This window comes from Aulonocara sp. 'chitande type north' Nkhata Bay, linkage group LG23 (genome assembly GCF_057382095.1).
Source record: "Aulonocara sp. 'chitande type north' Nkhata Bay isolate Kocher_YH1m ecotype deep benthic linkage group LG23, A_spYH_male_GT1.1, whole genome shotgun sequence".
In the NCBI taxonomy this organism is placed as follows: Eukaryota; Metazoa; Chordata; class Actinopteri; order Cichliformes; family Cichlidae; genus Aulonocara; species Aulonocara sp. 'chitande type north' Nkhata Bay.
The window spans coordinates 34,581,908-34,726,086 of NC_141365.1; the positions used below are offsets into that span (position 1 = coordinate 34,581,908).

Below are 144,179 nucleotides of genomic sequence, written 5' to 3' on the forward strand. Positions count from 1 at the left end.
TTTGTTTCATTGAGCATTAATACTTGCAGAGCAAAAGCTTGTAGCTGTTGCTTTAAATGCACTGGAAATTCTAGGAAATACACTTATCTCTCTTGCCAAGAAAAGAGTAAATAAGCGTCGTTATAAATAACAATTTGTCCTCGGTGACTTGCCTGGTTAAAGAAAATAGATGAGGAAACCACTTGTGTGAAAACCTCTAAATCACAACACTCATGGCAGGGATTTAATATGTCCTCAACAAGAGCCGACTCAGTGAATATCGCTGTATTAACTAATTAACAAATCTATAAGCCATGTGAGAGGACAATAAGCCACAAAATCCATAAAAAACTGAACATCACTATGTTGTGCAAGAGCACTTTTCAAGTACTGCTCAAAGTACATTTGTGCATGACAGAGAGAGACACCAAGTGTGAGAGAGGCAGCAGTAGCAACCTGGTGTGCCTAGTGTGAGGATACTGTTACAGGCTCACAAAGTCCACAATAGGAAGTCAGTGGCAGGTTTGTCAGTGTGACGATCCAGGTGTGCCTCTAGCTGTATTTGTACAGCAAACATTTATTTAAACAAATATTATAACATTTGTATTCTGGGATGATGAACTTGAGCAGCAAAGTTTGCAGTGAAAAGAAGAAGTCTGAAAACAAAATTAAAGATCCCGAAAAGTCCTGCATGAACCTAAAACAGTGGCTGCATTGAACAGGCCTCAAGCCTAGAGACGGGTCCTTGATTATCTGGAAACCACCAATCAGTGGGGGAGAGCCTACATTCCCCAGCTCATTGGTGAGTGGTCACTGGGGATGAATCACAGTCATTCTGAAATGAATTGCTAAAGCCCAGTCATGCAGAACTTGAGACCGGTCAGTGACCTCCTTTGAGCCACAGGTCACCAGCAAGAAAACTATATCCCCCAACCTGTTGGTGCAACTTTTACTTTGAAAGCGAGAACAAAATGCTGCTTCATCTCCAACTGAATGGTGGGGAATATTTGATTTCTTATTGGTTTGTTAGCCCTTTAGAGTCATTGAACTTACATGTGAGTCACTGACCCACCCAGCCATCATGTGATTCTTACTAGTCGTTGAAGTCCCATGTGAGTTGTTGACCTACTCGGTCATTGTGTTAGTCATTAGGGTTGCATGAGTCAAGGTGTTGATGGATGGTAAGCTGTCTGCTGAAGGATGCTTAGTGACAGTTGTTCTGGCTTGAGGTAGATGCCTTCTATCACTCCTCCTTTGAATCTGCACTTTTCTCTGGCCAGTTTGTGTCCATTATTGTACTCAAATGAATGTTCTTTTGTCCCTGAGATGTAAGTGGACTGACCCGAAGAGTCAGTCCACTTACAGAGGGTTTTACACATTTCTCTACTGAAAAACCATGGCCATTCAAATAGCTGAAGAATCAATATATTCTGATGTTAAGTCATCTGTTAGAAACGGATGATCTTGGTGGTGAAAAAATCTCAGGAAAATACACCTGTTTTATTACAAACATACAATCATGTAAAATTAATTGTCTTTGAACTGCATTTTCCTTGCTTACTGCCACAGTGCCACATGCATAAATAAAAGTGCACACACACAGTCACATTCACTGACATCCAAATATATTTATTTTTTACTGTTATTCAAGTTGCTTCAGATCTGTCACATTAATTTCTGTATTCCTGTAACAAAAAGCTTGATCTGATACTAAAGGGGGAAAAGGAACTACATATTCACAATACATAAGAGCTCTGTGTACACACTGCTGTGCACAGACAAACATAGGATTTTGAGTTCGCTACAGTTTTTGTTATGGTCTGATCTCAGGTCAACTCTTTTTTATGAGTTGGTCTTCCAAGGAGGGATGCCACTCTGTTCTACCTCATCTTTTACCTGTGAATAACAATAATGCACAATGATTGCTTGTTCTTCCTCCCCACTATCCTTGTAGGCACTCAGCTTATTCTTCATTATCTCGCAAGAATAAAATGCTGAAGTTTGTCTATTTAACATTACCTCTGTCATGTTTCTCAAATGGACTCAGGTGCAAACCAGGAATCCTTTGCAGGGAAACAGTGATTTTATTTACAGTATAAACACCAAGTGCAGATATATAAAATGTGCGGGGAGGGATTGCGGGGAGGGATTCAGGGCTGGTCCACACACACGCCTCTCTTCTCAGAATTCCTCTCCACTCTCCTCTGCAGCCACTCACACTTCCACACACTTCACCACTCTTCGCTCACGGGACTCTTGGGTTTATGGGGACAGGTCTAGGGAAGATCTATATACACAGAGACCTCAGTTAGCAAGAGGTTCAGAAACAAACACATGGATTCAGATTACAAGTGACGGATAGACTGACGCAGATTACTCAACAACCCGCAATCTTAAATAGGGCTCAGGATTACAGGAGATCAGCAGCAGGTACAATGATTGGAAACAGGTGCGTGGGCCAGAGGCGAGAGCTTGTGATGAGCACCGCCCAGGCAGAGGAGAGAGAGAGCACATACAAAACAAAACAAAACATATTGCCTAGCACAGGGGCAAACTTCAATCAATTAACACTGTCAGCATCTCTCTTTTATATGGATTTGTTGCTAATGCTGTTATTTTTGTTCCAGCATTTAAACATTTAGATAATGTTCTCTAGCTTTTGCTAATTGTAAAAATGGCAACGAATAGTTCATTCAGCAACCATAAAAGAAAGCCTTAAGATGTGCCTCTGTCATCTTTTGGTTCCTTCCCACTTCTGTAGCTGATTTAGACATTATACTGTATGATATACCAGCTTATGTCAATAAACTTCCATCCATCCGCTTATCCTTTTCAGGGTCGCGGGGGGCGCTGGAGCCTATCCCAGCTGTCATAGGGCGAGAGGTGGGGTACACCCTGGACAGGTCACCAGTCTGTCGCAGGGCCAACACACAGGGACAGACAACCATTCGCGCTCACATTCACTCGCACGTTCACACCTAATGGCAATTTGGATTTTCCAATTAACCTATCCCCTCAAGCTGAATGTCTTTGGACGGTGGGAGGAAGCCGGAGTACCCGGAGGGAACCCACGCAAACACGGGGAGAACATGCAAACTCCACACAGAAAGACCCCGGCCTGATGTTGGAATTGAACTCAGGACCTTCGTGCTGTGCGGCAACAGTGCTAACCACGATTTTACAAATACGGCCTGCATGGGGGGGTATATCACGAAAAAGCCTTTGCTGTCCAACAAAAAAATACAGTTTGTCCTTGAAGGTAAATAGCACGCTCAGGACAAATGGATCAGTAGAAATATATGGCTGTTTTTTGGGTGAAGAGCTGTGAAGCACAGAGGTGAAAATGAAATTGTTTGATGTGGCTTTGCTACCTGAGGGACAAGCCAGCTAGCAGCCACTGAGTCAGCTATGAATTCTGGATCATGTCAAAGAGTGCTTGAAAATAATGAGAAGCTATCTGTCTGAAAACTGAAGTTGAACTGGAAATGGATCTTTCAACAGGATAATGATACTAATCATGGTAGCAAATCCACCAAGGCACAGCTCATAAAGAAAAAGAAATCTGAAATGTTGTGAAGTATTATTGTGGGGGGATCAAATGGGTGCTACAAGCATATAATACACGCAATATATATATATATATATATATATATTTTTTTTTTTTTTTTTTTTTTTCCTTCCTACGATAGCCCGACGGGCAGGGCAGAGATAGATTTTGGTAGCCCGACTGGAAAAATCGCTAGCGTCGGGCTAGCGATTTTGCGAGCCCTGTATCTGATTGAGGAATCACTCATCTTTGGAAAAGAGAGTTTATTACAGAGAAATGGCTCTTTCCAAAATAAAAGCTATACTATACGCTTCTTCTGGGCTATATTCTCAGCAGCATATTAAACATATCAGGTCCCCATAAGGAGAATCATGTGCTAACGGCTGTCTAAATAACTCGGTTTGTAGTTGTAAGTTTGTAGCATGCGTGCTTGTTGTTTTTGTCTGCTTCCACTTGTCTTTGCACTACGATGATGTCGGCGTAAATGTGCAGTCATATTCGTTGTGTTCCCACTAGTGCTGTCAGCGTTAATCTCGTTGAAATGACGTTAACGCCACAACACGGCAAATCTCCGTTAACGAGCTACCGCGGATCGCCCCGTGCATGGGGCTGGACGGCCAACACGTTAACGAACTAACTGCGCTAACACACTAGTTCCCACCCATGTAATTGAGCATTGCATGGCACATCCAACATACTGTTTTACTTTAGTCCATGACGCGCTTACCTTCAGGGTCACATGAAAACCAAAATAGTTCCAAACGCCAGATCTGAATGAGGGTGGGGGAGGTTCAATTTGCCATGTTGCAAGGAGAGCTTAACTTCTGTCTCGCTAGCTTGCCCTGCGCTCAGTGAATCTGCGTTCGACTACTCCGCCTAGGCTGCACTGTCGAGTGCAGATCCACTTCAGAAGGAAAGTAGATCAAATAAATTACAAATGTTGTATTGTTCAATACATATGCGTACCGAACCGAAAGCACTGTATCGAACGGTTCAATATCGATACGAATATCGTTGCACCCCTAATATATATATATATTTATTAGGGGTCTGTGCTGTCTGTGTTGAGCGCTCAGTGAATCTGTGTTCGACTACTCCGCCTAGGCTGCACTGTCCAGCGCAGATCCACTGAGCGCTCAACACAGACAGCATAGTCAGAAGGAAGAGCGCAGGGCAAGCTAGCGAGACAGAAGTTAAGCTCTCCTTGCAACATGGCAAATTGAACCTCATTCAGATCTGGCGTTTGGAATTATTTTGGTTTTCATGTGACGTATGACCCTGAAGGTAAGCGAGTCATGGACTAAAGTAAAACAGTATGTTGGATGTGCCATGCAATGCTCAATTACATTGGTGTGAACTAGTGTGTTAGCGCAGTTAGCTCGTTAACGTGTTGGCCGTCTAGCCCCATGCACGGAGCGATCGGCAGTAGCTCGTTAACGGAGATTTGCCGTGTTGTGGCGTTAAGGTCATTTCAACGAGATTAACCTGAAAGCACTAGTGGGAACACAACGAATATGACTGCACATTTACGCCGACATCATCCTAGTGCAAAGACAAGTGGAAGCAGACAAAAAAAAGCAAGCATGCTACTAACTTTAGCCGAGTCATTTAGACAGCTGTTAGCACATGATTCTCCTTATGCTGCTGAGAATATAGCCCAGAAGAAGCGGATAGTATAGCTTTTATTTTGGAAAGAGCCATTTCTCTGTAATAAACTCTCTTTTCCAAAGATGAGTGATTCCTCAATCAGATACAGGGCTTGCAATATCGCTAGCCCGACGTCCCGGAGCTAGCGATTTTTTCAGTCGGGCTACCAAAATCTATCTCTTCCCTGCCCGTCGGGCTATTGTAGGAAAAATATATGTCAATGCTTTTGCATTCTTTCAGAAATGTAGCTGGGTAATTATGTCATTGGCATCGGTGAGCCACTGTCAATATGTGACATATTGAAGTTGCGTTTGAATTTGCGCTTGTTTTTTTGCTTTCACTTTGCAATCTTGCGAACTGTGTATAGAGAGCGACAGCACTGATCTGTGAGTGATGATAATTTGTGCACCAATTCCTCTGACATCGTCTTATTAATCGTTAGCTTACTATGCAAACATGACAAGTGAAATCTCCCGCAGCAAGCTTAAACATGTGAGAGGTTGATCGCGCAGAGAATCGCTGAGCTTATGTGAGTGCGTGTCTAAAAGCAAAATAAGACAGGTCAGGGTGAAGAAGTGACAGCCAAAGAAAAGCTTACCACAAAACGGAGAAGTTATGACAAATCAGACTATTAGGCAAAAAGAAAGTGCAGCTTTATGGTTTCATGGACAAAAGAATTTCTGTGGCTGCAATATGATGAGCTAAATAACCAGGGCTGCACATAAGTGGTCCGCAGGTGCGCATTCGCTGTCAAAATAAAAAACACGCACAAGGGTTAGGGTTAAATTTAAAAACTGTACTTTTGAGTTAAAATATATATTTATAATTTTAATAAATGACAAATTAAAAAGGCATGAACATTTTCTTTGTATCGAAAAAATATCGAACCGTGACACCAAAGTATCGAACCGAACCGTGAATTTTGTGTATCGTTGCACCCCTAATATATATATATATCAAGTGCAGGATCTACCAAGAAGATGCTCTGTCCCCACTGCTGTTCTGCATAGGCCTGAACCCCCTCAGTGAGATCATTAACAAGACTGGCTACGGATACCGACTACGGAACGGAGCAGTTGTCAGCCACCTCCTGTACATGGATGACATCAAGCTGTATGCCAAGAGTGAACGAGACATCGATTCACTGATCCACACTACCAGGCTATACAGCAATGACATTGGAATGTCGTTCGGACTGGAGAAGTGTAGTCGGATGGTAACAAAGAGAGGAAAGGTAGTCAGAACTGAGGGGATTGAACTACCAGAAGGCAACATTGCAGACATAGAGGACAGTTACAAGTACCTGGGGATCCCGCAGGCGAATGGAAACCATGAAGAGGCCGCTAGAAAAGCTGCAACCACCAAGTACCTGCAGAGGGTCAGGCAAGTCCTGAGGAGTCAGCTGAATGGTAAGAACAAGATCCGGGCCATCAACACGTACGCCCGTGATCAGGTACCCTGCTGGGGTAATAGGCTGGCCAAAGGAGGAGATAGAAGCCACTGACATAAAGACAAGAAAGCTCCTTACCATGCATGGAGCCCCAAGTCCAGCACCCTGAGGCTGTATGCTAAGCGGAAGGAAGGGGGCCGGGGACTGGTGAGTGTCAGCACCACAGTCCAGGATGAGACAACAAACATCCAAGAATACATTGGGAAGATGGCCCCAACTGACCGAGTGCTCAGTGAATACCTTAGGCAGCAGAAACCCAAGAAAGAGGAGGGAGACGAGGAACCATCATGGAAGGACAGGCCCCTGCACGGTATGTACCACCGGCAGATAGAGGAGGTGGCTGGTATCCAGAAATCCTACCAGTGGCTGGACAAAGCTGGACTGAAAGACAGCACAGAGGCACTAATCATGGCAGCACAAGAACAAGCTCTGAGTACAAGATCCATAGAGGCTGGGGTCTATCACACCAGGCAAGACCCCCGGTGCAGGCTGTGTAAAGATGCCCCAGAGACAATCCAGCACATAACAGCAGGGTGCAAGATGCTAGCAGGCAAGGCATACATGGAACGCCATAACCAAGTGGCCGGCATAGTGTACAGGAACATCTGTGCCGAGTATAACCTGGAAGTCCCGAGGTCAAAATGGGAGATGCCCCCAAGGGTGGTGGAGAATGACCGAGCTAAGATCCTGTGGGACTTCCAGATACAGACGGACAAAATGGTGGTGGCTAACCAACCGGACATAGTGGTGGTAGACAAACAGAAGAAGACAGCCGTAGTGATCGATGTAGCGGTTCCGAATGACAGCAATATCAGGAAGAAGGAACACGAGAAGCTGGAGAAATACCAAGGGCTCAGAGAAGAGCTCGAGAGGATGTGGAGGGTGAAGGTAACGGTGGTCCCCGTGGTAATCGGAGCACTAGGTGCGGTGACTCCCAAGCTAGGCGAGTGGCTCCAGCAGATCCCGGGAATAACATCGGAGATCTCTGTCCAGAAGAGCGCAGTCCTGGGAACAGCTAAGATACTGCGCAGGACCCTCAAGCTCCCAGGCCTCTGGTAGAGGACCCGAGCTTGAAGGATAAACCGCCCGCAGGGGCGTGCTGGGTGTTTGGTTTTATATATATATATATATATATATATATATATATATATATATATATATATATATATATATATATCAACAAAAACCTTTAAAATTTAGGAAAATATTTCAGTTTCTTTGGGATGAACTTTTATTAATACAGGTTAGCCAAAGTGATATGTCATATGGCCAAAAAGTAAAATGTATTTCACAAGGTAAATCTTAAAACCTTATAATACAATAAAAATTTAAAATGCTTTCTTTCATTATTCATATATATTCATTTATAATACACATCTCTTTCCATTTCAATAAATTTTAAATCTCACAATCTCATCCACATAAATACTGCAAGAGGAATGAATGCTTGGGCATTGAAATAAATCCACGAGATTCTCCAATGCGCCAAGTACTGGCAAATATATGGAAATCACTCATTGTCTCCTGCCTTAATTACAAAAGCACACACAAAGTGGATGCCGCCAAACCAAGCATTTACACGTAAAGCTCTCTCAGGGATTTTTGTGTGCCAATTGTCTGCCTGCTGAACTCACAACCACCTCTGCCGCGTCCCTAAACTGCTCGTGGACAGTGCTTGTGTCTGCAAATCTCAGTTGTCACCCATACGCTATTGTCATTCATGTATTCATATGCCTCTGCACCGAAAGGGATAAAAAGCTGGGTGGTAAGTGGGTGGCAGGGGGAATGCAGGGACAGGGATTGCAAAGCAATGGGACGACATGAAAAACGGGCCACACTTGAAAGTGACAGGATGTGACAGTACTAAGCTGTCAACATGCACCATATATAGGACAAAGGTATTACATCATGCTGCTTAATACAAATACAGTTTATAAGCTGTGAGGCCAAGTGATACAATTAGGACTGAGCACAGTGTTAAATTATTCACAGCAACACATAATTTAATGTTACTGATTGAATTCATGAATAAAATTTGTGGAAATGTGGTTTGTTAATGAACAGCAACTGCAACTTCCATTCAGACAACTGGAGAAGTTCAGCTTATTTATACATTTTTAGTCAAACAAATGCGCAGATTATGCATTATGTGCAGGATTCTATGGCTAATTAATGTCCATGTCTGGGATGAGTTGGTTCTCCGGGTAGGGGAGTTTAAGTATCTCGGTGATGCAGACGCTGTACTGATCTGTTGTGGTTCAGAGAGAGCTGAGCATGAAGGCAAAACTTTTAATTTACCGGTTGATCTACATTCCTGCCCTGTTGGTGATGGGTATTTGCTACTAACTGAAGGAATGAGATCACAGATAAGCAGCGGAAATGAGCTTCCTTCGAAGGCTGTCTGGGCTCTCTCTTCAATATTGGGTGAGCATTTTGGTTAATTTGGAAGGGCTCACAGTAAAGCCTCATCTTCATCCAACAGAGCCAGTTGAGGTGGTTGGATGTTACTAGGATGCCTCATGGACACCACTTAGGCCAAGCTAATTTCTCCAACTCATTCAGGGAGACATCAAATGAGCTGGAGGAGCACAAGTAAGATAAGATAAGATAACCTTTATTAGTCCCACACGTGGGAAATTTGTTTTGTCACAGCAGGAAGTGGACAGTGCAAAAGTTATGAGGCAAAAATTAGAATACAATAAGAATAAATACAGTACACAACTGTACAGAATAGAATAAAATAAAATACTATATACAGTAGAATAAAATAAAATAAATATACAATAAGATAAAAATAGAATACAAATACAAATACTATATACAACTGAGAAGTAGCTGAGAACAAGGACGACAATAGTCTAAGTTTCTGTTTTAACTGCTGCAGTTATAACTTAAATGCCATGTCCCATTTTTGACCCAGGGGTTTTGAGTTTTTGTGGAATCATTATGGTTTCTTTTTGATATTTTATGCTTGAGATTTAGATTTAGTTTTCCCTTGTGCTTTGTAGTGTTCGCCATTATGTTGTGTGTTTCACCTTAGTGTATGGTAGTGTATTTCCATGCCAAATTCCAGTGTTTCTTAGTTTGTGGTTGCATTATAAGTCTTTACTGTTAGTGTTTACTGTGTTGTGAGTCCTGCATTTCAATTCAATTCAGTTTAATTCAGTTTTATTTATATAGCGCCAAATCACAACTACAGTCGTCTCAAGGCGTCGTATCCCACATAGCAGACAGGTCTGGCCCGGATCTGGTGTCAAGCTGGCACTGATGGCTGACTTCTGGCATGGTAAGTGGTATGCCATCCAGATATGGGCCAGGCCTGGCATAGATGACACTGTTTATGTGATGGCACGCCACATCTAGCCTGATTATGGTTTGGTTTTTGTGACCCAGGCTCATAGAAAACAGCTCTGGCCCGGATCGGGCATCAAGCTGGCACTTCTTACTGACTGGTGTCACTGCTGGCTGACTTCTGGCATGGTAAGTGGTATGTCAACCAGATGTGGGCCAGGTCTGACAATGATGGCACTATTTATGTTCCTATTTTCCTATTTTAGTTAGAAGACCCAAATGCCATGTTGCAATACTATACTGCTATGGTAGCCAACATTTCAAATGCAGGTTTGACAGGTTTGTGAGTGTACACTTTATCCAAAACCTAGTGAGGGTTTACTCATGTTTACCACCAGGTGACTGTAGCTCAGATGGTAGCACGGCTCATCTAGAAATCGGAAGGTTGGTGGTTCGATTCCTGGCTTCTCCACTCTATATGTCAAGAGCGTGGATGTGTATGAATGTAGTTTGAAAGCACTCAGTTTAGAGAGATTGGGTGAATGTGGCCTGTTGTATAGAGCACTTTGAGTAATCCGGGAGAGTAGAAAAGCATTATATGAGAATCAGTCCATTCACTGTCTGACTAGAGTTTCGTCATGTTACTTTTGCATTATTATGTTCTGGCACATTGTTATTACATGGCTTGATTAAAGTACACATTAAGCTGACATCTGGGGTCAGAGCTGAAACTGTTCTGGGCCAGCACAGTGCCAGCAGTGTGTCTGCAACTAGCCTTGTGCTGGCCCATGTGTGGGCCCCCTCTGGCAAACCTGATCTGGGCCATCAAAGGGCCGTCATTTTTAGCGGTATGTGGGCCAAGTGTAAGCTCATTGTGTGGGCCAGTTCCAGGACATACCAATTTTGCTATGTGGGATATTGTAAGGTAGACCCTACAATAATACATACTGAGAGAAACCCAACAATCATATGACCCCCTATGAGCAAGCACACAGCAAATTCAAAAGTGTTAAATGTTTTGGTGTTAATAGTCTTCTTGCAAAAGTAGAGTTAATTTTACTCTAAGCAGAGTCACATTCTTTTAATGTAACTCTGAGGTGTAAAATGATAGTAGTTAAAATCGAGTGTTAAAAATGAGTGTTTCTATGTCAAATCTGGAGGTGTTACAATGGAAACATTAACTCTTGACCTCTTAACTCTGAACTCCTAGAGGGGCTATGACACCAATAGAGTAAATTCACAGACTCCGCCCCCAGCACGGCTCCAATCGAAGCTGAAGTGAAGCCGTTTCAGAACATTTTGTTCTACATATTTGAGTTGTTTGCCATGCTTGGTAAGTCATTTTTTCAAAGATTGTTTCAATTATTATTATGAGCTTTTACTTCTGTGGCTCTTTGGAGTTGAGACAAAGCTGTGTGAAAGGCATTAGCCATGTTGCTCGCTGATAGCATAATATTCTGTTTTAGCTAGCTGAAAGGTATTGTTTGCGGGCAAATACCACAGCCTTGAAAAAAGCTTGCATGTGAATTTTCAGTCAAACTTTTGGTCAAATACACCTAAAACAATGTCTAGAATGTGAAATGTTGGTATAATGGTGCTACTTGAAGCCTGAAAACAATCGCCCGTAAAAACAAATAAAAATAAAAATAAAAAACACGAGCAAACAGCAGTAGCAGGCATCCTGACTGGGTTCTACGTTAGCATAGATCCCTCCAGAGTTTTGTGCACACGGTTTAGGTAAAAATTAAAAAGGTTGCGGTTTTACATTTAGTTCAGTATTACCTGTTGCCTGTGTCCTTGTCTTTTGGGAAAATACTTTACACAAGTAATGGCTCAAAGAGGATTCCTTTTTTTTTTTTTTTTACTGTGCTGCAATTGTTTACTGGATTATTTGTGCCATTAATTGGCGTCAACTAATTTTTAGTCAATCTCCGCACAGGATATGCTTGTGAAGATGGAATATGGGGGAGAGCAGAAGTGCGTTGAAGTTCCACAAAGGGATGAATGAAGGACATGCATATTGTATTGAAGAAATAAGTGATGAGAATGCTGTTATTTGCATTTACCATGTCAGACCTTTTGATAAACAAAATTCTAATGAAAGTGAGAACATGTATACTGTTACATCTTTCAGAAAATGTTTTGAAATTGTGGTGCACAGTTCAGAATAAATGTTTTTCAAAAACCATTGCATCTTTTTAGTAAATGTTTATTTCCAAAATAAATTTCTAGAAGTTCAGAACAGTAAAATTCCCGCTTTTTAGAATGAATTAGAAGATAACTCTTACGTAGTTAAACTAAAATACTCTTTGAGAGTTAATATATAAACTCTTAACACCAAGTGTTAAATTATCAACTCCAGACAGATTTGGTGTTTAACACTAAATCAGAGTTAACGTACCAACTCTCCAAAAAGAGTTAAATTAACACTCTCTGGTGTGGACCCATATAGACACTTTAATAGTGTTGAAATCAAATCCGACAGTGTTAATTTGGACATGCTGGATTTGCTGTGCACTTTGACGACAGTGGGAAGGAAAAACTCCCTTTTAACAGGAAGAAACCTCCGGCAGAACCAGGCTCAGGGAGGGGCGGCCATCTGCTGTGACTAGTTGGGGAGAGAGAAGGAAGACAGGATAAAGACATGCTGTGGAAGAGAGACAGAGATTAATAACAAGTACGATTTACTGCAGAGAAGTCTATTAACACATAGTGAGTGAGAAAGGTGACTGAAGAAGAAATACTCAGTGCGTCATGGGAATCCTCCAGCAGCCTAATTCATTTGGGTCCTACCCTACCACAGTGGAACCTGACACTAAACCCATATAAGTTGTATTAGTTGTCTAATTAGTTATCTGCTTTAATTAGAAGTCTTCCATGTGAGTTAATGCAATACCTGGAGTTTCATATGATTACCTACACGATCCTCATGAACATCCCCAATTTGGAAAGTTGTTGCTGTAGTTGTAAATTTGTACATTTTTCATAACTATTAATTGTTGCTGACACATCCAACAGTAAATCACAAACTATGCTTTTCTCCGGGATGAGTCTGGACATATATCACAGCTGTCAGGACATTTTTATTGTTGACTGCTCTAACTGTCTAATCATATCACTTTAATCAGTCAGAAAAATGGTTTCTTTTTCCCAGGTAGCTAGGTAATGGTAAAAATACATTTATGGTACCAGAGTTTCATCAGTAGATATGCAATATATGCACATAGACTGATTCAGTTGTTGATTTCTTAATGCATTTCAGCACTGGTTTTCTTCACTCACCTGTATCACTCATTATGGGTTTATAGTTAAATTTACCCTTCATTCTAATTTGTGTTGTACAGTTATTTCATTTTTAACCTTAATTTATATTTTATTCCTTCCTAGTTAAATTTACCCTTTTTAATTTTTCATATTTATTTCCTATCTTATTCATAGCCTTTTCCTTTTTTGTTTTCTTTAGGTCACGAGCAGTTGTCCAAGCATTTCACTACATATCGTACTGTGTATGACTGTGTACGTGACAAATAAAATTTGAATTTGAATTTGAAATTTGAATAAACCATTCTGCATTTAATCATTAGTTATTATTTATCTCTGGCTCTCTTCCATATCATGTCTTTATCCTGTCCTCCTAACCTCACCCCCAACCAGTCATGGCTGATGGGCACGTCTCCATGAACCTGGTTCTGTGGGAGGTTTCTTCCTGTTAAAAGGGAGTTTTTCCTTCCCACTGTCGCCAAAGTGCTTGCTCATAGGGGGTCATGTGATTGTTGGGGTTTTCACCGTTTTCTCTGTATTATTTTATCTCACAATATAAAGCACCTTGAGGCAACTGTTGTTGTGATTTGGCACCATATGAATAAAATTGAATTGAATAATAATGTAAAACTGCTGTTTTGCCCTGGGAAACACTTCTTTGCACATAAATCTCTTAAGCGGTCAAGCAGGGTTATTTTCTTTAAGAATGTCAGGAACCGAGGTGTATTAATTGAACGAAACTAATAATATAACTTTAAAATGCATTCTGGTCTCCCACTGCAGACCAGGTTATAAAGACTTACATGTAAGAACAATTGGGTGGCACAATGGTGTGATGATTAACACTGTGACCTCACATCATGAGAGTCTTTGCTTTGAAATTGCCAGCCGGCTGGAGCCTTCTTCTGTCCTGTTTGGCCATCCCCTGTTCCCTCCATGCCCGAGTGAGTTCTGTCCATGTACTCCAGCTTCTACTCATGGTCCAAAGACATCCATGTCAGGTTAATGATTCTAAACTGGCCATTTGTGTGAATGGTTATCTGTACCTCTGTGTTAGCCCTTTGACAGCTAGGATAGGCTCCAGCCCTACTGCAGCTGTGAAATGGAAAAAGAGAGTTTCAAGATAAATCTGAACAAGCAGCTAAAGAATGCATTCTCACATTAGAATGGGTTGTTTTGCTACAATTACATTAGGTATTAATCACATTATATATTTCTCTTGATTCTTATTACTCCAGTCTGTGCTCCTTTGTGTAGGCTTCATAAATCAAACTTGTTATGAAAGACCTGAATGATGTGCATTTGTCATGCTTTTGGAGGCATTTCTCATCAGTTTTCAAAGGCAAAAATATGAAATTTACACTGCAGGAGAAGATCCCTGAGAAACACCTTGTTAGTCTCAGCCTGAAAACAAGAGCTTTATACTTAGGTAATGCTTACTGTAATTGGCAACATTGCCGCAGAAGGTACGTAAAAGATGCCACAGAGATAATGGAACTTTTTTCAGTGTTGCTCGTAGCAAGGGCAGGTTGGAGGATTCAAGCAGGTGAAATCTGCACTTCTCCTGCTAATTCACATTCTAATGTTAATGTTTGCATCAGTACCCAAAATACATTTTCAAGAATGACTACTGATTTAAGTTCCTTAACTAATCTTGGTTGATACCAGTTTTCTCTGCTGCATGGTAGATCAACACAAGAATAAAGCCAGATTTTATGTACCAGGCTTATTTTATACATATCAGCAAATGTTTAAGACAGAGTCGTCAGATGTGGCTATCTCATCTGCCTTAATCACAGGGTGATGGTGCAAAACTGTCCAGAGAGCTTGAGTTGGTGTTGGGAAAGGTGTAAAAAAAAAAAAAAAAAACCCCGAATAAATGCATAAAATGTGCATAAATGTAGAAATACACCTGAGTCAATTATGTAGCAGATTAATTTTTGAAGTCAGCTGATTTGCAAAATGAAGCTCTACGTATTTTATATTACACACATTGGCCACTTTGTTTGGTAGTTGTTGGACCAACTCACTGCATTTAGACATTGAATTGGGAAGAAAATATAACTGAGTGTCTTTCAACATGACATGGCTATTGGTGCAACACAGGCTGGTCGTCAACTGGGATTTTCTCATACAACAACCTAATGACCAAAAAAGAAAAATATATGAGTGAGCTGCAGTTCTTTGCAGGATTTTTTTTTTTGTGTGTTGATGCCAGAGGTCCGAGGAGAATGGTCACAGATGAAATGATGAGTGTTGATTTGTACTGCAATATTTGGATTGTATGCTGAGAATCTGGTTTTAGTCATTTGGTTCAGTTATTCTTACCAATTTTATTTGTATGAACTTTGTGTTTCTTTTTTCACTTGTGTTTATTTAAATGATCTGTGTTTTCAAAGATTCCAAAGTGGGTGAATATCCAATATGCTTCATTTCATTTTCTGCCCACTGTTGAGTGCTTTAATTATATAAGATATTTCAGCTGACATCAGAAAAACGTAACACTGTAAATTTGAAGTGTTTAATATCGAGCATTTTTGCTCATGTGTTCTCCAGTATGTGGTCTTTTACCACACGTTTGGGTAGGCAGGCTATAATCTGAAAACAAACAACTCTTTTTATAATGATGTATAGAATAGCTTTGGAAGTTCAAAGTTAAATAGACAATGTTTAAAAATGACATATTTATCTGAATGCCATGAATCTCTCTCTAGTGGTTTATTATTGAAAAACTGTCATTATTGGCAACTTCTTGAGAAACTCTAAGAAGACAGAATGTATTGTGTTTAGTTTCATATGTAAAGCTTAGTTGAGTATGTTCCACAGTAAGAATTGTGTGGGAGGTGTGAAGGTTTAAAAATAAGCTGTGTTTTCTAACTAAACGGCTAAATTGAAACTGTTAGAATCTCTATGAAAATGAGCCGTTCATCTGCTAATATAAAGTTAAACTGGAAGATTGAATTCTATTTTTCAAAATTGTATTTAATGTTGTGGGGTTTTTTTTCTTGTTTTCCTTTATTAAACAGGTACTGGTATGCCATCTGGGGCCCGTTCTTCGTACGTCGCTTACTACATCCAAGATCAAATGACACATCCAAGATCAAATCATCGCGCTAACCGTGAGCTCGCTAATCCGGTTCCCCGAACACACCTGCTGTTGACGATTACTACAGCTGGACGCAGGAATGTGACATCACTGGGTGTCGTAAAAGGGGCTACGCATCGATAGTAGAAACATTGATCGGCAACCCGCTGATTGGTCGGCGAAAATGTCCAAGGGGCGTGCTCGGTATTTTCCGGCAGCAGAGCAAGAACTCATGAGTGAGGGATTTCAGGAGTTTCAGAGTTTAATTAAAACGCAAGAGAACACTGCAAAGGCTGCAAAAGCAAGGAGAGAGGGCTGGCAGAAAGTTGCTGACAAATCAAACTCGTAGGTAATTTAATAATAATAATAATAATGGATTGGGTTTATATAGCGCTTTCCAAGGCACCCAAAGCGCTTTACGATACCACTATTCATTCACTCCCACATTCACACACTGGTGGAGGCAGCTACGGTTGTAGCCAGGCTGCCATATCGCGCCATCGGCCCCTCTGGCCAACACCAGTAGGCGGTAGGGTAGATCTATCATATGACACTATATTGTCCAATATCATATGGCATTATATTATATTATAATATGTTATATTGTATCCCCTTTCACATTAGAGCCACAACAGGACCCACAAGAACATGGGAACAAGTAAAAGTGGAATACAGGAGTATTCTACAGAATGGTAATATTTATCTCTTAGATTGCTTTGCGTCTCTTGGCAAGGTAATACTGGCCTGTAATACTCTGTTAGTTTGTTCATAACAGCAACCAAGAAAAGGGCAGAGGAAAAAAAGACAGGTGGTGGTCCTGCACCCCCTCGTCAACAAGTTGGTTAAGTAAATAATACCCTCACGGGAATATCGATATCTCTCTATGAGCACACTGTCGCGCTGAGCTAAAGGATCCTGTCTGTCCCGCAATATACGCTGAATTCTGAGGACTCTCCTTATCAATCTTGCACCTTCCGCAATGGGTTGGTCGCGTATACGGACAGGACATGGCTGCGACAGGCTTCCCAAATCCACCTTCGCTTTTATAGCCGTGGTCTCTCATCTTGATTACACGAAGTAATTTACAATTGCTACTCTGAAATATGAATTACATCTGTAATAATCACATACATGTAATAGAATGTTAATAGTACATTTCCCTTTTTTAGGAAATGACCTGTATGTATCTGTGTGACATCAATAAAAGGATCAAGTGCTGCATTATCTTTAGTTACATTGATAATATTTATTTATGGTGAAACAGTGGAAAAATATCGCTGTTGCTTTCGTATAAATGAAGCGGACATACCTGCGTGGCCGCGATCTAATCCTGTTTACATAAAGTAAACCTGCTCCCGAGCAGGTTTACGCTTACGGCTCTGTTGCTATGACAGCAAGTCCCGGATGAGCTTCGGGGAACCGACTGATCCAGGATCACGCGAAATCGTCAACAATCTAATCCGGCTAACCTACTTAGCGAGGTACGAAGAACGGGCCCCTGGACCATCTGCCTTTCCAGTATTCATTTCCTTCATAGCCACCTTTATTTCCCTCCTTACTAATTAGCTGCTCTTCATTATTCACAAGTTTCCTTCCATTCATGCTCCTCTCTCTCATTGTCTTCATTCATCAGCTGCTCAAACTACTCCTTTCATCTTCTCAGCATATTAACTCGTTAGGAGATTTTTGTCTCTGTCCCTAATCATTCTAACCTGATGCACACTCTTTCCATTTTGGTCTCTCTACCTGGCCAACAAGCTGTTTTCTCCTTCTTTAGTGTCCAGCCTCACACACAACTCAATATGAGCCTCTTCCTTTGCTACTTCCCTCTTTGCTCTATGCCTCCCAGTATTCCTGTAGACTTTCTTCATCTCCTTGACCATCCCACTTCTTTATTTATTATCATATTCCTATCCTATATTCCTATTCCACCAAACACCTTCTTGGCAGTTTCCCTCACTTGAGCTGTTTTCACCTACCACTCAGAGTTTTGCATTTTATTCTTAACACCATACCTATCAAACACCTTGTCACCTACACGTCTACTGAAATTCACTCCAATCACCAGTCTCTCTTCCTGGGGACAATCTCTACCACTTCACCCAACTTACACCAGAATTCCTCCTTTGAATCACCTTGTTGTTGAATTGTGCTATACAAATAAACTTGCCTTGCCTTGCCTTGCCTTTTCTTCTGGCATCCAGCCTTTATTATCTCCCTTCAACAATCAGCATCAAACCTTGGGTTACCAGCTACCAGTGTTGGGAAGGTTACTTTTAAAATGTATTCCATTACAGAATACAGAATACATGCCCCAAAATGTATTCTGTAACGTATTCCGTTACGTTACTCAATGACAGTAACGTATTCTGAATACTTTGGATTACTTAATATATTATCATGCTTTTTACAACAACGTGAATGTACTATTGCTGTGATTTATTACTATTACTGAAGGTCCGCGACTCCGAACTGTAGTAAAGGGACCTCTGACTAATACGGCGGGGTCCCTGTCGGCTTGTGTGGGTCGACTTTGCTAGCGAGAGACAAAGAGAGGCGTTGAAAGACTGCTCCAACGGAACTTATTGTTTTCGGAGGAAAACACGAACACGGTGTACAGTCGAGTCTTAATAGCTTACTTACAACTGGGCTCGTCAGGCACTCTTATTGGCTGAAGTGGTTATTATTATATTTACATGCTTCCAGCTCCCGTTTTTCCTCGATGACAACTCGTACCTTTCCACTCCCCTTTTTCTCCCTCCTCGCGCTCAGAGACCCATAACGTGTATGGCAGTCCATTCTCCCTGCAACACGGACTACACTGCCCATGATGCTACATTCTTTAGAGCTATAAATGGTAAATGGCCTGTATTTATATAGTGCTTTACTAGTCCCTAAGGACCCCAAAGCGCTTTACATATCCAGTCATCCACCTATTCACACACTGGTGCTACATTGTAGCCACAGCCACCCTGGGGCGCACTGACAGAGGCGAGGCTGCCGGACACTGGCGCCACCGGGCCCTCTGACCACCACCAGTAGGCAACGGGTGAAGTGTCTTGCCCAAGGACACAACGACCGAGACTGTCCAAGCTGGGGCTCGAACCGGCAACCTTCCGATTACAAGGCGAACTCCCAACTCTTGAGCCACGATCGCCCAGAATGCTTGTAGCATTCTGCCTGTTAGCTTAGCACAACAACAGCAACAACGAAAAGGTGCTCTCTCACCCAGGAAACACACAGTCGCAGAGAGAGAGAGAGAGAGCGTCGCCCTGTAACCATGGCAACCGTAACGCTGCCGCCTGGAACAACAGAACGTAGCTGTCAAACAAAACCCAAACAGTCCTGACCCGCGACAAAATGAAACAGGAAAGTACCGCAGTGTAATCCATTTATTTCAACAAAGTAACTGTATTCTGAATACCACCTTTTTAAACGGTAACTGTAACGGAATACAGTTACTCATATTTTGTATTTTAAATACGTAACGGCGGTACATGTATTCCGTTACTCCCCAACACTGCCAGCTACAAACTCATTACCCTATGTAACCTTCACCTCAACAACACAATTAACATACTCTTTCTTTAAGGTTGCTCCTACTGCATTTTGCTTTTTCTGCTTCCTACCATTGTAGAACAATTTGAATCCAATTCCAGTGCTCCTGGCTTGGCTTGCCTTCCACCAGATCAACTGCACACACAAATACCTCTACCTTTCTTCTCTCCATCATATTAGCCAGCTCTCTTGCTTTACCAGGCATAGTGACTACATTTAAAGTCCCCACTGTCACAGCTTCACTCCTGCCTTTTCTTCTCTCATGCTGCCTCCGAATAGCCCTTCGACTGCTAATGATGGAATTACAATGATATTAGTACAGTCAATTTCTTATATTGTAACATTATCAACTGAATGATAACAAAGTTTGTTTGTTAGTTTGTTTATTTGTTTGAGGTTTTTTGTTTTTTTTTGGGGGGGGGGGGGGGGTAATTAAGATTTACTGGGGAAAAAAAACATTTTAAAGGAGAAAAATAATCCACTCTTTGAAATTGTGAGGCATTTATTTTTTCATTTAGTTTTTATTTCATTTTCAGTTCTGGACATGACAGCATGACCGCATGTACAATACAACACTGAACGAAGAGGTTTCTAGAGTAATTTCAACACATAAACACACTTTGCAAACTTTCCAAGCTATTAACATTTCCCAGTCCCTCCTCTCCTGCTTCCAGTTGAACATGTTTCTGTTAAAAGGGGACCTATTACTCTTACCAATCTTTTTTTGTTATCCTCATGCACAGATATAGCTTTGCATTGTCCAAGCTAGATTGTAGGGCATTTTATCTCATGTTTCTTTATGCTCCCTCCTTTCCCAGTTTCCTCTGATTGACCAGCTTTCAGAAGCCTGCAAAGGGGCATCCAGTGCCTTGTAAACATCCTTCTTGTTCCTTTTGGGCATCAGCTGCCAATTTTTTTTAATATAAATTATTCATTTTCTCTTCAGCTTACAGCTTGAGCATTCTGCTTTCAGCGATTAATTTTATGTATGTTTGCCTAAGTATTTGATCCTTTGCTATACATGAACAACAAGCATTAATACATTACACATATGACATAAAGTAAGGCAAAGAATAACAGGTCCCCTTTCATTCTTAGCAGGTAGGTAAACTTCTGTATTGAACAACTATCTCCGACCATCTCATACCTTTGTTTCCCTGAAGGATCAGCTTTACATTATAGCATTCTTGCTAGCTATTAGCAAGGTTTTCACCAAACATTTGTGCTTTCTCTCTCTTTTTCACCTTCTTAACAGCTGGTTATATATTACACATGTAAAGCTTTAGTTTAGTTAAACATGAGAATGGTTGACCTCTAAGGTGCCGCAAAGCCTCTAAAACTGCTGCTGAGTCGCTACAGTAGTTGCTTTTGATTTGGTGAGTTTAAGAAGAAACTAGCTAAATATTCCCAACTAAACTGTTGCACTTTGTGCTGCAGAGATTTCAGGCAGATTCACATTTTCTGATATGCGCTTACCACCAGGCCTCAAACAAGCAGAATAAGTGGATGAACAGTCCTCACCTCTTTCATTAAAGCTCTCACATTAGTAAGTATATGAAGAGATATGGATTTTTGGGCCATTTATTGTACACGTTGAGGTTTTTAATTACATAGAAAAATTAAAAACTTGTGTTCCTTTCTCCTTTCTGTAGTATAAGAAAGTGTAGTGGGGGGAAACATTTACCCAGTTTACCCAAAACAGCACAATAATTAATTAACCTCCTAGGACCTGGTGTCCACATATGTGGACATCACATTTTTTTGTTGTCTAGACCAAAATATAAAATTTTGCTCTACAAGGGCCTGATATCCACTTACGAGGACGTTAGACTGCCACTGTTCTATCAAAATTTAAAGCGAATGTGCTCGTATGTGGATCTCATTTTTCTCAGAAACAAAAATCAGGCAAAAAAAAATCTTAATCTTAATAATTCTTTGTTTTTACATTCATCAGGTCCCAATGAGCCCAAATAGCAAAGAGAAAATATAAATGCATGCCATGAAAAAGTTCGGGTCTTAGGAGGTTAATGATCAATTATGTCATCCAAAAAACAATATTATACTTCATTTCCATTAAAACTTTTACTTGTGGCCAAATACAGGGAGTGCAGAATTATTAGGCAAATTAGTATTTTGTCCACTTCATCCTCTTCATGCATGTTGTCTTACTCCAGGCTGTATAGGCTCAAAAGCCTACTACCAATTAAGCATATTAGGTGATGTGCATCTCTGTAATGAGAAGGGGTGTGGTCTAATGACATCAACACCCTATATCAGGTGTGCATAATTATTAGGCAACGTCCTTTCCTTTGGCAAAATGGGTCAAAAGAAGGACTTGACAGGCTCAGAAAAGTCAAAAATAATGAGATATCTTGCAGAGGGATGCAGCAGTCTCAAAATTTCAAAGCTTCTGAAGCGTGATCATCGAACAATCAAGCGTTTCAATCAAAATAGTCAACAGGGTCGCAAGAAGCGTGTGGAAAAACCAAGGCGCCAAATAACTGCCCATGAACTGAGAAAAGTCAAGCGTGCAGCTGCCAAGATGCCACTTGCCACCAGTTTGGCCATATTTCAGAGCTGCAACATCACTGGAGTGCCCAAAAGCACAAGGTGTGCAATACTCAGAGACATGGCCAAGGTAAGAAAGGCTGAAAGACGACCACCACTGAACAAGACACACAAGCTGAAACGTCAAGACTGGGCCAAGAAATATCTCAAGACTGATTTTTCTAAGGTTTCATGGACTGATGAAATGAGAGTGAGTCTTGATGGGCCAGATGGATGGGCCCGTGGCTGGTAAAGGGCAGAGAGCTCCAGTCCGACTCAGACGCCAGCAAGGTGGAGGTGGAGTACTGGTTTGGGCTGGTATCATCAAAGATGAGCTTGTGGGGCCTTTTCGGGTTGAGGATGGAGTCAAGCTCAACTCCCAGTCCTACTGCCAGTTTCTGGAAGACACCTTCTTCAAGCAGTGGTACAGGAAGAAGTCTGCATCCTTCAAGAAAAACATGATTTTCATGCAGGACAATGCTCCATCACACGCGTCCAAGTACTCCACAGCGTGGCTGGCAAGAAAGGGTATAAAAGAAGAAAAACTAATGACATGGCCACCTTGTTCACCTGATCTGAACCCCATTGAGAACCTGTGGTCCATCATCAAATGTGAGATTTACAAGGAGGGAAAACAGTACACCTCTCTGAACAGTGTCTGGGAGGCTGTGGTTGCTGCTGCACGCAATGTTGATGGTGAACAGATCAAAACACTGACAGAATCCATGGATGGCAGGCTTTTGAGTGTCCTTGCAAAGAAAGGTGGCTATATTGGTCGCTGATTTGTTTTTGTTTTGTTTTTGAATGTCAGAAATGTATATTTGTGTATGTGGAGATGTTATATTGGTTTCACTGGTAAAAATAAATAATTGAGATGGGTATATATTTGTTTTTTGTTAAGTTGCCTAATAATTATGCACAGTAATAGTCACCTGCACACACAGATATCCCCCTAAAATAGCTAAAACTAAAAACAAACTAAACACTACTTCCAAGAACATTCAGCTTTGATATTAATGAGTTTTTTTGGGTTCATTGAGAACATGGTTGTTGTTCAATAATAAAATTATTCCTCAAAAATACAACTTGCCTAATAATTCTGCACTCCCTGCATGGTAGTACTCATTCAAAAGCCATAATATCAAGTGGGAAAATGGTCATAAATAAATAGGCTAGTGATTAATTAGCATTAATATTAATGATAAGATCAATGATTAATGAATATAAAAATAAAATAATAGTAATAATAATACTGGCACCAGAAAAAGATGCCCTGAATGACTGAAGATGAACAAAAATGGAACCGAAATCCTTCCATTCGCAGTAGGTTAGCCGGTCTTCATTATTTAGCAGTCTCCATCAAAACGTTCACCTTAAATAAACTTAAAGACAGAATAATATGTACACAGAATTTATATTTTCAACATAGTTTTCCCACTAAAATGTCCGTCCCAGCTAGCGAACAAACAAAGCCACACAAAGAGCACAGGCACTTGATGTTCTTTTCAGGATGCAACAAAGCAGATGCTGCTAGTTAAACTGGAGTAAAAGGATGTCACCAAAAAGAAACAGTATTTTCTCCACTTCACATTCTGCAACCATGCACGAAGAATTTAAAGAAGACCTTTGAAAAAGACCTCTAAGCAAGGGCATGGATATTACTCAGCACATGACTCACACCATAATAAGATGAAGAGTGACAAACAGAAGATTAAAAAAAAAAAACAGGGAAAAAATAAAACAGATGGCACATACACTGTAACCACAGCCACTGATGCGACCACCCGGCCCTCCTCGAGGCTTAGCAGGTGCCGGTGGTGCTTACAGTGGTGTAGCTGAACTTGGACATTGAGGTCGCCATCGATGTGCCCATGGAGGTGGCGTTGATGCCGTCTTCCCCACCTTCCCTCCCACTGCACCAACAGCATTTGCGGCACAGACGGTTGCGACTGCAGCAGGCAAAAGTGGACAGCAGAGCCTTGCGAAAACGTGTGTTCATGAAGCAGTAAATGATGGGGTTGACACAGGCCGACGTGTAGGACAGGAGGTGGATGAAAGAGATGGGTGCTCCTGAGAGGGCTTTGGTGACAGACTTCATGTCAAAGGCTTTCCAGGTATTGACTGTGAACAAGGGCATCCAGCAGATGAAGAAGAGTGCTACGATCACCATCAGCATGCGGATGACGCGCCTCTTAGCCTGCAGCTTAGCCTCGGAGGTGTTGCTGCGGGCGCGCTCAGTCTTGACCTGCACGGTGCTAGATGAGGCAGAGAGGGTGGGAAGCTCCACAGAAGAGGAGGGCTTTTTGGATACCTGGATGTAGCAGCCATCATCATCGTCATTCGGCCCTGTCAAAGGTCTGTCTACACCATTTTTCTGGCCTGTAGAAGTACAGGGGGAAAGCGTAAGTTTGAGTCACCTTAAATCACGTGTCATTAACAGAAACAGGTGACACATGATTACAATACATTTTGGCTTCCTGCAGCTGACACAGCTGCAGACAGTTAGAAACACCCCACCTTCCCTCACTAACAACTGAAGTGGTTAAATTTCATAACACTGAGCAAACCCTTTAGGAGGAATTTCAGGGGTCGATAAATCTCCCGTTTGAACAACATTTAAGTATTAAACAGTTATCATAAATGCTATCCTGGCCAGCACACGTTAACATTAGCTGTTTAGCTATACCGATATTTTGACACATAGCTTCAGTATGTCCAGAGTTTGGAGAACTAATTTCACTATTTGTTTATTAGTAGGTTCTAAAAATATATTCTACCTCATGATCTTTAACGAAATAATCATCAAAATCAAAGTAATTTGTAAAATGAATAAAATTGTGGCTAGGATAGGCTCCACCCCTCCCTGCAACCCTGAATTGAATAAGTGGAAGAAAATGGATGGATGGATGGATGGATGGATGGATGGATGGATGAATGGATGGATGGATGGATGGATGGATGAAATAACATTTCTAAACTTAATCTTAAATACTTATTTTGTTAAATCTTACCCTCAAACACTCTCCGTATGTATAACCCATGTGAACAAGAACTAGTCAACGGCGGGGATGAAGAACTCCCTTTTAACAGGAAGAGATGTCAGGCAGAAACCAGGCTTTCCTCTGATCTTAATCATGGATTAGCAGGTGTGTTTGGGTTTACTTCACATGCAGTTCTTGGGTGTAACGTTTCCAAAGTTAAGCATTAATGACATTAGATTTCTCAGTAGTGTAACAATATAACAAATTGCTTGGAGCACTTTAGCCTTCATTTCTGTTTGTTCACACTTCTACAGTGGAAACAATGTGGCAATGGCTTTGAAAGGTTCATTTCCATTCTTACACGCTTTCATCTTTTTAGAACACCTGAATGAAACACATTTAAACAAAATGACTGTGATGCCAACCAAAATGTAAAACCTGATTTGCAACGCACCGTCTGCTAGTGTCTGAAAATTGCATAATTATCCTGTAGCTTAAAATAACCCTAACCCAACTCTAAATGATTCAACTCCATGTGGAATTCCATGCAAGGATGGAAGTTTATTTTGCTACGATCTATTTTCTAATTTTATTTCAGTAATAAATTACCATCACTACTGAATTCTGTTTCACATGTTCCCCACCTTGATGAATCACACTCAAGACTGGACTCCATGGAAACTGGTGCTGCTGATACACACAGTTATAGCAGCAGTTATAATTGACCTAAAGTGACCGTATTTCAGCTATATCAGATATATTTTTTTCTGTTTCTGTTTAAATGGAGAATATCAGCCGCAAGACAACAACCCGAGTGGTTCCAAGGACAGTGGAGTATATTTTTGGATGGAACAGGTGCAGAACCTCCAGGTAGCAACAAAATATGTCATTCTCTGCTTGAGGCAGATTACACAAATGTCCCTTTGTATATGTGTAGAAATATTTATTTGCTGCTGTTGCCTGGAAATGACAGTGTGCTATCTAAGTGCATAACAATAAAACTCAAGTAGGCACATGTTTATTTTCACAATAGCATATGTCTTATATTTACTAGCCATTTATAGTCGGGGAACATTTACTGGCCCTTCTGATTGTTTCCTGCCTTCCACATGTAATTTATGGCAGCCCCATTTGGGTCTGGAGAAAGTGATTTTTCATCTTCACTACAAGTTAAATCAATGCAAACAACAATCCTTTCACAATTGGATTAAATGTATAATGGATCTCACCAGTTGCCTCCTTGCTCTGGCCCAGCTCAAACTGAATGCCCCGGTAGAGCTCTCTGGAGATCAGACCATAGGCTATACTCATCACCACTCCCGGGATAAAGAACAGAATGAGCAGCAGCAGCACGTACCTGAAAACAGCCAGAATGGAATAAAAGGGGTGTAAAAATCACAGATTTGCAACTAAATCAGTCCTCAAAGCTGAAGAAATCCAGCTGAAAAATTTGCTTGTGAGCGTAACTGTTTTTCTCTTTGCCTCTGTATTGCCATGCACATCCAGGAGATGGGCTAAAGGCCCTACAGATGCTCCTCCCAACAGTTATCTTTACCCCCTTTGCTTCTTAGCAAAATGTACTGCAGCATCTCAGGTTAGTTCTGCAGCTCCTCTCTGCAGACCATGACCCCCCTCAGCACCCTGCAGTGTAACCCGCCTTTACACTCTGTTTTTCTTTGAGCTGTTTACCTCTGGTGATACTCTTGATGCTGCAGCGTTTGTATATATCACCAGTAGTGGGGTTTTTTTGGGTTTTTTTGCCGCAGCCTTATTGGAAGACCAGAACAACAGTATGAAGTTTTAACTTACTTACTGTACATGAAGACCAACTGGCATAATAATTACTACAAATTCTTTCCTTAAACACCTTTTTGAGATGCATGACACAACAGGGCTTTGCACCATGCTTTTTCCAGTGTCAATATCCCAACATATGTAGATTAGAAGATCATAGTGTAGAAAGTACTGTTTTTGTTTTGTCATCAATCAGTACAAGTTTGAGGATCTTAAGACATGTCTGAAAAACACTGGAAAAATACAATCCTTAGTTTGATAAGTTGGCGCTGAAGAATCCTGTCCATGCAGGACTATGTCATCTGCATAAAAATGTATTTTATATGTTTAGTTTTGCTTTACTTAGAAAAATGTTTGCTAATAAAAAGACTATGATCACCTCTCACCCAGTAAAAACTTGTTCAAAAGACAAATTTCTCAGTTTCTCAACATTTTCTACAGGTAAAAGGCAAAAATATCAAATATTACAAGTTATAAAACTATCCATCCATTCTTACGGCCATGGGTGGTGTCTAAAACATTGCCAACCACTATACTGCCAGGTATAAAATATAGTACATTTGAGTTAAATCTTTTTGGTAGCTGTCTTTTTTTGTAGCTTCAGCACTGTGAAAAGATATTTGCCTGCTTCTTTATTTCTTAGTTTTTTGCACATTAGCCACACTAAAATATAAATCATTTCCAAAGCATCTCAATCTGATTTGACTCCGACTTTGACAAGGCCACTCCAAAACCTTCATTTTGTTTTTCAAACCATTCACACCATTGCTGATGTATTTCAGATCATTGACCCACTGTATAAGTGGGTGCACAAGTGCACTTGAGCTTCAGGGCATGAACTGATGGCTCGGTATTCTCCTTCAGGAGAATCATTTATATCATTGTCTGATAGAGAGCACAAATCATGGTTCCATCAATTATAACTAATTTGTATCAAGTCCTGAAGGAAGAAAGCAGCCCCGGCCCACTAGCACACTGCCACCACCATGTCTGACTGTTGGTGTGAGTTTTATGCCAAATGATGCATACGTCCCAAAAAGCTCATTTTTGGTTCTGCTCAATTTTTGTCTCACCAGTCCACAGAGTATCCCAGATGTTTTTTCCCCTCAAAGATGTGATTGAGTTCTTTTCAGTCAGCTGTGTTTTTCTTCTTAGAACCCTCCCATGAATGCCATTTTTGCTCAGATTCTTTCGTATTATTGAATCATGACCCTAACTAAGGCAAGTGAGGCATGTAGTTCTCTGGATGTTGTTCTGAGTTCTTTTGTGACCTCCTGGATAAGTCATCAGCGTGGAGTTGGAGTAATTTTGGTAGGGTGACGACTCCTGGGAAGGTTAACACTGTTTGAATTGTTTTCACTTTTTGGATTAAAGCTCTGACTGTGGTTCACAGGACTTAGAAATGGCTCAACAAAGCCTTAGAGATGTCTTTCCCTTTCCTCACTAGATATCAGTGGCGTGCTTTTCAGTTGTTTCTTTAGATTATGGCATGATGTGTTGCTTTTTGACATTTTTAGCCTATTTCGCTTTGTCAGACAGGTCCTGTTTAAATAGAAATCGGGCCTGGGTGAGGCTAGTGAAACTGAATCTCATCTCTCAGGTTTCAAAAAAATAGTGGATAATAGCAGTTAATTTATGACTTAAACAGGAAGTTAATTACTTTACCACCTCGGATCAGTTTGGTTTGGATAGTTTTTTTTTTCCTTAATAAATGAAATCATAATTTAAAAACTGAATTTTGTATTTACTCAGGCTATGTTTGTCTAGAATTTAAATTTATTTGATGATCTGAAACATTTAAATGTGATAAAAGGCTGCAACTACTTTTTCACACTGTTTCAACTACCATATTCAAACAACAACATATACATAATTCGGGGTTAAATTGAGCACAGTGCCACAGTGGTTTGCCTCACAGCAACAAGAGTTCAATTCCACTCTCCGGCCGGGGCTTCCTCCCACAGTCCAAAGACATGCAGTTAGTGGGGATAAGTTTATTGGAAACTCCAAATTGCCCATAGATGTGAATGTGAGTGTGAATGGTTGTCTGTGTGTTAGCCCTGGATACGCGGCAGAGCCTGTTCTGAGAGGTACTGTAGCTGTAAAGATGAGATCCAACCTGTAGATACTATAAGGATAAAAGGTAGAATTTAGTGAGTGAATCTAATCAGCACCAAACTGTCTAGTACAGTATTATCACAAAATGAGTTTAGACCTACTTCAATTTGTTCTGCAAAACATTTCACAAAAACATAATTCAGCAGCACAGCATGCATAGATTCAATATCTGACTTAAAAACTTTAAAACGAATTAGAACAATGGATTTGGTGTGCAGTCCTAACTTTTGAAAATAACCTCTCATCTTCCTCTCCTGTGCGCAACACTAAGAGTGGGAAACTCAACATTCGCTAGCAGGCACGCTGTGCAACAAACTGCACCGACACAGTTTGTGTGTTTGGTCATGTTTGTCAAGCTGTTTGAAAAGTTCCAGTGGAAAGGACTTGGCACCTAAAAAAAATCCATTTATGCTTGCTTGTCTTCAGTAGCTCCTATCTGGATGCTGAGTATCATAGCATGACTTAAACGTTGTTTTTTTTACATCTGCACCATAAACGCATCACTGGGAAGAGAAGGCCAAATGAATGCACTGAAGATGTAAGCAGCCCGTGGGCTAACAATATTTTCTTATTACTGTGCAAGTGTTTCCATACCGCCGCGGGAAGCAACAAGAGTCTGCAGCACAAGTAAGAACTGGTCCATTTGACAGTCATTCGCATTATTAACCTGTCTACAAGATTCTATTGCTCACTAATTGAAGGGGCCAGAATGCCATTCTGGATCATTTCAGCCCAGTTTAACACTTGTTTATAATTGCAATGGGATTAAAAAGTCCCAAACACACTTATGTCTCAATCATGTCTAATACTCAGTACCCCAGAACTGCTAAACACAAACTAGCTGGAAAGCTGTCTTAAGTGAAGGGTAAAGTGACCTTAAACAGCTTGAATCAGACCGTTGATGAGTCGAATGAAAATTAGATAAATAAGCTACTAATGCTGTCCAGGTAGAAGCGTGTAGTTGTAAATGAGCATTTAGTACACATCAGCTGTTTGCTGCAGTTAGATAACTTGGTCATTTGAGATCAATAGCAAGAATCTCCACTCAAACCACTGAATAACGCCAATGATTTTAATTGTGTTCCACTTTAAACCAATGTGCGAGAGTTAAATATTAGAACTTTCTGTGTGGCTCTTATGCTGCTGATAAAAAAGGCTGTAAACTATTAAACCCAGAGTGTCCGGTTTGTATGTAAATGTGCACATAACATTTACAAATACAGTTAAAAGATTATCTAATTATTGGGGATGTTTTCAACTGATTTAGACTGGGTACACGAATGTTTTCTATTCACAGACGACAAAGAATACCAATCCCAGCTTTCTGCAGTGCTTAGATTGGTGGCACATCAAAGAAAAAGTTATGAACTGAGTGTAGAGCAAAAAAAAGAAAAAAGCAGAGCAAAATGTTGACAGAGGAATTTCTGAGTAGTGCAAAAAGGTTCAAAGGGCTTAGAGCCTCTGTCAGCTCTGTCACAGTATCTGACGGAAACCCCTCCGCACATATTCTGTGGAAGTCCTTCGACGCTCTGGAGCTTTGTTTGAAAGCTGCTGAGTTTTCCCACCTGGGACTGGAAAACCAGAGACTGTATTAGTGAATCGAATGAACGAATGTGTGTATTAGAGAGAGAGGAGAAGGTGGCGTGTACAAGTAAAGCAAAACACGAGCACGCACAAGCAAGGTAATAAATAAATGGACCGGCGCTGAGTAGATGCAGCCAGATCTCCCATTTGATTGGTAGTAATGAGAGAATGCTCTTCTTAACTGCCGGTGTCTGCGGTGCATCAGTCAGCACATAAAAGCGACAGCACACAGGAAGAGGCCATGTTTCATTCATTGTCTGATATTCTAATGTCTGCTTGGGCAACTCTCTGAACTCAGCACTTCTCATTAAAAATAAAAAAATAAATAAAGGCGTCTATCAGCTGGCAGTTTAATACTGTGGAAAATCTGTTAGACAAAAGCTGTGTGGAAGTGACCACGCGGGAGTGTGGAAACAGCATTTAAAAACAGCAGTAGTGGATCTGCGCTTGTTTTGCCTCAAAGGGAAAACCCAGATGGGTAGAGCTGAAGCAGAGGGAAAAAAACATGTTGAATATTCATAGCTACCTCTTTTCCCACATCACCTGAAAGCAACATGATTATCAAGCAGGAAAGATGCGTTTGGCTCGCATTAATCATCAAAGAAAATGATGGTGCATATGTCATAAATTTCTTTTGCACTTTTAATTTCCAGTCCTGTTCAGTCAGAGCTGGAAAGCACTAACTCAGCTAATAGTGCACCTGCTGGAGGGTCGCCACAAAGCAGGAGGCTCTTTTTTTTAATGTAAAAGGCTTTATTATTCAGACCAGAAAGTAAATGAGCAAAGCATAGCAGTGTTCAGAAAATAAAACACTGATTGGATTAAGTCAGACTACAGGTGTCACTCGCCTCTGTCAGTGCGCCACAGGGCAGCTGTGGCTACAATGTAGCTTGCTATCACCAGTGTGTGAATGTGTGTGTGAATGGGTGAATGACTGAATGTAGTGTAAAGCACTTTGGGGTCCTTAGGAACTAAGTAAAGCGCTATACAAATGCAGGCCATTTACCGTTTACAGGTGTTCACGGCGCCAAAAACTTGAAGGTTATCAGAAACGAACACGTGTAACAGCAGCAAGTAGTCGAGTCAAAAGTTCTCCAACTAAACTAAACAACCGACTCTATAAAGGAAGATTCTAACCTACATGTTTCAGGGTTCAACTTTTTATTTGCTCTGCGTGGCGTTTTGAAACCAAAAACTCTGATGTTATAATGACAATAACCGAGGCAATTCAATATTAATAGAAACCATTTTCCTAAAATGTAACTGCAGGTCACTCTGGTGACCCGTGTGCCCTATCTCTTGCCTAATGACAGCTGGGAAAGGTTTCAAGCAGTTGAGGAATTGGTTGGATGGTTTGATGGATGGAGGTCATAATAACAGCTTGCATTAATGACTCATTCAGTTGGATTCCAGGGAAGGAAATTAAAGGCAATTTTTAAAAAAAACAAAACAGATAAACTGTAGAGTTATTTGGGCCAATAGACCCTGGCAGTAAATCCTAAAACAGATTTACAATGAAACAAAGAGCCCTTTTGAAATGTTTAAATGTTGCATTTACAATGCAGCACACAGTCATAAATGATCAAGGATTGTCAAGCTAATTTAATATTTGTGAATGATGCAAAATATAGTTTAAAAGCAAACATTTTCCCTCAAACGCATTCTCGCCCATGTAGGCCAATGTGATCAGTGAGCTGACGCTTTAGACTGGCCTTACCCCAGAATGCTGAAGTCCTGAAGTCCCAGATTTTTACTCATAACATGGCGTACGGATTTTCTTCACCATCAGTTACAGTGAAATATGCTGTGTTAGGCAAAAGACACCTGCTGCAGACAGATTATCTACAGGCACAGCACCGATGATGAGGCTGATGATGATTACTGTTTTGAGTGCATGAATCCTTTCAAGTAAGCACACAATATTTAGTCATATAGCACTTCACAGACAAGAGTCAAAGAGTGCTTTACAGTTTGCAGTGTTTTAAAGGTTAGAGTCACTAAAAATGTCTGGTATCATTACCATCTTGAGGGTTGTTTTTGGCAGTTTTCCCTTTGGGAATATTCTTCAAAAATACTTAGCATATCTCACGGCTCTTTATTTTTGCCCATTTATATACTATAATCGAACCCACAGAGGCTAATGCTCCAGAAAACTTAACAAGCCAAATTTATTGCTTTTTAATTAGCACAACAGTTTTCAGTTGTGCAATCATGATCAATTTGGTCTTTCACGTGATCAAATAGCATTAGGGAACCCAATGTGTCACTGAAAAAAAGGAGTGATGGCTGTTTCTAGGCCTACACAGATTAAACCATTTAGTCATTAAACCATTAATGATTTTATAATGATTGATTACATCTGTCTGTTTTCTTAGCCACTCACTCAATCCAGGGTTGTTGGGGGTGGCTGGAGCGTGTCCCAGCTGTCTCTGGGCAAGACCCAGGGTATGTCCCAGTCAGGTTGCTAGTCCATCACAGGGCCAACACAGACACAAAGAAACCATTACAGCTGATGTAGCAGTTACATGGATGTCTTTGGATTGTGGGAGGAAGCACACGGAGAAAACCCATGGAAGCGCAGGGAGAGCATGGACGCTCCACACAGAAAGGCCCGGCCAGCTGGCAGATTCAAACCCTTGCTCTGAGGCAACAGTGCGAACAACTGTTCCACTGTGTCATAATCATTATTTTCCATTCACAACAATTTTGGTCAATTTAATTTTAAATTAGAGAAAAAAAATATGCTTTTCTTTCAAAAATGAGGACATCTGAGAATGATCCCAAGCTTTCCAGCAGTAGTTTATGTTAAGATCAAAAGGGGGCTCTTCAAAACTCTTCAAATGGCTACAAAGGATATTTGTTCAGCTTTATTTATATCTCAGATTTTAGTTGGACGATAAGGTCGAGAACTTAATACATCTTCAAATTGTCTCTAAGGTTGTGGATTTTAGCTGTATGGTTATGCATCTGAAAACTACTAAAACAAACAAAAAGAAGAATTAACAAATTAATTGCAAGAGTCATCTTTAAATAAAATTGTAAAATCCAGCTATGCTTTGCTTTATTAAGTCTGAGATAGAAGCAGAGATTGTACATAAAAAGAAATCCACCATAGTTTCACTGAGTAGGAAGTCCCATGGTGAAGCCTCCAGCAGAATTTATGGTACCACATTAGTCTATGTAGTTTTTGGCTCCCAGAGTGATGCCTGTGTGCAGAACTTAATCTGCCATTGATAATGTTTTGCGTTGGTAGAATGCTAACTGGTTGAAGAAGTGCTTGAACAGGAAAGGGAGTGACAGCGCACACCTTCATGAGGAAGAAGTGCAAAATGATAATAACGATCAACATATTACACTGGCTATAGTGAAGAGCTGTCATTATTATTAATACAGTTTCACGATAGAGAAAATCTGTTCTTTCGTGACTTTTATTCTGGCTGCGGCAAGAGCTAAATTGAAAGGCCAACAACAGAACAACAAGTTTTTTTGCAGTTGCATTGAATGTTAGATAGAAAGCACTTAGGCATAGAAAAGAGTGCCTTTATGAATAACATGCTTTGAGTGCTCTAGTAGAGTAGAAAAGTAATGTAATGTGAGAACCAGTCCATTTACCAATCACCTAAGTCACCTACAGATAGCTATTAAAAGGAATGCAGATGTGCAACACTAACATAGGCTTCTGTTTTAGACCCAAATCTTGCACTCGTTTATCTACTGAAAATCAGAGCTCTGATCTGAATAGTTGATCAGCTGTAATTTAGATACGATTTAGATGTATTTTAGGTCTAAATAAAGGTCCAACGCTGATAATGAAAAATCGACAGAGTCAAAGACACTCCATTCATAATGTTAGAACCATACAGTTTCCTTTTTAATGCAAAATGTTATCTGCTCAGATCAAAACGTGGAGTGAATAATGAATAAGATTAGTCATCGTTTCAGAGTACTTTTTGCAACTTTGTCAGTGAACATGATGTGTAAGTGCAAATATATACTTTGCTTGACTTTGACTTTTAACCACTTTATGGCTCTTTTATGGATCTCAACCTAAAAATGGCTGCTTCGGTGATTAGGTGTCCATTTCATCTAGCGAAAGCTAGATTGTGTTATCTCTTAGGAAGCTTTAACCCCTGACAAGGAATTAAAAGTTGAAATGCGCTTGTACTCTGTGACATGGAAACTTTTGACATCTGAGTCTTGATTGTCTTCTCCTTCCTCCTCCACCTCCTCACTGAACAGGCTAATTAACTGCTCTCCCACTGCCTCATCTTTCTCAGTGAAGCTTAAGAGCTTGATAGACAGTCAGAGAAAAGAGAATTCGTCAGTGTTCCACCACAAAAGGCTGTCAAAAAGAGAGAAAAAGAGATGTACAAGTTCTGGCCATGTTCATCTTCTTCTTCACTTTAATTGCACCATCGTACAGAATCCAAAGTTTTCACAGACAGATCTATAAAAATCCCTGAGTAGTATATCCCAAGAGGATTTAACGTGTCTTCTCTGAGGTGGTATCCATCTATTTGGGGGAGCTTTTGAACAAGAAAGCTGGTTTTACTGGCCTTTAGAGAGCTATAGATGAATAGATGAATTTCCTAACGTGGAGCAATCCAGACTGTAACGGCAATAATCGGTTCTCTCTTGACCTTCTCATAAGATTTGCTCTTCCCTCTTTCTAAGCAAAGAGTAGGGAAAGAAGAAATTATTGCATTAATTTAAAAAGACAGTGAAATGATCACACTGAGGGTAGACACATTATCTGCAGAATATTTGTGTAATAATGTAGTTATTTCCTTTTTTTCCTAGTGCCTCCATTTATTGGTATACGTTTTCTGCATAATCCATCATACAAAATGTAATCAAATGGAAAAGTCTCTTTTTAAAACTTGTTTTATCAGCTTTAATCTTTCAACTTTATGCATCAAGCAAAAATTTAATTATATGCAACATTCTCTGACTTGAATAAATTAGTTTAACATTTAAACCTATTTTCTGCACATTCCAGCACATAAAATAAAATGTTTTTTGTGTTTACACTTACTCTTTCAAATAGATGCAAGTAAAACACAGCAGAAAATAAATAAAGTCAAAGACTCAGCGGTCCTGTTGCTCTATTTTCACCTGTAAAGCAGGACTGCGGTAGGCGGAGGTTTACCCTGGTGCAGGTGTGCCGCGGTCAGTTGAAGAATCCACGAGTTTCTTTGTGAATTTCCCATTATGTCATAGTGCACTCGGTGCTTGCTTGGAAGTTTAGGGGTTATTTTCGCAGTAAAAAGAAGTTTTCTTCCCACGCACGATGGACGCTAATGTTTTTGTCACTTTTTATGGAATCAAACTCAAAGTAAGGTCAGTACTTCCACGCTTTAAACGCTGCACGCTCATACTCTCTCCCACAATCGATATATGATCCACTGTTGATCTGCACACAGCTGTTGTCACTAACGGCGCACTCACTTACGTCACTGTCGTGAGACATTCTCGCAAAAAAATCACGGTTTTAGTAATCTAATACGGTTCTGCCCAAATAGCAAAATCACATTAAATTAATGTTGTTTTTTTCATCCAAATCATCATTATGGTCAAGATTGAAATCTCAATGCTAAATAAATATCAAATCAAAGTTAAAATATTGATGAAACCTGACAGTGTAATAGTAATGCCATAGGAAAAATATTGATTCAAAGTTGTCCTGTTATAATTAGCTACTGAAAAGACTTTGATCTATAGTTGACCAGATTATACTGACAGGAGATGGATTTGTAGTTGACAGGAAAATTGTATTGAAATGTCATCAATTTATAGTCGAAAACTTGATTCCCAAAAAGTTGATTCTGCTTATCTGGACGCAGCGTTTTCAGTAAAAGAAACTTTTAGTTACTTCTTCTTGGTCACAAATGACATAATTCCACTTAATGTAAGTGAGAATCCAAGAATTTCCACACTTTTGGAAGCAAAGCCATGGAAACTGTATTCCATTTCCATTGCATTCATATTTTACTCACTTATCCCTGTCAAGGTTGTGAAGACATCACACCAAATAATTGTAATGCATGTGAAGTCTTGCTTTTCACAGACGCTGGCAAGAGTTTATCTATTGAGAATGGTAGATATTATTGCTTTAAAATAGCTGGCAGTCATCATTTCCAAACTAGTCATCCAGCCCACACAGATATTTTTTTCTTTACATAAAGATATGTCTGATAAACTGATTACAGACCATGCTTTTTTTCACCTATCTTTTATATTTCTTTCTCTGGCGGCAAATAGTTTAACATAACATGTTAATAAGCACTTACCAGGCCTGCTCAGATTGTGGATTGGGCCAGTCCAAGCGGCACATGCGGCCCACAGTACCATTATGCCTTGGGAAAGACTTGAGAGTGCTAAACACCGGATAGGGCACCATGATTAACAATGACACCACCCAGGTAGCAGCGATGACGCGATAGGCGTGAGATCGGGTCTGCCATGCACGGGATTTCAGTGGGTTACAGATGGCACTGTATCTTTCGATAGCAATGGCCACCAGGCTGAAGGTGGAGATGCTGACGGAGACTCCTGGAAGAGAAAATAAATGAGACTAAGAAAACATTTGCAAAGCCAGTCGACTCACTTCTTATACACAAAGAGACACATTGTTGCAAAATTTACATTCTACGTTCGTACTTCTCAATAGATAAATCATTTGGTTATCCTTCAGTTTGGACTCTCCACAAGGTTCTCCGGGTGCCACCCTGAGATACCGAAAAACATCTGAACTGAACTAAAAGCATAAAGTGAAAAAGAAGGCAGACATATTTGTTCATTCATTTGACTGAAAACATGCTTTACTCCTGACTTTTAAGTGGCACACCTGGCAAAATCGCTCTACATCATGTTAAAATTGCATTTAACATTTTGTATTGTGCTGCTTAATTGGATCCCCTGTGTCCACAAGAGGAAAACATGAGAAAGAGAATATTACCTGAATTATTTTTATGACATAACCCATCCCCTTGGAATATCTCACAAAATGTGCCATCACTTTTACTCAGTATAACAAATATCAACCTGTTGACAAGAAACATGTCTATGTACTAATGGCACATTTTGGAAATAGAGCAGTACTAAGCACATACATTTAAGTCTAATATTTGCTCATCTTTTAGTTAACACTAACAAACAAATTGTTTGTTTAAACATGTCATAAGCAGCCGTGACTATTTACAGAGGAGAAAAGTATGTGAAAGAACACACCCTTGCAATACAAGAGCCTCCTAGTTCAAAGTCAAATAAATGTCAGGCTGCTCCATCAACAGTAGCAATGTGGCCCTGTTTTCTCTGGACCAAAACTGACTGATGGCAACAGTTCAGCCACAGATCCAACAGGATACTTTTCAATGCTGTAACTAAGTGCCAAACATCGCCCAGATTAGGTTTAAAGTCTCTGCTATCTGGATATCAGTCAGACTAGAAAGCCAATTTAACTTGTGGGCTTTAAGCACCCTTTTAGAAATGTGAATGCACTATGCACTAAAGACGTGAAGCATACAGAGCATAATTTATGTGATAACAATGTTACCAGTGATGCCATCTTCACTGCCTGGAGAGTGACATCGCTACCCAGACTGCATTCCAATGTAAGCAAGAACTTTAGCTTAGGAATGAAAGGACCTTTACAAGTCTAACAGGTTTTTGGTATGAGTTTTAAATAGCTGGTGTTAAAATCCAGGTTATGGTCACATTTTGTTTTAGACACATGGGAAACAGCAAAAAAGGCTAAAGGATGTTACATTTCAATTAAGTCTTGTAACGAGTGAAAATCAGCTAAACTCAAACTTTACCACAAAGCCTAACCCAGGTCACCAGAGACCTGGGGCCCGTTCTTCGTACCTCGCTAAGTAGGTTAGCCGGATTAGATTGTTGACGATTTCGCGTGATCCTGGATCAGTCGGTTCCCCGAAGCTCATCCGGGACTTGCTGTCATAGCAACAGAGCCGTAAGCGTAAACCTGCTCGGGAGCAGGTTTACTTTATGTAAACAGGATTAGATCGCGGCCACGCAGGTATGTCCGCTTCATTTATACGAAAGCAACAGCGATATTTTTCCACTGTTTCACCATAAATAAATATTATCAATGTAACTAAAGATAATGCAGCACTTGATCCTTTTATTGATGTCACACAGATACATACAGGTCATTTCCTAAAAAAGGGAAATGTACTATTAACATTCTATTACATGTATGTGATTATTACAGATGTAATTCATATTTCAGAGTAGTAATTGTAAATTACTTCGTGTAATCAAGATGAGAGACCACGGCTATAAAAGCGAAGGTGGATTTGGGAAGCCTGTCGCAGCCATGTCCTGTCCGTATACGCGACCAACCCATTGCGGAAGGTGCAAGATTGATAAGGAGAGTCCTCAGAATTCAGCGTATATTGCGGGACAGACAGGATCCTTTAGCTCAGCGCGACAGTGTGCTCATAGAGAGATATCGATATTCCCGTGAGGGTATTATTTACTTAACCAACTTGTTGACGAGGGGGTGCAGGACCACCACCTGTCTTTTTTTCCTCTGCCCTTTTCTTGGTTGCTGTTATGAACAAACTAACAGAGTATTACAGGCCAGTATTACCTTGCCAAGAGACGCAAAGCAATGTAAGAGATAAATATTACCATTCTGTAGAATACTCCTGTATTCCACTTTTACTTGTTCCCATGTTCTTGTGGGTCCTGTTGTGGCTCTAATGTGAAAGGGGATATAATATAACATATTATAATATAATATAATGCCATATGATATTGGACAATATAGTGTCATATGATAGATCTACCCTACCGCCTACTGGTGTTGGCCAGAGGGGCCGATGGCGCGATATGGCAGCCTGGCTACAACCGTAGCTGCCTCCACCAGTGTGTGAATGTGGGAGTGAATGAATAGTGGTATCGTAAAGCGCTTTGGGTGCCTTGGAAAGCGCTATATAAACCCAATCCATTATTATTATTATTATTAAATTACCTACGAGTTTGATTTGTCAGCAACTTTCTGCCAGCCCTCTCTCCTTGCTTTTGCAGCCTTTGCAGTGTTCTCTTGCGTTTTAATTAAACTCTGAAACTCCTGAAATCCCTCACTCATGAGTTCTTGCTCTGCTGCCGGAAAATACCGAGCACGCCCCTTGGACATTTTCGCCGACCAATCAGCGGGTTGCCGATCAATGTTTCTACTATCGATGCGTAGCCCCTTTTACGACACCCAGTGATGTCACATTCCTGCGTCCAGCTGTAGTAATCGTCAACAGCAGGTGTGTTCGGGGAACCGGATTAGCGAGCTCACGGTTAGCGCGATGATTTGATCTTGGATGTGTCATTTGATCTTGGATGTAGTAAGCGACGTACGAAGAACGGGCCCCTGGTGGATGTTTAGAGTTTACAATTCATTTCAACTTTATTTATACAATGCCTAATCACAACAACAGTTGCCTCAAGGTGCCTTAAATTGTAAGGTAGACCCTATAACACAACAAAGAAAGGGAGGCGACCCCCACGTGGGGGTGGGAGGGAGGCCTCCCATATTCAACGTGCTTGGACATAATGAGTTTGTTGTTGTTGTTGTGTGTATGTGTGGCTGGCAGCTGAAAAGCTGCAACTGGGGAAAAAAAGTGTGTCAAAAGTGTGAACTATGTGGTCGGGTCCATCCTTACTCCCACAGACACAAACCAAGGCCAAGTTGAATTTGCAATAATCAGCTGAGGGGGAATGAAATAATTTGTTGTGTGTCTGTGCTCGAATTGTGAGTCCAGATGAGGCAAAAAGCACACGCACATACCTGTGTGTCACAAGCAGGAATAAATTCCCTGCGCTGAACCTCTGTTGCTATGAGAGGCAGCAACCTCAATCCTCCATTTCTTTGTCACGCAGCATATTAATCCCCATTCATTGTTCCTCCAGGACGGAAGAACATATCCTGCCTAAACCAGGGCTTTACGTTATCACTCATGGGAGGAAGTCATTCTGCATTCTCCTGTGAGCACGGTGCAACTCAATTTACAGGAACAATACTAAGCTTTTGAGTGGTGGTCAGAAACTGTTTCCCTTCATCCTTTGGTGCAGGCTTTTCCTGCAAACCTGTGATTAAAAAAACCAAAACTGTGTTCCTTTCTATTGTGATAAGCTTTTCTATCTTATCAAAGGTAAAAGATTAAGGATGTAAGTATATATTGAGTGAAAAACGCAAGGATTGAAACCCCCAGAGAAAAAAAAAGGGGAAACAGCAAGGATAGTTGGTGTTGGATTTGATGTGGATCTGATGGGAGCAGGGAGGAGCTGTATCTTATTCCTGCGCCACCAGAACAAAGGAGCTGACTGGCAAAGATATTCAACAACAAAGAGAACATCAGCTGCACAAAAAGACGTCTGAATGCCTTTTCTGTTCCATGAGCTGTAGAAAAAACAGTATTTCAGTTCTTTGCAAGACGGGTAACCTTTTGATTGCTGCTTCACTTGCATGAAACCTGAAGGGATAACAAAGCTGCCCCTTGATAATCAGGCAATCATTAGTCCAACCAAATCAGTAAACCCAGTGCAGTAAAAAGTATTTTCCCCTCCTTGATTTCCTAGTTTCTTGGTATATTTGTCAGATCATCAAACAAATTTTAACTCTAGACAAAGATATTCTGAGTAAGTACAAAATGCATTTTTTAAATATTATTGTAGGGTCTTTGCCTAACAGTATAAAGCACCTTGAGTTGACTGTTGCTGTGTGAAAAAGTACTTGCCTTCTAAACCTAATAGCTAGTTTTGCCACCCTTTACCGCAATAACTGCAACATGAGTCCTTCACATCGTTGTGGAGGAATTTTGGCCCACTCATCTTTGCAGAAGTCGAGCATTAAAGGCCAGTTGAAGGCCGTGGAGAAGCATAAGTCCGGTCTTTGACTTGGCCTTGGACAGAAACCTTCCAAACCATCCAGCTTTTGTCTCGTCAATCCACAGAACAATTTCCCGAAAGTTGTAGGGATCATTAAGGTTTTGTCTTTTTTCTTGTGTTCTTTTAAGTCAGCAGTGGTTTTCTCCTTAGAACCCTCCCATGGATGCCCAGTCTGCCCACTTTCCTTCTTATTGTTGAATCATGAACACTGAGCTTAATTACAGTCAGAATCAGAATACTTCATTACTTACTTCAGGGCCAAAGGTATAAGATAAAGCGGATATTTGAAAGAATACTCATCATGCAAAGCTCCTCTAGCAAAATGTAATCTTCCTTTTAATACTTGAACTTGATTTTTTATGACCCTCGAAAACTATATGAATAGTGAAATTATTATCCTAAATATGCAATGATTATTTGAATACTTTGGCTTAGCACGAGTGGGGGCATTCAGACTATAAGGTACTCCTCTCCCGTGGGGTGTGCAAAAATACCGCAGTGTAAGAAATGTGCGTTGCTTTGTAAAAACTGCAGTGCAGCTTGTTGATTTGGCCCATCGCTAATACTGTCAGACTCACATTATAACTGTAGAACATCTTCCTGCATCCTTAATTTTGTGTATGTCATGGTTTTTGTAACAAACTACACTTTTAGTTAGAAGTCCTGTTTTTTCTCGTTTTGTTTCTTTGATGGTTTTTCCCCTACTCTTTTATCTGTTTTATCTGTTGACTTTACTTGGTTCACCCTTTTAGTCTTGTTAGTTCTTGATTAGTTCTTCTTGTGGTTTTTTTACTTTTGCCTTCCTCTTTTGTTCTTTTTCCACCCTCATCAGTGTTTGAGTGAGTTCACCTGTTTTTATTGCCTCTCTCGGTCTATGGTGTGTATTTAGTGTGTCTCAGTTTCCTCAGTCTTGGTCTGTTTCCCATTCCTTTTGTCTCCACTTTGTTTAATTCTGGCTTGCACCTTTTGGTAGCTCTACTTCTCTTTTAGATTTCTTCAAGTTTTTTGTTTTTCCAAGCACGTTTGTATAAGACCTTCTGTTTAAATACACAATCTTTGAAATTACTGGCAGCCTGTTGCCCTTTTGTCTGCTTTTGGGTGAGTCAGTGAGCTCATTCAACAGGGCCAGGAGCATTACAAAAAGAGTTGCTAACAGGCAATTTGATCCCAATTGTAATGGTGCCAGTTTACCAAAATATGTAGAAACTGCATATGCTGCACAATGTGCAAACATAATGTATGTTTACAGGGTACCCTGTATTGTGTCCATGGATTTTTTTTCTATTAATCAAGAAGAGCAGTATGACCTGTTACCAGAGTGCTAAATATGCTGTTACACTTTTTGTCAAAGAGACTCTGACTGTGCCAGCCTGTTTCCATGAAAGAATCCTGACTGCCATCATTGTTGTCCACTGTCCACTGCATGTCTACGCAGAAGGAGGTGGGTGGCACAGTCAGCACATGCAAATCTTAACACAGAGCACAGACACTGTAAGTCGTCTCACACTGTAAGTCTCTCACGCCCACATGTCTCTTTCAAGTGCTAAGCACAGACATGGAGAGAGATCAAATCGCACACAGGGGTTTTCTTTTGTTATTGCTTGAAGTCGGCGATGCTCAGCCACGGCACCGGCTTACACTGATTGCAGAGAAAGGGAACACGGAAAGGGAGGAATGTTGTTATGTTCATTCTTTCACCGCAAGGCAAAGAAGAGGTATAATCAAATAAACAATGCAATGATGGAGAAATGCAAGTGTTATTTATATAGCACATTCAATGGTGCATTAGAAAGCAAACAAACAGCAGGATTAAAAGAAAGGGCAGTAAAAATCATTTGAAGTCAAATGTATTAAGTTTGTATTATGTTGTGTGTGTTTGTGGATGTAAGTTATAAATGAACACATGGTTGGGGACCAAGCCAACAAACATGGAAGATGCAGGTTTTAGGAATGAATGACTGCAGCAGTGACACTTTCATATATAGCCTGTAAACTGCATGAGGACTTCTGAGGACATATTAATAAAGATAAGTAGGTTTATAGTCATTACTGAGGCCTGTAGAGTCACAAGTTCACATGAGTGATGTTTTTAAACCCTACACTTATAGTAACTGATGGCCGTGAGGCTCTGTAGATCCATACTGACAGGAAATGCACTTTCAGGTGATGTACAGCACTGATCCTTCAGTGATTTAAACTCATGACACTGTTACACAGACAGCACAAGGAAATTCAAACCAGACTAATGTGCTCTTAGTCGGAAAGTTTGGCCCTAATTCTTCAACCCTTTCAATATTTCAGAGAAAAAAATATCAAACCATCTGTTTTATTACAGCCACTAGAAGTCAACACTGAGATGAGATCAGCACCATCGATGGACCGATTTATGAAACCTCTAAAGAAAATTAAACTCCAACCAATACTGAAGGGGTTCCCCCACACTGGCCTCTGAGGTGTATTTTTCATTTAGCATTTTTCAGGTTTTTGACAGGACAAAGCTACCTACAGTGGCCCCCTCTTTCTTATTTTTAAAGTTCAGTCCCTCCTAACCAGGTAGAACTGCTTATATTGGTTTCATAATAGCTGGCTTGTTAGCCAGGTTTTAGCTGTGCTCGGTATCATTCAGCCAGGCACCCTACTCCAGAGAGGATCTGTGCTATGAGTTGTAGAACCTGCAGCAAATAGCAAAATGGGTAAGCAGAGTTGGGGAGTAACGGAATACATGTACCGCCGTTACGTATTTAAAATACAAAATATGAGTAACTGTATTCCGTTACAGTTACAGTTTAAAAAGGTGGTATTTAGAATACAGTTACTTTGTTGAAATAAATGGATTACATGGCGGTCCTCTGTAATTTTGGTCATTCCACGCCGCGCATTGCGGCTCGAAACCCAAACAAAACACGCGAGAAGAGGCTGTAAAAAAGAAAAAAAAGCGTCCTGTTGGTGGCGTTAGTCAAACAATGGAGCCAGAGCCAGCCGGAGCCAGCCAACAGAGTCAGCAGTGCACGTTGGGCAGGAATGCGTTTCAGAGTTGGAAGTTCCAACACCATTTCATATTCAAAGAAGAAAGGGATGGGCGGAATTTCACAGTGCAATGCAAACTCTGCTTGCCAGCAAAGAAGATGCTCTCTGCGTCAAAAGACTCCACCTCCAACCTAAGAAAACATCTGAAAGTAAGTTATTTTAAAAAAACTAAAGTTAACATACTGCAAATATCTTATTTTAGTTGTGGTAGCTACCTAGGCTATGTGCCACTTCAGTAGCTTCGATATAATATTGCTGTGATTTTAGCTAACATTGTTAGCTGGCGTTAGCTAACGTTAGTTCATAGACGGGTAAACTTGATGGATAGCATTAACGAGCTGTAAATTATGGTGTGCAGTTGTGAAAGCCATCCCAAAATGATTAACAGTAGGGTGGACATTAAGGTTGGGCGAGATTAAAAATTTTTCCAACCGACAATCGTCAGTCAAACGATAACCAACATAATCGTGCAGGTGACTTGTTAATGGGCGGAGCAATGTAATAATGCACGGACTGATTTGCGCATTTAGAACATAAATAGAAAGTTTAGTTTTGGGGGGATATTTTTTCTTTTTTTCTTGTTGGAGTTTCTGTATTAACATAGCTACTTTTTGGATTATTCATTTATTTATTCGAGATGCACCAAATTGCACAAAAAACTTAACTTTACCTTTTTTTATGGTCGCTGGAAGTGACATTTTGGTTTTTAACTTATTTGTTTTTTGGTCGAGTATCTAAGACATAAACACTGGAACACAGTTAAAGTGGAAAAAGAAGTCAGTTTCTTGGTATCCCTCCCCACCATTGTGGTTTGTTTATTTAAATTAAATGTTTTGTTTTTTTCTGAAGATAGACTACTGCTTTTCTTTCATTCTGTTATGAGTTTGAGTAAATGAATCGCTGCATTTGTTTATGCCGTTAAAACACCGCTATTATATTTTCCATTGACTGCTTCTCTTACCTTCAACCAACATTATTATTATTATACTTACTCATGGGCAAAAAAATTTAAAAAATTCCTCTTGTAAAAACAATTGGCGAAAGGCTCAACTTATTGTTGATAGTCGAGATATTCGTCCAGTTGCCCAACCTTTTTGCAGTGATCTCAAATACAAAACAATTTCTTCATCAGTAATATTTTATTTTTTGGTTGGTCTCTCTTTTTTTTTTCCAGAGGATGCATCCCAGGGTTATACACAGTTTACCCAAAGCAAATACATCGGATCATGTTGATGATGGCAAAGACACAGCCCCTCCTCCTCTCAAACAAGCCATCCTTAGCACTCCAGCCATCACCCAAAGGAGAGTAAATTCCTTGATATTTGACTTCATAGTCAATGAAGTGCAGCCCTTTTCTACCGTTGAGAACACCTCATTCCGTAAGATGGTTGAAGGACTAAGTGGGGGCAGGAGTCCTGTTTGCAGAAAAACATTGATGACTCACATTGAGAAAACCTTTCCAAAAATGAAGGAAGCAATAACTGAAATTCTTCTACATACTCAAAATGTGTGCACAACAGCAGATATCTGGACTGCGCATCACAGAAGTTTCATTGGCATTACATGTCACTGGATCGAGTCAGACACATTGGATCGCAAGTCTGCTGCACTGGCATGTGAGAGGATAAGAAGCCATCACACTTATGATGTTATTGCCGCCAAAATAAGTCAGGTTCATGCTGAATTCCAAATCCAAGGCAAGGTTAGTGCTACAGTCACAGACAATGGGAGCAATTTTGTAAAAGCTTTCAATGAATATGGAGATTCAGAAACAGAAGATGATCTGGAAGACACAGATGATGTACAATTTAATGATGTCACTACAGTACTTGAGGAGGAGCAAGAACACAAGGAGGTGAACTTCTTTTTGCCACCACACCATCGATGTGCTGCGCACACGCTAAATCTCATTGCCACGACTGACCTTGATAAAGCTGCTTCACAGCAGGGTGTTTCCAGAAAATTATATAGGAGTGCAAAGGCAAAATGTGCAGCCATCTGGAATAAGGCTCATCGCTCATCAGGTGCTTCTGATGTAATTGAAGAAATTGCCCAAATGAGATGTGTTGTGCCTTCAGTGACTAGGTGGAACTCAGAATACCATGCAATCGAGAAGCTAATGAATCTACCTGAAAGTCAGCTCAATGAAATCTGTGAACAACTGAAGGTGGCAAAACTGCATCCTCAAGAGACAGTGTTTCTCAAAGAGTATGCAGCCACTCTGAAACCACTTGCCTACTCAGTCAACCTGCTCCAGGGGGAAAAGAACTGCTATTTCGGATATGTGATTCCCACCCTTCTCAGTCTGAAAGCAAAGTTATCTGAAAAGTTGACACAAGTGCAATTTTCAACTCACATCCTCTTAGCAATCATCAAAGCAATTGACACTCGATTTGCAGCTGTATTAGCCTCCCATGAAGCAAGGATGGCAGCATCCACCATCCCAAAATTTCGACTCTGGTGGCTTGCTGATGATGAGAGAGAATCCATGAGAAGAACAATGGTCCAAGAGGCCCGTCTCCTCAACACAGAACCTTCTAATGACACCAGCACCACTGGACATGCCTCAGTGGGAAATGAGCCGGAAGATGATGACGACAGCTTCTTCAGTTTTCAGAGTACACAGGTGACCTGTTCTACAGCGGAGGATGAGGTACAGAGGTATCTTCAAGATTCAGATAAGACATTGACCTCATTAAAGGGATATCCATTGATCAGAGCCCTCTTCTTAAAATACAATACAACTCTGCCGTCAAGTGCTCCTGTCGAGCGTCTCTTTAGCCACGGAGGACTTGTTTTCACCCCACACCGTAACCGCATGACAGACAAACACTTTGAACAGGTGCTCTTGCTGCGTTACAACCGCCTTTACTGGACTGTAGACTAGGCGAAACAGATGTAGGTAGTCTGCTGAAACTATTTTGATATTCACAGATAGGGCTCGAAACCTCAGTATTTTGTAGTCTTTAGTATTTGTTTTTGGCATGCATTCAAAAAGCAGCACCTCATATGTTTACTGCAATTGTTCGACAATTATTTGATTTTTATGGCCAATTAAGGTTTTCAACCAAGCAGTTCAGCACTGACACCTTGGACAGTTCTTTGTTGCATGCCTTTGTTAAATGGCCATAAGGTAATGTTGCTGAGTTGCATTAAAACATATGTCTTGTTTTAAAAATTATATCTAGGGGTAAGGTTTAAAATGTAATTTCTCATTGTTACATTGAGTTTGAGTATCTGAGTTGTATTGAAAAATCTTTTGTAATTTAAAATTATTGGTGGAAGAATAATATTGACAGTAAATGCCAAAATAATATATTTTTCATTTTTGAGTATAATTTTATATATTGCCTTTTTTTGTCCTAATAAGAAAACAGTCATTGAAAATGCTGATATTTTTTCTCCTTGTGCAAGGCTACTTTTTGTTTTAACTAAGTGATGTTGGTGACCATAACAGTAAATACTTTTCAATGGCATATTTTATGTTTGTCTTCCACTTGTCAGCTTTATAAATAAAAAAAATGTTAAGGAAAGACTGTGCTTTTTTTATTATCTTTAAGAAGACAAAACAGCTTATACAAACATACCCAAGTCTTTGCTCCTCTACATTACATATATTATCTTAAGTTGGGCCTAACAGTTAATTGGTAAAGAAAAACAAACAAGGATTTGCAGGATGTGATAGCAACATTCATGTAGTTGTAAAAAGCATAACAATATATTAAGTAATCCAAAGTATTCAGAATACGTTACTCACATTGAGTAACTTAACGGAATACGTTACAAAATACATTTTGGGGCATGTATTCTGTATTCTGTACTGGAATACATTTTAAAAGTAACCTTCCCAACACTGTGGGTAAGCCAAGCTCACCAAGGCTGACAAGTAAAGAAGGACTACCAGCTGCAGCCCAAAATAATGGAGATACTTGGTGTTGATTATTAAATTCACTTCTGGGACCTTATGAAGTGGAGTCAACTTTGGATACCATGGAAACCATCGGTACATCTCTCAGAGTTCAGTGAAGGCAAGCATTAAGCAGGACCAAAACAAATGTCCCTCACATACCAAGGGTAAGAAAAAAACTGGTGGTCAGTGGTAGTTATAGTAAATCAAAGGACATTTAGAGTGTTTTTTACTTGTTATTGTGTTATTTTCAGTTGAATTCCTGTTTCAGGTCCAGTTTATCTTTAAAACTAGGCACAAACACAAGATGAAATGTCTGGAAATTTGAAGTATCTAACTTGATTTGCCCTAATTTCCTTTGGGATTAATAAAGTATTCTGATTCTGATTGATTATCTTTCTTATTGCTACTTTAAAGTATTTCATCATATTTTCAAGCTAAATTTTAAAGGTACATATGTGGTTATTCGTTTATGTGCTTGAATGAGAAGTCTTAACATCAGTGTTGTTTTTAAGGCAGTATTTGGATCATTTTTCTCTAAACTTACTATCTTTATGTTTGTCAGAGCTGATAAACTGATGGAGGAATTTGTGGAGCCGAGTAACACCAGCAGCCAAATGCTGACAGCAGCAGAGGTAAGTCACTTTAACATGACACATTAGATAAGGAGGAGACATGGCATTCCAAGTGTAACCCACCTAAAATTGCCTCATGAAAATTAACTGCTGATCCCAAGGAATACCAGTAGGTGGCGCTATATTATGTAGTGCTTGTGACCTTGAGTAGCGAAGTAGCGAAGGAAAACAACGTTAAGGCTATTAGTGATGGGATTTCCGGCTCTTTTTAGAGAACCGGCTCTTTTGGCTCGGCTCACTAAAAAGAGCCGACTCTTTCGGCTCCCAACCGGCTCTTCGGGTTGTTTTGTTGCTTTATCTAATTTATTATTAACAATAATATAAAATTATGCACAAAAGGAATTACTAATGTAAAAAAAAAAGTGGTTTTATTTATATATTCATTCATTCATTCACTTCCGCTTATCCTTTCCAGGGTCGCGGGGGGCGCTGGAGCCTATCCCAGCTGTCCTAGGGCGAGAGGCGGGGTACACCCTGGACAGGTCGCCAGTCTGTCGCACATATATTTTTATATATAAATATATGTGGTGGCCCCTAAAGACAAAACATGTACAAACTCCAAAACACATTTCTAGCATGAACTGAACTTCCAAAACAGAGCTACCTAGATCACTTAAATTACACAATTGAAAGCATATGTGTATTGTCTGTGTATTTATACACAAGCACTCATATATATTCAAATAATTTAAAAAAAATGTTCATTTACCTGTTACTACCACACACCAAATCCAGTCGTTTGTACTTGCTGGCTTCTGTAGCCACTTGGTAACAAAAGATCAACACTGCGCCTAGCATCCTGGAGCACTTCTGTTGTGTTTTGTACGTGCTTCAGAGTTCTGACGTGTTTTGAAGTTTGTACGTCCTTTGTCTCTTGGGGCCACCGTAAATATACTTTTATTTATTCACTCCACATAAAATGTATTCTCTGTCATATGGGCCTGCATGAATAAACTTTTTGAATCCTTTATCATTTTCATATAACTGAAAATAGTTGTGGATGATTACTATACCTTTCTAATGTGCCGTTGTTGTCCCTGGCTCTCTTTCTCTCTCTCTCCCTCCTGCTCTGTTCCTCCTCCCCTCTCATCCCAGCGTAAGGCACAAGACTCGCATGCGGAGTGAAGCGGAAAAAAAGTGCGAGAGAGGGTGAGAGAAAGGAAAAAAAAAACGCACCCACGGCACGCGATAAGGAGCCGGCTAGTGTCGTTCAAAGACCCGGCTCTAAGAGCCATTTCGTTCGTGACCGACACATCACTAAAGGCTATGTATGCTGGTCGGCGCAACTCACTGGGAATTTTTCCTTAGTCCTTGTTTAAAAAAAAAAAAGTTATGTGTGAAGACACGAAGTTGGATTTTACTCTTCCGCCTGTTGGGAAATGGAATTGTTGATGCCGATGTACCTCTGTTTTTATGATTCCTGTTCATTTCCGGTGAGTTGACTAACTTTGCTAGCATAGCAAGCTAATCGTTAGCTAAATGTAATGTAAATTTTATGTGTTCCTTTTAAGTGCTGTATTATCCTTTTTTTTCACTTGTGAATAATCTAAGCCAATTGGAGATGTTTTTTCTGAAAGATAGGAAGTACGTTTTATTTCCTGTAAGGAGATGATAAATATGAGCAGTCTTTGGATAAATAGTACTGCGACCACGTTTTGCACTTCCCTCATGCATTGATAAGGTGCATTCTCACAGTTCAGTAAGAGCTGGATTAATGTGACTGCTGTTCAAATCCGATATTTTCAAATCCGACCTGGGTCACTTTCGTATGTGGTACTGAATCCGATACATATCTGATGTTTTAGAAAGCGACTGCTGTGTGAACGGTCATGTCGCATTAAATCCGTCTTTTACGTCACTGACACAAAACAGACGCCAATTATCAGCGCCGGACAAGACATCGTGAGCGCTTCCTGGCCATCCAGTGAAACTGTTGGGAAGACAACGTTGGAGAAACGTGAACATTTTATTTGTACTGTATAATCTGCAGATTCTGACAAAAATCTGCAACTATCCTTTGAAGCACCACTCATCTCTAAAACAGCAATAAGGATAATTATTAGGCCATATGTAAATAACAAAATAACTTTATAACTTAATGAAAAATTGGGAAACGTAAAGTCCGAAACAAGTCTTTATATTAAGGCCATCAGTCAAACAATACTGTTAGGTCTGGATCTAACCAGAGCACGTTGTGTGTGATGTCTTCTTTTGCGCATGCGGGCCGCTTTGAGGGTTCACACTAGAGCGCGTTTGTTGTCACATTTTATTTGTAGTGTGAACAAGCAGACAAAAAAATCAGATTTGATCAAATAATCGGAATTGAACATTAAGACCTGCAGTGTGAACGTAGGCTAAGTCTCCGTGTGGCCAACACCAGACAACATGCCCACATTGTGGCCTAAACCAATCATGAAGGTGCTGCTTAGAGATCGACAGACCACGTGAGTTTCGCGCGTTGCATTGTAGGTACTAGTGGCAGCAAAATTGAAACACTGCATCAAGCACTAGCATTTCCAGCACCGGTAATCATTAATTCTGCGGTTTTAATCCATACCTGCATTTTATTTGCCCCAAAAACAATTATGTACAAAACGAAGGAGAACACAGCAGGTCTGTACAAAGACCGACTTGACAAAAAGGCAAAAACAAAGTACGAGGAAAAAAAATCAAAGGAGTGAAAGGGTTAGACCCATAGGAGCATACAGAATGGAGTAAAGACGTTAGCGTGCTGCCTAGGGCTGCCACGATTAGTCAGCTAGTCACGATTACGTCTAATTTAACAGTCGACGCGTCGTTTGACGCTTTGTAAGATCCCAAAAGACGCAGGAATAAGTAGTAGTATTTAAGAGTGTAATAACGGATTGAAACAGAAGATGGCAGCACTGTATGTACAAGGATGCCAGCTGCCGTTAAACCCCGAAGAAGAAGACGCGGTGTCCCAGAATTCATAGCGCGGCCCAGCTCAGTTGTCAACAATGGCAGCAGCTAGTTAGTTTTAATATTACTCTTATTATTCTTTCTGGGTCACAAAATAAACGATTAACATATTTTCAGGTCAGAATGTAGCTGTGTAAACTTCAAATATCTGCTCAGTTTATCAAGACACCACATATTTTCAAAAGCACTCCAACGTTTTCGGAGACGTCTGTTACCCACCAGCTCGATAGCTAGCTGGGGTTCAAGGCTAACTAGAGTTTGTTGAGAACACCGGACTCCCGGCAAATCGTTTTCAAACCCTCCGCCGTCTTTCGCTACTCAGGTTAAACATGATATATAAGTTACTTAGATAACTTAAAAATGTTATTGTTTGGCTTTTTTTAGTATTTTATTTGTTCCTGATTAAATTGGTTTGGCTGAGATTAAAGTTATAGTTTTTACCCAGCTGAATAAATGTCAAGCAGATTAAACTCCATTGAAACAATCTGCAAATGTTATTAAAATTTAATAAACTCTCATCTTGTCTTTATTTTTAGTTAGCACATACCTTAAACACTTATAGCTGTAAGCTAATAATAGTTATATAAGAGCAGATGCTGGTGCAATAAGCTGTACGTTTTACGTCCAATGGATGCATGATTTAATTAGTCGACTAATCGCAAAAATAATTGGTGACTAGTCGACTATCAAAATAATCGTTTGTGGCAGCCCTAGTGTTGCCCAACTTTCATCACGCACATATTTATTATTATATGGTCCTAAGTGTGAGTGCATACACTCAAAAAATGTTAAGTAACTTCAGACCCCTGCAAAAAGCCCAGGTCCAGTTTCTTTGGTGATTTGGACTATTCAATTTCACAGCTGTTGTTAAATTTTTTTCTTTCTTCAATGCAAAAAATAAATAACCATATCAATACAACATACTGGAAAAAAGTTATTCATCACTTGATTGCTTCAATACAACTCTTGGGCACATATATGCGGGACTTCTCGTGGCTGTTTTGATGTCGCTCTCCCGCTTAACCGATCAAATCTGGCTGTGGTAGCAGCTTTAAACTCCGTATGACCCAGGCTGATAGAGGGTGCCCAGTCTGGATCGCATTCCAGAATTTTGTAGGCTGGTTTTCCTACAAAACACAACAAACATTAGCCCGCAAAGCCACAGCAAACAAAGCAGCATAGTGCAGCGAATTCAATTCAAATCAATATAAGACTTATTTGTAACCTATATCAACAATTTTGTTATGATAAATTACGTAATAACTACAAAAGAAGACTTACCTTTGTGGAAATGCTTGGAGCAGACTAACATGTGAGCTGGAGTGTTCTGGAATGTTATATTTGGTCTTCGAATGGCTGCAATCCAGGCCATCCGTTGGCTCTTTGTTACTTCGGAAACATGGCTTGAACAATTTCTCTTCCACAACGGAATCCGATTAAAACCAATCTCTCTACCCGTCGGCTTCCCGTCACTGTCATGCAACCGGCTATTGCAGTTAATAATACAACAGCTTTTGGCTTTTGGCACCGACTCCGTGCTGCTGCACTTTGATCTATTTGTGTGTCACGCGCGTGTCCCTGCACAGACGCACAGAAAGGGGAAATTGATGGGTTTAGATTTTGTTATTGTCATTTGTATTAAGAAATATTTAACCATATATGCTTAGAGGTGTATAATCATTTGTAGATTGAAAGAATGTCTCATCCTAGGAGGTCTGTAACAACTCTGTGTAGCACGAAGAGGGGGGGGTGCGTTCACTCCTCTACAGAGTGTTCTGGCATAGATTACACACCTCCTAGGAGAGGTCGTATCTTCTCTTGTTGATATATGGCACATGTATATCTCTTTAAGTATAAGAGCCTTTTGTTCAGATGGACCCGCTCCTGGCACCAGCGTTTGGGGAGTCTTCACAGGGTTGACCTCACACACACACACACACACTATTCTTTGTTCACATGTATACCTATGTAAGATGTTATATGTTAATGACCCTATGCATATTCATGTAACCACAATAAAAGGAGTGCTATGGGGAACCTGGCTGAGAGTCTGACGGTGGTCAAGTGGTGGAACGACACTTGGCCCCAGCCAGGTCTCCCTCATGCATGAGTAAACCAGAGAACTTTGGTGCCTTGTGTCTTGCTTTTTGCTGCGTAGCAGATTGTCCTTAACTTTCCAGCGAATAGGTTTATGCTACAAACCTATCAGAAATAACATAGGGAATTACCACAATATCCAGTAGCGCACGGCGACACCCGCACATTTTGCCAATGTGCCGCCAAAAGAATCCTAGGTTGCACCGGTGCTACCAGCCAGCTCGAGTAAAAAAAAAAAAGTCTCCGCAACTCTGTGTGATCAACAACAAACATATTATGCCCATATCATGGACTAAACCAATCAGAGATAGTCAAAGGCTGAACCTCTCAGATGCCCATGCCCAAGGTAAGATGTTTAGATATTGAGATGTTTGGTTCGAATCCTTTGAGGCATTATAAAATTTTGACTTTTTTCATTTTGACTTTTGACCGTATTTTTCGGACTTTAAGGGGTGCTTAAAATCCTTTCATTTCCTCAAAAGTGTGCCTTATGCATGAGTTCTGGTTATGCTAACTGACCACGAACTGATTTTATGTGGTACACGGCACTCAAAAATCTGTCAAAATGTTTTAGTACGACTTTGGTAAGCTACGAAGCCGCAATGCTGACAGCCCTAAATTTTGGGGGGAAATTAGTTTCTCCATGTATGGATTTCCTCTGTGTTGTAAACGTGCAAATCAGTCCGTGCATGATTACATTCCTATCAAAAAGTCTGTGTATGTGCAAATGTATCGCCCATCGTTGATTATTGGACTGACGATTGTCGGTTGGAAAATTTTTACATATCGCCCAACCCTAGTGTGATACACAGTAGTAAACTTGACTGAAATTTGCCAAACTCTCTCTTTATTGCTAAGAGCTTTTACTCTGAAATTTATACACTCATTATGTTTACCTATCCCCCTTATGTGCAATATCACTAAGTGCAATTTTTCTGATGCAGCATAGTATTTTATTCTATTTTATCTTGTTCTACTCTATTGTTTTTCTTAATTTTTGCTGCTCTTAACTTTTTACTGTCCACTTTCTGCTGTGAACAAACAAATTTCCTACGTGTGAGACTAATAAAGGTTTATCTTATCTTATGTGAAGGTGAAAGGTCAACAGTGACATAAAAATGTTGCCAAAGTTAGTTTAGCATTTTTGGCATTACAGGTACAGCCAGGATATATTTTTACTTACCTTTCACTAAAATTGCATAATTGACTCCAATTATGAGAAGGGGGTAGATTCAGTTGAAGAACAGCTGGATCTGCGCACGAAAGTTGACACCAAACAATACCTCTGTGAGCAGTGTGGGAAAATGTTCAAAACATTAAGTTTGAAGGTCCATCAGCGTCTGCACACTGGATAAAAACCCTACTCTTGCGATAAGTGTGGCCAGAGCTTTGCTCAATTAGTTCATTTTCAGGTACATCAGTTTGGGCACAGTGGGGAAAAAAACATTCCTATGTGAAGCGTGTGGACTTACCTTCACTCACTTAAGTCCTTTGAAAAGACATCAACACACCCACACAGGAGAAAAACCATTCCCCTGTGATGAGTGCGGAAAAAGGTTCACTCACTCAGGTAACTTGAAAAGACCAGTGTACTCACACGGGAGAAAAACCATACTGCTGTGATAACTGTGGCAAAAGCTTCACCTAATCAATTCATTTACAGAGACACAAGTGCATGCCACAGGTGTAGGAAGCGTCCCCCCTACATCGGCATTTCCACAAATGTTTATCAAACTATTTCATAAAACCATTAACATAATTTGCAAGCGTTGTCATGGTCCGGGTGTGTGCTAGTGTGTCTCCCTCTGAACTGGCATCTCCACCCCTGGGAGGGGCCTCTGTGTTCTGCTGATTGCTCGCACCGGTGGGTGATTAAGCCGGGGACTCATAACGCCAGCGCACTCAACCTCTCTTCACCAGATTCTCAGCTAACCCTACTTAGTGCCGGCCACCACAGTGATTTTCTACACGCCTTGAAAACTACCATGTCTCATCGTGTATCTTTCTTTCATAGCCACGCACCAAGTTAGTTAGTTACTGCTTCTTTTGATAGAGTTTTCAGATGCACTGATCAAAGCTTCACTCTCTGCAACTTGGCAGAATTGTGAGGATTTTGTTTGACGAGAGGATTTTCTGCTGCAATTCTGGATGAGGTGCTGACAAATTAATTACTAGACAACTAACCGAACCAAATGTTTACATTTCCCCCCTGCACTGTCTCTGCTCCAAATGAAGATGCTCTAATCCTTTTTTTTTTTTTTTTCATTAAACCTGACTCGAGTCAACACTCACAGCCTGATAACTGGCTTTTGAAGCTCTGAAGTTTGTTGTTGCAGATCTCTCGGCACACCTGAGCCTGGGAGAAAAGATTTGCATTCCTCGGGTGAAACCATGCCTGTTTATTCTAGTAACACCTATGTTAGGTTTTATATTGACTATTAAGGTTTGATCCTTAATAGTCTGCAAACTTTGTGTGCATTCCAGAGCACTGTGGAAGCATGGGAGAGGTCGTACCTTGTCTTATTGTTTTATGGTAGGATAAACGTATCTATATCTGTTTTAGTCTAAGTGCCTTTTGTATAGATGAACTGCTGGACTTCCAGACCAGCAGGTTTAGGGAAGTCATTTATGGGGTCACACTCTGACCCCACACACACACACACACACACACACACAAAGGCAAGGTACTCTTTGTGTGTATGTATACGTCGTACGTTAATGAACCTATGCATATTCATGTAACCTCAATAAAAGAGCAGTGTTACGGGGGAGCAGACGAGAGCAACTGGGGTCAAGCGAAGGAACGGCGTTTGTCCGGTTCTCTCCCGTGCACGAGAAACATGAAGAACTTTGCCTACTTCGTGTCTTGCTTGCTGTGTAATTATATTGTCTTCAACGTTCCAGCGAATAGGTTCAAGCTACAAACCTATCAACCTAATTTTCTGCTTAAGGATGGCCTCAAGAAGTACAAAGCTCTTAAAACTGTACCAGTGGAATTAGTGTGTTACAGGTGCCAGATATCCTTACAGCTGTTTCTGTTCAGAAGTTTACTGTAAGCCACGAACCTCCCAAACTCTAATGCATTAATGCAAAGTGCACCTCAGAGGAATTGCATCACACAGCCAGCAGCAAAAACACAAACATGGATGCCTAAATATGATTGAAGATTGTGCTCGTACATGAAAGCATACTCTCTGAATATTACAACATCAATCTCATAACTGCCATGGAAACAGCACAGGGGCTATTATTCATATGATTACCGAGCTGGGGCAGATCGGTGGATGCTTAGATGAATGGGCAAGTAGAAGGATGAATGGTGTATTATACGTCTAGTGTGTGGCTGTGTCCCAATTAAGAGACCGCACGCTTGAAGTACGCATTTTGAGTGCGATTACGTCACCGCCACGCGACGACAGCTGTCCCATTTCGAAGTGTACTTCAAATGCATACTCCAAATGCGCCGTCAATTTCCCCAAATATCAAGCGTGGTCCGGTGCATGCGTCGTGGTCCCATATATCCCACAATCCATAGCGCGGCGGTGGGTGTGGATAATTTTGCCGCAAAATACGGCAGACAGCAGAAGGGAGCGGCCGAAGAGTGAACTGTCAAAAGTAAGTACTGAATATGATGTCACTTATTTATGTGCGAATGTTTAATAATGAAGAACATTAAAACATTGCTGTTGGCCACATGTCGGCAAAGTTATGTGACAATAGTGATGTTTGTACTTTCAGCGTTAACTTGGTTTTAAAGCCTCTACTTCAATATATATATATATATATATATATATATATATATATATATATATATATATATATATATATATATATATATATATAAACACCCAGCACGCCCCTGCGGGCGGTTTATCCTTCAAGCTCGGGTCCTCTACCAGAGGCCTGGGAGCTTGAGGGTCCTGCGCAGTATCTTAGCTGTTCCCAGGACTGCGCTCTTCTGGACAGAGATCTCCGATGTTGTTCCCGGGATCTGCTGGAGCCACTCGCCTATCTTGGGAGTCACCGCACCTAGTGCTCCGATTACCACGGGGACCACCGTTACCTTCACCCTCCACATCCTCTCGAGCTCTTCTCTGAGCCCTTGGTATTTCTCCAGCTTCTCGTGTTCCTTCTTCCTGATATTGCTGTCATTCGGAACCGCTACATCGATCACTACGGCCGTCTTCTTCTGTTTGTCTACCACCACTATGTCCGGTTGGTTAGCCACCACCATTTTGTCCGTCTGTATCTGGAAGTCCCACAGGATCTTAGCTCGGTCATTCTCCACCACCCTTGGGGGCATCTCCCATTTTGACCTCGGGACTTCCAGGTTATACTCCGCACAGATGTTCCTGTACACTATGCCGGCCACTTGGTTATGGCGTTCCATGTATGCCTTGCCTGCTAGCATCTTGCACCCTGCTGTTATGTGCTGGATTGTCTCTGGGGCATCTTTACACAGCCTGCACCTGGGGTCTTGCCTGGTGTGATAGACCCCAGCCTCTATGGATCTTGTGCTCAGAGCTTGTTCTTGTGCTGCCATGATTAGTGCCTCTGTGCTGTCTTTCAGTCCAGCTTTGTCCAGCCACTGGTAGGATTTCTGGATATCAGCCACCTCCTCTATCTGCCGGTGGTACATACCGTGCAGGGCCCTGTCCTTCCATGATAGTTCCTCGTCTACCTCCTCTTTCTTGGGTTTCTGCTGCCTGAGGTATTCACTGAGCACTCGGTCAGTTGGGGCCATCTTCCCAATGTATTCTTGGATGTTCGTTGTCTCATCCTGGACTGTGGTGCTGACACTCACCAGTCCCCGGCCCCCTTCCTTCCGCTTAGCGTACAGCCTCAGGGTGCTGGACTTGGGGTGAAACCCTCCATGCATGGTAAGGAGCTTTCTTGTCTTTATGTCAGTGGCTTCTATCTCCTCCTTTGGCCAGCCTATTACCCCAGCAGGGTACCTGATCACGGGCAGGGCGTACGTGTTGATGGCCCGGATCTTGTTCTTACCATTCAGCTGACTCCTCAGGACTTGCCTGACCCTCTGCAGGTACTTGGTGGTTGCAGCTTTTCTAGCGGCCTCTTCATGGTTCCCATTCGCCTGCGGGATCCCCAAGTACTTGTAACTGTCCTCTATGTCTGCAATGTTGCCTTCTGGTAGTTCAATCCCCTCAGTTCTGACTACCTTCCCTCTCTTTGTTACCATCCGACTACACTTCTCCAGTCCGAACGACATTCCAATGTCATTGCTGTATAGCCTGGTAGTGTGGATCAGTGAATCGATGTCTCGTTCACTCTTGGCATACAGCTTGATGTCATCCATGTACAGGAGGTGGCTGACAACTGCTCCGTTCCGTAGTCGGTATCCGTAGCCAGTCTTGTTAATGATCTCACTGAGGGGGTTCAGGCCTATGCAGAACAGCAGTGGGGACAGAGCATCTCCTTGGTAGATCCCGCACTTGATGGTGACTTGTGCTATGGGCTTGGAGTTGGCCTCTAGTGTTGTACGCCACATCCCCATTGAGTTCCTGATGAAGGCTCTTAGGGTCCCATTGATCTTGTACAATTCTAGGCATTCCAGTATCCAGCTGTGGGGCATTGAGTCATAGGCCTTCTTGTAATCAATCCAGGCAGTGCACAGGTTGGTCAGTCTGGTCTTGCAGTCTCGGCTGATTGTTCTGTCTACCAGTAGCTGGTGTTTTGCGCCTCTGGTATTCTTGCCAATTCCTTTCTGTGTCCCGCTCATGTATTGACCCATGTGCCTGTTCATCTTAGCCGATATGATGCCTGACAGGAGCTTCCATGTAGTACTGAGGCAGGTTATTGGTCGGTAGTTGGAGGGGACCGGTCCCTTCTTGGGGTCCTTGGGGATCAGGACCGTCCGGCCTTCAGTTAGCCATTCCGGGTGTCTCTCGTTAACTAGCAGCTGGTTCATTTGTGCTGCCAGACGCTCGTGGAGTGCAGTTAGCTTCTTCAGCCAGTAGGCGTGAACCATGTCGGGCCCTGGTGCTGTCCAACTCTTCATACTGGAGACCCTTTCTTGGATATCTGCCACTGTGATGGTTACTGGACCCTGTTCAGGGAGGTCGCTGTGGTCTGCCCTCAGATCCTCTAGCCACTGAGCATTGCCGTTATGGGTTGCATCCTTCTCCCATATGCTCTTCCAGTATTGCTCCGTCTCCAGCCTTGGTGGTGCTGTTCTCTTATTGTTCCCTTGCCACTGAGAGTACACCTTTGCTGGTTCTGTGGAGAACAGCTGGTTTATTCTCCTGCCTTCTATCTCTCTGGTGTACCTCCTCAAGCGGCTGGCCAAGGCTGTGAGTCTTTGCACCGGTGGCCGCCTTGAGCCTCTCCTCCTCCTGCCTCCCCTTTCCCTCATCCACATGCTGGCCTCTGTGGAAGCTCTACCATGGTTACCACCAAACAACTGAGTTATTTTTACACATCGGCCAGCATCTTGCCAATACACCACCTTTCATTGTTTATACAGTTACAGAAAAACCAAAACATCGGCTCATAAAAAGAAAAATCACCACCGGCCCGGAGCTGTGGCACGCGTGCCCAGGGTTGCTGACCCCTGGGCTAGATAGAAGATGTTGCTCTTGGAAGTAATGGATCAGATGCTCGTGGGGAGTTTGACAGGAGATGTTAATGTTTGTATATGAACATTGTGAGGAGGACGTGAGATTGTTTGGGAGAAGCTCAGGGTAGAGCTGCTAATCTTCCACATGGGAAAGGAGCCAGCTGAGGCGGCTGACTAGGATGCCTCCTGGAGACCACCTAGGTGAGGTTTTTCAAGGATGTCCAGCAGGGAGGAGACCCCAGGGTGCACGCAGGACATTCTGGAGATACATCTCTCGATTGCCCTGAAAACAGCTTGTTTATCCTAAATGATGGGTGATTGAGGAGAAGGAGGCATGGGCAGCTCTGCTTAGATTGCTGCCACTGGGCCTCAGAGATGAATAGAAAATGAATGGATTCTAACCCTCAGTAAATTGAAAACCATTCTTGCCTAAATACAGGGACAGGGTCAGAGCACTTGCCATCTTCTTAGACATTGCAGGGTTCAGAATCTTGGTTTAAGAAATTATTCAATACAACCATAGGTCAAACACATGACCCAAAAATGGCAGAAAAATCAAAGGTTTAAAACAAACAAACAAAAAAAACCTACAGCTCTCAATATGACAAGCAACTATAATAGGGGGATAGAGGAAATGCCAAAAAGAAAGTTGACTGTTAATAGGACTCTTTAAGACAGGAAATTATGAATAACACTTTGTTTTTCAAGACTGAGCTCAGGTCCTTCCTCTCCTTTTCTCTCAATATCTGTTCCCATTTTCTAACTTTCACTAGTTTCTGATCTCACTGCCTGATGAGACCAGGGCTATGACTGCTGGGATTTCAATTGTACTGCATCAAATATGAACTGGCCTGACAGAAGTTTGGTTTCTTGTCAGTCCAGTCATGTGTCTGTGGCAATTAGGGATGGGTATCGTTTAGGTTTTATCCGATACCGGTGCCAAATCGGTACTTTTGAAACGGTGCCGGTGCTTAAACGGTGCTCGAACCGGTGCTTAAAGAATGGAGAACACAAACTTTGTCCAAAAACCTATCATGTTCAGCTGGTTTTTTTTGTAAAAAGATAACAATGTGTGCCTTTTCTGCAGCTATGTGGCATATAAGGCATCACTCTTGGCTGGAAGCAGTGCTTAAACAATGGAAAAAACACAAACTTTGTCCAAAAACCTCTCATGTTTACCTGATTTTTTGTAAAAAGATAACAATGTTAGCCTTTTCTGCAGCTATGGGGCATATATGGTATCACTCTTGGCTGGAAGCAGTGCTTAAACAATGGAAAAAACACAAACTTTATCCAAAAACCTCTCATGTTTAACTGTTTCCCACTTTTTCTTTGGTCATTTTAGCCTTTTTGGCCAGGGTGAAGGGAGTATCTGCCATCAAACAAGAAGATAGCCGCATGTAGCTATGATGATGTTTGCTAGTTCACCTTACATGCATTAATGTAATAACGTGGTTAGCCTACTCAACGTAAATTACACACGAACAACATGAAGCTACTCACGCAGAGAAGAACGGCTGCTGCTGCCATCATCATCCTCATCATTTCTGCTACACTGGCAGGGCTAGGGGCCAGGACTCTATTCTTCGGGTTTTTGGGGGATGTTGCTCCGGGTCCGATAACAGGCAACCCACCCGACGTGCACGGTGTGAGGTCTCGCAGCAAGCTATCAAATACGGCGCATTTCTGGGCTTTTAAAAAAAACGCTATGCGTCGCCAGCTGTTTCATCGGATTTGAGGTGTTACCTCCTTTGACAGTATCACAGTATCAGCTTAAAGCACTTGTTGCAGGCTGCTGAGTTTGCATCTTTTGCTGTGAAGTACCGCCAGAATTTTGACCGCTTCGCCTTGAGCATTTTAATCTGTAGCTCTGCTCTAACAGAACGTACGTACCTGGCCCCGCCTACTATCCTCGGAAACGTAAAATGATTGGCTAGAAGTGTATCACAGCTCAGGAAAAAAAAGCACCGAAATGTGCGCTGCTTTTCGGTCTGGTTACTACCGTTTATGTCAGAACCGGTGCCATCATGGCACCGGACACCGGTACCCATCCCTAGTGGCAATAATCCAATCAGACCACAATTTAAATGGAGAGATTAGGTGCTGAGTTGGGGTGTCGGGTTCGTTGAAAAATGAAAAATCATCCCTTCAAATACAATGTTCTGATGAATTATTGTTATCTTTTATTAAATTCATATTATCCAATAAAATACTTCCTTGAGTTTCCAAACACAAAATGAGAGGCAGAGCTTTCAGCTATCACACTCTTCTCCTGTGGAACCAGCTCTCAGTTCTAATTTTAAAATCAGTCTTTTGATAAAGATTAATTAGTTTAGATAGTTGGGCTTGAAGCCGGTGGCCTTAAACTACTCTGCAGTTATGCTGCTACATTATGAATATTAAATCACCTATCCATGGTGATGGGTGTTCCCATCACTTCCATGGCCACAGGTGTATAAAATAAAGTATCTAGGAATGCAAGCTGCTCCTACAAACATTTGTGAAAGATTGGATTGCTCTCAGGAGCTCAGTGAATACTGTCATGAAACTGTCATGAGTCATAAAATTTCCTTGCCGTTAACTATTTCACAGTCCACTGTTAGTGGAATTATAACAAACTGGAAGAAACTGGGAAAGACTGCAACTCAGCCACAAAGTGCTAGGCCATGTAAATTCACAGAGCGGGCTCAGCAGAGGTCACCAACTTTCTACAGAGGCAATCACTACAGACCTTCAAACTTCACGTAGAGTTCAGATTAGCTCAAGAACAGCAGGTAGAGTGCTTCATGGAATGAGTTTCCATGGCTGACCAACTGGTACAAACCATGCTGCCACTGGACTCTAGACTCTTGTCCAACATCAGTGTCTGACCTCATAAATTTGCTTCTATAAGAATGGCCAGAAATTCTCATAAACATACTCCCAAACCTTGTGGAAAGCGTTCCCAGAAGAGCTGAAGCTGTTATAGCTGCAAAGGGTGATGTGGCATCATGTTAAACTCAATGGATTAAGAATGGGATTTAACTCGATTTCACGTGAGTTTGAAGGCAGAAAATACTTTTGGCGATAAAGTGTATTAATAAGAGATGGCCTCTTGGTGTGCCAGCAGTTACTTTACTGTTGGAGGTCTCTTCCTCTTAAAAGGGAGTTTGTTTTTCCCCACTGTCTCTAGTTTTGGATTGTTACAGTTATGCTCTTATATTTTATGGTCTTCACCTTTCAATAAAAAAAAGCTTGCGCTGTACTGATCAGCAGCAGAAAACTGAATATGTATCAGGATGATCACTGTATTTCAGTTCACCTGGTTCTAATGTTGTGTCTGATCGGTGCATTATAATGAGCAGTATTCTGAAGGATGGGTGTACAAACGTGTACACAATACATATTTTTTGACTAGGTATAGTGACATGTTAGCAACCATGTCCAATCCAGAGAATAGAAAGACTAGTGGTAACTCTGTAGATCATTTGAGGTTATCTCACCAAGAGTGACTCCTTCAAATGCATTACCCTGCTAGAAGAGTTCCCTCATCATCTTTTAAGACATCTTAATCATTTCATAGGGAGAAAATGAAATGCTTTGACAGTTTTTTTGCATAGATGCAGCAAAGAATGATCAACATCTGCAGAAGAAGACACCATGCTAATTCCTGTGGTTCAGTGCTTCATCATTTCACTCATTCATTATGAGACTACTTTGTAGCTTAACTAAAACAAGCATAAAATTAAAGAAAAGTGATCAAAAAACCAAAAAGTTTGTATTTTAAGTCCAAAGCAGCTGCCCCTCCTGCTCTCTTCCTCCTTATCACAGCTGAGAGAGCCCAGTAATTGAAAAGGAGATTCGGCAAGCCTGTCCTCACAGATGGTACGTTGCATTTCTGAAACAATAATAGGATTGCGATCCTGACCGCTCGATATCGTTTCTCGACCATTCAAAAGCTCAAAGTGGAGCAAAGAGACAAAGTACTGCAGTCTATCTCAGTTTCGTGGCACTCTCTTTTGCTTTCAGTCTGACTCAGGCCTCACGTGGCACCTCAACTCTGGCCTGATGAGAGCCAGCTCATCGCTAAGTCACACTCCTGAAGATGTGTGACTGTTCGAGCACTTTCAGAGTGATGGTTAAAAGAAGCCAAGAGAAAAGCCTCTTTGCGAGACAGACCCTTGTTAAATATCAAGCAATTTTCGGCAGGGGGATCACAGGGTCTGATCAGCTGTGAGTCACAAAAGAAGGCCAGATTTCTCTTTTAGAAGAATAAAACACATAAAGCCCAATGACCAAATGGATCTCATATATTTAATTTAAAAAAAAGAACATGATAATAATCACATTAATGTAAACTCTCCCTTATTCTGGTTGTGCTAGTTGTGTAAGATTTCTGAAATAATGAGCCCAATCCGTATGTAACCAGGTCATAAATTACATATTGTTATATTTACACAAAATGTGTTCTAGACAAACCGTTCCTTTTATACCTGATTTTTAGGACCTCCAAGCCTGTGGTTCATTATCAGTTAGAGCCCCTCCTCATTCTTCTTCTTCGGTGCAACCCTATAAATACAGGGTAACCCTTTGGCCTCTCCCCTTTTCTACAATTCCCCTGTGGGAGAGGTTGGTGTCATTTCTTTACCAGCACTGTAAAACACACATATAATTTATATTTAGCCACCCTGATGTTTCCGATTGTGTTTTTAGTTCAATTATTGTCATCACTGTGCCTGTCTTTGCTAGATGCTGTAAATGTGTAGTACATGTCTGCCACATACGTGTTATAGGCACAGTCTATGCTAGCATGAATAGATCCTTCTTGCTGGCTTGGAAGTTGTGGTGGGTTAAGCTAACCCTCTTCCATACTGTTTGTATTTTGTTGTAGGAGCTGGAGCGGGCAAGTTAATGACTTGGAGGTCTGTGTTTCTTTTACCATTCATTGTCAGACACAGAGCAGGAACACAACAGTTACACGTACAAAAGTGGCCTTTTTACTTTTCTTATTCCATGCAAAAATACATAAATCAATAACGTTTTATTTGCATAAAGTAATTGAATTCATGAATTGTTTATACCACAGCTTTTCACGCTGTGTTATTAACCTGACTTTCTGTCACCATTTGAAACTTGATCAAAATTCTGTTGTGTGAATCAATGGCCTGAAGTTCTCCTCTAAAAGAAGAAACAGACATAGAAATATGTATTCAATATCTCCTCCTGTCCTCTCTTTCATACATCTTTCTTTCCTGAAACATAAAGCAACCCTGCTTGAGCTACTTGATCACAATTTTATTGGTGTCTGTATGAATGCATGGTAGGGATGAGAAGGAGAAAAAAAGAATGTGTAGAGTATGCAGGTGAGACTGTGGGGTGACATTACTTTCTGATTTGTTGGACGAGTAAGTGCATGGGATTGCCCGGAAGGAATACCAATATTATACAACAAACTGGCTGATTTAATAACTCTTAATAAGGGTGTCAGATGCCGTTCAGGATCATCCCGGCCCACTTCATCCCCTGATTACCAGCTGTCACATTAACATCAGGCTCCTTTTCTGTAGTGCACCTGAATTGCAAATGAACTGGTGCTTATATATATATATATATATATATATATATATATATATATATATATATATATATATATATATATATATGTATATGACAGCTGGGATAGGCTCCAGCGCCCCCCGCAACCCTGAAAAGGAGACGCGGAAGCGAATGGATGGATGGATGGATATATATATATATATATATATATATATATATATATATATATATATATATATATATATAGTGCCTTTCAACTCTAACTGAGCACTCAAACACTTTTTAGACTACAAACCACATTCACCCATTCATAAAGTCTGGGGTTTATTATTTTGCGGAAGTACACTTCAACATGTAGCCTGGAGGAGCTGGGGAATAAACCACTGACCTTCCAAGTAGCACACAATGGCTGACGCATCCAAAAAAATTGGCAGCAACTCTGGAGCATGAGCAATGAGTATAGTGCCAAGGCCCACCTGTATTCATATTTACATAAAACAACTTCTTTGGTTCTTTTCCTCTGCTTTTGATTACACTCTGCTAGCATATGGCTTGCTTCCATCTTGTAAACCCCTTTTTCAAGTTACTCTCAGAGGGTTTGTTTGGTTTCCAAGCTCCACTCTGCCGATAGATGATCATCACAGGCAAATAAATGTCACATCTCCCATTCAGCTAAATCCATTAAACAGGTAGCATTTATTGTAGTGACCACAGTGGGTTTTGTTTTTACTAATTTCTTTAGAGTGTGAGACTTCTGCACTGGTGTTTAGCTGCTGTTGTTTGCTGCACACAAGACAGTGATCCAGTTTCCCTTCCTACAGCAATCCGCCTCACTGTCAATCATGGCTTTTGATGTGTTGTGCTCTTATAATGAGCCAGCTTTGCAGTTCAGTTATGTAGCACCAGTTTATAAAAACAGTTGCTCAGAGCATGTTATACTGTAAGATAAAGACCGTAAAATAGTCCCTACAAACACACAGGTCAGATGATCCCTTCTTTGAAAAACAGCACAGGAAGTGGATCTCTTTAAATGCCTCATATACTAAGAGTGTACAGTTCAGCTCAGGTTTGGTATCAAAAGTCTCATGCTCACCCATTAAGTAGGTGACAATCTTGCACATGGTGGCTCCAAAGATGAAGTCCTCTAGCATGTTGGGGATAAGTGTAAAGGGCATACAGAAAATGGCCATCATCAGGTCGCTGACCGCCAGCGACAGCAGGAAGGAGTTGGTGACCGTCCGCATGCGCTTGTTCAGCATCAGGACCACGATGATCAGGAGGTTGCCGAAGACGCTGAGCAGGAAGATGAGCGAGTAGAGCAAAATACGCAAGGAGTCCATCTCTGATAGACACAAAGAGACACAGGGCATTTTCAGTTATAGGGAGGAATATTGTAAGCTTCTCTTAACAAAAACCTCAGTTTCCAGGAGGAAGTATTTTGTGCTACTGTAGTCCTGGGAGAGAAGAAATTGTACTTGTAACAGTAATAAACAAAGAATAAGAAGTGGAAAAGCAAATAAAAGCAGCATAAGATGAACACGGGTGCATTAATTGAACTGGCTGGCTGACAAACGTCTTTCACCAGGATCTATACACCCAAATTAATCCAAAAGCAGTTTTATTCATTTGCATGCAAATGCAAGTAACACTTTAATTATTCATGCAACCCTTGTATTAAATTAGATATGAATTAATAAAAAGAAAACATCAAGATAAGAAAATTTAAAAGGAGATAGTTGCATCAATACATGAAGACAACAGCCTGGATCAGGTTGTTCCCCTGGGAAATAAGACTCTGAGCACATAAACAACACCAAACTCTATTACAAGGCAGAATAACTTGGCTTAATCAACATCTTAAATCGTGCTAATGTCAATATTCCTCTCCTCACCCTGTGAATGGAAGCATTAGTAGTAATCTTCAAGAAAAAGATGAAGACAATATCACAAGCACAGAGCCGACCGTGTCAGGTGGCTCACTTGGGAATACAACCCAAACTGGAAAAACAAGATCAAAATTAAACAGTTCTCTTTTCATCAACAATAATATCCTTTCAGTTTGTAGGGGCAGGAGGAGGAGCAAGATTTGAGCAACAGCCAGATGTAATTCCAGGCCACAGTCATCAAAACGATTACAGTGAGACGCAAAAGCGACTAAGAAGAGATACAACTGACAAAAAAATCATAAAGAGACATAAATGACTACAAATTGATGCATAATGACTGAAAATAGACACAAAGTCACTGATTAGAAGGTAAATGACAACTGAACAACACTAACAAAGTTACAAAAAAAAACAGTTGAGAACTACAAATCAAAGATAATGACTACATGCTTATGAAAATAATGACACAAAGACCCAAAATGCATAGTGACTACAAAGGCTCCGATACAGATACAGGGTTAAGCAAAAACATAGACTGGTTTAATTATACAAATTGATCATACAGACATGTGGTGGCATGCACTGAGATCTTAAAAAAAGAATATAATGAAACAGTCATCTACAGTGTGTTTCATAAGATTTCCTTCTTTCAGCGCTGCCATACAGCTAAGCATCAGTGGGTGCTGGATGGCCCAGCCAGAGGGTTTTTGGGATGCTCCCTTCACTAACACCGGCCTGCCACAGCGAGTCTGTTTGAGAATGAGAGTATCTGACAGGACAAGGCCGGGGCTGGCCATGTGCTGACTGAGTCCTCTGATTAAACACAGAGACATGCGAGAAGTCCGGAGGTTTACAGCAGAGCCTGCGCACAGAATGTAGCACATCACCTTTAAGGCAAGCATTGCTCATCAGGAGTAGAAGCAGGACTCAAACAGCGCGTGTTTGTGGGGCTTAAAACGCATCTTTGTGCCACAGTGAACACTGAGACAGCCCTAATCCTGTTAAAAAGAGAGGTTTTCCTTCCCACTGTCGCCATCTGATTGTGGGGGTTTCTTTCTAATATTTTAGGGTCTTTATCTTGCAATTTAAAACACTTTGAAGTGACTGTTGTTGTCCTCCCACACAGATGCATATTTTGAATTTCAATGTTTGCAAAACTTAAAGACCCACATAAATGACCCAGTTTTTAGAATTTGACTCAGTGCTTTTAATAATAAGGTATGTTTGATAGTATTTAATTTAACTACACACTTGAAAGCCTATTGCCAGAGCTGTTGAGCCGCAGCTGCTACGGTTATGTGACTTCAGTGTGCACATTAAAATGATGTATTTTTGATCTTTTGTCATTATTGTTTTGGTATCTTATTACCAACTTGCCCCATGTCCTCTGCTGTTTGCCTAATAGCTGTGCTTGTCTCTGTGTGGGTGTATTTACAAGTATTTTATGAAACACTGTGGGATAAATTGTGCCTTATGAGTGTGTGCAGCATGACATTACGTTTTAGTGTGAGAAAAAAAGCTCTTTGTATCGTTGCTTTTATCCTGCTTCTGTGACTTAACTCTAAGCTTAATTGGCTGGAGAGCATCTTGCCAAAGGAGTGAAGATGAAAGTTGATTCAAACTGGCATATTCATAGTAATGTCCTCCCTATAAATAGACAAATTAAATAACATTTTTAAAGCAAACTATGAAAAAAGTTTGTCTGCAGTAACAAGTACAGAGTGATTAGACGGTCCGGTTTTGAACCGAAGACATTGCAGGTTAATGCTGATCACCTCTGCCACGTGAGAGATTCTGTCCCCCTTAACTGCAAGTATGAATTATTCCTTTGATGGAGAAGAGTCCTCTGCTTTTTGAAGCTGTTTCATTAGCCAAAGATTGCCCCATTTCAGAGATGTGACAGCATTCTGCCATGCTCTGCCATGGGCTACTTTTACGTTAATGTTCCTCATAATAACAACTTTTTAACTACAGGAGGGTGAGCATACCTTTAAACATTCTATTCCGTCCAAACCTGGTTCGCCCAGAGTTTTCTTCCAGTTCAAAAGGGACTTTTTTCCTCCTTCCAACAAGTCCTTCCTCATAGGTCTCATCCGATTGTTAAGGTTTGTCTCTAATATTTTAGGGTTTTTGCCTTACAATATAAAGCACCTTGGGGTAACTGTTGTAGTGATTTGCTGCTATATAAATAAAATTGATTAGAGTTGAGTTGAGTTAAATTCCATTCTTTTCATCATTTGAGCAATGTGTGGATGTCGGATGCTGCAGATGTTGCTATGCCCCTCTCACACAGGGTCAAAGGGAAAAAGCCTTCTTCTGGATCACAGAGGATTGTTTTAATCTTATTGCATTTTTTTTACTTGATTTGACAGGTGAGGCATGGATAGTTGTGATTGCTGTCATGACCTTTAAAGCAGGGGTGTCCAACTCCATGCCTCAAGGGCCGGTGTCCTGCAGGTTTTAGATGTGTCCTTGATCCAACACAGCTGATTTAAATGGCTAAATTACCTCCTCAACATGTCTTGAAGTTCTCCAGAGGCCTGGTAATGAACTAGTCGTTTGATTCAGGTGTGTTGACCCACGGTGATCTCTAAAACCTGCAGGACAGCGGCCCTCAAAACCTGGAGTTGGACACCCCTGCTTTAAAGTGTTCAGTCAGACACAATGCTAACGCATTCAGATCCCATCACATCAGGGGAACATATACTCAGGGAAAAAAATTATTTGAACCCCTGCTGATTTGGTACGTTTACCTGCTAACAAAGAAATGATCAGTCTATAATTTCAGTGGTAGGTTTATTTGAACAGTAAGAGACAAAACAATAGCCAACAAAAAAATGCATTTCAAAAAACTTAGAAATTAATTTGCATTTTCATGAAGGAAATAAGTATTTGACCCCTTTGCAAAACGTGCTTCAGCACTTGGTGACAAATCACAGAGGTCAGATGTGTCTTATAGTTGGCCACAAGTTTTGCACACATCTCAGGGGAGATTTTGTCCCACTCCTCTTTGGAGATCCTCTCCAAGTCATTAATGTTTCATGGCTGATGTTTGGCAACTGTAACCTTCAGCTTCCTCCACAGATTTTCTATGGGATTAAGGTCTGGAGGCCACTCCGAAATCTTATTATGCTTCTTCTTGAGCTTCTTCTTCAGCCTTGGCCGTGTCATGTCACGCTGGAATACCCACCCACAATGCATTTTCAATGCCCTGGCTGAGGGAAGGAGGTTCTCACCCAAGATTTGATGGTACATGGACCCATCCATCCTCCATTTGATGCAGTGTAGTCCTGTCCCCTTAGCAGAAAAACACCCCAAAGCATACTGTTTCCAACTCCATGTTTGACGGTGGGGACAGGGTTCTTGGAGTCATAGGCAGCATTCTTCCTCCTCCAAAGTTGAGTTGATGCCAAATAGCTCAATGTTGGTCTCACTTGATCACAACACTTTCACTCAGTCCCCCTCTGAATCATTGAGATGTTCAGTGGCAAACTCCAAACAGGCCTGTGCTTTCTTGACCAGGGGAACCTTGCAGGCACTGCAGGATTTCAGTCCTTCACGGGGTAGTGTGTTACCAAATGTTTTCTTGGTGAATATGGTACCAGCTGCCTTGAGATCATTGACAAGGTCTTCCTGAATAGTTCTGGGCTGGTTCCACACTGCTCTTATTATCTCATTATCATGAGATCTTACAAGGAGCTCAAGACCGATGGAGATTAACAGTTATTTTATGGTTCTTCCACTGGCGAATAATGGCACCAACTGTTGTCACCTTCTCACCCAGCAGCTTGGCGATGGTCTTGTAGCCCATTCCAGCCTTGTGTAGGTCCACATTCTTGTCACTGACATCTTTGGAAAGTGCTTTGGGCTTGGACATGGTGCAGAGTTTAGAATCTGAATAGATACCTGCGTAAAATAAACCTGTGAGCCAGAAATCTTGCTGATTGATATTGAGGATCAACTACCTATTTCCTTCATGAAAATGCGAAGAAGTTTGTAACTTTTTTGAAATGCATTTTTCTGGATTTTTTGTCTTTGTTCTGTGTCTCACTGTTCAGATAAACCTACCATTGAAATTATAGACTGATCATTTTGTTGTTAGTTAGGGCAGACTTAACAAATCAGCAGGGTTTAAAATAAATCTGGCGGGGGGCTAAAGACATCCACTTTCAGTAACTAATAAGATGTAACTGGAACATGCGTTTCATTTTCACATTCAGAATCAGCACTACATTGTGAGGCTTTCATCATTAATTCCAAGCAGTAAGCTGTCACTGGCTCAGCAGCCTCTATCGTGTTAGATTTTACGTGATCCAGCCAAATGAAAATGGAATTATGTCTTCATTGAGCACCAGCGGTATACTGGCTCCCTTGAGCCTTATATCTGCAGGACAATTCACTTTGCTTCCTTTGACTCCCTCAAGCGTGACAGCTGTGCACAAATCAAAAGGCATCTAAAAACATGTGAATGAAAGGACAGGGTTCACCTGTCAAATGTTCAAGCCTTGACCCAGGGCTGGGTCTGTTTCTTTAACCTTTATATTGCTCTATTTGCATCCTATTGGCTGCTGCAATGCAAACTGTAATTATGTTTTCCCACAAGGTTCATTTAAGTTTCATCACATCACTTCACGTTGTCTTATCTTTACGAGAGGATTAGCACAACTTCATAGGCACAGCAAGCCATTTAAAAGTGTTGTCATTTTTTGGCTGTGGATTGTGCAGTGAGAGGAGTATTTTTTTTTCTCCTTTCACTTGAGTGATGGGGCCGGTTCTCATCACGATACATGAATAAATCGCCACAAAGTTCATGAATAATGGATGCTAATAATCTGCAGGTCTGCGGTTTTGAACTATCCTTTTAATCACAACCTTACCGTAAGGCTGCAATTCATGTAGAAAGTCCCAGTGAGATGATGAAATAGTCCAAATTGTTAGAAATTGCTGTCATCTCTATCGAAATATGATGTTTCTCCTAATTACAAAGGGGTAGAAAACCCTTTGGAAGTGAACCTGAGAACCACAGACATGAATAAGGAACTTGCGGCAATCAGCAACAACAGGATTTGCAACAATTTGCAACACTCAAAAAAAAGCAACAGATTTTGTTATTTCAGTTGATTACTTGAGCATTCACTGAGCATTAAATTCGTTAATTAACGTCTACTGCTCATCAATTATTGGACTAATCTTTCCTGCACTAACATAAGCTCCTCTACTTTTCCCATTCCCATTTTTCTGTTTAGCCACATATATGAAAAACCAGCAGCCCTCATGTAAAGGTCTTCAATAAGTGGGTCTCTGTTATGTTTGTATCATTCACTAAAATAGCACAATTCACATCCTGCCATGTTCACGTAGCTTTATTGAGGAGTGCTCGCACTGCATGCAAACAACACTCCATCTCTGCTTGTGATTGCAATGCTCTGAAAACCTGAAGGCATCATGGGAAGCACACCAACAACATCCGTTTTGATGCACTATAAATAAATCAATATTGAGCGCACAGCTACACATATAATAGAATATCTATAGCAACTGAAAAAAAAAGTAAGTTTACCTCCAGTAACATTCATCTCGTGTCCTGTTTTCTGACAAATACCCACAAAATGCAAAAGAGACTCTATGACCACACCTGTAGAATTACACAATTACACAATTAGTTTTTATATTTTGGTTTAATTTCTGTGTTATAAACATGTAACATCACAGTTACCTTCAATACCTATCATAGCTAGAACAACAGAATGACGGACAGAACGTGTTTCTACCAGTTTTCTCAAATTTTCAGAGCATTTCAGTGCATTTTGTGGAAGAACTACCTTATTGAACTCCAGTGCATATTCCATGGGAACAGTCACTGACTGCACTAATTAATTACGTCATTAAGTAATGTGTCATTAGGTTGTAGGGAAAAATAAAAGCTAGCAAGCAAACCCAAGGGTTCAAAATTAGTTTTGGTGAGCAGACACTAATAAAAACCCAATAATACTTCTTTAACATTCCTACGAAGGATCTGATCACAGTGTATCTGGTATCTGACTGAGGACATACATATATCCATAGGTTGCCAGTTGACGTCTTGGTCCCTCTCTCTTCTCTCCTCACTGTCATCAACTTTTTCTTTCTGTAGCTTTTGCAGTTTTGTTTGTTAATTATGAGTTGAGTTGGGAGACTCTGCCAGTCCTGTTTTCAGTTTTGGTTCTATTAGTTTAGCTCACTAATATTGATTCAGGGAAAAGCCAGAATCTGATGGCCTTTCATGTGATTTGTTAATTGTCTTCTTCCTCTTTTCTTTGTTGTAGCGAGGGCTCTCATCTCATTATTTCGCTGTGTTCTTTATAAGTAACTGTACTTTCATTATACAAAGTTTGTTGAACTGCAGCAGCATGGTGGCGTCTCAAATGTTGGGTTCCCTTTGAGCCAACATTATGAAATCATAAGGGTGCGCTCTGTGCTCACTGTAACATTAGAGAAACTGAAGAGGATTCTTGGCCCTGTCATTTTGCATTTAGTTCCTTTACATTCATGCAGTACAAACAAAATCTGCTCGACCCATCCGATTTGATCATTTTGGCAGGAAGTCAGATACAACCAAATCAGTCAATGTAACCTTAGCCTCGAATGAAGAGCCTTTCTCCATTCTTTGCTGTTATTTCCCATTTATAGTGTTCCTACACTAAAGACTGCATGAAAAACAAACTGACTGAATTCATGTAAGAAAAGGCTGTTTTGAAATTGATCCATGTTGGTCTGATAGGCTTTCCAGGCACAAGACCCTATTGGTTATCACATATAAATTTCCTTTTCCTTATAACCAAAAGTGGCCGTGTTTTGGCGTCATTTCGCTGTTAACTAGTAAACACTCCACACTGTGAATAAACTACTACAAGCACACTTGGCGTTTAAGCTTTAGAGTGCTTCCTTCTAATGCCTCGTTTATTGTGTCCACGCAGCCAGTAGGTCAGCATCTTACATCACTGACTTCCTGTCTCTTTAATCTGCCACCTTGAAATTGCAAAGGTTGCTTCAAAGAGTTGACAGCCTGTCTCGTATCCAAAAAGATTCACTAAAGAGATAGGGATCAGGGCAGGGTGTCACACTCCACGCTTCTCTTTACCGACAGAAGAAAATCACTGAATCCCCAGGACTGATTTCACCCAATGACAAGTATGTAATTCTCTTTTCGACTTGTCTGAAATGATAAAAATGGATTCCTGCATTTTGGTGCACATTATCTGGTGGATGGATTTTAGCTTTACACAAGCCTGACTGATTTCATATTTAACCTCTGCACTACACATTACCACACTGTGATGCTTAGCTTTAAAAAAAAAAAGTGGTAGCAGATGAATCCTTTCACAGTAATTTAGCTCAATGTGCAGAAATCAGTCGACGTGTTGCATTTTACCACTGTAATGAGGTGAGTTACTGTAGCTGTCAGCACAATTCAACTGAATTAGTCTTTCCACTATGGCTCCCCATGAGAGAGGAATATTGATCCTACATTACTTAGATTTTTTTTCAGAAGTTGGAAGGATCTTGTTTGTACTGCAAGAACAAACTCAGCATGTATTCAATTACCCACAATGCTCTCTGTCTCTGATATTTTCATTTGCTTCTGATGCCACTGATTCCTTTTTTCATCACTAACATGTTTTATTGCCATTAATTGAATGTTTTTGCTTAGAATCATCCAAGCAAACCAACCCACAGATGAAATATTTATTACAGCAGAATATGTAAAGTGTGAGAAAAACTTAATGGAAACAGCACATCCATAGTAGCAGTATGTGTGTATTTAAAGAAAAGCCGCTAACAGGCAGACAAATGTTGAGTACTACACAGTACCCAATGATGAATGAACTCTTTATTAAATTACTTTTTTTTTTAAAAATGAGACTTTGGAGGTTTGACATTTTCAGCTAATGTTCAGTGGCTAGCTAGCTTATTAGAAAGGTCACTGTGGTACTGGGTGGGTTGCTTGTTCTGGCTAGTGAAAAGCAGCTAAACTCCTTCTTAGTTTGCTCATCTAACTGCTCAAAAAATGAGAATAAGTTTATTTCCTCATACTTTACATTTGAGACCTACTTGCTTCACATAGCTTTCTTTGATTGATTAACATTTCTTGAGTTTAAAAAGTGTTTCCATATAAGCTAGTTTTTTTTGGTCTCTTCTTGTAAATAGGCTCTTAAAAACTGATTTGTGTGGTGCTATATGAATACGTGTTTCTTTGTGCTCTGGGTGAATCTAAAGCCCTGTCCACAGAACCGCTCATCAGGCATCACTGTATCTAGCACATGGCTGGTCGCTAGGCAACATTCCAGGATCCTGTTGGCTAGTCAACAGTCTAATGTATTTACCAACCATATATCAATGAATGGTATGTTTCATTCTCTTCAGTGACTTGTATGCATGTCAATTAATTGCATAAAACCTCATATAAGTTTTAAGGCACAGTAAATCATTTTTTGAGGCTATTTAATAGAAAAAAATTGTTGTACTCAAATATACATTGTTTACTGTGTAACTACAAATTAATGTATTCTCATAATCTTTTTTTATGTATGTGGCTAGAGACCGACCACATATGTAATACGTCTTATAAGTTACTTTTAGTTTAAATTTAAAGATTGCAAATAGCTTTTGATTGATTGATTGAATCTTTATTTTGAACATGTTGAAAAAGTACAACAAAATAGAATTAAAAAAGACAAATGAACAAAGCAAAACAAAAGGAAAACGAGCAACCACAACTCCAAATAACGTTCATGTTCAAAAAGGAGCAGGAAGAAGCATAAGCTTATTTAATCCCACCCCTTTTCCACTATCTAGTATAAATAGACTACAGAAATACCTCCTTGCAATTACATTACATGTTATGTGTAACATATATATATATATATATATATATATATATATATATATATATATATATATATATATATATATATACCCATACCAACATACCTGTGCACCCGCACACACATGAAAATATTAGACAAGAACACCCTATCAAATCTCTACCTTTTCCCTGTACCCTGTAAAAACCATATCCTTAAACCGCTTTTTAAACTGCGCCATGCTTGGACATTGCTTCATATCTTTACTTAGTCTGTTCCACAGCTTCACTCCACACACAGAGATGCAAAAACTTTTTAATGTTGTACGGATACGAGGATGTTTTAAATTTTATTCCCCCCTCAAATTGTATCCCCGTTCCCTTTTAGAAAACATTTTTAGAATATTGTCAGGAAGCAGGTTATTTATTGCTTTATATATAATTTGTGCAGTGAGAAAATGAACCAGATCTGTGAATTTTAGAATTTTTGATTTTAAGAATAGTGGATTTGTATGATCTCTGTAACCAGTTTTATGGATTATCCTTATGGCCCTTTTTTGTAATATAAAGACTGATGATAGCGAACATTTGTAAGTATTGCCCCAAACCTCTGCACAGTAATTCAAATACGGTGCAATCAGGGAACAATAGAGAATGTGGAGTGATTTGTGGTCCAGAATGTGTTTTACTTTACTCAAGATTGAGACACTTCTTGAAATTTTGTTATGTATATGATTTATATGAGACTTCCAGTTTAATTTATCATCTATAATCACACTAAGAAACTTATGTTCAAGTACTCTTTCAATTTACATACCATCTAAATGAATCTGCACCTGTGTATTTCTAAGGGAATGCCCAAATAAGATAATTTTAGTTTTACTTAGATTTAGCGATAGTTTATTCCTGTTAAACCATTTTTAAATTTTGCACATTTCTGAAGTAATTGTATCCAGCAGCTCCTTTAGATTCCCCCCAGAACAAAAAATATTTGTGTCATCTGCAAATAATACTAATTTTAATATATCAGATGCCTTACAAATATCATTTATATAAATAATAAATAATTTTGGACCCAGTACAGAGCCTTGTGGAACACCACAAGCAATGTCCAAGCATGATCAGGAACGGACACCCAGCTTCACAAATTGTTTCCTGTCACCTAAATAATTTTTCACCCATTGCAGTACAATCCCCCTGATCCCGTACTGTTCCAGTTTATTAATTAATATGTCATGATTGATTGTAGGGCTGCACGATTTTGCATAAAATGAGAATCACGATTTTTTGGCTTAGAATTGAGATCACGATTCTCTCACGATTTTCTTTTCCAGTACAAATATTTATTGCACTTATTAACTGCACATCATCTTCGTAACAGTTGAGACTGAACATGAAAACAATAAATAAACATAAAAACAACAAATGTCTCACAAGTTTTGTTGTTGCCGCAAAATGTTGTAGTGCTTGAAATTCCGTCTCCACCGTTGCTCGACACTGTGTGTATAGAGCAGGTAGTGCAGCAATAGAAAAATAGTTGCAGGACGGCACTGTGTAGCGTTTGTCTAGGGTGTTGATCATTTTCCAAAATCCCTCGTTTTGCACAGTGTTGATGGGAGCCATATCTTTGGTCAGGTGATAAGTGATAGCCTCCATAATTTCTTTGTGCCTGTGGGAGTTCGACGTGTATAGGGAAGCGCTGTATAAGGTTCCCGTTATTGATGTTTGGGTGGTTGACCGGGACGGATTTTCTCCTGTCACTTTCCTGTCATCCCTGACGTGCTCTCCGTTGTTTTTTCCCTGCTAATTTTAGCATCACACAGCTTCTGTACCACGTGGTATAAGGCTCCGTAAACAGGCCTGTAATTTGTGAAGTGGCGTCTATCCCCGGTTTTATACAGCGGCACAACTTTGGCTATTTTCATTTTGTTTGGCACTTTTCCCGTCTGAAATGATAAGTTGCAAATATATGTTAGAGGTCCTACAATTCCTTCAATGACCTTCTTGACGATTTTCATGTCAATATCATTACAATCAGTAGATGTTTTATATTTATACATGTGTACAATGTCAATTATTTCTTTTTCCTCCACTGATGTGAGGAACATTGAGTTAGGGTTCCTATCAATCAGGTTTTCACTACAGTCTACTGATGGCAGTGACTCAGGAATATTTTCTGCCAGTTTTGGTCCAATATTTACAAAATAATGATTAAAGCTGTTGACCTTATCAGCAGTGTTTTCCATAATATTGCCATTGTCGATAAAGTATTGAGGATAACTTTGTTGTCCAGAATTATTTTTAATGATACCGTTTAAAACATCCCATATTCCCTTCATATTATGTTTATTGTTGTTCAATATTTTACTATAATACTCCTTTCTACATACACGTATAATATTGGTCAACTTATTTTTGTATTTTTTATATTTATTTTCAGCATCTTTTGTTCTTTGTTTTAGGAATTCCCTATAGAGTGTATTTTTCTTTTTACATGCATTTTGTAAACCCTTAGTGATCCATGGTCTATCTGAATATTTGTGCTTTCTGTTGTATTTTATTGTTGGACAGTTTTTATCGCACAACTCCATGAATATTCTTAAAAATATGCCATATGCAATATCAATATCAGCTTCTTTGTACACATTGTCCCAGTCCTGATTTAATAGATCGTTCTTAAGTGCATTCACAGTTTCTTCTGTCCTTACACGTCTGTATCTCAGTTGTTCTTCATGCTGATTTTTCTTATAATTAGTGTCATAAACTGCAAAAACTGGTAGGTGATCACTGATGTCATTAATTAATATTCCACTCACAATGTTGTTTTCCATATTGTTAGTGAAAATATTGTCAAGTAAGGTGGCACAATCTGGTGTAATTCTGCTAGGCCTGGTTATTTTAGGATGTAAACTCAAACTGTACATAGTGTTTAGGAATTCGTCGGTCATTGTATGCTTTTTCGGATTCAACAGGTCAATATTAAAATCACCATAGATAAACATAACTTTTTGATTTGTTTTAGAGAATATTTCCTCTATGAAGTCATTAAATACTTGAATACTAGAGCCAGGTGTTGTATATATACAGCTAATTATTACATTTTTTCTCTTTTTCCTTATAAATTTCAATTGTTATACATTCTAGTAAATTATCAATTACAGTTGTCATACTTTCTACCACCTTGTAGTTTAGGTTTTTATCCACATACACAGCTACTCCCCCTCCACTCTTGTTCCTTCTATTTACAAAATTCACTTCATATCCCTCCAGTCCAAAGTCCATTCCTTTCTCCGCATTGATCCATGTTTCAGAAATGGCAATAATTCCAAATGGATTTGTCAACTCATTTAGATATTCCTTTATATTGTTGAAGTTGGCATACAGACTTCTGCTATTAAAATGGATTACTGATAATTTATTTTCCGTGTTGATGGTGTGCTTAAACTGTTCATCAGTGAAGTAGCAGCAGTTACTGCTAATGTTGTAGAAGAAATTATTTTCCGGGTCTATATCCTTTTCTAAGTCTAGAGCATTATGGTCTGTGTATCGAAATGTTCTCAGTTCCAGATTATCATAAAGAGAATTCCAATGAGTTATATTGATATTGATATTGTTGCCGGATGCAGATGAAGTTCTTTTGGACTGTGCCATGTGTTGTGTTGTGTGTCACGTCACATGTGTATTCATACCTCCAGAGTAAGTTGACCTCAGTATTTGTCCAGCTCCTCCATATTTCTGATGACCAACACTTTGGCTTGTTCTGGTGTTCCATTGAGTTTAATGAATACTTTGCAGTTGGTGGTCCATGTATTTTGAATTTTTCCCTGTTTCTTCAAGTAACGTGCTTTCCTGGCAATGTCCGCATTTCTTTTTATCAGATGTTCGTTCATGAAGACATCGGATCCTTTCAGTTTCTTTCCTTGTTTTAACAGTGCTGTTTTGTGTTTTCTGTTTGCAAATCTCACAATGATGGCTGGTTTGTCACTGTCATTTTTTCGGGGTAGAGGGTAGCAAGCCTCAATGTTGTTATAATCCACTTCCACACCTTTGGACCGTAGAAAGGTAACCACTTGATGCTCCGTGGAGTTGACATCTTCCTCTAGCTAGTTGATGCTAGCATCCTTCCTCTCTCTCACCGCTACGGTTCAAAAACATCAACTTCTGAGTTTTCGAGAGGTCGCAAATGACGAGCCACCACTTCTGGACGGTTTCCCACACACGCTCTCAAAGATTAGTATCCACCAAACTATATATGACTATTTACGTATATAAATCTTGTAAACGTTTATGTACAAGTTACTTATAAACTTGGACCTATTCCATTACAAATACATATGAGCAGGCTGTTCATAGAAGCCACCATGTTGCCGCGTTGGACCGTGGCCAAGCTGGGCGTTGCCTTCTGCCTAATCACATTTTATGTAAGTGGTTAGAGTCGGCCACATATGTAGTACACCTTAGGAGATTATTTTAATTCAAAGATTTGAATTTCACAAGTAGCTCTTGCAAGCTAAATATGACCATTTAACATTCCTGCATTTATTTTAATTGTCTCTTTGTGGTTATGTCTTTCCCTTCCTTTTGCAATTGCTTATTGTCAGCAGATTAGACATGCAACCCTCCCGTTGTTAAGTGTTAGGCTGAGTGCCCTGAAAATCACACATTCCCTCTGATAAACAGCTTGATAACATTCTTAAATTGTATGAGAATTTAAGTGTCTGTGTAAAAAAATATTACATCCACTTCAAAGAAAATGTTACTAATGCCAGCTAACAATGCTCAACAGCAGCTAGCAGAGCTAAAACAAACAAACAAACAAACAGCTGCAACCCCAGTATCACTGTCATCAGTCAGACGTGAGCACATTGACTCATATCGGACTCCTTTCACAAAAATGTACAGCTTTCTCTATAGTAAATAGATGTGACACTCGGGATACGGACGCTGCAGTCATATTGACAGCTGAGGTAAACAGCAGACTTACAGCCTGAACTCACTACAGATGAACAGTGACCAGAGATGTTTGTCCTTCAGCAGCCACCATAGCTGGGATTATGAATTTGAATTGGGAGGGGTACAAAACCAGAATTAAATTAACTGCAATTTGTAATCTACTGACATCTAATAGTGAGTTTTTTGGAGGTAGTTCTCCAGAAGCAATGTATGTTTTGGGTTGTTGTCATGTTGGAAGACAAAGCGATGACTCGGAATCAGTTTTGCTACAGACTGCTGGAGGTTTTCTTTAAAAAAATTTCACTTATCTTTCTTTTCTCATGATTCCTTCCACCTTGACAAGATTGCTAGTTCCAGAAACACTGAAGCATCCTCACAGCATAGTGCTCACGCCGCCGTGTTTCACTGCAGGGACAGTTCTTCATGTTGCATGCCCCTTCTTTCTCCAAACATAAGCAGCATTTCTACGGCCAAAGAGCTCTAGTTTCATCTTATGTGACCAAAGGACACACTTTCAGTATACATAATTTTACTCCAGGTTGTTCTTAGCGGTTTGAAGATGTCTCTTCTGCAGAAGTAGAGATTGTCTTGGTCTGTAGCCTTGCAATCCAATCCTGTGCAGGATTCTAGTGATTGCCTTCTTTGGCTAAGTCACTCACTAGTGTCTTGGCAGTTTTTCTGGGGTCTTTATACCCATCTCTCACTAGTTTCTTTTTGCCAGGCTTGTTCTAAACTTTGTGACCCTCTTTGAATTTCTTCATACTTCTCACTCCAGGTCTTGACACTCAGAAATGCTCTGATAACTTTGTATATCTGTCTCCAGCTTTCTTTCTGGCATTATGCTTTCTCAAGTGACAACTCAAATCCTTGCTGAGTTTTTATACTATGTGTAAATGAGAAGAAAAACCTCTGTTTTAACTTGATTTTAAAAGCTTTGAGCGTTGAGTTAAAGCACATCATTGCACAGCAGTGGTTTTTGTTATGGCTCAATAAAAGGGGGCTAATGATTCTTGCTTTTTCTAAAATAATGCTGTTCTTGTGTGCAAACAGAAAATTCTAATGGAAGCTAGTATGTTTAAAAATGCTATATTAAAAATCCCTCACTCTGCAGAAAAAAGCACTTGAGAATTTTTTTGACAGAAGCTTTAATTCATATGTGGCCTGATAACTTTATTCTCATCTGTATGTGCTGTTTTAATGGAGTAACCTGATGAGAGGGCAAAGGCAGGAACTGTTTACTAAGAGACCAGGATTTTATCAAGATGCAGCTTCTCATTATCAGGATGATTCAAATCTTTATACTCACAGTGCATTCATGCAATTTGTTTCACCTCAACAAGTTGCTTCAAAATGTTCCAATTATTAGCTCTGATTACTGTGATCGCGTTATGACAGACAACACCACTATGTAAACACCCCAAGGGGACAAGATTCTAATTTCTTCCACAAGATACAACATTGTAGAAATGGGTACAATGTTAGAAACTCCCAGCTCTTTTACTGTGTATACTGTGCACAGCTGACTCTGCAGCAGCACGTCTCTTGTCTTGCTCTCCGGTTTTTCCACTTTTGCTCAGTGCCCAAGGCGACTTATTGGATTCCTTCTAAAAACAAATGTTCATTTAATGCTCATGAGATCCACTTCAAGATAACTCATCGCAAGACAGGGTGAGCTCAGCAGAGTGCCACTTTGAATCATCTGGAGAACGGAGAGTGTCTAAGCATAGCCAAGGTGCAGCTACAGATATTCCACATAAGCAGCACCGTGTCTGAACTGAACTGCTCTCAGGAGTCCAGAAGGATTATTTTTGAAATGATGCATGTCCTATGTTGTTTTAGTTCTGTGCAGTCGGTATTTTACAGCTGCTCTATCTGTTAAGCAACTCTTCAGACAAGCGGTAAAAACATGTCAGTCATCTGCAGAATGTAAATTTAAAAGAAAACCATACAAAGAAATCAAAATCAGAAAGAAAAAGGTGCAAGTGAATGAAAGCAATATATTCTTCCCACTGACCTCAGTGTGGACATCCTGAATTTCTTTCTTTTTCTTTAAAATCAGGTATAGCATAAGTCTTTCACATCCTGCCGGTTACTTAAATAGGGTAGGCTGGTTAAGATATATTAACCTACTCACAGTTTCTGTTCAACTGTCGCTTTGCAGCCCATCTCGACCTGAGGGCCTCCTTCTTTGCTGCCTTTGACACAATCACTGTCACATCTCATGTCACTAACGCCTGCTCTGTTCTGTGTTCCAGCTTTTCTGTTGCACTCGCTGACTTATGCACATCCACATGCATGTCTAATCCAGGACAGAGACACATAAATGACTGCAGATAACAACAGAAGTCTTCTTTTGAGCTGCCCTAACTGAAATCTGTTGGTTCTTCTGTAGTTAAAAAAGAACAAAACATTAAATACACCTTCTAAGTGCGTTTCAAGATGTTTAGTTTAATAATGAGATCCCTGCAAAGCTTACGCCATGTGATTTCTAAAAATACATTCATCGTATATTCATGTTCAGACCTGCCTGAGTGAGTGTGGAATCTACTGTACGCCAGTTTTTTAGAACAGCAGCATGCTCCCATTCCTTTCACGTTGTACAGTAGTTTGTGTCACGTCTCTCTTTTTGCTCATGCTTTAAACTTCCATTCCAGCCCAGAGAGGTAAACCTCACGACTTGAAGACTTCTATAGTAACTAAGAGAAAAGGAAATGCTTAACAGCGCAGGCTGCAGTTGTGATATAAAGCTGAATACAGCACCCTGTAATTGTTAGAAATACAGCTATAAACCACCCACCCATCACTTCTGACTGTTCATTAGACAAAATAATTTATTTAAAGATCCCATTCTGGGCTACAGAAAGCTGTGACTGGGATCTGTCACTATACAATGATGTCTTATAGGAGAAACAAGTGGGAGAGGAAATGATCTGCTCATTATTCTATAGTGAAAACATAGATTTCAGGAGTTCAGGAGGGATGCCAGGGACAAAAAACATAACTGTCAGCACAGTGACTGCAGATTTCTGTGTTTTCTTTTACATAAATAACATTAATAACAAAGTAAACAAAAGATAAATGAAGCATTCAAATGAGTCAAAACTCTCCATAAAGTTTCCAGGGTGAGCATCCCTCTGGTCCTCGCTTAATGCCCAACCTCCAAATGTGCAAACAAAACCTTCACCCATGGCGGAAGACAGTTACTAATTAATATGAATCTACAGCTACACTGTATAAACTAATGTGGCTTTATTTGAAATGTTCTCCCATTTTTGAGTTGATGAAACTGATTGTTGCTAAATAACTGAAGCTACTTTGTAGAGTAAATGAAACCCACTTCAGTGTGTGAGAATATATTTGCACTGTGTTCATCTACTGTAATAACTTTTTAAAATGAATTTCACCTAAACTACTTTTGATGTGGAATTTAACCTTAAATTTAACACTTTATGTTGAAAGCTATCATCAAGGTCCATTTATAATATTAAATTGATTTCTTTGTTTCTCCCCAACATCAAAACAAACCATTTCTGTTCCTTTTGCATCAGGAATTCAAGTGACGGGGTGGGGCTTTAATTTACTGCCCCAGCTGTGGATATCTGAGAGTAACAATACACATTCATATCCATCACTGTCTTATGGCCTGAGGAGACCCTGAAGGATGAAGATGAATAAAAAGAAGTTTATGTGCCAGCCAGCCATGTGAGGTGGACGTAGCAATGTGACCACAATTCTCACAGTGTTAGATTGCTCTCTGGGTAGATCACCCCACTGATGTTGATGCCTGCCTCACATATAAGGTCAATAAAAGTAATGCAGCACACAAGGAGGAATGGCTCTGAATTATTTAGCGAGGAAAGATTTGAAATTTTCTCGATACTGCAGCAGAGGCGGGGGGTGGGAAAAAAATTAAAAAGAGCCTCTCAACCTCATTTTCCAAATCAGCCTGTGTGCTCAACTGGTGTCCTGATAGACTTATTGTGAGAGCCTTATCTTCTCTGGTGTTGGGCTTAATCTCCTGCCCACTTTGAGAGCGAGAAGAACAAACACTCGGAATTAGAGCTGCTTTTCACTCTGCACAAGGCTGCCGCTGCTGCTCATTCTGATTGGGGCGTTATTGATGCAGAGAGAAGCAGCAGTAAATTGGAAAGCTGGGTGATTGGTTACATACAATGAGGATGAGGAGAGCTGATTTAAAAAGAAGAAGAAGAAGAAGAAGAAGAAGAAGAAGAAGAAAGAAAGAAAGAAAGAAAACAACTCCTGATTGCAAATGGCTTTCTTTTAAAAATACAGATCTGACACAGTGTGGGGGGGAAATGATCTGTAGGTAAAACATCATTTGGTGTTCTACATATCTGAGTAAGGAGAGGAAATTACATGAGGTCTATTGATTGCATTTTTGTAACCAAGGAATTAGTCATTTGTCTGTTTGTAACTTGGAGGGAATCACCACTGTTAACAAGAAATGAAAGCTGTTTTTTTTTTTAATCACTCACATTTAGTTTGTATGAAAAGATGAATATTGAAGAACAATGTTGGCAATTTAAGCCAAATCAGACTAATAACAATAACAATAATAACAACAACAACAACAATAATAATAATAATAATAATAATAATAATAATAATAATAATAATAATAATAATAATGATAATAATAACAACATTAGGGTTTAACACCTTATCTGTTTATACCGGGTCTGGGGCCAGGTGTTGGTGCCATCTGTAGCGGTTTAACACCTCAGCCTGGATGATTCATTTGTGGAAAACTGTGTGCTCTTACCTCTGGCTCTGGCCGGTCTGCTGGGGACGGAGCGGTTCGTGTTGCTCACGTTGTAGTCGCTAACTTCCACGCTGAGGTTCCCCCACTCCGTCACAGTCCCGTTCCCCGTCCGTAGAGCCATCCTCTCTTCGCTTCTGGTTTCACACCTGCGCTGAGTGACTGAGCCGATCAGCCCGCCACCTTTTCCTTCATAACAGCCGGAGAAGGGGCGTTTAGGAAACTTGGAGGCGGCCCAGAGTTCTGTTTGCTTTTCTTTTCCTTCTTCTTCTTCTCTTTTTAAAATCTCGAGCACGGTGGAATAAATGGAGACCAGGCGGAGTGTGACAGGGTTAACTGATGGGGAGCCGTGAGGGAAGCCCCGGGAAGCGCGCAGTACAGCGGACTGAAGCCCGACTGTGGAGGAATGAGGCTGCGCTGCTAAGGCAACTGAGGAGCTCTCACACTCTCTTCCTCTCTCTCTCTCTGTTCACACCACCGTCACTGCAACAGTTTAGAGAAATCATACACAAACTGGCTGCTGCTCATCCGTAGGTGGACTGACTTCAAGCTCGATCAGCTCCAGAGCTTCCTTTTCTAAGTGACACCACAGCAGTGGTGGAGACACCGTTTATATGAGGGTGTCCATGCAGGGCTACGTGCTTGGGGTGACGTTGGATCTCCATCCATTTTAACAAGATTTATTAAGAATTTGTGATAAATCCACCTGACCAAACCAATCATTTTCTTTATCACTCACTAGTTCTGTGCCATACTTATTCACTTGGTATTGATCTGATGCCAAGTAAATATGAGTATCTATCGCCAATACAGATATCGATATTTTCAGCTATATAGGCAGATTATGTAGGGGAGAGTAGTATGTCATGATTTGTGAGATGAATCATCAATAATTTGAAAAGGTTCAGACGTTTTTCACAGTGTGTGTTTGAAGGTTTTTTTTTTCTTTTCCAGAAAAATAATTTGTTGAACACAGATCAGTGGGCTGCACGCTGAGGACAGAAACAAAGTAATCAGATACCAATACTGATTACTGATATTTGGATCGATCCACCCACATCTGTGTCTCACATTTGTCATTTGAATTGGCCAAAAAGCAAAAGGACTCATGTAGAGGAGGTACTGCTACGCTTGCATCCAGTGCTATATTTTCAATTCTGGACTCTATAGATTCACTTTGCATGATTCACAGCCCATTTTTCTTAGATGTGGGCCTTGGTGCAGCAATGTCAGCTCATCCTCTGTCTGAAACCAGCTGTTTTAGCACCTTCTCTTTAAGCAAGTTTTTTTTTTCCTGATCTACTGTCCCTCATAGGTAGAAGGTTTAAGCATCAGGTGTGAACCAGCATGGCAGCGTTTGGCTCAGCTGCATCACTTGTACATACACTTGTCTCACTCTTTCAATATGGCCTTGTTTGATATGAGCTCCCATAAGTACATCTGTATAATAAAAAATGGGGAAACACCATGCATCTGCTTAATTATTATAATTTAAAAAGAGTGTTTTCATTGTTAAAATGTTTTTGGAGGAGACTGAGAGCGGTGTACCCCAGGAGAGGCCCAGGCGTTGTCCACATCCCTGGGGCTGGGCCTGTGGTCAAAGCACGGGCAGACCAACTGCAGGCCTCCACCATCATTCCCATCCCCAAAAGGTCTGAAATAGACCATCTCAATGACTACAGACCTATGTCCCTCACGTCTGTAGTCATGAGGTGTTTCAATAGTTTCTCACCACATCAGAGACTGCTTACCTTCCTCTCGGAGTAAATCGGTCCACGCAGGATTCCATCACCATCACATAGCACTGAGCCATCTGGAGAACTGGAAGAGCTACATGATGCACGTCATGCACTACAATTCAGAGTTCAACACCATAGACATCCTCACCACCAAACTGGACCACCCTCAGGTCCCCTCTGCCACATTCTCCTGGATCAAAGATTTCCTGACCAACAATCAGTACTGCCACGAGCAGTAGAAGTAAAAGACACCTTTTCTTAAATGAACTGGTTGTAAAGCAGAGGTGCCAAAGAACAGATAGCTCAGTAGGTAGAGTGGTGGCCCCATGATCGGGAGGTCAGGGGTTCAAATCCACTGAACGGCTACCCTGAAGTGCCCCTGAGCAAAGTACTGTCCCTACGCACTGCTCCCCGGGCGCCCACTGAGTGAATGGGTTAAATGTAGAGAGGAATTTCCCCACGGGGATCAATAAAGTATACGTTACATGTTGCACATCCTGTGTTCGTGATGAGAACATATTACTGTGAATGTTATTGTCTTGGTTACATATTAGCTGTTATAAATGATTGTTTAAAGCGAAAGAGTGTCTCGGTATTTTCTCGTAGCCTGTGGAACAACTTTAAATGTTCCATTTAGCTGTTTGGCTAACAGGAGAAAGGTGAGACCCTCTGAGACCCCTGATGGGCAGCGTGATGGCTTTGTTTATGAGGAACAATCTATAAGCACCTCTGGGTTTCGTTTATTTCATGTGCTGCTGCTTGAGAAATGATGCTTTGAAAAGTGTCTGGAGGTAGCGGGGGAGGAGGGGGACTTAGTTTGCACTGTGGGGGAGGAAGACTACACTATTTGTGTTTGTGATTTGTTATATGGTTGCTGTCAGTCCTGGGGATGGTTTTACAAGTACTCTTATTGCTTTTGTGCTGCTCCTATGTGTGGGTGGTGTGTGTGTGCTCCAGCTTGGCTAACACGTGTTGGTGGTTTTCCACATTTTGTAGGATAACGGCTTATTACAGTAATGCCAAAAGTCTCTCCCTTCCTCTTCCTCTGGAGCCTTCAGTGTTGAGAGTTTGGCAGCTGCTCTGCATTGATTTTCACTAGATAAAGGTCTTCACGCAGGTCATGATCAGCCTGTCTGATGAGATGGGGAATTTGCCTTTTGATACACGGGAGTGTCAGAACCTCCTCTTCCTTTTTGTAAAACTGGTGGAGTGAAAATTCACTGAAAGAAAATGCAGTTCAGCTAAAGCACTCAAGCTCCTGAGAAATTCAAACAGGCCTCTGTCATTCCACCTATTGTAAGATTTCATAAGTAGCTGAAAACACCGTAGTGAATATTAACGAGCATAGACCAATCTTCCCTAAAGCTAAAAAAAAAAGATGAAACAAACTTTGCATGAAGTATGATTATGATGTCATAATACAATCCCAATTTGAAAAAGTTGCTTTGCTGTCTGTTACGCCCCTCTGCAGCCCCTAACCTCTTTGCAGTGTTCAGCTGTTGCTAATTGACCACACCTGGTGAGGTATGGATAAAGGCATACCTGAGGCAGGCTTTCAGGAAGGCGCACCAGTCTTTGTCTTAGTGGTACCAGCTGTTTAAGCTAACTTATTATGTAATTTAAAATAAAACCTCTTCTTTGTGGAATTCTGGTGTTTATTTATATTGCAGCTTTTAAGCCAGGTCATAACATGTCTAAAATGTAAATATAGCCAAACTCATGAACTCATATTTTATCAAAAATAGAACATAGAAAATATATTAAATTAAAAAAAGGTCACTCTGAATTTGATGGCGGCAAAAAGTCTCATAAAAAGGTGGGACAAAGGCAACAAAAGGTAAGTAAGTGGTACTAAAAAGAAACAAATGGAGGGACATTTTGCAGCTAACTAGGTTAATGGAAATGGATCAGTAACATGCCTGGGTGTAACAAAAAGATCTTAGAGAGGCAGAGTTTCTGGTAAGTAAAGATGAGGAGAAAGACACCAATTTAAAAAGAAATCCATTTACAAATTGTGCAATCTGGAGAAATATTTGTGTGGCTGACATAAACGGTAATAACCAGACCGAAAAGCAGCGCACATTTCGGTGCTTTTTTTCGGTGCTTTATTTCCCCTGAGATGTCACACACTTTGAATTCTAGCCAATCATTTTACCTTTGCAAGCGTAGTAGGCAGGCCCAGGTACATAGTAGGGGTGCAACGATACACAAAATTCACGGTTCGGTTCGGTTCGATACTTTGGTGTCACGGTTCGATATTTTTTCGATACAAAAAAATGTTCATGCATTTTTAATTTGTCATTTATTAAAATTATAAATATATATTTTAACTCAAAAGTACAGTTTTAAATTTAACCCTAACCCTTGTGCGTGTTTTTTTATTTTGACAGCGAATGCGCACCTGCGGACCACTTATGTGCAGCCCTGGTTATTTAGCTCGTCATATTGCAGCCACAGAAATTCTTTTGTCCATGAAACCATAAAGCTGCACTTTCTTTTTGCCTTATAGTCTGATTTGTCATAACTTCTCCGTTTTGTGGTAAGCTTTTCTTTGGCTGTCACTTCTTCACCCTGACCTGTCTTATTTGGCTCAGCAGAACTGAAATGCTTTTACACACGCACTCACATAAGCTCAGCGATTCTCTGCGCGATCAACCTCTCACATGTTTAAGCTTGCTGTGGGAGATTTCACTTGTCATGTTTGCATAGTAAGCTAACGATTAATAAGACGATGTCAGAGGAATTGGTGCACAAATTATCATCACTCACAGATCAGTGCTGTCGCTCTCTATACACAGTTCGCACGATTGCAAAGTGAAAGCAAAAAAACAAGCGCAAATTCAAACGCGACTTCAATATGTCACATATTGACAGTGGCTCACCGATGCCAATGACATAATTACCCAGCTACATTTCTTTTTTTTTTTTTTTCTTTTTTTTTCTTTTTTTTTTTTTCTTTTTTGGCCTGTCCCGTTTGGCTCTTTTGCCATCAGAATTGTTGTCTAAAGGCAAAGAAAGATGCCCAACGGATTTACTTTACCAAACTGACCATCCCAGCCTTGCCGTAATGGTCCATTTGATTCACCTTTTATTGTTTATTTTATTTTCACTTACTGAATACGGGACAGACTTGACTGGGGGAAAGAAGGGGAGAAAGAAAGAGGGAAAGAGAAACAGCTGAGAAGAGGGACAGGGGAGAAGGGCAAAAGACAAAAACCAACAGAACGGGCAGAGAAAAAAAATGCATATATCAATCACCTGGATCACCTGCTGAGAAAGAAAAAAGAAAGCAAGCAGAAGAGAACAAGAGTAATAGAATAAACAACATCACAATGATATATGGGAATATGACAGTAAATACTAAATGTTAAACATTATTGTGCAGCACATAAGATCAACAGAACACAGTGTGCTTTGTTAATGGTACCTTTTAGATCCAAGAGTGAGCTGGTGTTCCACTTGGATCAATCCTAGAACCATTTCTCTTCCTGCTGACCATTTTCCAGTTGATTGTTGGCTATTTCTGCTGGTAGATCCGTTATGTTTGCAAGTTCAAAATATATGTTTCATAGAATGCATGCACGAAGATATTTTAGAGAAATATCAGCATAGACCAATATAGCCTTTGTTGATACCAGCATATCAGCAAATATAGTGGTATTTACCAGGATCAGTGACCGAAATGTGTTATGTTACACAAATTTTGTGCTGGCAAAATCTTTAAAAGCTAAAAGAGTTCAAAACATTCTAATTATTTTGTTACACTAAAGACTTCTTTGTATCCCTCGGATAAAACAAAAATAAGAAAAATGAAAAAAGTATCGACTATCGGACAGATTGTTGTAAATACTGGTATCAGAACAGGAATTCACAATCACTATTATGATACTGAAAACATCCTGTCAACTCAATAAAAACCAAAAGTTCATTTAGATCTAAGCCCTTTCAGTTTTTGGTGGACAATGTTTGGAATCTGTTTAAACACCTAACACCAAATTTTTTTCAGCGTTTTTTTTTCTACTGATTATCTATTTATAGCTGTCTGGCAAGTGATCAGTTAGGAAACCCTGTCATAGATGATGTGAAATGTATTCTCTGCACTCTGCTTCTCACATTCACAGGTCTGAGAAGGTGTCTTAGCTGCCAAAGCTAGCTACAACACCAGCTGAAAGTAAAATCTCTTACACTTCCAGGATCCTTAAAGGGTTTCAGATTCTCTCCTCAGATTGAATTTAATCACTATGGCCGCCATAGTGATATAATTACTGATTTCATTATGGCCAGTATTATTTCTTCCATCGATGTAGCTGACAAATAACGACCGACTTAATCCCTCTTATGTAACAGAGCATCTATCTAACAGGTGTACAGGTGTGCATTGCCTTAGGTGTGTGTATTTCAAGGTTATTAACACAAAAAGTGTTTTACATGTTCTTTACTACACTTTCTTTTTCACCCAAAGGTATTCTTCTTATCACAATTACCTTAACTTAAAACAGACAGAGACTGGCTTCTATCCAGAAACACAGACCAAAACCTTTAAACTTCATCAGTTAGACGGAGCACTGCAAATACCCCTTTGAATATTCACAAATATAGCAAATACAAAGAAGTACTGAAAGATATACGGTACATTTGCTGCTGCCTGTGCACAATAGTTACCATTTCTGTTTTAATAAATGTTGTGTCCAGTGTCACAGATGCCTGCTCTGTTCAGGGAAGGGATAACTGCAGATGGAAAAACAATCTTATTTCAACTAAAGTGGTCCTGACAGCAATTTACTAAGTTTATGTACAGACTATGTTACCTTTTTATAAACTCTCACTAGCTGTTTGTCTTTTCTTTTCAGTCTTTGCCAAGCAAATAAAACCATTTTGTTTTTCTGGGAGATTCCCTTCTTTGTTTTCTCTCAAAGTACATAACCACCTCCCCTAACAGGAAAAAACATACTAATGGGGGCCCATTGCTAAAGTAATGAAGCCTTAAGTGTTTCACAGAATTAGAGACAAACACATACTTGCACAAATGCGAGTGCAGCTTGAGCAGGCACTTCACTTCCTAAAACTATCTGACCTATAAGAACCCTACGGCGTCCAGGAATGTGCATCAAAAACTTGCCTGTCTTCTCAGCTTTTGCAGGCTGCCCAGATGTTGACACAGCTTTTCTTCCCCACATGCACGCTCCAAATTTATTCCCCCACATAAAGCAAAGAGTCCAAGGCTGAGATAAACTGTTGGAGTGACCAGAAAATGTTTGACAGAAAACTGTCAGGCAGTGCAAACTTTGGCTGAATGTGCCTCCTGAAACGAGTCCCAAATACCCTGAGTGTTTTAAGCATCCAACTTAATGCAGCTCTAATCCTCAAGATTAATCTTTTTTCTCATCTCTGCACAAGCCAAACTTTGACATATCACTGGACTTGAGGTACTGTGTGTTTGCACATACACAGTGTATTTAAAATGCTGAGGCTTGTGTCTGAGTCCAACTGAACTGCCTGCCTCGCTCATCCAAGAGTAGTACTTTCATCTATGATAATGAAGAAAGAGAGCATAAAGTGAGCTTTGATTCTCTATCTGGGACACACACACATACTGAGTTTGAGGCCAGAGCTCAGACAGGTCTTGTCTCTACATCTTATGAGCAGTAGCTCCCAAATAGACATGATGCACTTGTCAGCAAAGGCGCGGGAACAAAGGCTGGGGTTGCTGGAGTGTAGTTAACATGCAAACATTTTGCTGTCAGTGTATAACCACACAGCAGACAGACTGAGACAGAGAGAGCTCAGAATAAAGAAAATACGGCATTCCTACTCTAATTAATCTCAGCGGGCTTAAAATTGAATTAAAAAAACACATTGGTGAGCATTATGCAACTTTAGTTCTTTATGACAATATAACAATTATAAACACTCAGGAGACCCTGTTTGAGAGACCTTTAACTTTTGAACTTCAGATGGTGAGTGCATCATTCTGTACTGAGTGCACAGGTGCTGTTGTTTGAAAGCACTTCTGCCTCATCACATATAAGCTTGTCATAGAAACTGTGTTCTATAATAAGTATCTTAGCGACCTCTGCTGGTCAGTATCAGCATGTATGATAAGTGTTTTGTGTAAAGAACAGACCATAATTTCAAAATGTGTCTTATTTTAGTCAGAAAAACTGTTCATTTAGAGTATTTTATCATTAGGTGAACAAAATTTAATGTACATAGCCTAAGCCTTTTGCTAAGTTGTTATCGTTAAATAGAAAATTCTGCTCTCACACGCCAAAATGCCAAACAGCTAATATGTCATCTTCAACATTTGACATATAAAGTAAAGAATGCTTGAAAAAAAGTTTTTAAAAAATGTAAATATCTATTCAATTACTCAATTTTTAACTCTGAAACAAAGTTACATTTAGTCATTTTTTGTTTTGTTTTCATTTTGTCTTTTAGATTTGTAAGATTTAAGATTTAGATTTACTGTAAAGTATAAATTATCAACTGCACTATTATTATTTATGATTCTTAGGTTTATTTTATTGTTAATATTTATGCGACTGAGCCAGACCCCACACGAAGCTCAGGTGATTGTTTACATTTGCTTGATTGAACACAGTGCTCTTTGGTTCGGCACCCGTTCTCAGTTAGGCCAGCTGTCCAGCAGACCTCATGTTCAACATACCTCCCTCTTCAGGTCCCCGGCGTCACTGAAGACTGGAAGAAAATTACTTCCACCTGCCCCCTCAGCCTCCCTGGCAGTGCCCCTTGAGCCCACTGCACCACCCCTACCCTGCAGCAGCGCCTGAAGACCACATGTTGTTTTTATTTTTAATGCTGATAACATACTCATTTTGAAATAACAGCTAAAGTCAATCAGGTTATGTTCAAAGTTTAGTTTCTCATTTTCACAGCATAATCTTCATGGATGATATTTACCAAATATCATCCATGAAATTCGGGATGGGTATCGAAACCTGGTTCTTGTTGAGAATCGGTTCCCACTGTTTCAATTCCTTGGAATTGTTTGTCATTTTTACAAATGATTCCCTTATCGATTCCAGTCGCCCGAATGATGTCACCACATTGCGGAGCGTCATTTACCTGGCAGGAAACATGGCGGCTCAAACGCTCAAAAGTTTGGTTATACTTTACGAGAATGGATGACAACAGGGCAACTTGTAATACTTGCAAAGTAGATATTTCATTTAAGGGAGGAAACACTACGAATATGCAAAAGCATTTGCTCACAAAACACGCGATAACCTCGTGAATCTCAACCCAGCAGCAGCGGTAACGTTTGCACGTAACTAATCAACTAACGGTGCATATTATGTTAGCGCGATCTGCCTTATTACAAAACCTTCCATTACTGTGCATTTAGGTGACCATGATGAGAGAGACAGACAGAGTAGGGGTGGGTTTTGATTATCGATTTATCGATTAAAATCGATTCTGGATAACGTGATATCGATTCATTAAAATCCTGAATCGATTTTTTAATATAAATTTATTTTGCCCGAAATACCAGAATATCAGGCTAAACCTTACTAAATTTCAACAACCACCAAACAGCTAAAACAGTAAATGAGAGCAGGAACACGGATTCTGCACAAAGACATAAACACAAAGCACGGACTCGCCGACACATCAGAATCAGATGTCGCCTTTCTCACCCGACGGCACGGACACGGTCGGGGCTGAAAGCCGACAGCTCGCTGATTCTGATCCGTCGGCGGGTCCTCGCTTTGTGTTTACGCCCTTTTTTAGATTCTGAAGCTGCAGGTTTTAACTCTCTCCAGACAATATTGACTGAACGAGCAGCAAAAGAAGATCCAAACTTCACATAAACATCATCATGAATTCCCTCTTACTCTTGTTTTTTTGCTTCCACCATAATCACACTTCATGCACAGCTCTCTCTCTCTCTCTCTCTCTCTCTCTCTCTCTCTGTATACTTCAAGAACAGTTTCCCGTCTAAAAATCTGTTTTCTGCATTATTCGCTTGCTTGTTATGCACAAGTCGTTGTTTACAGCGCTGTCAGCCGCTGTTTTTTTCCTTTTACTTACTTCCGAAAAGAAAACCTAATTTCTGCCATTCAACAGGCTACTGAACAAATTTAAACTTTTTGAAATTATGCAAAATTGCAAAACGCTTAGCTGTGTCTCTAAAACCTCTGTAACTTTGCTCTGCTTCACTTGAGCAGCATCAGGTACTGTTCATATGTTGATTAATGACTTTCTTTCATTTTTGATCTACTGCAGAATATTTTTATAAAATCCCAGGCCAGGAAAATCACCTTCATGTTTTTCTGTGTTCTATCCTCAGCTACTTTGACACAAAGGCATCTGCTGTGATGCTTACACCTTTGATTAAGTCTCGCAAGTGTCAGCTTTCTTTTATAAATATAAAATTATGGAAATGTAATGATGCATGATCTGAATTATAGTATTTCTGACTGTCTGAGGCAAAATTTTCCCGAATCGAATTGAATCGATTCAGGACCTTGTGAATCGGAATCGAATCGATTCTAGAAATCAGTGACGATACCCAGCCCTAAGACAGAGTCTGGCTGGCTCAGATGCTGGCAGTTCTCGCTGCAGTCTACCGGTAGCGTCTCCTTTCAGGCCAGGATTGACGAATGTCACCGAGCAGTGACTAAGTTTGTGGTCAAAGGCTTGCACCCATTTGCCGCAGCAGATGATTTTCAGTAAGTTAATGTGTTTAATTGTAGGCAGGGACATTACTGGATATTCTTGTGTAATTGCTACAGAATAATTTATGTTATACTTTGTTATTGCTACAGAAGAATATTTATTTTATTATTTTACATTTACAATTTTTTTTCCTGGGGACCCTGTGACACTCCATTGAAGAGGCTGTGGATCTCTTAAGATCTCACTGTTGGGTTTGTAAGGCCACGTTACTCCTAAATTTCTATTGTGTTCAAAGAGAAGATATAAAACAAAGTTCTAAGCTAATGGACCTTAGTGTTCTCCTTTTTTAAAAAGAATCGATAAGAGAATCGATAAAGAATCGAATCGTTAAACAGAATTGAAAATGGAATCGGAATCGTGAAAATCTTATCAATACCCATCCCCCACTACTGTGATGTAGTGATCAACACTGAGATGAAAGCACTGAGCAACATCATTAACATAACATTCACTTTACAAGGACAAAATGACTTAACCCTTGTGTTCCCCTTTGGGGCAGCCCCAGACCCCGGGGGTCCCAAAGTAGCCCACCCACCCTCAGTAGAGACAGGTGAATGAAAATGAAAAAAACAGAACGATCATTTGGGGTCGAAGAGTGCCCCAGAGCAATTCTAATGGGTTCGTCAGGGGATCGGGAAAGAAAACGTAGCACTTGGGGGCCATGCACAGAAGCTGCTGCGGCAGCGTGGGAGTCATTGATACCCCAGTACATAAAAATGAAGCATAATCACAATAATGATAATAATGATAATAATAATAATAATAATAAGAAGAAGAAGAAGATGAAGAAGAAGAAGAAGAAGAAGAAGAAAAAGAAGAATACAACACACAGACGCTTCTGAGTTTTATTTTATTGTGTGGATGCTTTAAGCATCCACACTATTGAGTTCCTCTTGGGACTTCCGTACACTTTTTGGCACTTAACTACTTCCGCAATTTTCAGCCGATTTTCACCGTTCAAATTTTAAACTATTCTGCTATTTCTGCTAATGTGTGCTATGTCTTTTGGTATTTTTCACTATTATACTTTTTAAAATATTAAGCTTAATTTGTCCCATTGAAATGAATGGGAAACTTCTGCAATTCTGCTAAAATTTGCTTGTTTCTGAAACTTAACTACTTCCTCATATTTTCACGTAGAACAACCATTCAAACTTTAAAATGTTCTCAAATTATTGGGCTATTCAGGTATAAATCAGCTTTTTCAAATCTTTTACCGTTTTACTTTTATGCCTCTTAAAGTTTTCAGTTGCACAATTGTGATTTTTCACAAAATACATGCGTTGTTATGGTTGCTATGCACTTGGCTTCCAGTGTGCCACTGAAGGTTTTGCAGTCTTCTCTTCATGTCCGAACAACTTCTTGCTACTTGCTCAATTTTCACTCAACTTTCACAAATTATACATCAAAACGTAGGTATTTTTGCTGGCTTTCCGAAAATGTCACTATCATTGTTGTGAGATTTATAGAATTTTGCCAAATCTCCTCAGACCAACACAAAGTCGCAAAGCTCTCCATAGAAAGTCAATGGAGAGCTTGTTCAAAATCACCGCTTGATTTCTGTAATGAGAGGCATATTCGAATCGTCATATCTCCTTAACGAAGCAAAGTTAAGACATAAGGCTTGTCCCAGTATATCTTCAGACACTCCTGACGCTCACAATTCAAGAATTATTTTCTCACCTATTACTGTTCTGAGATGAGTTAGACTTGTTTGAGGGTAGGAAATTCGTCCTTCGCTCAGATTTCTTCAGATTTCAAACTCTGGAAATGAACCACTTTTTTCTCTCGTCATATCTTTTTAATGGATTTCCACAGAGACCTGAAAATTTCCATGATTGTTCACCAAAGCCTGCTGTCTCATACAGTGAAAGAATGATATCGATACTCCAAATACATTTAGAGTTAGAAAGCGTTGTTTGAGGGCAAGTCAAGGCAGTTTTTGCTTTGCTCTACTCAGTTATGGTGCATTAGAAGTCAAATATCTTTAATAATTCATATTTTAATGATAAATTGTCAACACTTTAAGATTCCCCCATCTCTTCCGAACAAAACGGTGTAAGAATGACCGTTCTAGCCCCTACGGTTAGGAAATTATGGTCATTTGTTTGAGGGGAGTCGTCATTATGAGAAATAGACTGCAAAAATCCTGTGTCTCTCTGTGCTGCGTGCACCTGTTTTGGCAGGAAAAAGTGCACAGGTTCTCTGATTGGTGGATTCAAATTCAGCAGCTCCCAGGCTGCTTGACTGAGCTAGAAACTTACTTCTCTCTCCGTGTGTGTGTGTGTGTGTGTGTGTGTGTGTGTGTGTGTGTGACAGAGAGAGAGAGAGAGAGAGAGAAAGCCTTTTTATGGGATGATCTCATTGTAAGATTTAAATTCAATATATTTGGACTGGTTGACTGAATTGGAGTGTGTGTGTGTGTGTGTGTGTGTGTGTGTGTGTGTGTGTGTGAGACAGAGAGAGAGAGAGAGAGCCTTTTTATGGGATGATCTCATTGTAAGATTCAAATTCAATATATTTAGACTGGTTGACTGAATTGATCTTGTGTGTGTCTCTCTCTGTGCATGTGTGTTTCCATATGTGTCCATATTTGTGATTGCGTGGCTGTTATATATTTTTTTTTTTTGCCGATTTTTTTCATTTAACAAGTATACCTTGGCATGTTCAGCATTTTTTCAGCTGTCCATTTTGCTTTTCCAATTTTTCTGTTTAAGTTATTACTATTGCGCTAAATCATAGCATTGCTGCTGTTTTATAAGATTTGTGCTAAATATAGTATTTCTGATTAATTATAGTTTTTCTACCAAATCATAGTACAGTATTTTTGCTTTTTATAGGATTTTTATAGGATATTTATATTGCTTAATATAGTACTTCTGCTTATTATAGGATTTGTGCTTAATATAGTATTTCTGCTAAATGTAGTATTTATGCTTAATCATAGTATTTCTATATATTTCTGCCAGGTCCCCAGGCAGCCAATCCTCTGTGAGGACTGAGGCATTCAAATTTACATATCAGGGCCTGCACGGCTTCCCAGCCAGCCAATCATATCTGAGGGATGAGACATTCAAATTTACAAATCAGGGCCTGGACGGCTTCCCAGCCAGCCAATCATATATGTGGGCTGAGGCATTCAAATTTGCATATTGGGGCCTTTGTGGCTTCTAAGCCAACAAGTCATCGATGTCATATATCTCTAAAAATTCATATTTTAATGATAAATTGTCAACACTTGACGATTCCCCCATCTCTTCTGAACAAAACGGTGTAAGAATGACCGTTCTGGCCAATACAGTTAGGAAATTATGGTCATTTGTTTGAGGGGAATCCCCACTATGAGAAATAGGTCGTGTCCAAATTCATGGGCTGCATCCTCCTGAGGCCGCATTTGTAGACCGATTATTTCACAGCGACGCGCCAAAGGCTGTCCAAATTCGTAGACTCCTCCGAATGCAGCCGACAAATGCGTCCTCCTTTTCCCCGAATTTGAAGGATGGGTCGGGTGTGTCCTTCGTGGCCTACCATATCCCAGAATTCATAGCGCGGCCCAGCCAAACTCCAGTTTCCAACAATGGTGGCCGCTACTAAGTTTTAAAATTACTCATACTAATCTTTCTGGGTCACAAAATAAACTTTTAATATATTTTCAGGCGAGAAAGTAGCTGTGTAAACATCAAATATCTGCTCGGTTTATCAAGATATCGCATATTTGCAAAAGTGCTTCGATGTTTTCGGAGACGTCTGCTACCCACCAGCTCGATAGCTAGCCGGGAGCTCGAGGGTTACTGATGCGGCCGAGAACGGCACAACTCCCGGCACATCATTTTCAGATCACCGCGGACTTTCGCTGCTCGAGTTAAACGTAATATATAAGTCACTTAGACAACCTAAAAATGTTATTGTTGGGCTTTTTTTCAGTGTTTTGTTTGTTCGTGAGTAAATCGGTTTGGCTGAGATTAAAGTTATTGGATTAGATTAGATAAAATAAAACTTTATTAATCCCCCGGGTGGGTTCCTCCTTGGTTTTTACACAGCTGACTAAACATGAAACAGAAAACTGATTAAACAGAAGTGTGAGACGGTCGAGAATTTACACCAGTGTCCTGTTATATTTTAGATAGCAAGGAGCAGACGGCTGAGTTTATTAAACTCCATCGAGACAGCGATGATGCTAATCAGAAGGCTAGACCGTCCAATTTCATGGCCGTTTACTTCCGGCCTACCCGACCTTCTGAGGACCCGGCCCACGTAGACCACGAAGGCCGGGTCCTCAGGAGGATGCGGCCCATGAATTTGGACACGACCATAGACTACAAAAATCCTGTCTCTGTGCTGCGTGTGTGCACCTGTTTTGGCGGGAAAAAGTACACAGCCTCTGTGAATTCAAATTTAGCAGCTCCCAGGCTGCTTGACTGAAAACATGCTTCTCTCTCCGTGTGTGTGTGTGTGTGTGTGTGTGTGTGTGTGTGCGCGCGTGAGAGAGAGAGAGAGACCCTCTTTAGGACAGCATCTCATTGTTGGAAAAAATTATAATATATTCAGACTGGTTGACTGGCATAGACCCTCCGTGTGTGTCTCTCTCTGTGCATTTGTGTATACATATTTGATTTTGTGTGTATCTGTTGGCTGTTCCTTCTTGTTTTTTAAATTTATTTTTATTTCTTTATTTTTTTTCACAGGTGAACAACAATTAGTTTTGAGGGAACTTAACCATGTTCCGTTTTTTTTTTTTTTTTTTTCAGCTTGTCATCTTGCTTTTCCAGTATTTTCTCTTAAGTTATAACTATTCTGCTCAATCATAGTATTTGTTCTAAATCATTGTTATTATGCTATATTGTAGTATTTCTGCTAAATCATACTATTTCTACTATATTATATTTTTCTTTCTAAATATAGCATTTCTGCTATATAATTGTATTTCGGCTATGTTATAATTTTTGTGCTAAACCAGAGTATTTGTGCTGAAACATAGTATTTCTGCCAAATGATAGTATTTCTGTCAAATCATAGTATTTGTGCTAAAACATAGTCTTAATTTAAAATTACAATATTCATAGTTCATCACAGTGTCTCTGGTAAATCACAGTATTTTTGCTATGTTGTACTATTTTTCTAAATCATAGTGTTTCTGTAATGCTTAAGTATTTTTGGCTAAATATATTCTTTCTGTTATCTTATACTATTTCTCCTAAATTCTTGTATTTTTGTACGTTTTGCATACAGCTTCAGCTTTAAAGCATCCACACTGCATTTTCGCAGGAAATGCAAATTTTTCTAGTTTTATTTGAAATTACACTCACGATACAACTGAGGCAATCTGGAAGGCCATACCTTTTAGGGACATGCGCAATAGGGAGGGTGCATTTTTAAAATGCCTCCCCCCCTGTATTTTTGATTACAATATCAACAAACTGTCCGTGTTTCAGGTGCTCGGTGCTGTACAGTGCCTTCGGTGGCTGTGAATACATGATCAGGAGACGTTGAATGGAAGGTATGAAACTCGGCGTGAGGAGTCTTTTCCTGATGCTGTAATAATGTTCAGCGTAAAAGTCATCCTCCAAGTGTCACAGCGGGATGGAACGGACACACGCGCAGGCTCTGAGTTGGGAAACACAAGAATCTTTATTACAGCACACCAGGTGATCTATTTACAGAGGTGAGAGGGAAGCCGGGCTCCGGGGCTCCACACACAAAGGGAAAAGACGCTGAAAGTCCACACGCACTCCGTCCACTCCTCACGCTCCTCTCCACACTCCACAGAAAATACGATGATGTACTCCACTCCTCGCACACTCAATCAGTCAGGAAACACAGGGGTTGGTCCAGGGAATGCGGGTCGGCAACGGTCCAGCGACGAGAAACACAGAGATGCCGTCTTATAAAGGAGCTGGAACCCTCTCGTAACGAGCCACAGGTGCGTGATGGCGACCAGGTGCATGGACCAAGGGCAGAAGCTCACAGATGAGCCGACCGGGTAGGCACAGGGACCCTGACACCAAGACTCGCAGACACTCATGTTGTCTCTGGCTGGGGTGATTGGTCTTGCACCCGTTGCATGCTTCGGTGCGGTACTCGTTGATCACTAGGTCGAGTAGGTGATACACCTGCGCAGTTTTCACGGTATCGACGAGTAAAGAAGACGCCCAACCGTCAAGCTCGGCGTCTTTAACTGAGAATATCCAAGGGCTCCACCGAGCCCCACGAGAACATAAGATGTAAAGTACACTCCTGTGCCAAATAATCCCAGGGAAGCGAGGCGGAAAAATTTACACCGCTCCTTCAATTCGATCCTCTCCTCTTCTTCCCTTTTTCTTTGTTCTTCCTCCTTTCTCCTCTTCAGCCTTTCTCCTTCGAGTTTCTTCTGGGCCGCCTTATACATCTCGTTGGTGTAGTGGTTTCCTCCATTGAAATCCACCATTTCATCTATTTCATCCAAAAGACAGCCCCAGAGTGTCGATCACAGCGATATTTCTTCCGTCTTTGCCCTCTGCCTCTTTTCTGAGACAGCCGTCGGTGACAGACTCAGGCGAAATGGTGTTTCCGGATGCACTCTTTCCCGATCCTGTTTTACCGGAGTCTCAGTTCTTCACGGGTCGCAGAGCCTGCGGGGTTGGGGAAATGATGGTAAATGGTAAATGGCCTGTATTTATATAGCGCTTTTACTAGTCCCTTAAGACCCCAAAGCGCTTTACATATCCAGTCATCCGCCCATTCACACACACATTCACACACTGGTGATGGCAAGCTACATTGTAGCCACAGCCACCCTGGGGCGCACTGACAGAGGCGAGGCTGCCGGACACTGGCGCCACCGGGCCCTCTGACCACCACCAGTAGGCAACGGATGAAGTGTCTTGCCCAAGGACACAACGACCGAGACTGTCCAAGCCGGGGCTCGAACTGGCAACCTTCCGATTACAAGGCGAACTCCCAACTCTTGAGCCACGATCGCCCCTCGCCCTGATAGTAACATTTGAATCATTCTAGAAAAAAATAAAATAAAACACTACGTTACACTAGGCTATTCTTTTGTTATCTTTGTATTGATGTTGACAGCAAGCAGTTTGTCCACATAAAGCGAGTACCACAAGCAGCACACAACCCTGGGATTGCACTTTACCTTTGTATCGATGTTGACAGCGAGCAGTTTTCCCACATAACGCCAGTAGCACAAGCAGCACACATCCCTGGATCCGGCCTTTGGTCGCCAACGTTTTCAGTAAGCTAAGAAAAGAAGAAAGAAAAAAGAGGTGAAATTAAGGCACATTCAAGGAAAGTATTTCAGATCAGATTAGCAAGTTAAACCACACTGAAAATGCACGTTGAATAAACCATGGCCCCAAACTGCACGGTTGTCCCATGTGTTTCCCCCGTAGCTGCTCCAGGCTCACACACAATGAGCCCTGGTTTTGCGACGCAGGCGTAGCAACAACCTCCTTCTACTCCTCACTGCCTCCTGTATGTGTGTGTGTGTGTGTGTGTGTGTGTGTGTGTGTGTGTGTGTGTGTAGGAGGTACTGGGTTCCTCACAAACGGTGGTGTTCGTGAAACCCACCCTCCCCAAAGCTAAGGGCTCGCCAGCGAGGCGCGTGAGAGCGATGAAAATGTTTTTAAAAAGGGAAAGGAGGATGAGGAGACACTGAGGGTCCGAGGTCTAAACGGAAGGCTGTGTTCAGGTAACCCGCCCTCCGCAGACATAAGCGTACGCTAGCAAGGCTCTTGAGAACGATGTAGAGGGAGCAAGGATGAGGATGAGGCAAGGAGTGTCTGAAGTCCAAACGGAGGGCGGTGTTCGTGTAATAGGCAGGCCACATAGCTGCTCTTTCACTAGCGAGGCAGATGAGAATGAAGGCGAGGGAGCAAGAAGGACGAGGGGCATGGAGAGCCCCAGGTCCAACTGGAGGGTGGTGTTCACATAATAGGCAGGCCAAGCAGCTGCTCTTGCACTAGCGAGGCGCTTGAGAACGATGTAGAGGGAGCAAGGAGGATGAGGAGCAACGGAGAGCCCGAGGTCCAACTGGAGGGCGGTGTTCGTGTAATAGGCAGGCCAAACAGCTTCTCTTTCACTAGCGAGGAGCATGAGAGCGATGAAGAGGGAGCAAGGAGGACGAGGAGGCATGGAGAGCCCGAGGTCCAACTGGAGGGTGGTGTTCGCGTAATAGGAAGGCCAAACAGCTTCTCTTGCACTAGCGAGGCGCATGACAACGGTAGAGAAGGAGCAAGGAGGATGAGGAGCAATGGAGATCCCGAGGTCCTCACCGAAGGGGGTGTTCGCGAAACTGGCCCTCCACAGACCTAAGCATACACTAGCGAGGAGCATAAACGGAGGGCGGTGTTCGCGTAATAGGCAGGCCAAACAGCTGCGCTTTCACTAGCGAGGCCCTTGAGAACGATGTAGAGGGAGCAAAGAGTACGAGGAGCAACGGAGAGCCCGAGGTCCAACATGAGGGCGGTGTTCGCGTAATAGGAAGGCCAAACAGCTTCTCTTTCACTAGCCAGGCACTTAAGAATGATGGAGAGAGAGCAAGCAGGACATGGAGGAATGGAAAGCCTGAGGTCCTCACCGACGGGGGTGTTCGCGAAACCGGCCCTCCGGAGACCTAAGCGTACGCTAGCAAGGAGCATGAGAACGATGTAGAGAGAGCAAGGATGAGGAGGAGGCAAGGAGTTTCTGAAGTCCAAACGGAGGGCGGTGTTCGCGTAATAGGCAGGCCAAGCAGCTGCTCTTTCACTAGCAAGGCACTTGAGAGCAATGTACAGGGAGTGCAGAATTATTAGGCAAGTTGTATTTTTGAGGAATAATTTTATTATTGAACAACAACCATGTTCTCAATGAACCCAAAAAACTCATTAATATCAAAGCTGAATGTTTTTGGAAGTAGTTTTTAGTTTGTTTTTAGTTTTAGCTATTTTAGGGGGATGTCTGTGTGTGCAGGTGACTATTACTGTGCATAATTATTAGGCAACTTAACAAAAAACAAATATATACCCATTTCAATAATTTATTTTTACCAGTGACACCAATATAACATCTCCACATTCACAAATATGCATTTCTGACATTCAAAAACAAAACAAAAACAAATCAGCGACCAATATAGCCACCTTTCTTTGCAAGGACACTCAAAAGCCTGCCATCCATGGATTCTGTCAGTGTTTTGATCTGTTCACCATCAACATTGCGTGCAGCAGCAACCACAGCCTCCCAGACACTGTTCAGAGAGGTGTACTGTTTTCCGTCCTTGTAAATCTCACATTTGATGATGGACCACAGGTTCTCAATGGGGTTCAGATCAGGTGAACAAGGTGGCCATGTCATTAGTTTTTCTTCTTTTATACCCTTTCTTGCCAGCCACGCTGTGGAGTACTTGGACGTGTGTGATGGAGCATTGTCCTGCATGAAAATCATGTTTTTCTTGAAGGATGCAGACTTCTTCCTGTACCACTGCTTGAAGAAGGTGTCTTCCAGAAACTGGCAGTAGGACTGGGAGTTGAGCTTGACTCCATCCTCAACCCGAAAAGGCCCCACAAGCTCATCTTTGATGATACCAGCCCAAACCAGTACTCCACCTCCACCTTGCTGGCGTCTGAGTCGGACTGGAGCTCTCTGCCCTTTACCAATCCAGCCACGGGCCCATCCATCTGGCCCATCAAGACTCACTCTCATTTCATCAGTCCATAAAACCTTAGAAAAATCAGTCTTGAGATATTTCTTGGCCCAGTCTTCACGTTTCAACTTGTGTGTCTTGTTCAGTGGTGGCCATCTTTCAGCCTTTCTTACCTTGGCCATGTCTCTGAGTATTGCACACCTTGTGCTTTTGGGCACTCCAGTGATGTTGCAGCTCTGAAATATGGCCAAACTGGTGGCAAGTGGCATCTTGGCAGCTGCACGCTTGACTTTTCTCAGTTCATGGGCAGTTATTTTGCGCCTTGGTTTTTCCACACGCTTCTTGCGACCCTGTTGACTATTTTGATTGAAACGCTTGATTGTTCAATGATCACGCTTCAGAAGCTTTGCAATTTTGAGACTGCTGCATCCCTCTGCAAGATATCTCACTATTTTTGACTTTTCTGAGCCTGTCAAGTCCTTCTTTTGACCCATTTTGCCAAAGGAAAGGAAGTTGCCTAATAATTATGCACACCTGATATAGGGTGTTAGACCACACCCCTTCTCATTACAGAGATGCACATCACCTAATATGCTTAATTGGTAGTAGGCTTTCGAGCCTATACAGCTTGGAGTAAGACAACATGCATGATAGACTACTCATACAGTAAAAACCTAGAAACTACAATATTCTCTTTAGACGCAGAAAAAGCATTTGACAGAGTTAACTGGAAATTTCTATTTGCAACTTTACACAAATTTGGTTTTGGATCCTCTTTCATAAACTGGTTAAAAATATTATATAATTCCCCAACAGCTTGTGTTAGAACAAATGACCAGACATCCTCCAGCTTCTGTCTCTTGAGGGGCACCAGGCAGGGATGCCCACTCTCCCCTTCACTATTTGCAATTTTTATTGAACCACTAGCAGCAGCAATTAGACAGAATTCAGTAATTAAGGGCATAAAATGCAAGAACGTGGAACATAAAATCAGCCTTTATGCGGATGATGTGTTACTCTTTCTCCAAAATTCACAAACCAATATCTCTGGGGTGATTGAATTGATAAACTCTTTTGCAAGAATATCAGATTACTCAATTAACTGGTCAAAATCTACAGTCCTACCGATTAATTGCTCCTTCCATAATTCCTCTTCTACACCACTGCAATCGGGAAATATAAAATATTTAGGTATTAATGTTTCTCCCAAGCTTGCAGATCTAACTAAATTAAACCATATCCCACTTTTAAAGAAGGTAGAAGATGATCTGGCTAGATGGAAATGTCTACCCATATCACTCATGGGAAGGGTTGCCGCTATAAAAATGATGGTCTTACCAAAAATAAATTATTTATTCTCAATGATCCCAACTAAACCGCCACAAGATTGGTTCAGATCTCTAGATTCATGTATGTCCAAATTCCTTTGGAAAAATAAACCCCCACGTATAAGCTTAAAAACACTACAAAAGACCAAGGATAAAGGAGGACTAGAACTGCCTAACTTTCAGCACTACTTCTTAGCCAACAGGCTTCAGTTTATCTCAGGATGGCTAAAACACACCCTCTTAGATGAACCTTGGCTAGATGTAGAACAAGCACTCTGCAATAATCTAGAGATCTCAGACCTACCATTTATCAGCTCAAACATCCAACGACATGAATGCTTTAAAAGCATCAACATCAGCTCTTCTCTGACAGCATGGTGGGAGTTTCTAAAATTGACGGCGTCTTCATTAATCCCATGCAAACGTACACCTATCTGGAACAACCCTGACATATTACAAAACAATAATATGATAAACTTTTCAGATTGGAGTGATAAAGGAATCAAATATTTAGAACATATACTAGAAGGAACAGAATTTATTTCATTTGACGGACTAGTTACACAATATGGGATCAACAAGAAAAGATTTTTAGAATATCAACAAATTAAATCCATAGTAAAAAAGAAATTTAAACCGGGTCAAGTTGAACTACAAACACCACCAAGTGTGGTTCAATTTCTTACTCTTAAACCCCCCAAATTACTATCCAAAATATACAGAATGCTTTCTAAAACAGATGAATCAATATCACTTCCTATTGCAAAATGGGAAGCGGATTTATCAGTTAACTTAGACCTAAACTTCTGGTCTCAGATTTGCTTAAAAACCTTTCATCTAATTAGAAATCCCAGTCTTCAATTAATTCAATACAAAATATTACATAGAGTACACTATACAGGTCATCGGATGTTCAAGATGGGCTTTACGTCTACCAACAACTGCTCACACTGCCAAACCAATTCACCGGACAATTATATCCACGCTCTTTGGTTCTGTCCACCAGTTCAGAAGTTTTGGCGCGAGATATGTGAAGACTTATCGAAGTGTCTGAAATGTAACATTCCAACTTCCCCCTTAGTGTGTTTGTTGGGCAGCTTAGATAATGTCACTTCAGAAAAGAATATCGCCCATATGGTTTTCACTGCCCTATGCATAGCCAAGAAAACAGTCCTCATGAACTGGAAAAATAAAAATAATCTTAATTCTAACCAATATAGAAATTATCTATTAGATTACATTAGTCTTGATACAGCCTCTGCCACCACATCAGATCAATTGCTCTGGGCTCCTTTGATCAGCTCCATCACCTAGTGGGGGTGGGGGGTCATAGTTTGGTCCCGCCTTCACTGTTGTGATTGGTGTGGGGGTAGGGACAGGCTTAGGGCGTCGGGGGGTTCCCCGGAGGCATCTTCCTTGGGGGGCTCAACCCGGGGTAGCGGTCATGTCCGGTTAGGGGCTCTGTTGGCTCTCCGGTGACTGTTTCCTCGCGGCTGCGTGCAGCGGGGCTAGGGGAGGGTCTGTGCTGACGGACGTGGGTTACTGACCTGGTAGCCTGGCTGGCCCTGGGTGGGTCCGGGATGGGCGTGAGGTTCTGGGGGCGCTCCGTCTCTGGGCTGGGACCCGGACCGGGCCTCGGGGGATTGGGTCCTGGTTGGTGTGTTGCCGGGGTTGTGGGCGGGTGGGTGCATGGGGGCCCAGCCCTGGAACAGGGTGCCGCCGGTGCGTCGAGCCACCTGGGGGGCTCTTCAACTGGTGGGGGAGATTGTCACATCTTGCAGGAGCTTTCCTCTCCTCAGGAGCTCCCTCTGCAGGAGGGGGAGATACAGGAGAGGTGGAGGAAGATCTCAGCCTGGGTGTTTATTGTCTTATGTAGTCTGGAAGATGAGTGGATGGTGGGGTGGGTGCAGTTTTCTCTGTGGTGGGGTTGGGTGGACTGTCCCGGGCTCTGTGGGGCCGGGCGGCGCTGCTGCACTGGGCCCGGTCTGGATGGGCCTGGGCCCCCTTTCCCTGGCGGGTCGCGGAGTATGGGGGTGCCTACTGGGGTCAGCGGGGGAGCTGGCCCCAGGGAGGGGTCACTTGCCCCTCCCTTCCTTCCCTCCCCATCTCCAGCTGCCTCCCTCTTCCCGCTCCACCACAACCACCCACACATGCAGGGCCTTGGAGTAGGGGTATGTCACCAGGGTGCAGAGGAGGCTACCCCCCCCCCCCCGTCCCCCCCCCGTCCCCTTCTGGCTGCCTCTGCCTCAATTTTATCCCACAACTTAGACATTCACATTACTCACACTCTCATTACACATACATATAGGATCTTGGGGGTGGGCACGATACACGGAGTCCAAAGTACCATCAGGGTGTACACCCCACCCCTGGCATCGTTGCCCACCTCTCAATTTTAAATACACGTAGACATTGAGGGCTAGCAGGAGGGACCATGCGCTTACCTGCTGCTCTCTGGCAGGTAGCTCCATGCCCTCCTGGGTTTTAAATGCACCTTAGAACACACATGCATCAACATTACAATGAGCTGGTGGAGGGAGGTTTGGAGTCTTCTCTCACCCCCGTTCTCTGCGACCTGCTGGAGCAGGGGGGCTAGGAGGAGGAGTTGGCCGTCCGACTGCGGTCTGGAGTGTGGAGCCTTCCTGCTGCTGCGGAGTCGGGGCGGTCTGCCTCCCCCCACCGCAGGGAAAAGGGAAACACCACCTGGGTCTGGGTGCAGTTCCCCCCTCCAGGGGCGGGGGCACCTAGACCCGGTTTGTAGAGTACGCTTGGGGAGTGTGATCGTGTGTACAACGTCTCTTTATGTCTGTCTCCACGTTGGTTGAGTGTGGAGTAAGTGCATATGAGAGCATGAGGGTGGGAATGGATGTTTGTATCTGTGTGTGCCTGTATGTCTGTGTCTATATGTCAGGTTGGGTGTCAGGCGCCACCTCTCTGGGGACATCTCAGGCCCTCCAAGGTTTGGAGGCCTATCTCCCCCTACCACCACTTCCCCTGCCAGTGGCGGACCCCCTCAGACATCGGTGCGTTGGTGGTTCTTTGTGTCCGGGGATGGGCGTCCAGGTACACACCGGCTCACTCCTTGGCGGCCGCTTATCGGGGCCTGGAGCCTGGGGCTCGCTCGGGCCACTTCGGAGGTGGGGTGCCCCCGGCCTCTCGGCCTGGGGCTCGGTCACTCAGGCGCAGCTGGCTGCCGGCGGAGCTCACGGGCGCGTCACTGCAACTCCCCCTGGCTTCTGCTCCGCGGCTGCTGAGTGAGCCCTCATCTGGGACTCTCCTCAGCTCTTTCCGGGACAGTGGCGCAGCTGCCCCTCTGTTGGTCTTCCTTGGTCTCTTGTGTTCTGGGGGCCTCTGGATGTCTGGAGTTTTGATCTCCTCCACACCTGCTTCACGCCCTGGAGGACGGGGCTGTGGCCCCCCCACACCCTCTAGCAGATTATTACATGAAGGAACCTTTTAAAAAAACAAAAAACAAGCGCGTCCATGCTTACAGGTGTACACACGGGTGATCACACCCACAAACTACACCCTTTTTGGCTCCTACCTCAAAGCACACTGTGTTCTGTTGATCTTATGTGCTGCACAATAATGTTTAACATTTAGTATTTACTGTCATATTCCCATATATCATTGTGATGTTGTTTATTCTATTACTCTTGTTCTCTTCTGCTTGCTTTCTTTTTTCTTTCTCAGCAGGTGATCCAGGTGATTGATATATGCATTTTTTTCTCTCTGCCCGTTCTGTTGGTTTTTGTCTTTTGCCCTTCTCCCCCGTCCCTCTTCTCAGCTGTTTCTCTTTCCCTCTTTCTTTCTCCCCTTCTTTCCCCCAGTCAAGTCTGTCCCGTATTCAGTAAGTGAAAATAAAATAAACAATAAAAGGTGAATCAAATGGACCATTACGGCAAGGCTGGGATGGTCAGTTTGGTAAAGTAAATCCGTTGGGCATCTTTCTTTGCCTTTAGACAACAATTCTGATGGCAAAAGAGCCAAACGGGACAGGCCAAAAAAAAAAAAAAAAAAAAAAAAAAAGACAACATGCATGAGGAGGATGATGTGGACAAAATACTCATTTGCCTAATAATTCTGCACTCCCTGTAGAGGGGGCAAAGAAGACGGGGAGCAACGGAGATCCCAAGGTCCTCACCGAAGGGGGTGTTCGCGAAACCCGCCCTCCGCAGACCTATGTGTATGCTAGCGAGGATGTAAAGAGAGCATAGATGAGGAGGAGGCAAGGAGTGTCTGAAGTCCAAACAGAGAGTGGTGTTCGCGTAATAGGCAGGCCAAGCAGCTGCTCTTTCACTAGCGAGGCGCAGGAGAATGATGGAGGAGCAAGGAGGACGAGGAGCAACGGAGAGCTCGATGTCCTCACCGACGGCGGTTTTCGCAAAACCCACCCTCTGCAAACCTAAGCGTACTCTAGCGAGGAGCGTGACAAGGATGTAGAGGGAGCAAGGAGGACGAGGAGGCTCGGAATGCCCGAGGTCCAACTGGAGGGCGGTGTTCGCGTAATAGGCAGGCCAAGCAGCTGCTCTTTCACTAGCGAGGCGCAGGAGAACGATGGAGAAGGAGCAAGGAAGACGAGGAGGCAACGGAGAGCCCGTGGTCCTCAGGTCCATTTACGCGTAACCCAAGGCCCATCCGACAAAGCGCTCACCTGCGAGGAGCAGGAGAACGGAGCAGAAGGAGGTCGCAGGACGGGGAGACAGGAAGAGTCCGAGGTCCTCACTTAGGCCGGTTTACGCGAACACTGCAGAGAAGGAGACATTGATGATGATGATGATGATGATGTGAAGTTGAGAGTTGTTTGCTCCGGCGGTTCGGGGTCCCTCCAGACCCCAGTGTTTGCCATCGTAACTTACGAATGTGCATTGGGGTTGCGAATTACCCCATCGCGATTACAAAGGGGTCACAGTGTACCCACGGAGCAGAGAGCACCCCCGGTCTTCATGAAGGCCGGTTTACGTGTAACTTGGGGCCCATTCGGCTAAGCGCTCGCCTGCGAGGAGCAGGAGAATGGAGCAGAAGGAGGTCGCAGGACGGGGAAGCAGGGAGAGTCCGAAGTCCTCACTCACGAGAAGGAGACATTGATGATGATGATGATGATGATGATGATGTGAAGTTGAGAGTTGTTTGCTCCGGTGGTTTGGGGTCCCTCCAGACCCCAGTGTTTGCCATCGTAACTTACGAATGTGCATTGGGGTTGTGAAATACCCCATCGTGGGTACACTTTGACTCTATAGTAATCGTGGAGTAGAGAGCATCCCTGGTCCTCGCGAAGGCCAGTTTACGCGTAACCCGAGGCCCATAAGGCTAAGCACTCACCTGCGAGGAGCAGGAGAACGGAGCAGAAGGAGGACGGGGACTCAAGGAGAGTCCGAGGTCCTCACTTAGGCTGGTTTACGCGAACACTCTCAAGAAGGATACGATGATGATGATGTGAAGTTGAGAGTTGTTTCCTCCAGCGGTTCGGGGTCCCTCCAGACCCCAGTGTTTGCCATCGTAACTTACGAATCAGAATCAGAATCAGAATACTTTATTGATCCCTGGGGGAAATTATTTTTTGTTACAGTGCTCCATTATAAACAAACATTAAGACAAGACAGACAATACGCTAACTAAGAATAGTACAATATATACATATATATACTAGAGATGGACCGATCCGATATTACGTATCGGTATCGGTCCGATACTGACCTAAATTACTGGATCGGATATCGGAGAAAAATAAAAAATGTAATCCGATCCATTAAATATCACGAAAGCACCTCACAAAACTTGCAACACGCCGTAACTCGCCTCAGAACGTTAGCACGTCGGAGCAGTATGCATCACGTGATAGAGCGGCTGTGGCATGCGGGACCTGTGGTGGTCTGGATAGCATTTGGAGCTTCGCTAGCAACCCGGCATTTCATCTCCGACAAAGTTATCCCCGAGAGAAGTAAAGCAAGTGTGTAAAGTCCATCTCTGAATGTTTGTAAAGCATTCCTGCGTTAAGCTTAACAAGCGATATATGGAGCGACTGCCTCTTCTCTCCCCCTCCCTCTCTTGCTGCTACTTCAATCATGAAACTGCTTAATGATCAGCTGATCGGCTTTTCTGTCGCGAGTCCATCTCTCTGGTTTGTTTTTGGCCCACTTTGCACCAGAAAGAGGAAACCAGCGGATAAACAATAGCAGCACGTTTAAGCTTGATAAGCTGTTGTTAGAATTTATTTAATATTACTTTCTACACCAGGATCTTTTTCTACGTAGCTGACGCTGGTAACTGTGCAGGGGCGGATCTAGCAAAGTTTAGCCAGGGGGGGCCGATAGGGCATTAACAGGGAAAAGGGGGCACAAAGACATACTTTTCTTTCTTATTCTCATTTAAAATGTCTAGCTTTTAATAAATAATTATCTGACACCCAAAGTTTTAATTTGTTGCAAAATGAATAGAAGTCCATTACTGTATATAGTAACTATTAAGTCTAATATATATACCCTAGTAAGCTATAGTACTTTTTCCTTTGGGAAGGTACCATCTGTGCAGTCTGCAATTTTGTTGAAGAAAGATGTTGAATCTATTTAATATTTTAATATATTGAAAAATAATTTATTTCTGTGCTTTTTTTTAAATCAATTAAGGTTGATTACATCGATTAAGCATCATGAGGTGGAGCGTGAGGGGTGGTTCCCTATTTTTTATTTATTTATTTTTGTTGTTGCTGGGAGTTGGAACCCTATTAGTTAGGTTGCTTAATATTTACGCTAAGTACTCTTTAAAATACCAGAATAGGGAGGATGGTGTAGGTTTAAGTTTATTAGATTGATCAGTATTGCTGAACTATGAAATATTTTTTTTTGCATACAGGTATAACAGAATAGCTTTAGCGTAGTTGTTGTTTTAAACTTGAGTATGAACTTATACAAAATGCAGCAAGATATTTAAAAAAACTGTTTTGTTGATTAAAACACACTATATCGGATTCATATCTGTATCGGCAGATATCCAAATGTATGATATCGGTATCGGTATCGGACATAACAAAAATGGTATCGTGCCATCTCTAATATATACATACATACATAAGTCACTCATAAATAAATAGCTGGAAAAGAAACGTGTAGTTGTAGCAGTAACCAGTGTGTTAAGTGGATGCGTTGTACAGGGAGATGGCCACAGGCAGGAAAGATTTCCTGTGTCGTTCAGTGGTGCTTTTCGGTAATCTCAGTCTCTCACTGAACGTGCTCCTGTGACTGACCAGCATGTCATGGAGTGGGTGGGAGGTGTTATCCAACATTGTCTTTATCTTGGACAGCATCCGCCTCTCCGACACCACCTTGAGGGAGTCCAGCTCCATCCCCACAACATTGCTGGCCTTACGGATTAGTTTGTCAATGTGTAGTCCATGGTATTTATAGTCCTCCACAATGTCCACACTGACCCCCTGGATTGAAACAGGGGTCAAGTGTTTCCTGGTCTTCCTGAAGTCCACGATCAGTTCCTTGGTCTTTGCCACGTTGAGCTGCAGATGATTCTGCTCACACCACGTGACAAAGGAGTCGACCACAGCCCGGTACTCTGTCTCATCATCCCTGCTGATGCATCCAACCATCGCAGAGTCATCAGAAAACTTCTGAAGATGGCAGGTCTCTGTGCAGTGGCTGAAGTCTGTGGTGTAGAGGGTGAAGAGGAAGGGGGAGAGGACAGTCCCCTGTGGTGCCCCTGTGTTGCTGATCACCTTGTCAGACACACACTGTGGGAGACGTACATATTGTGGTCTTCCTGTCAGGGCGATCGTGGCTCAAGAGTTGGGAGTTTGCCTTGTAATCGGAAGGTTGCCAGTTCGAGCCCCGGCTTGGACAGTCTCGGTCGTTGTGTCCTTGGGCAAGACACTTCACCCATTGCCTACTGGTGGTGGTCAGAGGGCCCGGTGGCGCCAGTGTCCGGCAGCCACGCCTCTGTCAGTGCGCCCCAGGGTGGCTGTGGCTACAATGTAGCTTGCCATCACCAGTGTGTGAATGTGTGTGTGAATGGGTGGATGACTGGATATGTAAAGCGCTTTGGGGTCCTTAGGGACTAGTAAAGCGCTATATAAATACAGGCCATTTACCATTTACAGGCCAGGTAATCAACAATCCAGGACACCAGAGAAGCATCCACCTGCATCGCTGCTAACTTATCACCCAGGAGGGTCGGCCTGATGGTATTGAAAGCACTAGAAAAGTCAAAAAACATGACCCTCACAGTGCTTGCCGGCTGGTCCAGATGGGTGTAGACACGATTGAGCAGGTAGATGATGGCGTCCTCAGTTCCGAGACGAGGCTGATAAGCGAACTGAGAGGGATCCAGATGTGGTCTTACTAGGGGTCGCAGCTGGTCCAGGATGAGCCTTTCCAGGGTGTTCATGATGTGGGAGGTCAGTGCCACGGGCCTGTAATCCTGGGGGCCACTGGGACGTGGCGTCTTTGGTACAGGGATGAGGCATGATGTCTTCCACATCACTGGGACCCTCTGCAGACTCAGACTCAGCATAAACAGTTTATGAAAGACTCCACTCAGCTGGGGGGCACAGGTCTTGAGGACGAGGGGACTCACTCCGTCTGGTCCAGCAGACTTGCCTGAGTGAAGTCTCCTCATTTGCATCTCAACCTGGTATTGAGTGAAGGTGATGGGTGGGGGAGGGGTGTCAGGAATCTCACAGGAGGTAACAGCGCCATGTGAAGAGAGAGGCTGGCACAGTGGTGTGGCTCTGGATTCCAGGCTGACTACAGGTGAGGTTGTGGGGGTGGGAGCAGACACTGTGGTGTCGAATCTATTGAAAAACAGATTCAACTCGTTAGCTCTATTCTCACCTCCCTCAGCTCCCCTGCTGTTGGTTGGCCTGAATCCAGTGATGGTCTTCATGCCCCTCCACACCTCTCTCATGCTGTTCTGCTGGAGTTTCCACTCCAGCTTCCTCCTGTAATTGTCCTTAGCCTCTCTGATCTTGTCCTTTAGTAACACCTGGATCTTCCTCACCTCCTCTTTGTTGCCCCCTCTGAAAGCCCTCTTCTTGTTGTTGAGGAGGGCTTTGATGTCCTTAGTCACCCACGGCTTGTTATTTGGGTAACAATGAACAGTCTGAGCTGGAACAATGGAGTCGGTGCAGAAAGTTATGTAGTCTGTGATACACTCAGTAAGCCCATTGATGTCCTCGGCGTGAGGCTCACAGAGTGTTTCCCAGTCGGTCACCTCGAAACAGCCCTGTAGTTCCGCTATTGCCTCCTCTGACCACCTCCTGACAGTCCTGGTGGTCACAGGTTCCCTCCTCACAATTGGCACATAGCGGGGGGTGAGGTGAATCAGGTTATGATCTGACCTACCAAGTGGGGGGAGGGAGGAGGAGCTGTATGCATCCTTGACGTTAGCATACAGTAAGTCTAAAATGTTCTCTCCCCTGGTGGGACAGTCCACATATTGTTTGAATGTTGTTAGTGTATTGTCCAGTGATACATGGTTGAAGTCACCCGAGATCACAATAAAGGCACTCGGGTGCTGAGTCTGTAACCGAGCTATGGCAGAGTGGATAGTGTCACATGCAGCTGTGGGGTTAGCAGAGGGAGGAACATAAACAGTCACCAAGATGACGTGAGAGAATTCCCTGGGTAAATAATACGGCCTGAGTCCAACAGCACACAGTTCAGTGTCCCGGCAACAAATCTTTTCTTTGATTGTTATGTTGGCAGGGTTACACCACCGGTTGTTAACTAAAACAGCAAGCCCACCTCCTTTCCGCTTACCGCTAGCGATGCTGTCCCTGTCCGCCCAAACAGTGTGGAAGCCTTCCACGGAAGCATTCTCATCGGGAATGTCCTGGTGCAGCCATGATTCGGTGAAACACATCAGGCTACACTCTCGGTATTCCCTCTGACTCCGTACCAGTGCTGAGAGCTCGTCGATTTTATTTGCCAACGATCGCACATTTCCCATCACGATAGACGGCAGACACAGTTTATACCTCCTCCTCGCTTCGAGCCTCCGCTGTCTCACCGTCTCCTTTTTTCTTCTCTTCTGTCCTTGACCTCTGCATCCCCGATGTGTTTTCCTCCAAATTTCAGCTGGTACTTCTGCGGGCCTGGCCAGCGAGCCGGCCGGCATGAGGGTGATCAGCTGATCTCTGGAGTAAACAGTCCGTGCGTGTAGGAGATGTGCCGCGGTCCCGCTCCTTGATAAAAGTAACAGTTCCACGGCCACCAGAAGAACAAAAACTCTCTCAATCCACATGATTGAGTAAGAGATAATAAACGGATGAAAATACAAGTCAGAAAAAAAAAAGAATACGTAAGAAAAAAGAGCTAAACTAAGAGAAAAGCAGGAGCGACTGTAACAGGCTGCACGCTGGTTGGCGCATGCGCACATTGGGGTTGCGAAATACCCCATCGTGGGTACACTTTCACCCCATAGTAATCGTGGAGTAGAGAGCATCCCCGGTCCTCGTGAAGGCCGGTTTACGCGTAACCCGAGGCCCATAGGGCTAAGCACTCACCTGCGAGGAGCAGGAGAACGGAGCAGAAGGAGGAAGGAGGATGGGGAGGCAGGGAGAGTTTACGCGTAACTTGGGGCCCAGCGCTTGCCTGCGAAGAGCAGGAGAATGGAGCAGAAGGAGGTAGGAAGGCGGCAGGGAGAGTCTGAGGCCCTCAAGGAGGGCGGTTTACGCGAATTCTGCCCTCTGTAAAGCCAAGCGTCCAACAGCGAGGCCCAGGAGAACTGAGGAGAGGGCCGGTTTACGTGAAGACTACCCTCTGTAAAGCTGAGCGTTTGCAAGCGCAGGGTAGAAGGAGCAAGGAGAAGGAGGAAGGAGACGATGATGATGATTATGTGTAGTTGAGAGATGTTTGCTCCGGTGGTTCGGGGTCCCTCGAGACCCCAGTATTTGCCATCGTAACTTACGAATGTGGTGTGGGGTGGCGAAATACCCCATCATGATCACTAAGGGGTCACAGAGTACCCACGGAGCACGGAGCGCCCGCGGTCCCCACTTGGGCCGGTTTACGCGTAACCCGGGGCCCATCCGGCTAAGCGCTCGCCTGCGGGGAGCAGGAGAACGGGGGAGAAGGAGGAAGGAGGTCGAGGAGGAACGGAGAGTCCGAGGTCCTCACTGAGGCCGGTGTACGCGAACACTCTCGAAAAGGAGACGATGATGATGATGATGTGAAGTTGAGAGTTGTTGCCGTGGCGCCTTGGGGTCCTTCCAGACCCCAAGGTTTGCCATTGTAACTTACGCAATCGATGGAGGGTTACAACCAATTAGGTGCCTTTGTCCGACGCTGTGACGAGACCCGCTGTAGCCGGGGGTCCGCCTGACCCCCATCTGCCCCCACCGCGAACCGGCGCCCTGTTTCGCGACGAGACCTGGGTCCGCGCTGCCGGGGTCTGCGTGATCCCCCCCCCCCCCCCCCTTCTTTTTTTTTTTGGTCCAGGGCGCACATGGGTTAATATAGCCACGGAGTGATGTCGGGGTCGCGGTGGAGCTGTCCGTCCACGTACAGCCGGTCCACAGTGATGACAGCGCGGGAGCCCTTCTGGATGAAGCCGCATCGGATTGGGAAGAGGACCCTGCATCGTTCCAGAATCTCTTTGGGGAACTGGTCGTTCACGCTGAAGTCCGTTCCTTTTAATTCCCTGCCGCGGCTTTTCACAATGCTTTTGTTTTCATTCTAATTCTACTCTTTTTATTCAAATTCCATTGTTTGTTCTCAAATTCTGTTCTTTTCAGGCAAATTCTTTGGTTTTTGATCAAATTCTGTTGTTTTCGTTCAAATTCCATTGTTTGTTTTCAAATTCTTTTCTTTTCATTGAAATTCCGTTGTTTTCATTGAAATTCCATTGTTTTCATTCTAATTCTACTCTTTTTATTCAAATTCCATTGTTTGTTCTCAAATTCTGTGTTTTTCATGTTAATTCCGTTGTTTTAATTGTAATTCTGTTGTTTGTTTTAAACTTCCATTATTTTCATTCTAATTCCATTGTTTTGATTTAAATTCTGTTGTGTTCATTCAAATTCCATTGTTTTGATTCAAATTCTGTTCTGGGGTCCGTTCTTCGTACCTCGCTAAGTAAGTTAGCTGGATTTGATTGTTGACGATTTCGCGTGATCTTGGATCGTTCGGTTCTCCGAAGCTGATCTGGGACTTGCTGTCATAGCAACAGATCCGTAAGCGTAAACCTGCCTTTGGAGCAGGCTTACTTTATGTAAACAGGATTAGATCGCGGCCACGCAGGTATGTCCGCTTCATTTACACGAAAGCAACAGCGATATTTTACCACTGTTTGTCCAAAAATAGATATTATCAATGTAACTAAAGATAATGCAGTATTTGATTCTTGTATTGATTTCATACAGATACATACAGGTCATTTCCTAAAAAAAAGGGAAATGTACTATTAATCATTCTATTTCATGTATTTGATTATTTCAGATGTAATTCATATTTTAGAGTATTAATAGTCAATTACTTCATGTGATCAAGATGAGACCACGGCTATAAAAGCGAAGGTGGATTTGGGAAGTCTGTCACAGCCATGTCCTGTCCGTACGCGAGCCACCCATTGCGGAAGGTGCAAGATTGATATGGAGAGTTTTCAGAATTCAGCGTATATTGCGGGATAGACAGGATCCTTTAGCTCAGCGTGACAGTGTGCTCATAGAGAGATATCGATTTTCCCGTGAGGGTATTATTTACTTAACCAACTTGTTGACGAGGAGGTGCAGGACCACCACCTGTCTTTTTTTGCTCTGCCCTTTTCTTGGTTGCTGTTATAAACAAACAAACAGATTATTTCAGGGTCTCTTTTCAAGAGACTAAAAGCAATATAAGTGATAAATATTACCATTCTGTAGAATATTCTTATATTTCACTTTTACTTGTTCCCATGTTCTAGTGGGTCCTGTTGTGGCTCTAATGTGGAAGAGGATATAATGTAATATAATATAATGTGATATAATGTAATATAATATAATAAATTTACCCTACCGCCTACTGGTGTTGGCCAGAGGGGCCGATGGCGCGATATGGCAGCCTCGCTTCTGTCAGTCTGCCCCAGGGCAGCTGTGGCTACAACCGTAGCTGCTTCCACCAGTGTGTGAATGTGAGAGTGAATGAATAGTGGCATTGTAAAGCGCTTTGGGTGCCTTGAAAAGCGCAATATAAATCCAATCCATTATTATTATTATTATTGAATTACTTACGAGTTTAATTTGTCAGCAACATTCTGCCAGCCCTCTCTCCTTGCTTTTGCAGCCTTTGCAGTTTTCCCTTGCGTTTTAATTAAACTCTGAAACTCCTGAAATCCCTCAATCAAGAGTTCTTGCTCTGCTGCCGAAAAATACTGAGCACGCTCCTTCGACATTTTCACCGACCAATCAAAGGGTTGCCGATCAATGTTTCTACTATCGATGCGTAGCCCCTGTTAAGCCACCCAGTGATCTCACATTACTTCATCCAGCTATACTAATCGTCAACAACAGGTGTGTTCGGAGAACCGGAATAGCGAGCTGAAAGTTGGCGCAATTGATTTGATCTTGGATGTGTCATTTGATCTTGGATGTAGTAAACGAGGTACGAAGATTCCGTTGTTTTCATTCTAATTCTGTTCTTTTCATTGAAATTCGTTGTTTTCAATCAAATGCTTTTGTTTTCATTCAAATTCCATTGTTTTGATTCAAATTCTGTTCTGTTCATTCAAATTCCATTCTTTTCATTGAAATTCCATTGTTTTCATTCAAATGCTTTTGTTTTCATTCAAATTCCATTCTTTTGATTCAAATTCTGTTCTATTGTTTCAAATTCTGTTCTGTTGATTCAAATTCTGTTCTGTTCATTCTAATTCCGTTCTTTTCATTCAAATTCCATTGTTTTCATTCAAATTGTTTTGTTTTCATTCAAATTCCATTGTTTTGATTCTAATTCCGTTGTTTTGATTCAAATTCTAATCTTTTTATTCAAATTCTATTGTTTGTTTTAGAATTCTGTTGTTTTCATTAAAATTCCGTTGTTTTCATTGTAATTCTGTTCTGTTCATTCAAATTCCATTGTTTTGATTGAAATTCCGTTGTTTTCATTCAAACTCTGTTCTGTACATTCTAATTCCGTTGTTTTCATTCAAATTCCATTGTTTTCATTCTAATTCTGTTGTTTGTTTTAAACTTCCATTGTTTTGATTCAATTTCTTTTGTTTTCATTCAAATTCCATTGTTTTGATTCAAATTCTGTTCTGTTCATTCAAATTCCGTTGTTTTCATTCAAATTCCATTGTTTTGATTTAAATTCTTTTGTTTTCATTCAAATGCTTTTGTTTTGATTCAAATTCTGTTCTGTTGATTCAAATTCTGTTATGTTGATTCAAATTCTGTTCTGTTGATTCAAATTCCATTGTGTTCATTCAAATTCTATTGTTTTGATTCAAATTCTGTTCTGTTCATTCTACAGTTTTTTTAATTGGTTTGTTACTATTTTCATAACTAAAGTGTGCATTTTCAAATCTCTCAGTACAAAACTCACATTTGATCACATTTGTAACACCACTAGTCATTCTTTCAAATCTGATGTCATGATTTCATTGTATTTGCACATATTTTCATTCCACTTAATCATTGTTGCAGAACATATGTTCATTGTGATATATTCTGAGAACATTTGCTTTAATCACCCAAGCAAAACCGTAAGCTCTTTTTTCAACTTAGTAGTTTTACTGTCATGGTCTACGGTGGGTGGCTGGAGTTTCCATTAGGCTCCTGAACTGACCTGGGATCCGCCCCTGGGCAGGGCCAACTCCAGCTCCTGCACACCTGGAGCCTATTGCAGGCTATCAAGCCAGAGGGATTTAAACCACACATCGATGTTCACTCACTGCCAGTTCGTCATCAACCCATGTTGGTAACAGGTCTTGTGTTTCAAATTCTCGCTGTGATTCATCTTACTAACAAAGACTCTTTTGTGCTACAGTTGCTGTACCCACCCTGGCTCACTCCACCTCCGGACTCGGAATACCTAGTGATCATTTTGGAAATCCCTCTGTGCCTCACCTGCCTGCCCTCCTGCCATCACCCTCCATCTGGAGCCCCGGATCTCAGGTCAGCCTTTCCACGCCACTCAGCCTCCCCTGGATCTTCATCATCCCCCTCTCAAACACTCCAGGTCCCTAACTGCAAGTAAGAATTGCTGCCCTTATACTGGCCACTTCTGAGCTGCCTTCACTACCTGCCTAACTCCTATATCCTCTCCCCTCAGTGTGACTGTTCCCCACTCAGCTCCGTTCCACTTCTCAGGCCTCGTTCCCTCGCCCTAGCCACGTTCCCCTGGGCACGCCACACCAAGGCTCCACGTCTCGTCATTTTCTGTCTTTGCCACGTTTCCCTTTTTTTGTTCACCTTGCACTTAACCGTAATAAACTATTAAATCATCTACTGCCTCCGCTCTGGGTTTCTGCACCTGAGTCCTATTCAGTACCGGCCATCCGTCGCCGTGACAGTACGAACTGGCCAACAAATGGACTCAGCAGACCCAGTACATGCAGCAGTCTTCAAGCAGGGAGCCATTTTAGGGGCTCATGAGCAAGCGTTGCAGGTTCTCGACACCCGGTGTCAAGCCATAGGCGAGACCCAGGCTAGGATCTTAGCTTCCCTGCAGGAGATTCAGTCGGCTCTTTCCCCTCCTCCAGGCCCATCCTCCGCGTCCCCTGCGCCCGTGGCAGAACCTCCCCAGTCTTCCCCAGCTCCGACCCCTTCGGGCTCCGTGTTTCGCGATGCTGCATTCCCAGAACCCGAGCCGTACTCTGGGGAGCGGGGCCGCTGTACGGCCTTTCTACTGAAATGTTCTCTCGCGTTCACGCATTCACCCCGTTCATTTACTAGCGAATCAGCTCGGGTAGCATATCTGGTGGCCAAGCTACAGGGCAAGGCGCTGTTATGGGCCGAGGCGTACCTGTCGGCTCACCCGCTCCCAACCTGCTCGTTTGATGATTTTCTGTGCGAGTTTAAAAAGACCTTTACTCACCCAGTATCGGAGGGTAGTTCTGATGAAAGGTTGCTCGGGTTGCAACAGGGGAGCCGGAGTGTCGCGGAGTTCATTATCGACTTCCGTACTGCAGCCGCCGAGGCCAATTGGCCCGATCATGCCCTTCGGGGAGTGTTCCGTCGCGCCTTAAACGACGAGCTCAAAGACCAGCTCGCTTCCCGCGATGAGCCCGAATCCTTTGAAGACTTGGTCTCCCTTTCCCTTCGGATAGATAATCGCCTGAGGGAAAGGGAGGCAGAAAAGAACCAGAAACATCGTAAATCTGCGCCTCGTACGTTTTCACTTCCTCCACCGTCACGTCCGGTGTCAACATCCGCTCCCGTTTCCGTGGAAACGGACGCCGCTCCGGAGCCTATGCTAATCGGCCGCTCTCGTCTCACACCAGAGGAGCGAGAACGACGGCTTCGGTCGGGCGCGTGTTTTTACTGTGGCTCAGTGGAGCATAGGTTAGCGCAGTGTTCGGTTCGGCCAAAAGGCTCCGCCCGCCGGTAATTTCGGGGATACAGGTGGGCGGATCCTCTTTCAGTTCCAAACCCCGGTTAATTCTACCAGTCACCCTGTGTCTAAATAAGGTTTCTCACCCCCTCCATGCTCTCGTTGATTCCGGAGCAGAGCAAAATGTAATAGATTTAGCTCTCGCTAGACGCCTTCATTTGCCACTCAAGACTCTCGATCCTCCCATCCCTGTTACCGCATTAAACGATCAAATATTCTCTCAGATAACCCATCAGGCTGGCCCCGTAACCCTCGTCACCTCTGGAAACCACCATGAAGCCATTACCTTATTCACCTTCTCTTCTCCTGATTCACCACTCATCCTAGGCTACCCCTGGCTACAGAAACATAACCCTCATATAGACTGGTCTGGAAGTAAAATCGCTAGTTGGAGCCCTTTTTGTCTAGCCCACTGCCTCAAGTCTGCCCTACCGCCGGGTGCCCCTGACACTAACACCTCGGGCGTTGATCCGGTTGACCTCACACTCGTCCCACCTGAGTACCATGACCTCCAGGAAGTTTTCAGTAAAGACAAAGCGTCGTCCTTACCACCCCACAGGCCTTATGACTGCGCTATCGACCTTCTACCTGGTGCTCCGCTTCCCTCTAGCCGGCTATTCAACATCTCCAGACCAGAAAGAGAGTCCATGGAAAAGTACATCCATGAGTCATTAGCTGCAGGTATCATCCGCCCATCCTCCTCTCCAGTGGCCGCCGGCTTCTTTTTTGTGGAAAAGAAGGATAAATCACTCCGTCCATGCATAGACTACAGAGGGTTAAACGACATCACCATTAAAAACAAATATCCTTTACCCCTTATCAGCTCAGCCTTCGAACCCCTCCATGAAGTCACCGTATTCACCAAACTGGATCTCCGCAATGCCTACCACCTTGTCCGCATCAGGGAGGGGGACGAATGGAAAACGGCTTTTAATACGCCCCTAGGTCATTTTGAGTATTTGGTCATGCCGTTTGGGTTAACCAATGCCCCCGCTGTCTTTCAGAACCTGGTCAACGACGTGCTCCGTGATTTCCTGAACCAGTTTGTCTTTGTTTATCTTGATGACATACTCATTTTCTCCAAGACCCCCCAGGAACACCATGTCCACGTCCGAGCAGTCCTCCAACGCCTCCTGGAAAACCGCCTTTACGTCAAAGCCGAGAAATGTGAGTTTCATGCACAATCTGTCACTTTTCTTGGCTATATACTCGCAGGAGGGCAGGTGAAGACTGATCCAGCCAAGATCCGCACGATCCTGGAGTGGCCCACGCCCACGTCACGCAAGCACTTACAACGTTTCCTCGGCTTTGCCAATTTCTACCGGAGGTTTATTCGCAACTACAGCCAGGTAGCCACTCCTCTCACTACACTCACATCCACCAAAAGACAGTTCATCTGGACACCTGAAGCTGAGGTAGCATTCAGTAGGCTCAAGCGCCTATTTACTTCAGCTCCAGTATTGTGTCACCCAGATCACTCCAAGCCATTTGTTCTAGAGGTAGACGCGTCCGACGTCGGCGTCGGAGCGGTCCTTTCACAGCATTCAGGTTCCAAGGCCAAGTTACACCCATGTGCCTTTTTTTCACGTCGACTCTCGTCAGCTGAACGCAACTATGATGTAGGAGACAGAGAGTTGCTGGCTATTAAGTTAGCCCTGGAAGAGTGGCGTCACCTATTGGAAGGAGCTGAACACCCATTCACCATCTTCACAGATCATAAAAACCTTACTTACCTCAAAACAGCTAAGCGTCTAAACGCCCGCCAGGCCCGTTGGTCTCTGTTCTTTGATCGCTTCAAGTTTGCCATCTCTTTCCGTCCAGGTTCCAAGAACGCCAAGGCTGATGCCCTGTCTCGTCTTTACGACCCAGACGCTGAACCCACCGAACCAGCTCCTGTGCTTCCTGCCTCCTGCCGCGTAGCGTTTTTATCCTGGGACATAGAGGAATCCATCCAGCATGCTTTACTGGATGAACCAGACCCTGGCACAGGTCCTCCGGGCCGCCGCTTCGTTCCCACAGCAACCCGTTCGGCTGTAATTAAGTGGGCTCATACCTCCCGGTTTTCCTGCCATCCTGGAATCGGCCACACCCTCGCACTACTACGTCGTCACTTCTGGTGGGCAACTCTGGAACATGATGTGCGGGACTACGTCTCTGCCTGTGACGTGTGCGCCAGGAACAAGACCCGAAATCAGCGACCATCCGGTCTTCTGCAACCTCTAGCCGTACCTTCTCGTCCTTGGTCCCACATTTCCCTGGACTTTGTCACTGGACTGCCTAGGTCAGCAGGTAAAACAGTGATACTCTCTGTGATCGACAGGTTTTCAAAAGCAGCTCACTTCGTTGCCCTGGAGAAACTACCCACTGCCACGGAAACTGCAAGACTGATGGTTGACCACGTCTTCAAACTCCACGGGATTCCTGCCGAGGTCACTTCTGACAGGGGACCTCAGTTTACATCCCAGGTTTGGAAATCTTTCTGCTCTGCCCTGGGTGCTCGAGCCAACCTCAGTTCTGGTTACCACCCTCAAACCAACGGGCAGACTGAGAGGCTCAACCAAGAGCTGGAGTCCATGCTCCGCTGCATGGTTTCCCATAACCCGGCTACCTGGTCAGCACATCTCCCATGGGTGGAGTATGCGCACAATTCTCATGTTTCCGCATCCACTGGTCTCTCTCCATTTGAAGCGTCCCTGGGCTATCAGCCTCCCCTCTTCCCTGAGGAAGAGGCTGATTTGGCTGTGCCTTCCGTCCAGCACCATCTCCAGCGCTGCCGCCGCGTCTGGACTCGGACCCAGGAGGCACTGAAGAAAGCTGCTGCCCGCCACTGCCGCTATGCAGATCGTCTACGGTCGCCAGCTCCTCGGTACGCTCCAGGGCAGAAGGTGTGGCTGTCGGCTAAGGATGTTCCCCTTAAAGTTTCCTCCCGCAAGCTGGCTCCTCGGTTTATTGGGCCGTATGTCATCCACTCGGTCATCTCGCCCTCTGCTGTGAAGCTCGAGCTTCCTCCCAGTCTGCGGATTCACCCGGTTTTTCATGTTTCCCAAGTCAGGCCTGTGCTGTCCAGCGTGCTGTGCCCGCCTTCCGACCCCCCTCCGCCCGCCCGGCTCATCGATGGTCATCCGGCCTATACGGTTCAGCGGATCGTTGACGTCCGTCGCCGTGGTCGGGATCGCCAGTTTTTGGTGGACTGGGAGGGGTATGGGCCTGAGGAACGTGCCTGGGTTCCTCGCTCGTTTATCCTTGATCCTGCTCTTGTCTCTGATTTTTTCAGGTCACGTCGCGGGCTGGGGACCGGTCGGCCGCCAGGTGGCGTCCCTTGAGGGGGGGGGGGTACTGTCATGGTCTACGGTGGGTGGCTGGAGTTTCCATTAGGCTCCTGAACTGACCTGGGATCCGCCCCTGGGCAGGGCCAACTCCAGCTCCTGCACACCTGGAGCCTATTGCAGGCTATCAAGCCAGAGGGATTTAAACCACACATCGATGTTCACTCACTGCCAGTTCGTCATCAACCCATGTTGGTAACAGGTCTTGTGTTTCAAATTCTCGCTGTGATTCATCTTACTAACAAAGACTCTTTTGTGCTACAGTTGCTGTACCCACCCTGGCTCACTCCACCTCCGGACTCGGAATACCTAGTGATCATTTTGGAAATCCCTCTGTGCCTCACCTGCCTGCCCTCCTGCCATCACCCTCCATCTGGAGCCCCGGATCTCAGGTCAGCCTTTCCACGCCACTCAGCCTCCCCTGGATCTTCATCATCCCCCTCTCAAACACTCCAGGTCCCTAACTGCAAGTAAGAATTGCTGCCCTTATACTGGCCACTTCTGAGCTGCCTTCACTACCTGCCTAACTCCTATATCCTCTCCCCTCAGTGTGACTGTTCCCCACTCAGCTCCGTTCCACTTCTCAGGCCTCGTTCCCTCGCCCTAGCCACGTTCCCCTGGGCACGCCACACCAAGGCTCCACGTCTCGTCATTTTCTGTCTTTGCCATGTTTCCCTTTTTTTGTTCCCCTTGCACTTAACCGTAATAAACTATTAAATCATCTACTGCCTCCGCTCTGGGTTTCTGCACCTGAGTCCTATTCAGTACCGGCCATCCGTCGCCGTGACATTTACCAATCATTTCATTCAGGAGCAAATAATACAAGGTAAGCGTTTCAAATTGTCCTTGGTGATGAATGAGTGTAACTGAACTGTAAAACTTTACACAACAAATTATTTACATAAGCACAATATATTTTTATTTTATTTTTACCACTGTTACACAATTAATCAAGCCGGTCATTAACATTGGGCCATAAATTTTCATCAACATCACAGTGGATGTCTTCGTTGTTCAGGCACCGTGGGAAAAATCTCTTGCCATGACGAATCCAAGCTTGACATTGCCCAGCAGTTATATCACCACAAGCTTCACACATGGCTTGAAGAAGGGAGACATGCTCATGGGGATGTCGATCATACACCTTCCACCTCCATGTAGAGAAGAATTCCTCAATTGAGTTGAGGAAAGGGGAATATGGTGGAAGATAGAGTGTCCTCTGTGTCTAGTTTTTGCCAGATTGAAACCGGCCTCATCAACAAAAATATACTTGTGATGATTCACAGCAGCGTCCAGCTCCATCACCCTCTAAAATGATTATTTAGTTAGTTTTTTTACAACTAGTAGTTGTCAGTACTGTCACAGTAATTGCATGCCAGTTTAGTGTTGTACCTGAATATATTCTGAACACAGTTGTTTCACCCGGACATTGTTCCTCTCAAAAGGAACCAAGTAAATTTGTTTCATGGAAACCTGGTGCTTCTTCAAAAGCCGGGCAATCGTTGGAAGGCTAATTGATGGCACATTGGCAAAGGTGTCATTGCTGTTCTCAATAGCCTGTTTGATTTCAGACAGCCGTATGTCATTCCTTGCCCTGACCATTTCCACCACAGCCAACACCTGCTGGTCAGTCAAAACACGTGGGCGACCACCACCAGGTTGTCTCCTGTTAATTCTGAGGACAATCATATACTGTCAATATTGAAGTATTACAAATTACATTACTGTAAACTGACAATTACATGTTGTTCATCTATACAATAGAGTACTATATTTTAGAAGTGAAGTTGCTATAGCAGACATACCGGTTTTCTTGGCGAAAAGTTCTGATGATAGAGCTGACAGTTGACCTTTGTAAATTAGGCTGTACCAACCTGGCAGCCTCAGCCATGGTAAAGCCTCTGTTAACCACATGGTCAACAATGATGGCCCGGACTTCATTAGAGATGATGGTGCGTTGTCTTCTGCCTACATTTCTCTGAAGACCACCTCTCTGTTGAGGAGCACCACCACCTCTTTCTCTTTGTCTGTGCCCACCTCTCTGTCGAGGAGCACCACCACCTCTCCCTACGAGTCTATCCTGCTCCATATTTGAACAGTGCAAAGTCTCAAACAAAGTTCTACTTATATGGTAACTAATTGTGATCATCAGGGGGAAACAATTAGCAATTAGTATTTCTCGATTGAAAGCTCCTGCAGCAATGTGTAACTTACAAATGACCAGACAACAATCAGTCAAGTTGAAAATCCATGGACATAATGAAGGATTCATTGATTAAACATTAAGATCAGTTGAATTAAATGATAGACAAATGTATTAAACTGAATAATAAGAGATGCAAATCAAAAATTTGATAGTGATAACATTATGAAAGGCAGTAACTGTGAACAAAACATTTATTTAGATGAAACATTTATTTTGTGTAGTGAAAAGGATATTTTGTCATAATGTGTATTGTACTGACACAACTGAAAAAATGCTGAAATGTTTGAAAAACGTGCACTTTTGATGATCTGTTGTGATATAAGTACTAAGAGTTTTGAAAATGTACCAATTGCTTCAGCTTCTTCAGGCAGAAAAACAAGCCCTGGTGAAATGTGGATGGTTTCGGACAACACCACAGGCCCGCGTGTAATGTGGATGGCCCCTGACAGTAACACAGGCAGTGGTGTTGTGAAGATGGCCTCACAGGAAGCACTGGTAGTGGTGTAATGTGTATGGCCTCAGCCAACAACAGTGGCCCTGGTGAAATATGGATGGTATTGGTCAGCACCACACACCCTGGTGTATCGTGGATGGCATCAACGAGCAGCAGAGGCCCTGGTCGGGTGAAGATGGCCTGACGGGAAACACTGTCCGTGGTGTAATGTGGATGGTAGAAGCCAACAACAGTTGCCCTGGTGAAATGTGGATGGTATTGGCCAGCACCAAAGGCCCTGGTGTAATGTGGATGGCCTCATCCAGCACCCCAGGCCCTGGTGTGGTGATGATGGCCTCACAGGAAGCACTGGTAGTGGTGTAATGTGTAATGTGGAAAACTGCGCCAAACCAATTTAAAAAAACTGTAATTCCATTGTTTTCATTCAAACTCTGTTCTGTACATTCTAATTCCGGTGTTTTCATTCAAATTCCATTGTTTTCATTCTAATTCTGTTGTTTGTTTTAAACTTCCATTGTTTTGATTCAAATTCTGTTCTGTTCATTCAAATTCCCTGCTTTTCATTGAAATTCCATTGTTTTCATTCAAATGCTTTTGTTTTCATTCAAATTCCATTGTTTTGATTCAAATTCTGTTCTGTTGATTCAAATTCTGTTATGTTGATTCAAATTCTATTCTGTTCATTCTAATTCCGTTGTTTTCATTCAAATTCTATTCATTTCATTCTAATTTAGTCTTTTTTCATTGAAATTCCATTGTTTTAATTCAAATTCTTTTGTTTTCATTCAAATTCCATTGTTTTCATTCAAATTCTGTTCTTTTCATTCTAATTCCGTTCTTTTCATTGAAATTCCATTGTTTTCATTCAAATTCTATTGTTTTCATTCAAATTCTTTTGTTTTCATTCAAATTCCATTGTTTTCATTCTAATTCTGTTCTGTTCATTCAAATTCCATTGTTTTGATTCAAATTCTGTTCTGTTCATTCTAATTCCGTTGTTTTCATTCAAACTCTGTTCTGTACATTCTAATTCCGTTGTTTTCATTCAAATTCCGTTGTTTTCATTCTAATTCTGTTGTTTTCATTCAAATTCTATTCATGTCATTCTAATTCCGTTCTTTTCATTCTTATTCCATTCTTTTCATTGAAATTCGTTGTTTTCATTCAAATTCTTTCTTTTTCATTCAAATTCCATTGTTTTGATTCAAATTCTGTTCTGTTGATTCAAATTGTGTTCTCTTGATTCAAATTCTGTTCTGTTGATTCAAATTCTGTTCTGTTCATTAGAATTCCGTTCTTTTCATTGAAATTCGTTGTTTTCATTCAAATGCTTCTGTTTTCATTGAAATTCCATTGTTTTCTTTCAAATTCCATTGTTTTGATTCAAATTCTGTTCTGTTCATTGTAATTCTACTCTTTTTATTCAAATTCTATTGTTTGTTTTAGAATTCTGTTCTGTTCATTCAAATTCCATAGTTTTGATTCAAATTCTGTTCTGTTCATTCAAATTCCGTTGTTTTCATTCAAACTCTGTTCTGTAAATTCTAATTCTGTTCTTTTCATTGAAATTCGTTGTTTTCATTCAAGTGCTTTTGTTTTCCTTCAAATTCCATTATTTTGATTCAAATTTCATTGTTTTCATTCAAATTCTTTTGTTTTCATTCAAATTCCATTGTTTTGATTCAAATTCTCTTCTGTTCATTCTAATTCTACTCTTTTTATGCAAATTCTATTGTTTGTTTTACAATTCTGTTGTTTTCATTCAAATTCCGTTGTTTTAATTGTAATTCTGTTCTGTTCATTCAAATTCCATTGTTTTGATTCTAATTCCGTTGTTTTCATTCAAATTCCGTTGTTTTCATTCTAATTCTGTTGTTTGTTTTAAACTTCCATTGTTTTGATTCAAATTCTTTTGTTTTCATTCAAATTCTATTCTTATGATTCAAATTCTGTTCTGTTGATGGATGGTATTGGTCAGCACCACACACCCTGGTGTATCATGGATGGCATCAACGAGCAGCAGAGGCCCTGGTCGGGTGAAGATGGCCTGACAGGAAACACTGTCCGTGGTGTAATGTGGATGGTAGAAGCCAACAACAGTTGCCCTGGTGAAATGTGGATGGTATTGGCCAGCACCAAAGGCCCTGGTGTGGTGATGATGGCCTCACAGGAAGCACTGGTAGTGGTGTAATGTGTAATGTGGAAAACTGCGCCAAACCAATTAAAAAAAACTGTAATTCCGTTGTTTTCATTCAAACTCTGTTCTGTACATTCTAATTCCGTTGTTTTCATTCAAATTCCATTGTTTTCATTCTAATTCTGTTGTTTGTTTTAAACTTCCATTGTTTTGATTCAAATTCTGTTCTGTTCATTCAAATTCCCTTCTTTTCATTGAAATTCCATTGTTTTCATTCAAATGCTTTTGTTTTCATTCAAATTCCATTGTTTTGATTCAAATTCTGTTCGGTTGATTCAAATTCTGTTATGTTGATTCAAATTCTATTCTGTTCATTCTAATTCCGTTGTTTTCATTCAAATTCTATTCATTTCATTCTAATTTCATCTTTTTTCATTGAAATTCCATTGTTTTGATTCAAATTCTTTTGTTTTCATTCAAATTCCATTGTTTTCATTCAAATTCTGTTCTGTTCATTCAAATTCCATTGTTTTGATTCAAATTCTGTTCTGTTCATTCTAATTCCGTTGTTTTCATTCAAACTCTGTTCTATACATTCTAATTCCGTTGTTTTCATTCAAATTCCGTTGTTTTCATTCTTATTCTGTTGTTTTCATTCAAATTCTATTCATTTCATTCTAATTCCGTTCTTTTCATTCTTATTCCGTTCTTTTCATTGAAATTCGTGGTTTTCATTCAAATGCTTCTGTTTTCATTGAAATTCCATTGTTTTCTTTCAAATTACGATGTTTTGATTCAAATTCTGTTCTGTTCATTGTAATTCTACTCTTTTTATTCAAATTCTATTGTTTGTTTTAGAATTCTGTTCTGTTCATTCAAATTCCATAGTTTCGATTCAAATTCTGTTCTGTTCATTCAAATTCCGTTGTTTTCATTCAAACTCTGTTCTGTAAATTCTAATTCTGTTCTTTTCATTCTAATTCCATTGTTTTCATTCTAATTCTGTTCTTTTCATTGAAATTCATTGTTTTCATTCAAGTGCTTTTGTTTTCATTCAAATTCCATTGTTTTGATTCAAATTCCATTGTTTTGATTCAAATTCTAATCTGTTCATTCTAATTCCGTTGTTTTCCATCAAACTCTGTTCTGTGCATTCTAATTCCGTTGTTTTCATTCTAATTCTGTTGTTTGTTTTAAACTTCCATTGTTTTGATTCAAATTCTGTTCTGTTCATTCAAATTCCCTTCTTTTCATTGAAATTCCATTGTTTTCATTCAAATGCTTTTGTTTTCCTTCAAATTCCATTGTTTTGATTCAAATTTCGTTGTTTTCATTCAAATTCTTTTGTTTTCATTCAAATTCCATTGTTTTGATTCAAATTCTCTTCTGTTCATTCTAATTCTACTCTTTTTATTCAAATTCTATTGTTTGTTTTACAATTCTGTTGTTTTCATTCAAATTCCGTTGTTTTAATTGTAATTCTGTTCTGTTGATTCAAATTCTGTACTGTTCATTCTAATTCCGTTGTTTTCATTCTAATTCTTTTGTTTTCATTCAAATTCTATTCATGTCATTCTAATTCCGTTCTTTTCATTCTTATTCCATTCTTTTCATTGAAATTCGTTGTTTTCATTCAAATGCTTCTGTTTTCATTCAAATTCCATTGTTTTCTTTCAAATTCCATTGTTTTGATTAAAATTCTGTTCTGTTCATTGTAATTCTACTCTTTTTATTCAAATTCTATTGTTTGTTTTAGAATTCTGTTCTGTTCATTCAAATTCCATAGTTTTGATTCAAATTCTGGGCCCTGTTTCAGGAAGCCGGTTTAGTGGAAAAACTGAGTAAGTATACCCCGAGTTAACGGAAACTCTGGGTTTTCGGTTTCACAAAGCGAGTTCAGATGAAGCCTCAGTGAGTCACTATGACGACACACGCCGTGAAGCTAACCTGCCCCCTAGCAGGTTTACTACAACTAACCCTGACTGACCCCGCCTCTTTGTCGGAAACCTGACAGCAGGAAGTGTCAGACATGGCGTGTCCCTTCCTTGAAGAGCCAGTAGATCTTGAAGCCCAAATTCTCCGCAGAGCACTCCGCCGGGAGAGAGTGATCAGAGCGCGTATGGACATCTTATCATTACCTGATGATTTCCTGTGCGAACGTTACCGTGTCTCAGCACAATCAATAAGTTATTTGCATAACATCCTCAGGCCATATATTGCGCATGTGACACATCGCGGACATGCGCTCGGTCCATTACATATTCTTTGTACCGCACTCCGTTTCTTTGCAAACGGGAGCTTTCTGTACAATATCGGTGACGCTGAGCACGTTTCCAAGGCTACCGTCTGTCGGGCAGTCAGGAATGTTACAGTAGCACTGAAACGTCTCCTGCACTCGTTTGTGGTGTTCCCCGGTCACAGACCCACAAGATTCATCAAAGAGGGATTCCACAAAATTGCAGGTATCAGGATGAACAAAACTCAATGCATGATGTGGTGATACGTGAACTACCACTCAAATGGTACATAAATTTCCAGGGTTCCCAGGCGTGATTGGCTGTATAGATGGCACCCACATCCCAATCATTGCACCCTCAGCAAATGAAGGAGACTATGTGAACAGGAAGTCCGTCCACAGCATCAATGTACAGGTACATAATTCCCTGTAGCATTTCACACCAACAAGTGATGGCATCATGGTAATGGATGCTAATATGTGTTCTCTGCACTGGGCAGATCATATGTGATGCTGCCAACATCATCACAAATGTGGAAGCCAAGTGGCCAGGCTCTGTACATGACTCACGAATCTTCCGGGAATGTACACTGAGCACCAAATTTGGACATGGTGGGTCGAAGTAACTGTGAAATATACAGAGACCAATTGCCACAGGGACGTTTGCACTGACATGTATTCTTCTGTCCTAGGAGAGTTCACTGGCCACCTGCTTGGTGATAGGGGGTACCCATGTCTACCCTATTTGCTCACCCCTTACCCTGACCCTGAACCGGGCCCACAGCAGCGTTATAATCTGGCCCATTGCAGGACACGGGCCAGAGTTGAAATGACCATCGGAATGCTCAAGGCCCGGTTCCAGTGCCTTCGTGGACTCAGGGTCACCCCAGAAAGGGCATGTGACATCATTGTGGCATGTGTGATCCTACACAACATTGCCACGATTAGAGGTGAACAGTGTCCAGCTGAACCAGACAACAGCAGTGATCCACACGATGAACATCCTGACCCACCCACGAACGTACAGGATGGAAGAGCAGTCAGAGACACCATATGCCACAACCATTTCCTGTGACCCGTCAACCCAACATGTTACAAGACAAATACACAGATACTGTGGTCAACTGCCTTTATTGGTCACCCTGTATGTCCTGTACACAAAGAATAAATGCGTATATTAGTATGTTGTACAAACACTGACATGATTCGTCCATCTATGATCACTCCACCCACCCTTAACTGTTGTTCCAGCAGTACAATCTCCAGCTTCGACTTTTGGATCTGCAGCTGGAGGTGCACCATTTCCATGTCGCACTTTCTTATCTTCCTGGCCAGATATGTCTTATACAGCTGCTTCACAGGGAGCTATTGCAACAAGGGACATAGCATTGGCATCCATAGTACATGCCTACTTAGGTTGGTTGTAAATCAGTGCTGAACAACCCACTGTGGAAAGGTTCGTTGTAGGAGTGGCTGGACCCTCTTCCTCTTCATTTCCAGCATCACTCTGCCGGGGACATAGTAAGTCCATGGTGTCATCATAGTACCACATTGTCGTCAGTTGTTATATTTTCCACTGTACACTGTATACCTCATAGTGTGGCTCTGTTGCGGCCTCCTCTGTAGCAGCTGTCACTGTTTCGTCATCATGTGCCTGTGGTGGAGACATTTAACAACATTGCTGTTCTACTGTTGACACATGTAGTCTGTGGAGTATTACGAGTACTCACAACTGCATGTCGGTCTGGCTCAACAGGGGGCTGCACCAGATGCAGTACACCATCACCGTCAACTGGAAGAATATGGGGTTCATACAGGTCACTCATGACTTATGTGGGCGCAAATGGCAATTACCAGACATACCAATCACCATACACCTCATTGTCAGTATGCTCTCAGAGACAACCGACACTGAGGGAAGGCAAAATCAGTAGGTGTCAGGGTGGAAACGCTTTTATGAGCTTTATGTTGCATTGAGGTATATGTTCATATGTTACACTTATTGGGAAAGGTACGGAATGTACTACTCGCTCTGTCTCTGGGAACAGGGAGCTCACCCTGTGGGAGGTTAACACACACACACGCATGTATGCTAAATTAAAGGACACTGCTATGCTCATAATAAAGACGTACCACTGCAGCTCGGTGTGTGTGAGTCTCTCCCTGGGCCCTCACCCGTGCAGCACGTTAACAGTTTCCAAGTGTCTCAGTGTTGTTTATTCACCTAACTGTTTGATGACTGTCATTCTCTGTCAGTAGGACAGTAACTTCACTACGACATAGTTCATTTTGGTCAAGGTGACTGTGCAGAATGGATGTATGCACGCCATGTATTGTTTTGGATTTACCCCTTATGTAGGCACTTGTGTCTTGTGGGGTTGTTGCCACAGAGGATGTCCCCGCAGAGATGCCTTCAGCCACAGGGCGCCCACTGTTTTGGCTGAGGGCCAACTGCTCAGCCTCTGTGGGTGGTGGTGGTGGAGGACCCCCACCTGTTTTTCGGGCCTCCGCTTTTTTTCTGTTGGCTGTGACGGCACACATTTGGGCATACAGAGTAGGCAAATGTGTACTTGTGATGTGCTCAGATAATTTCAATATGTGCTTACAGGTGGTATATTACTGTAGCCTCTAACTGCAATTGATTTACATAGGACACACAGACCAAGCACTATGGCTCATAATACAATTACACCTTACCTGTTTGGACTATGTTTTTATACTTCATTTTTACTTGCTGCCAGGAACGTTTGGGGCCTGTTGGGTTGCACCTGCGCTCACATCACATCACAAAATAAAATGTATAACATAATAAATAGAATGACATATGATAAAATAACGTGTTATATGGGTGGAAATCCCTAGATCAATGTTTAAATTAACACTCACGCATTGACTCTGTCGGCTATGTTTTGCCATGCATGCTCCCTTTCCTTTGCAGCTGCGGCTGTGTTACTTTTTTTCTGCATGATGTGCATGCTGTCGGCATATGCTGCCATCAGAATTTCCGCCTCGCTGTGAAATACGTCGACCGCGCCTTCTTTCCCTCCGTCTCCATGGTGACTCGCTTAATCTGTGCTCCACTGATCGGGGCTTTATGTATCCTCGTGCGCGTGCTTAACTTGGGGTTGTAGCAACTCCGCGTTGACTGAATAAATTGTTATCAGCCTTTCTGAAACCGAATATTCCGAGTTGGACAGTTCGGGGTTACTCAACCCTGCGTATCGTTTTTCACTCTGAGTTTTCTAAACCGGCTTCCTGAAACAGGGCCCTGTTCTGTTCATTCAAATTCCGTTGTTTTCATTCAAACTCTGTTCTGTAAATTCTAATTCTGTTCTTTTCATTGAAATTCGTTGTTTTCATTCAAGTGCTTTTGTTTTCATTCAAATTCCATTGTTTTGATTCAAATTCTAATCTGTTCATTCTAATTCCATTTTTTTCATTCAAACTCTGTTCTGTGCATTCTAATTCCGTTGTTTTCATTGAAATTCCATTGTTTTCATTCAAATGCTTTTGTTTTCCTTCAAATTCCATTATTTTGATTCAAATTTCATTGTTTTCATTCAAATTCTTTTGTTTTCATTCAAATTCCATTGTTTTGATTCAAATTCTCTTCTGTTCATTCAAATTCCCTGCTTTTCATTGAAATTCCATTGTTTTCATTCAAATGCTTTTGTTTTCATTCAAATTCTATTCATTTCATTCTAATTTCATCTTTTTTCATTGAAATTCCATTGTTTTGATTCAAATTCTTTTGTTTTCATTCAAATTCCATTGTTTTCATTCAAATTCTGTTCTGTTCATTCAAATTCCATTGTTTTGATTCAAATTCTGTTCTGTTCATTCTAATTCCGTTGTTTTCATTCAAACTCTGTTCTATACATTCTAATTCCGTTGTTTTCATTCAAATTCCGTTGTTTTCATTCTTATTCTGTTGTTTTCATTCAAATTCTATTCATTTCATTCTAATTCCGTTCTTTTCATTCTTATTCCGTTCTTTTCATTGAAATTCGTGGTTTTCATTCAAATGCTTCTGTTTTCATTGAAATTCCATTGTTTTCTTTCAAATTACGATGTTTTGATTCAAATTCTGTTCTGTTCATTGTAATTCTACTCTTTTTATTCAAATTCTATTGTTTGTTTTAGAATTCTGTTCTGTTCATTCAAATTCCATAGTTTCGATTCAAATTCTGTTCTGTTCATTCAAATTCCGTTGTTTTCATTCAAACTCTGTTCTGTAAATTCTAATTCTGTTCTTTTCATTCTAATTCCATTGTTTTCATTCTAATTCTGTTCTTTTCATTGAAATTCATTGTTTTCATTCAAGTGCTTTTGTTTTCATTCAAATTCCATTGTTTTGATTCAAATTCCATTGTTTTGATTCAAATTCTAATCTGTTCATTCTAATTCCGTTGTTTTCCATCAAACTCTGTTCTGTGCATTCTAATTCCGTTGTTTTCATTCTAATTCTGTTGTTTGTTTTAAACTTCCATTGTTTTGATTCAAATTCTGTTCTGTTCATTCAAATTCCCTTCTTTTCATTGAAATTCCATTGTTTTCATTCAAATTCCATTGTTTTGATTCAAATTTCGTTGTTTTCATTCAAATTCTTTTGTTTTCATTCAAATTCCATTGTTTTGATTCAAATTCTCTTCTGTTCATTCTAATTCTACTCTTTTTATTCAAATTCTATTGTTTGTTTTACAATTCTGTTGTTTTCATTCAAATTCCGTTGTTTTAATTGTAATTCTGTTCTGTTGATTCAAATTCTGTACTGTTCATTCTAATTCCGTTGTTTTCATTCTAATTCTTTTGTTTTCATTCAAATTCTATTCATGTCATTCTAATTCCGTTCTTTTCATTCTTATTCCATTCTTTTCATTGAAATTCGTTGTTTTCATTCAAATTCTTTCTTTTTCATTCAAATTCCATTGTTTCTGTTCTGTTGATTCAAATTGTGTTCTCTTGATTCAAATTCTGTTCTGTTGATTCAAATTCTGTTCTGTTCATTAGAATTCCGTTCTTTTCATTGAAATTCGTTGTTTTCATTCAAATGCTTCTGTTTTCATTCAAATTCCATTGTTTTCTTTCAAATTCCATTGTTTTGATTAAAATTCTGTTCTGTTCATTGTAATTCTACTCTTTTTATTCAAATTCTATTGTTTGTTTTAGAATTCTGTTCTGTTCATTCAAATTCCATAGTTTTGATTCAAATTCTGTTCTGTTCATTCAAATTCCGTTGTTTTCATTCAAACTCTGTTCTGTAAATTCTAATTCTGTTCTTTTCATTGAAATTCGTTGTTTTCATTCAAGTGCTTTTGTTTTCATTCAAATTCCATTGTTTTGATTCAAATTCTAATCTGTTCATTCTAATTCCATTTTTTTCATTCAAACTCTGTTCTGTGCATTCTAATTCCGTTGTTTTCATTGAAATTCCATTGTTTTCATTCAAATGCTTTTGTTTTCCTTCAAATTCCATTATTTTGATTCAAATTTCATTGTTTTCATTCAAATTCTTTTGTTTTCATTCAAATTCCATTGTTTTGATTCAAATTCTCTTGTGTTCATTCAAATTCCCTGCTTTTCATTGAAATTCCATTGTTTTCATTCAAATGCTTTTGTTTTCATTCAAATTCTATTCATTTCATTCTAATTTCATCTTTTTTCATTGAAATTCCATTGTTTTGATTCAAATTCTTTTGTTTTCATTCAAATTCCATTGTTTTCATTCAAATTCTGTTCTGTTCATTCAAATTCCATTGTTTTGATTCAAATTCTGTTCTGTTCATTCTAATTCCGTTGTTTTCATTCAAACTCTGTTCTATACATTCTAATTCCGTTGTTTTCATTCAAATTCCGTTGTTTTCATTCTTATTCTGTTGTTTTCATTCAAATTCTATTCATTTCATTCTAATTCCGTTCTTTTCATTCTTATTCCGTTCTTTTCATTGAAATTCGTGGTTTTCATTCAAATCCTTCTGTTTTCATTGAAATTCCATTGTTTTCTTTCAAATTACGATGTTTTGATTCAAATTCTGTTCTGTTCATTGTAATTCTACTCTTTTTATTCAAATTCTATTGTTTGTTTTAGAATTCTGTTCTGTTCATTCAAATTCCATAGTTTCGATTCAAATTCTGTTCTGTTCATTCAAATTCCGTTGTTTTCATTCAAACTCTGTTCTGTAAATTCTAATTCTGTTCTTTTCATTCTAATTCCATTGTTTTCATTCTAATTCTGTTCTTTTCATTGAAATTCATTGTTTTCATTCAAGTGCTTTTGTTTTCATTCAAATTCCATTGTTTTGATTCAAATTCCATTGTTTTGATTCAAATTCTAATCTGTTCATTCTAATTCCGTTGTTTTCCATCAAACTCTGTTCTGTGCATTCTAATTCCGTTGTTTTCATTCTAATTCTGTTGTTTGTTTTAAACTTCCATTGTTTTGATTCAAATTCTGTTCTGTTCATTCAAATTCCCTTCTTTTCATTGAAATTCCATTGTTTTCATTCAAATTCCATTGTTTTGATTCAAATTTCGTTGTTTTCATTCAAATTCTTTTGTTTTCATTCAAATTCCATTGTTTTGATTCAAATTCTCTTCTGTTCATTCTAATTCTACTCTTTTTATTCAAATTCTATTGTTTGTTTTACAATTCTGTTGTTTTCATTCAAATTCCGTTGTTTTAATTGTAATTCTGTTCTGTTGATTCAAATTCTGTACTGTTCATTCTAATTCCGTTGTTTTCATTCTAATTCTTTTGTTTTCATTCAAATTCTATTCATGTCATTCTAATTCCGTTCTTTTCATTCTTATTCCATTCTTTTCATTGAAATTCGTTGTTTTCATTCAAATTCTTTCTTTTTCATTCAAATTCCATTGTTTCTGTTCTGTTGATTCAAATTGTGTTCTCTTGATTCAAATTCTGTTCTGTTGATTCAAATTCTGTTCTGTTCATTAGAATTCCGTTCTTTTCATTGAAATTCGTTGTTTTCATTCAAATGCTTCTGTTTTCATTCAAATTCCATTGTTTTCTTTCAAATTCCATTGTTTTGATTAAAATTCTGTTCTGTTCATTGTAATTCTACTCTTTTTATTCAAATTCTATTGTTTGTTTTAGAATTCTGTTCTGTTCATTCAAATTCCATAGTTTTGATTCAAATTCTGTTCTGTTCATTCAAATTCCGTTGTTTTCATTCAAACTCTGTTCTGTAAATTCTAATTCTGTTCTTTTCATTGAAATTCGTTGTTTTCATTCAAGTGCTTTTGTTTTCATTCAAATTCCATTGTTTTGATTCAAATTCTAATCTGTTCATTCTAATTCCATTTTTTTCATTCAAACTCTGTTCTGTGCATTCTAATTCCGTTGTTTTCATTGAAATTCCATTGTTTTCATTCAAATGCTTTTGTTTTCCTTCAAATTCCATTATTTTGATTCAAATTTCATTGTTTTCATTCAAATTCTTTTGTTTTCATTCAAATTCCATTGTTTTGATTCAAATTCTCTTGTGTTCATTCAAATTCCCTGCTTTTCATTGAAATTCCATTGTTTTCATTCAAATGCTTTTGTTTTCATTCAAATTCTATTCATTTCATTCTAATTTCATCTTTTTTCATTGAAATTCCATTGTTTTGATTCAAATTCTTTTGTTTTCATTCAAATTCCATTGTTTTCATTCAAATTCTGTTCTGTTCATTCAAATTCCATTGTTTTGATTCAAATTCTGTTCTGTTCATTCTAATTCCGTTGTTTTCATTCAAACTCTGTTCTATACATTCTAATTCCGTTGTTTTCATTCAAATTCCGTTGTTTTCATTCTTATTCTGTTGTTTTCATTCAAATTCTATTCATTTCATTCTAATTCCGTTCTTTTCATTCTTATTCCATTCTTTTCATTGAAATTCGTGGTTTTCATTCAAATGCTTCTGTTTTCATTGAAATTCCATTGTTTTCTTTCAAATTACGATGTTTTGATTCAAATTCTGTTCTGTTCATTGTAATTCTACTCTTTTTATTCAAATTCTATTGTTTGTTTTAGAATTCTGTTCTGTTCATTCAAATTCCATAGTTTCGATTCAAATTCTGTTCTGTTCATTCAAATTCCGTTGTTTTCATTCAAACTCTGTTCTGTAAATTCTAATTCTGTTCTTTTCATTCTAATTCCATTGTTTTCATTCTAATTCTGTTCTTTTCATTGAAATTCATTGTTTTCATTCAAGTGCTTTTGTTTTCATTCAAATTCCATTGTTTTGATTCAAATTCCATTGTTTTGATTCAAATTCTAATCTGTTCATTCTAATTCCGTTGTTTTCCATCAAACTCTGTTCTGTGCATTCTAATTCCGTTGTTTTCATTCTAATTCTGTTGTTTGTTTTAAACTTCCATTGTTTTGATTCAAATTCTGTTCTGTTCATTCAAATTCCCTTCTTTTCATTGAAATTCCATTGTTTTCATTCAAATTCCATTGTTTTGATTCAAATTTCGTTGTTTTCATTCAAATTCTTTTGTTTTCATTCAAATTCCATTGTTTTGATTCAAATTCTCTTCTGTTCATTCTAATTCTACTCTTTTTATTCAAATTCTATTGTTTGTTTTACAATTCTGTTGTTTTCATTCAAATTCCGTTGTTTTAATTGTAATTCTGTTCTGTTGATTCAAATTCTGTACTGTTCATTCTAATTCCGTTGTTTTCATTCTAATTCTTTTGTTTTCATTCAAATTCTATTCATGTCATTCTAATTCCGTTCTTTTCATTCTTATTCCATTCTTTTCATTGAAATTCGTTGTTTTCATTCAAATTCTTTCTTTTTCATTCAAATTCCATTGTTTCTGTTCTGTTGATTCAAATTGTGTTCTCTTGATTCAAATTCTGTTCTGTTGATTCAAATTCTGTTCTGTTCATTAGAATTCCGTTCTTTTCATTGAAATTCGTTGTTTTCATTCAAATGCTTCTGTTTTCATTCAAATTCCATTGTTTTCTTTCA

General features: G+C 41.2%; 2 protein-coding genes across 5 annotated transcripts; both read right to left on the reverse strand.

The window, feature by feature from the left end:
- Positions 1-20,352: 20,352 nt before the first annotated feature.
- Positions 20,353-87,470, reverse strand: LOC147302301 (cholecystokinin receptor-like). The gene is made up of 5 exons (XM_086283749.1): positions 86,930-87,470; positions 67,559-67,807; positions 37,133-37,394; positions 26,576-26,703; positions 20,353-24,744 (listed from the first exon to the last, which is right to left on the reverse strand). Exons 1-5 carry the CDS (start codon positions 87,048-87,050, stop codon positions 24,167-24,169), a joined length of 1,338 nt encoding a protein of 445 aa, XP_086139875.1. The 5' UTR covers positions 87,051-87,470; the 3' UTR covers positions 20,353-24,166.
- Positions 87,471-135,335: 47,865 nt separating this feature from the next.
- On the reverse strand, positions 135,336-138,198 carry LOC147302302 (uncharacterized). 4 transcript variants are annotated; one of them, XM_086284085.1, is made up of 7 exons: positions 137,898-138,198; positions 137,549-137,725; positions 136,931-136,992; positions 136,792-136,854; positions 136,648-136,707; positions 136,434-136,565; positions 135,336-136,351 (listed from the first exon to the last, which is right to left on the reverse strand). In XM_086284085.1, the coding sequence occupies exons 1-7, from the start codon at positions 137,923-137,925 to the stop codon at positions 136,331-136,333; spliced, it is 543 nt and encodes a 180-aa protein (XP_086140211.1). In that variant the 5' UTR covers positions 137,926-138,198; the 3' UTR covers positions 135,336-136,330. The 4 variants fall into 4 exon arrangements, with proteins under 4 accessions (XP_086140211.1, XP_086140212.1, XP_086140208.1 ...); XM_086284086.1 differs by having other exon boundaries at positions 137,549-138,198; XM_086284082.1 differs by having other exon boundaries at positions 136,321-136,565.
- Positions 138,199-144,179: the final 5,981 nt, after the last annotated feature.

Excerpts from the sequence above, each read along its gene's own strand:
- LOC147302301 (XM_086283749.1), bottom strand. The coding sequence starts at position 87,050 with ATGGCTCTACGGACGGGGAACGGGACTGTGACGGAGTGGGGGAACCTC. Across the intron at positions 67,808-86,929 it reads CAGACCGGCCAGAGCCAGAG|AGATGGACTCCTTGCGTATT; the intron begins GTAAGAGCACAC and ends TGTGTCTATCAG. Across the intron at positions 24,745-26,575 it reads CCAGAGCAAGGAGGCAACTG|GCCAGAAAAATGGTGTAGAC; the intron begins GTGAGATCCATT and ends GTACTTCTACAG.
- LOC147302302 (XM_086284082.1), bottom strand. The coding sequence starts at position 137,925 with ATGAAGTATAAAAACATAGTCCAAACAG. Across the intron at positions 137,726-137,897 it reads TAAAAACATAGTCCAAACAG|CCAACAGAAAAAAAGCGGAG; the intron begins GTAAGGTGTAAT and ends GTGCCGTCACAG. Across the intron at positions 136,993-137,548 it reads CACAAGTGCCTACATAAGGG|TTGACGGTGATGGTGTACTG; the intron begins GTAAATCCAAAA and ends ATATTCTTCCAG.